The sequence below is a fragment of the Gigantopelta aegis genome, chromosome 6, assembly GCF_016097555.1.
Source record: "Gigantopelta aegis isolate Gae_Host chromosome 6, Gae_host_genome, whole genome shotgun sequence".
NCBI lineage: Eukaryota > Metazoa > Mollusca > Gastropoda > Neomphalida > Peltospiridae > Gigantopelta > Gigantopelta aegis.
The window spans coordinates 34,527,931-34,672,109 of NC_054704.1; the positions used below are offsets into that span (position 1 = coordinate 34,527,931).

The following is a 144,179-nucleotide window of genomic DNA, read 5'->3' on the forward strand; positions in this document are numbered from 1 at the left end:
GTATGTTGATTTAAAAAAAAACGTTTCATCTGGGCAAAAAAAAAAATGAATGCAATTTTATTTCACCTAGTACCACTGTGTCAAGTAGCCTTGACCTTGAAACATGTATGGGGTACCTGTAATAAAGTACTCAAAATATGTGCGGAACTAGGGTAGTCATAGACGTTGCCCGTTATATCAGAAATGAGCAGCTTGACCACCAATGTGTTTCTGATTCACTTTAAGGGTGAGGGGTGTGTAAAGTGAATATAGTGTGGTCAAAACGTTTATCTCGTTGTCACATTCACTTAATACAACTTAACAAGAAGGGCGTGGCCAGAATTCAAACCAACTCTAGCTGTATTACCCAGCGCAGACACAGAGGTCTGGCAAACCAATTCTCCACCGTTTATTATGGACTTAAGGATGTGGCAGAAATAGTATACCGTGTTGATTCTGAAACAAAGTCCATCTGTTGTGAAGGTCACCAGGCGGTAGAACATGGTTGTTTACGAATACTATCGAATACAGTCATACATATTTAGTTTGTTGACCGTTGGCTTGTTTTACATCACGTTTCTTAAAGTACGAGACCCTTATGTTAAACACTACGGCTTAGTGTTCATTATTAGACCTGTATTTAAACAATATATATATATATATATATATATATATATATATATATATATATATATATATATATATATAATTAAAATCACGCATTATTTAGATTTTATTGTTTAGATTATCCATTTCCGTATATCAGAAGTGTTTTTGATCATCTTGGTGATTCTGATAACACGAAAATCATTTTTCTTCTTCCTTTTGTTTTTAAACGCATGTACCTCTAAGAAGTAACGGCTATGGAGACGAGCTCTAACTAAAAACTAAAAAATAATAATTGTAACTTCAGTTACCAAAGACCGTCTAAGAAAGTCGAATAAACTTGCTCTTAATTGTAGATTTTGAAAAAAGCCATGACACGCTTTTATGAAATTTTAGCCTATTTTAAATTTGGTCCATTAATTCAGAAATGGATAACACCTTTCTTTAATGAACGCGAATCGTTTTTATTCATAAATGGTTATATTACTGAACGCTTTAAACTTGGCATATGATGTAGACAACGTGAACCTTTGTCACTCACATTTTTATTTATTTTGTATGTTGAAATTTTGGGAATCGTAGTAAGAAATAACAAAGGCATTAAAGGGATTGAGATAAACGGTGATGAATTTTAAAAATCGTAATTTACCGATGACACAACATTACTATTAGATTTCTATTAGAAAAAACCCACACAGAATAAATTTCTTACAGCATTTGTGGATACTCTACACTATCTTACAAACATCGCAGGTATAAAAGTTAATGTAGATAAAAAAACAAAACAATAAGATTAGTCAAGGATAGAAATGATATAAAAATGTGGCCGAAACATAAATTCAAATCGATTACTGAATGTACAGTCCTTGGTGTACGTTTCTCTACTAAATATCTATAAAAACATAAATTCAAATCGATTACTGAATGTACAGTCCTTGGTGTACGCCTCTCTACTAAATATCTATCAAAACATAAATTCAAATCGATTACTGAATGTACAGTCCTTGGTGTACGTCTCTCTACTAAATATCTATCAAAACATAAATTCAAATCGATTACTGAATGTACAGTCCTTGGTGTACGTTTCTCTACTAAATATCTATCAAATGCAAGAAATAAATTATAATGCTAAGTTAAAAGAAGTTACAAAGTTGCTTGAGCAACGGTCAAGATGTTCGTTATCAACAGTAGGACAAATTGCTGTAATTAAAAAGTCTGGCTTTATTAAACTTTTGTTTATCATTTTTCTTCACTTTCAAACCCAACAGACACTACCTTTAAAAAAACATTCATTGGAATAAAAAGCCCTCTAAAATATTTAGAAAACCACCATTAATTATGGATTAAAACCAATAATAAGCGAGTTTATTACAATAAATCCGTGGCCAAATAAAGGAATTGTGTTCTTAAAATATATGTTTAATAATACCAATTGGCTTACATATGATGGATTCTGTATGAAACATAAATAATACCTAACGCTCTGGAAGAACTTCTTAAAACAAATACTTAGAAAATATTTACAATAATTTTGTCAACGAACATACATATAAATATAAATACATGCGCAAGTAAAATGGCATCATATTTTTGAAATGGATTTGTGAACACAATATGGGAAACAGGGCTTCGTTACGTGCAGTATAAGCACTTGGTAATGTATGGTATAAAAAATTCAGATAATTGTGAATTTTGTCATATGTTTAATGAAGATTTCTGGAATACTGTTATAAACTGGATATTCTTAAAAACTAATATATCAGACTCCACGTAAAAGCACGCACAATTATTTTAGGCAACCCTAACTATTCTAAAAATAATATTATTGATTTAATAATGTCAATTGCCAAACAATACATAATATATAAATCAAAATGAAAAAATCAACAACTAAGGTTAACTGGATTCCAAAATAAACTTATAGATAAGCATATTTCCAAAATTAAATAAATAACAGAACAATCCAATTTGAATAAAAGTGGAACTGTTTGGCAAAATTAGTTGTTTGGAGTATAATGTATATTTATCTTTCATAATTATTTATCAGTATACCTTGCAGAATATATAACATTAATTTACAGATTGAATAAACTAATTTTAAAGTTTTTTTTGTTTAACGACACCACTACAGCACATTGATTAATTTATCATCGTCTACTGGATGTCAAACAGTTGGTAATTGGATGGAACGAGAAAACCCCCAATCAGGTGACCTCCGAGGTGGTCCGAACGTGTGACACAAGCAACTCAAGTGATCACTCAACCAACTGAACTAAATCCCGCCCCCAGATAATGTAAATACGTATGAGACCGTTTTATAACACATCTATATTATTCTTATAGGTTTATCTCATAAGTACTGTTTTGAATACTGTATATTTTGTGGATAAATAAAAAAGTCTAATGGTCTTCCAATAGGAATATCACATCAAGAAATGTTTGGACCAAACAACAACAACAACAACAACAACAAAAAACCCAACCCAACCCAATCCAACCTAACCCATCTAAACCAAACCACACACACACACACACACACACACACACACACACACACACACACACAGACACGCATATACACACATACACACACACCTATACACAGACACAGACATACACAGACATACACACATAAACACATACACATACACACACGCACATACACACAGACACACACATACATACACATACATAGACACACATACATACACACATACATGCGCAAACACACACACATATACACATACACACACACATACACACACATACACATACACATACACACACACACACACACACACACAGTACGAAAAAAACCCTGTGAAACTTCCCATTTAGTTTCTAACATATGATTGTTGCGACAGTTGACATGTTAGAGAAGAAACCCGCTACCCCCACACCGCCTACATATACTTAATATCAACAAGGGGTAATTCATATGCACTTTCCCAAAGACGACTCATCACATACCATAGACATACTGGTGTTTGTAAAGAAACATTGTTGTTGTAGTTCCGTTCTTTTCGTTCTCTTCCCATTCTTCCCATTCGTTTACCTTCAGTTGTTTCCAGAAGCCAGTCTGTGACTTCACGTGGAGAACCTCTGTAATGCACCAAATGACGTTCAACAGCGACGACCTGGACACAGCTAGCTGTCTACCAAGAAGCTGCAAAGACGTTTGTTTCTCAGAACTACACAGACACGTCGTCTTAATTACAAATACAACTGGATAATAAACCAAGATGCTTTGGCGTATATAATGAAATCCCGCAACTTCTGAAATTGTAAGAATCAAGTAAAAGGGTTTGTTTTCTTCTTCTAATGAACTACACACCCCTTCACTTATTCACCCACACAAAGAGAAACATTTAGTAGCGTGTACCATAACTACTACTAGCATATCAAAAGCCGTGGTATCATGTGCTGTCCTGTCTGTGGGAAAGTGGATATAAAAGATCCCTTGCTGCCAGAAATAAGAATTCATTATGTAATACTGTGAAAACCCTATTTTTAATGTTAAACCGTCGTCGAACACTGAAAAGAATAAAACAAAAAACAGAACACGAAATATCATCTGGTTTACCCCCCCCCCCCCCCCCCCCCCCATAGAGCACGACTGTAAAAACAAATGTTGGAAAAGTATTTCTCAATTTAATTTCCAGACACTTCCCACTTGACCATAAATATCACAAAAGTTTCAACAGAAACAACATCAAAGTAAGTTACAGTTGCACGAACAATATTGGATCAATCATAAGAATGAATGAATGAATGTTTAACGGCACGAACAATACATCGGCTATTGGGTGTCAAACTATGGTAATGCAAACAAATAAAGCGATGATCAATATCAATATAAACATTCAAGATTTAAATAAAAACAGTGTAAAGAACTGTGCAAAAATACAAATATCACAGATATATACTGACTTTTACTCAAAATTTAAATTGTATCTCGAAGAAAACAAGGGGATTTGTGCTGTATTGGCCATTCTCAAAGATAATGTTACAACCCTGCACCACGGTGACGTTATCATAAGAAGCCATAACTCTAACGTCAAAATCCACATAACAAGTCACCAGGAAATGACTGTAACTGCAGAATCAAGGAACACTGTCCATTAGGTGGTAAATGCCTAGAAAATCACTACCATATAAAGCCAAAGCAACATCTGATTTTGAAACAAAAGAGCTGTCTGGAGAAACCTTTAGAGGTACAATAATCATATCAAGTCATTCAAACACGTCAAATACAAACAGAAAACAGAATTGTCCAAGTACATATGGGATCTGAAGCGGAAGGAGGCCCAGTACATCATAAGCTGGAGGATAGTAAAGGAATCAAACACTCAAAAGTGCCTCTCTCGGCAGTGCAACTTGTGCTTAGATGAAAAATTAACTATTCTGCGCATACAAGGAGAAAACAGCCTCAACAAAAGATATGAAGTTATCTCTAAGTGCCGTCACAAAAATCGCGCTTCTATGACGTCATAAGATGCAAGACGTCACTTTCGTCAAATTAAAACGATCAGCCATCTGAAGATCGCCATAAGGCGTGAAACTCACAGTTATGGAAGTACTATAATCATGGTTTAATCCATTTTACCTTTTAGTGTTGAGCACTATGAAGAGCCGTATTAGATATTCTGATATTGTTATATATACTCTTTTAAAAAAAGAAACTTGAAATTAATTTTCAAAGTGTAATAAAAAAAACACCCTGGTAGACATGATAAAGATGCCATGAAAAGGGGGTTACTCTGTACAGTATTTATGGGAATCCACCTGAAGCATGTACACAGGCATATGTGTGACATAGGGTGGGCAAAATGTCAGTATCGGTTATGACCACCACGAACCCTGATGACAGCTTGACAACGCCGAAGCATGGAAGCGATCAAACGTTGCACAACTAGTTGTGGAATGTTCTGCCACTCATCCTGCAGTGCTGTAAGAAGTTGCGGAAGTGTCCGGGGTGGTGGATTCCTCCGGCGTACACGCTGATCCAGTGCATCCCATAGATGTTCTATTGGTTTAAATCCGGCGAACGGGCAGGCCAAGGTAATATCTGGACGTTGTGGCGCTGCAGAGACTCCTAACATGTGCAACATGTGGTTTGGCATTGTCATGCTGAAACATTCCACCGTTGACGTTCATGTGCGGAATGACGTGATGCTGCAGGATCTCGTCTCAATATCTGATGCCCGTCAGTGCACCTACCACGTGCACAAGAGCCGTCCTACCACCATGATGGATTCCTGCCCTCACCATGACACCGCCATGACAGTTTGGAGCACAACGTTCTCCTCGACTTCTATAGATATGTGTGTGTTCATCAGCACGTGACAGGAGAAAACGGGATTCATCTGAGAACAAAACAGTCCTCCACCTGGCACGTGTCCATCTCACCCTCTTCTGGCACCACTGCAGACGCTCTACTAAGTAACGTGGGGTCAAAACGTTACATCGCACTGGTCTTCTAGGCAAAATTCCTGCCTCCCTCAGCCGATTACGAACTGTTTGGTCAGAAATTCTGCGTAGTCCAGGGATTGTTTCACTGTTGTTGTTGCTGTTGTAGTTCCATTTCGAAGATGAAGCACCCGGATGTATCGATCTTGAGCCACGGTGGTTACTCTGGGACGACCTGACCATGACCTGTCATTAACACTTTTAGTGGTGTACCGTGCCCATAGTACAAAGATGGTCTGTCTGGGGACGCCAAAGTGCCTTGCCAGAGCTTGTTGAGTTGCTCCTGCTTGCAATCTCCCAATGACATTATTGCGTTGAGCTGACGTCAATCTTGGCATCATTGTGTTACCTGCAGTGTCGTTATGCGGTCTGTTTAAATCACTGCTGATATGGCATTTTATGCCCCACTAACGGAGGGTTCGACATGCAGAGTTACAGAACGTTATGATGCACGTAATGCTCTGGGGGTTGCGCTTTTGAGTTTCACTAACCACGTTGACTGTGGCTACGTTTATGCGAATCGAACGTTTTGTCTAGTGTTTTTGCATCACTATTCGCTCACTTACTTGATTATCCTTACGATGTGTTTGATTCTGTAAAAATAAATCGATAACATTATTTTTACCAATGTCAAGTTTCTTTTTTAGAAGCGTATATATATATATGTATGTATGTGTGTGTGTGTGTGTGTGTGTGTGTGTGTGTGTGTGTGTGTGTGTTCCCACCCATCCATCCGTCCATCGACCCCTCCATGAACTAACCAAGAATTTCATTCACTAAGCAAGTACCACTAGCCCCCGAGTTCTAGACTGTCTGAAACAGTGACGTTCCGTACATTGGTTCCGTTTTAGGCGAACCTCAGTTTGTTCTCATCCTGCTATTCGAGACGACCCTCAATCCATTACAGGACTGCTTAAATCTGAGAGCTGGAGACTGAGGTAATGGTCAGTTGGGAAATTATGGAATGCCTGATTTTAAATACACCAAATAGAATCTATGATTTTTGGAGCGTTTCTGTCGACGTTGGCGGTCTTATGTCATCATCATTAGTCAGTATCTGTATGAATGACCCTCCATTAAAAACCAAATAAATAAACATGTCCGATGTGTCTGCAGTACACACATTTAGAATATTTCGCAATGACTACGCTGGACATCGAATTATTTTTCTCATCACAATGCATGACAGTCGCTATCCATCTAAAGCAGTGTGTAGATAATGCACGCACTGTCTGACAGACAGAAAACATCGGTTAAAGCGACAGTATCCGGAATATAATTATTATTTAAGCATATAGAACAGAAAATCCAATTACGTTTGGTGCTTATATGACGCCGCACTCCGCATTGGTTTCACTACGCTGGCTTATCCAGGTCAAAAACAAAGCCAGTATTTTGAAAGTGGGACACTTTTGACGGGTTTCATTGGTTTATCACAAGTGTGGAATTCCCCAACAAGAGATCACGTGAGATTTCGCAATTTTTGAACAAATTTAACTGTCTTGATTGAGGGGTCGTCTCCTATCTCCAAAACATATTTATATCCATAGAGGTATGGTACAACGTTTTTCCCGGGGTCGGTAGATGGGGGATTTGCCTTGACATTTTGACAGTGGCCAGCCGTTGGCATACGCGTTACATGCAAGGGGGTGTTACTAATTACGTAACGCTCTAGGGGTAGAGGAAGAGGGTACTGTGTTCGATTTACGTAACATTTTTCAAGACTATATGTTATATTTATTCATTACTTAGACCTAAAAAAGTAGTTTTTTGGAAATGCGCGGTCAGTCTAGGATCGATCCCCATATAAAAGATCGGGCATATAAAAAAACATGGTATGTGATATCCTGTCTGTGGGATGGTACATATAAACGATCCCTTGCTAAAACAAAATGTAGCGGGTTTCCAAGGCGCGTGTGCACGGATTTCAGCGCGGTTGGGGTTATAGACTGTGTTGAGCGAAGTTTATATGCGGCCATGCTCCCCCCGAAAATACATTAAAAAAATTGTTTAAGCTTGGACAAGTAAGGGTTTCGACCTCCAATACCCTCCCCCCGATTCCTCTCTAAGATTATTTGTCAAAATTACCAAATGTTAGACATCCAACAGCAGATGGAAGGAAGGATAAGATATGTTTTATTTAACGACGCACTCAACACATTTTATTTACGGTTGTATGGCGTCGGATGATTATTAAATCAATATGCTCTAACTTTGATGTAGTTAAACACCCCCCCCCCCTAACTTTACCCTTTCCAAAAGAAAGAATATTTATTTGAATTTGTCGATTTTAACACGTGAAAACGTTCATTGTCTACTTTAGTATATTTTATTTCAAAAAATATATACATGATTAATGTGTTACTAGTATACAAACTAAACTTTGAAAGTTCTACTAACACTTTATAAAATATTAATTCTGAATTAGGAAGGTACGAGTGTCGATAATACGTTGTCAAGATCAAACCGGTTTTAACGAAAGACTCTAGTACCGTATCCTCAACCGAACGTTCTTCGTACAGCGCAAGATTTCTCTTTTAATTTTGTGAGACGAACCCTACGATTTGAAATCGGCAAACGCATGTGTTAACTGAAACCGACAACAGGCTGTCGTTTGTGCTTTACCGAGCTATTGCAGCACAGGCGACGAATCAAGCGTATACTTTTGACGATCTCCGTTCATAGCGAACACACTCGAGTTTTTTTTAAACGTGCATTTGAGCTTGTATTTGATATTTGTACATGATGTTATAATATGGTAACCAGAGAATGTAACGTTAAGGAGTCTGTATACGTTCACAGTGTGGGCGCAGAGACAGATTCGTGATAATTAGGATCACAGTGTGGGCGCAGAGACAGATTCGTGATAATTAGGATCATAAACACTTAGCACATGTATCGTCCTAATCATAACGGCGATAGAACATTTTAGGATTGATATCCAATCAAAGTTCGTCAAGACGTTACTCGGGTCTCTGGGCTACAGACACAATTTATTACAATCTGATTTCATTACAAACTGACTTCATTACAAACCTCCATATATCATTTGTGACACCCCAATAGCCTATGTGTATTTTTGTGCTGGTATGTCGTCAAACATTCATTCATTCAAACATCCATCCATTCATTCATCCATTCATTCATTCATTCATTCATTCATTCATTCATTCATTCATTCATTCATTCATTCATTCATTCATTCATTACAAACCTTCAACAAGTATACATTCAGTTATTAAAACATTAGCGTACTACTCTATTTACTTAAATAATCAAACCAATAAACAAACAAGATGTTATGCAGTTAACGTATTACCTTGACACCAATAACATTAATAATATTATACTGTGAAATCAACTTTTATTCGTGGTGGTCTAACTGTCGTGCAAATCGTGGACTTTATCAGTGAACCAATTTAAGAACACAACGAAAATATAATACATGTATACATACAATATGAAAGAAAGAAATGTTTTATTTAACGACGCACTCAACACATTTTATTTACGGTTATATGGCGTCAGTCATATGGTTAAGGACCACACATTTTTGGAGAGGAAACCCGCTGTCGCCACTACATGGGCTACTCTTTCCGATTAGCAGCAAGGGATCTTTTATTTGCGCTTCCCACAGGCATAATAGCACAAACCATGGCCTCTGTTGAACCAGTTATGGATCACTGGTCGGTGCAAGTGGTTTACACCTACCCATTGAGCCTTGCGGAGCACTTACTCAGGGTTTGGAGTTGGTATCTGGATTAAAAATCCCATGCCTCGACTGGGATCCGAACCCAGTACCTACCAGCCTGTAGACCGATGGCCTAACCACGACGCCACCGAGGCCGGTACATACAATATGAATTTATGACACTACATTTTTAGCCACGAATTTAAGAATCCAACGGAATGTGTATTTTAGCAAAACCACGAAAATGTAAGCGCACGAAAATAAAGGATTTCACAGTAGATAATAATAATGTGGATAATTACAACACGATTTAGCCTATGACAGTATCTGGGGTTGGGTGGGGGGATGTGGGGGGTGGGGTGGGATGGGTCAGCTATTTATTAATTTAATTTCAACAATTAACGTTGTAGGGGAAATGCCACCTACCCTTTCCCCTTCTGACGCCTATGAAATGGATACCTTGAGGTTCACTTCACTTTTCCCAACCAGTGTTCCACGACTAGTTTTTTTAAGACAGTGTCGATTCACCTCTGTGATTGGGGGTTTCTCGTTCCAACCAGTGCAACATAACTGTTCAAAGGCCATGGTATGTGCTTTTCTCTCTGTGGAAAAGTGCATATAAAAAGATTCCTTGCTGCATCACGAAAAATGTAGCGGGTTTCCTCTGATGACTACATGTCACAGTTACCAAATGTTTGACATCCATTAGCCGATGATTAATTAATCACTGTGCTCCAGTGGCGTCGTTAAACAAAACAAACAAACTAAGACAGTGTGTATGTGATGTCCTAACTATGGGGAAATGCATACACTAACGATCTCTTGCTAATTATTATCGGTATAACTAGGCTGTCGTTCATCAGCATACCAAATGTCCCAGTAACCATAGTTTGAGTTAATTAACGTGTAACTAACGACACCGCAGCTTGACAAATGTATTGGCTACTGGGTGACAAACATAGGCTAGTAATGAAATATTGGACGCTTCATATCAATATAAAAAGTGTTAATATAATGCTATTAAAACGGTGTAAAGCGTTTTATAAATTAATCAAATAATGGATGCTTCACATCAATATAAAAAGTGTATACTTATATTAAAACAGTGTAAAGTGTTGTGCAAAATACAAACAAACTGGTAAATATTTTATTTAATTTTTATATAAAAATCGCTATTATATCGCGTTAAAACTAATCCAGGGTAGAAATAAACCACATTTTGTGTATTAAATACATATATTTCCTTCCTCGTTGATTTGAGATGGTTGCAGGTCCGTAGGAATCGGGGAAGCTTGGGATCTGCCCCCCCCCCCCCCCCCCCCCCCCCCCCAGTTGAGGATGAAACAGTACTTTTCTTTTGACCTATTCTATAAAAATAAAGATAAACATCTGACCTGTGGCCTACCCCTACTAGAGACTCCCCCCCCCCCCCCCCCAACACAAACACTCCAGATATCGTTACCACGAGCCTGCATTGCACTCCATCAAAATGTAATGCACAGAAAAAAACCCGCACCGGCAGTGTAATAGTTCACATTAAAGTAAAAGATCATTTTTCAGAACTCGTTATAGCGCTAACAACATAATGTAAATACGTGTGACCGTTGCTAGTACAAAGCAAGACCACTTCATCCTCCCTGCACTGCCTGTAAGAAGAGTGCCACTCTGTCAGGATTAGCTTTACATAATGAACATTGCGCTCGGCGACATCGTTCCAATCATATTATTGCCAAATGGGAAAGTTATGTTCGATGATATAATGTTTACATTGAGTGTATGGGATACTCACTCTGCTTTTGGATAAGTTCCAAGTATATCTGAGTGGTAAGTAAGTATGTCGTTCTACTGGTTTTGATGTCAACGTGGCTAGGCACACAGATGATATACATTTTCCTTGTTGGAAGTGGGATCGATCCCCGTCGTGTGTGCCCATTTGGCTATTTGTCGTTCTAGCCAGTGTACCACGACCGGTATATGAAAGGTCATGGTATGCGCTATATATCCTGTATGTGAGATGATGTACATAAAAAGAGCCCTTGCTACTAATGGCAAAATGCAGCGGGTTTCCTCTCTAAGGCAATATGTCGGAATACCAAATGTCTGACATCCAATAGCCGATGATTAATAAATCAATGTGCTCTAGAGGTGTCGTTAAACAAATCAAACAAACGTCTCCGTATTGTCAATTGATAAACTGACACATTTACATGTCACCTTTCCAATTAAGGGATATTGACGTTTCAAGTGTCATTGTAAATACATGTAAATCTAAACGTCAAAACCTTTATTGTGACCAAAGTCGTATCTCAGCACAAGGCAGAGATGAAAAGGCATTTGTAAGGTTGTGACACTGGAGACTGAATCAGTAAAGCTTGCGCATTTTAATTGCTTTGGGTCTTTTATAATTGCCAACATTTTGCTTGTAAATATAGATAGCAATAACCACATAATTCCCATTAAATGATTCTCCCAAGTATACCTGTATGTTATTACAGTGTGTATCTGGAATTTCCTTCAGATGTTGTTTATTAGTTCAATCTTTTTTTTCCTTCAGATGCTCAGGATCAAACACCAACTTTGATAGTTTAATACACCAAGGTGGCAGGAACAAATATATACAAAATTTTATTCATACTGGAAGCAATCAAAAAGTGATTAATGCGAATACCAAACGCATGGATGGCTTCAAAGATGTTTCAATGAAGACTTAATTGTTGCTCTACTACCGTAGCTTAAAGGTATTTGGACCTGTCAAAACATTGTATGTAATTTATTCCTAAAACTTTATCTTTTTGCTTCAAATAGTCGATTCCATTAGTGATGTTCCAATGATCGATTATAGTCGAAAATTGATCGGGTTTGCTCTACCAATCATAATCTACAACTTCATAATCGATTGCGTAGGAAAATGTTAATTGTAATTAAAGGGACATACCCTAGTTTTTAAACACTAAGGCATATGTTTGACTATTAGAGCCGTTTTTGATAACTGAAATAATACTTTACTTAGATTTATTGTTTAGATTATCAATTTCCGTCCATTCGAAGTGTTTTTGATCATCCTGTTGTTTTTAAAGGGACACACCCTAGTTACGGCTAGTTGTTAACCATTACGGCGTTGTTTTTCGCTATTAAACCCATTTTTACACAAATAAAATTGCACTTTACTTACCGTTTATTATTTAGAATATACATTTCCATTCACCTGAAGTGTTTTTTGGTAATCCTGGTAATCCTGGTTTTTGTAATACTACAAAATGCATTTTTCGTATTTCTTAAAAACGGACGCACGTTTGAGAAAAAACCGTTGAGCAGACAAGGTCTAATCTATTTTTAGACGGGATATTTCCATTTCAATGTCACAGACGTTGGTATACCACGTGACCGTTATCATTTTGGTTCGGTTTGTTTTCTCGTGCACGGTTCGCGCAATCAACATCCGATTTGTTGTTCATTTGTGAGATTTTTCTTCACAGTTCATGAACATTTTCAGTAACAATAAAGTTCAGACAAGTAAGTGTCTCAATACAAAACGTTACAAACCCTTAAAACCAATAATTTTGCTAAGTCTTACGATATCTGGAGAGGGGATACAACCAGGACAGAACAGTTGGAACATGTCCAAGAGAGGTGAAAAGAACGCACCCCAAGTCTGTGCGCACTCTGTGAAATTTGTCGTGACGTAGGCATTGTTGTGCTTCGAGCGACATCTACCGGTGACATGAGAATACTAACTTTCAAAATTATTTCAAGCAATTGGGACATGGGGATTCCCATGGTATTTATCGATATAAAACCTGCTTTTTCACTCCATTTGATAAAAACGTGATCTAAGTGTGTTACAGGTTTGTAGATTAACCAAATTATAATTTATTTTCGCTGGATGGAACTAGGGTGTGCGGCTTTAATATTAAAAAATGCATTTCTCATATTTTTTAAAACGCACGTGCGTCTGAGAAGAAACAGTTATGGAGTAGAGTTTTAGTCTATTTTTAGAGGGTATTTCACCATTTCAAAGTCACAGACTCATGTAACTTTATCCAAATGTGTTACAGGTTTCTAGATTAACTAAACTTAGTGTTAATTTTCACGGGTTGAAACTAGGGTATGTCCCTTTAATATGAAATTAAAATGATGGACGTGATGTCACTATTTTGAGGTTGGGGATTGTTTTCAGGTATACATCAAGACAAAAAGATATATACGTAGTTATTAAACGTAAAATTAGGGTCTATCGTTGTGAACACGATATAAGCACACACATAAGTTGAAATGAAACAGGCAGGTGAATGGTGCTTATATAAACCAAATTAATTATTTGAGCGTTCACATATAACAAGAATGTGTAATCGAAAGTTGCTCTGTTGGTGGAAACCGATTTTAACCGATGATCGATGATGAAATCCCAGACGATTCCCAACACTAATTTCAACGTCTACTATTACGAAATTTGTTTGTGATTGTATAAGTCGTCTACAAATTCATCCAGTATTCCATAACTCAACAGTTTCAAACCTTATCTGAAGACGAGTAAATGCTTATATTCGTGACCAGGTATAATATTCTGAATTGAATTAAATGATTTTTTTTTTTTTTTTTTTTAAACGACACCACTGGAGAACATCGATTAATTAATCAATCATCAGCTATTGGATGTCAAACATTTGGTAATTATGACTCGTAGTCATCAGAGGAAACCCACTACATTTTTCCTAATGCAGCTAGGGATCTTTTATATGCACTTTCACACAGACAGGAAAACACATACCACGGCCTTTGTCCAGTTGTGGTGCACTGGTTGGAACGAGAAAACACCCGCAATCAGCTGAATGGATCCACCTAGATGGTTCGATCCTGCGACGCAAACACCTCAAGCGAGCACTCAACCAACTGAGCTAAGCCACACCCGCAACCCGCAACCAGCCTGTCAAACTGGGGGATCGTCTTTGAATGAGACGAAACTCGTGTGGAGGACGTAGCCCGACGAGCCGATCGATTAAGGCTCGAAGCCCGTAACTTGAGATATGGATGTCCTCCCCCAGAAAAACAAATGGAATATTGACCCATCTTTAGCGCTGTCCTAGCATGTTTTTGTTGTTTTTGAAGGGTTTCAAAACCACTCTTTTTGGTTTCATTGATAACATTTATTTGACCCAGCCCATGAAATGAACTGCCAAAAGTAATGTAATTGGGTTATGAATCAATTTTCCTATTAAAGTGCGTGTGTGTTTGTATGCATCAGGCATGGCAAAGCACGGAGTTGGGGCTGAATTAAAAAAAAATGTATCATTGGTATATACCCGCATTTTTCTTGATGAATTGTGCACTGAGCTACGTCCGGTCCAATATTAACAGAGCGCAACATTAAATTACTAGATACTATATCGACAAGAATCGATATTTCAGTAAAAAGTTGTGGATTTTATAGTTACCTTTAGTGTCGGTTAGATCCATGAATAACATACAAAACAGAAATAAACAAAACTATCAACACACCCGTCATCAAGACCCACACTAAAAAAACCCCAACAATAAATAAACAAAAAACAAAACCACACAAAATAAAACAAAATAACCGAAAAAAATAATCAACAATATAATTTTAAAGAAAACAAAACGAATCAAAAGAAAACTAAAAACATGGGTTATAAAGAAGGCAAGCCACAGGCTATTCCTATTAAGCAGTTCACAACTGGGATGTTGGGATAACCCTAGGTTACCACCAAGTGGCACTAAACCAAATAACTTCCGGCTGGGTCAAAGTTCGAGGTGCACCCAACTTTTGATAGAGACGTTAACACCACAAGTCCTGTAATTGGTGATAAATTTGAGTGTATTGGTTGTAAATAAAAGTAGTTTCATCTGGGCAAAACATGTATGCAATTTTATTTCATCTAGTACCACTGTTTCAAGTAGCCTTGTGCTTGAAACATGTATGGGGTACCTGTAAAATAAAGTATTCAAATTTTGTGCGAACCTAGACGCTACCCGTTATCTTTGAAATGAGCAGCTTGACCCCCAATTTTTAAGGGTGAAGGGTGTTAGTATTTATATCCGTGGTGTCTATTTCGATTGATACCCTGCAGGAAGGAGTTTTAGCCATACATGTTACTATTGTCGTCTATGGGATTTGATTTGGTAGCATGCACCATCAGTTCACAACCCCACTACTTGTTACATCTACTGCAGATAAAGTCTCGATCGACATAAACATATAATAAAATTAAAATACGTTAAGTGATTCGACTATTCGCCATTGTTGTTCTACGGCTAGATCGGGTAAATTCAAATATTGTTCAAATGCATATTTTGTTTTCTTTCAAAACAAATGACCCTTTTGTGCCATTACTCCAGAACAAAAGTTCGTATAAACTATGCTGTGTCATCACAAATCGTTGTGCGTTCCGGAAGTCAACATGCAGCATTCGTTTTTGTTTTATGTTTTCGACGAACAGGTAAAATGGCGTTTGGTGGGGCCAGGCACATGTTCACGAATTTCTGTCTGATGTGATGCAAAATAAACGTCCATATCCACTAAACATTTTACAGTATCTCTACGAACAAACAAACATAATGCATGATTTTGTCTACGCAAGAAATAAAAAGGTTGTTCACATAGATGTTGTCTGCAACTGAACAACCTGTCATTAGATATATACTCTTCAAAAAAAGTATTGGAACTCTAATAAGAATTTACAATTTCCAAAATTGTAAGGTATATTAGCTGTGGGGAATGGTTATATGATAATAGTGAATTAATTGGGTAAATATTACAACCAGTAGTTCAGTATTACAGTAGGTTTTATGGCCACCAAAGATCTGAAGGACGATTGGGGTCAGAAGTGAAATTGGAACGTTGACGTTTTTTTTATCAGTTGCATACGCCGCATCGCAAATTCAAACAATAAAAATGACTAAAAACAAAACAATAACAACTGTATGATCAACAGAATGAAAACGATTTAAAGAAATAATGTTCCACAGTGATTAATCGACATTCCTGAACATTGTCAAAATCGATAATGACACCCGACGCATGTACGGGGCAACTGCGTGATGCACGTGCAAACTATGGAATGTCTTTCGGTGTGTTGATAAACAGACCTGAACGTGTTTTACTAGGATGTCTGTGGTCAAAACGTTTGTTTGGTCTAATAGTTGATATTAACATTAATATTTCAGGTTCCCCTACTTTTTTTAAGAGTATATATTCTTGGTCCTCAAAGACCTGAAATTACAGTTTAGATAAAACAAAAGGCTGTCTCAAGGGTCTACTTTATGATAGAAAATAAACCTGTTTAATACGCCGTTAGTACGTATCTAAAATAGCACAGGAAGACCAGTTTCGGTGAGCATAAACATTCGGTTCTAAAGCATGTCAATATTCATAAACAGACAGTTGTTATGCAAATAGCTACCTTTTTATTAGTATTTCTACGCTTCAAATGATCACTAAACTGGCTGTTATGCAGCAAAGTTCCCCGCAAGCGCGTCATAAACTGCAACATGAATCGGCCGTAAATATTATTAACTACGTCACCTGTTTCGAAGAGTGGAACGTTTAATGGTATTGCTTACAGCCAGAACTTTTCAAAACAATGTGTTGTTCAATTTAATAATTTAATAATTTATAAAACAATATTTTTGATGTGTTAAGTCAAATTACAAAATGGAGTCCTCGACAAACAACATTTTTAAAAAACTAATATAACAATTCCGACGTCTTGCAATTGTGTTGTAAGTTGAGAAAATGAATGGTCATAATGGAAAACTTGATTGGTTAAAAATATAAGATGCAAGATGAGTTTTATACATATATAAACAGAACATCCAAAACATATAACAACCATACATTTTGGCAAGGATCTGTGAAAAAAAGTTTTGGCAGGAGACGTCGTTACAATCACGTAATTTCGATAACTAGATAGCAGTACGGCCGAGGGCAAATTGTTTGTAAAATTAAATGTTCTTTCAAATTACAGTCTTTGAAAATCGTAGAAAAGAGGTATTAAGTAATTTGCCTGGCATGCACTGCAGGTTCCGTGTACCTCGGGCTCGGGTGATACCGAGATAGCTCAACTGACAGCAAGCGTGGAGCACGGACCTGTGAAGTAGTCTGATACCGAAATGGAAATACTGGTGCGTCTTCACCATTCATCTCATCATCATCCATGTTTGTAATGTCCAATATACAAACAAAATGTCTTTGTCTCTGTGTTAGATGTTTGTGGCGTTTAAAAAGGTTCAATATGATTTTAACAAACATTTCTATGAATGTGACAGTTGTTTACTTCCTCCACGTAAAAGTAAAAAAAAAGTTTGTTTTATTTAACGACGCCACTAGAGCACATTGATTTTTTTTATCTTATCATCGGCTATTGGACGTCAAACATATGCTCATTCTGACACTGTTTTTAAGAGGAAACCCGCTGTCGCCACATAGGCTACTCTTTTACGACAGGTAGCAAGGCATCTTTTATTTGCGCTTCCCACAGGCAGGATAGCACAAACCATGGCCTTTGTTGAACCAGTTATGGATCACTGGTCGGTGCAAGTGGTTTACACCTACCCATTGAGCCTTGCGGAGCAATCACTCAGGGTTTGGAGTCGGTATCTGGATTAAAAATCCTATGCCTCGACTGGGATCCGAACCCAGCACCTACCAGCCTGTAGACCGATGGCCTAACCACGACGCCACCAAGGCCGGTCCCCACGTAAAAATCAACGATGTCAAAAACCACCAAATGTACGAACTGTTGGGAGCAATCGACGAAACCACTGAAACAGGTCCCTCAGGGTAATGGACGATACCACACCTCTCCAGTAGAAAGTAGAAACAAAACAGGGTTGATTCAGTTAGCAACAAATGATAGTTGATACGCCTGTTCGCAGAGACGGATCTAAGAGGGGGGCAGGGGCTCGGCCACCTTCAACATTTTGCGACAGTTATTATTTTATTATATATTAATTTTAATGTTTTATGACCCCCTCCAAGCCTCCCCCAAAGTTCCCTTGACATTCTGGCATGTCATTGGGGACCCCCTAGATGAATTTTTTGGATCCGCCACTGGTGCATCACACATCACTCACCGTCTTTGGTATACAGTAAGTTTGTTTTCACAATTAGAGTATACTGATTTGATCATCGGCTATTGAATGAATGAATGAATGAATGTTTAACGACATCCCAGCACGAAAAATACATCGGCTATTGAATGTCAAACAATCATACACAATAAGCACTGTGACTGTTAGTATTATCGCCGTAATAAGCATTGTTATTTCTTATTAAGGATGAAACATCTTCTATTTAGATGGGCGAGACGTAGCCCAGTGGTAAAGCACTCGCTTGATGCGCGGTCGGTTTGGGATCGATCCCCGTCAGTGGGCCCATTGGGCTATTTCTCGCTCCAGCCAGTGCACCACGACTGGTACATCAAAGGCCGTGGTATGTGCTATCCTGTCTATGGGATGGTGCATATAAAAGATCCCTTGCTGCTAATCGAAAAAAGTAGCCCATGAAGTGGCGACAGCTGGTTTCCTCCCTCAATATCTGTGTGGTCCTTAACCATATGTCCGACACCATATAACCGTGAATAAAATGTGTTGAGTGCGTCGTTAAATAAACCATTTCCTTCCTTCCTTCTATTTAGAAAGAAAGAAGAAAAACAGAAAGCAAAACAAATGACGAAGTAAACGCGCACACACAGACGCACACACAGACAAACGCACACACGTATGAACTCACGTGTGCGAAGACAAACAAGTGCGCATAGGATACCATTCATAAATCTGAATGACAAAACCGTATTCCAATATCAATATCGGCACAAGGACGTTATTAAAGCCTGTTATGCATTTGTATTCAGAGAGTATATTGACTTCGTAATTATTATTGCTACCTCTTGATATAACGTTAATGTATAATACAACTTCACCATTTGTTACATTATTGAAACCGTTTATTTTTCTTCTGCTACATCTAGAGGTGAAATCACTGTTATAAACGTAAGCACAGTATATCGTATCATTCATTGATTTACATACATATGTTGCACTTATATCCCAGGAAGGGTTTGAGTACGCTGCCTTGGACATATTCAGAGGTTATTGCTCAGTTAATGACAGAAAAGCGGGCGTATTAGCGTTACACATCCCTCCGGAGCTAGTACGAACCCAGTACCTGGCAGCCTTAAACACGGCGGTCGGCCATTGTGCCACCGATGCTAGTTATCTTGTAAAGCACAGAATTACTCGCAGAACTGCGAACGCATTGGTAATTCACAGTTCCACGCTGCCTGGTGGTGGCAACCAGTATGTGCTAGAAGTAGGAGGAGGATCGAGTCTGATCGTATATCCATACCGAGAATAAGACACGCCCCTCCGTTGTATCGTGGCTGTCGTTTAAGCGGGCTCGGAGGGGGAGTGTCTTCCACGCGCAACGTGCGATGCTGTGACATCCGGTGAGCAAGACACGTCTTTGGTTATGCGGAAAGAAGGATGATTTCGCGATAATAATATTTAACAGTTGGATCGTTATGTTCGAAATGCACTGAAGACATTTTAATGCAAACAGAAAAAAAAGTAAAAAAAAAGAGTAAAATACGTTTATTAACTAGATTATTGAATTATTTTGGTTATTCCGGTGAAAAAGGTTCGAAACCAGATGAATTCGTAATTTAAGCCTTTTTTTCTTCTTTTGGATTAATAACACAAGACAACGAAATTTTCACCAAGCAGATATTTCGTTTCGGATCGTGTTTTACGAAACGAATTTGCTTTATCCCGGGAAGGAAGTTGTAGGGAAGCCGTGCAAATGACTTCATTGCTTATTATTAGCTCTGCAGGTAAAGGAATAATATTGTATTTACAAGCAGTCACAGAACTTTGTTAAACAATATCACTTTTCGGATCCAGTTTCATGGAACAGATTTTCTTTTATTCGGAAAGAAATTCGTATGTGTTGTTTAAGGCAGAGAAGGTACAAAAAGTAATATTTTCTTTACATATTGTTACACAACTTAGCTAAAGAACATTTTAACATTTGGGATTATTAGTTTTTCGATCGAAGCCAAAGTGATTTTCTAAAATATTCTACTTAACGGTGATTTTCTAGAAGATCTTATTTTACGGTAAATTTCTGAAATATTTTACTGTACGGATATTTTTGTTTTGCAAGGTCTTACATTTCGGCGATTTTTCTGAAAGATCTTAAATTACAAGAACTACAAAAAACACCCACCCTCATCACAGCTATTATTACAACAACTACCACAACGACATGGAGTCTACACTATCTATGTTGAACACGACTGTGTTACACGACGTCAACGACACCATCACCTGCTACCTTCTTCCACCTCAGAATTACTGCACGACGCGAGAAAAATTCCTGGAAATTCTCAAGGAGTATACTTTCCCGACTCCGATGGAGTGGCTGTTCGCTTTATTGCATATCGCGGTGTTCGTGGTGGGCACTATAGGGAACCTGCTCGTATGTTTCGTCGTGTGGCGCAGTCGCCACATGCAGACGGTCACCAATCTGTTTATAGTGAACCTCGCCGTGGCGGATTTCCTGGTGTTCGTCACGTGTCAACCGCCTACAGTGTTACAGAATATAACGGAGACATGGTTCCTGGGACGCCTCTTCTGTAAGATCGCCATTTTCTTCCAGGTAATTTTTTTTTCATTTCAACTTATTTTCGTACTTATATCCAAGCACACACCTAAGCTATATGGGCTGTCTGTCCATGACAGTGGGTTAGTGAGAGAGAAGAGGGTGTATTGGCCTTACGCCTACCCACTGAGTCGTTAAAACTCGATCACGGTGGGAGCCGGTACCGGGCTGCGAACCCTGTACCTACCAGAATTATGTCCGATGGCTTAACCACGACACTACCGAGGCCGGTTCCTGGTAATTAATCAGATAATAGAGAATTTGTCAATGGGTAAAAGAGAAAAAAACGAGAGAAAAAACGTATTGAAATATGCACCAGGGATTTGTTATGATACACTTTCAAGAAGTTAAAGTTTGTTTTGTTAAACGACACAACTATTGGCAATCATTACCTATCACGTGGCTACTTGGGTTTCACTGTTAAAGTTAAAAGCGTCGTCGTCATATCTTTCCGACCTCCCATCCCCTGAATGCAGTTTGTTTAACAACACCACTGGAGCACATTGAGTTATTAATCATCCGCTATTGGATGTGAAACATTTGGTAATTTTTGACTTAATACTCCTACAGACAAAACCCGCTACATTTTTTCCATTGGTAGCAAGGGATCATACACCCACATACAGGATAGCGCATACCACAGTATTTGATTTGTATACCAGTGGTGATGTACTGGCTGGCTTTACAACTGTTTGGCTGTAAGTTTGGCGAGAAGTATACAGATTAACAGGTCGAGGTTGACAAATCAATGTTAAAAATGAAAGTATTAAGATATTGTGACATAACTAATGTTTTCTGTAATCAAATCAGTACCAATTGCAAAACGTATTTTATTATCTGGCATTATCCATTTAGGAACAATTGCGGTGAATTATTTATAATTACGTTCAGTTATCAGTGTATGTGATCTGCGTCTATCTGTACACGCTAATAGAAGTTGACACTGACCCAGCGTGGGATAAAACGCTCGCTTGATGCGCGTTCGGTCTAGGATCGATATCCGTCGGCGGGCCTATTGGGCTATTTCTCGCTGTATCCAGTGCACCACGACTGGTATATCAAAGGCCGTGGTATGTGCTCTCCTGTCTGTGGGATGGTGCATATAAAAGATCCCCTGCTACTAATATAAAAATGTAGCGAGTTTCATCTCTATGACTGTGTCAAAATGACCAAATGTTTGACATCCAATAGCCGATGATTAAAGGGACACGCCCTAGTTACGGCTAGTTGTTAACCATTACGGCGTTGTTTTTCGCTATTAAACCCATTTTTTCACAAATAAAATTGCACTTTACTTACATTTTATTATTTAGAATACACATTTCCATTCACCTGAAGTGCTTTTTGGTAATCCTAGTAATTCTGATGTTTGTAAAACCACGAAATGCATTTTTTGTATTTCTTAAAAATCCGCGTGCACTCGAGAAAAAAACCGTTAAGCAAGCGAGGTCCAATCTATTTTTAGAGGGAATCTTCCTGTGTAAACGTCACAGACGTTGGTATACCACGTGACCGTTATCATTTTGGTTCGGTTTGTTTTCTCGTGCACGGTTCGCGCAATCAACATCCGATTTGTTGTCGTTTGCTTGTTGTTCATTTGTGAGATTTTTCTTCACAGTTCGTGAACATTTTCAGTAACAGTAAAGTTCAGACAAGTAAGTATCTCAATACAAAAAGTTACAAAAACCAATAATTTTGCTAAGTCTTACGATATCTGGAGAGGGGATACAACCAGGACAGAACAGTTGGAACATGTCCAGGAGAAGTGAAAGGAACGCACCCCAAGTCTGTGCGCACTCTGTGAAATTTGTCGTGACGTAGGCATTGTTGTGCTTCGAGCGATATCTACCGGTGACATGAGAATACTAACTTTCAAAATTATTTCAAGCAATTGGGACATGGGGATTCCCATGGTATTTATCGATATAAAACCTGCTTTTTCACTCCATTTGATAAAAACGTGATCTAAGTGTGTTACAGGTTTGTAGATTAACCAAATTATAATTTATTTTCGCTGGATGGAACTAAGGCGTGCGGCTTTAATAAATCAATGTGGTCTACTGGTGTCGTTAAACAAACCAAATTTTAACAAACTTTTAACTGACCAAGTGTAACATTATGGCTGTCTGGAGAATGAGAGGTATCTGGATCAGGACTGACAATCATGCACGGCAAAGTATCCCCAAAGTATTGGTTGCTGTGATTGTTTACTGTGGTGTGTTTTCCAACTGTTATGTAATAATAATAATAACACAAAAAACAACAACAAACAACCTCGAGAAAGACTGCAATAAAACCAGAAATCAGGCTTGATATCTCGTCATGCAAGTATACATAGAATAATACAGGAGTGGCCGTTAAATACCATTTATCTCACGAGTTGTTTTTAAATGTATCTAACGAGCGAAAGTGAATTTGATACGTTGTTAAACAACGAGTTGTGAGATAAATGGTATCTAACGGACACGAATGTATTATTCTATTTCTTACATATCCTCAAAAGCCAGGTTTTAAGCAAATTTTAACATCTTTTTCGTCTAAAAGTGATTTACAGCCGTTGCACTTGTAGCTAACTTACTCGTCACAAACACATGATTGTCAGGTTAACTATACGCCAGTGTAATCTATTTCTACGGTGTTGTTTTTCATTGGCTGCATGGCACTGGTGACCTGGTCATCACCTAGGAGCAGCCAGTCGTATGTCTTGAAATTGTTAATACACATACGTGTGTCAAAAATAATGCATGGTGTTCTCACCAACGGGTGTGTAAGAAACTTCAGAAGACCTGGATCACTGCCAAGCAATGGACCGACAACAAACGAGGCATAAGTAAACAGTGCTCTTTCATGTTAGATGGCAGATAAGACAATGGTAATTAGAAAATAACATATTAGCGTAACGGTAGAACGTATTTGTCCTACAATGACTGCATTAGTATGCAGAAACTTGTCTCAAAGAAGGATAGAGTGACAGTCGATACAGTTAGCGATAAGTACTGATCATCTACAGGTCTATAGTGTGATATAAAATCATTATGGCTTCAAAACTATGCTCTATGACAAAAGAGATTACTTCAACGTATTTTCAATAGTCAATTCTCCTTTTATGTCGAACATTATACATTCAGTTCCAGCTTTTGATGTCTATATATCATATCTTCTGAGATACCTTAGGAATGCTCATTGTATATCGATTTCGAAGAAAGCCATAACTTTTTTGTTTCACAGAAAGTGTTATATTAGTTATGACTTTTAGTCTGGGGCTTTCAGAAAGTTTTATGGACGATGTTTAGAGGCAGTATCTAAATACCACGCTTCACTGACGGAAATAATCGACGATGCCATTTCATATGTTTTTGTAAAACTCTTGTACATATCTTTCATTGTTTTAGATGGAAGCAATGGACATGATAGCTAACATGGTTGTACCCATAACGGGTGTCATCATTGAGGAAGTGTTTTAGATGGAAGCAATGGACATGATAGCTAACATGGTGGTACCCATAACGGGTGTCATCATTAAGGAAGTGTTTGCTCGCCAACACTTGATATAATGACCGTTTTAATAGTGATTCATGAATTCGTGGATTGACAGCTTTCTCTGTCCCTGTCGCTCTCTCTCTCTCTCTCTCTCTCTCTCTCTCTCTCTCTCTCTCTCTCTCTCTCTCTCTCTCTCTCTCTCTCTCTCTCTCTCTCTCTCTCTCTCTCTCTCTCTCTCTCTCTCTCCGTTAAGCTCTGTCTGGCCTCTCCCTTCGTTAAACTCTACCTAGTACATGTTTGGATTTGTTAAACCATTCTCGAGGTGGCAGTCTTCACAACGATGGCGTAAGGGTGTAGTATGGGCCGGAATTACCACAAACAAGTATTCAATGTCAACAAGTTACACATGTTTACAAACTACATGATCTTCCCTGTCATTTCAGTCAAATAGTTGCCACTTCATAGCTGTCTGCCATGAAATAATCACAGTCAAACAGCAGACTACTTGCGCGGTCAAATTTCCGGATTTTGGACAACCAAATGGGAAGATAATTGTAATCTGAGGCCGTATCCGCCTGGGAAGAGGCATTCGGGGAGACAACCTTGCCGATGCTATTTCGAATCTGCCGTTGGTTAATAATGTATAATAGCATGCTAGTTATATAACTAGATACATGTACTATTACTTTAAAGGGACATTCCTCAGTTTGCTGTATTGTATGATGTTTCCGACTAAAAAACTATTTCTACGATTAAACGTACATATTAAATATATTTTCTTGTTTAGAATATCAGTGTCTGTATATTCAACGTGTTTCTGGTCGTCTTAATATGTGTAAGAACCCGAAACTGGATTTTGTCTTCATATAATTTCGTACGTACGAAAAAACATATTTTAGGAAATAAAATGAAATTTAACCTAGTACAAATATTAGAACGATCAGAAACACGTTTAATATACAGCCACTAATATTTTATGCAGAAAAATATATTTGGTATGTAATTACAATCGCTAAACATTTCCCTGTTGGTCAGTAACATCTTTAAAATTGCAGCAAACTCAGGAATGTCCCTTTAACGCTTGTGAAACATTTCAATCTACAGAGAGTAGCCCACGTCACGAGCAGAACACTCATCTCAGTACAGATATTTTGTCGAATCAGACCATTTACTGGTTTCCTCAAAGCATTTACTGGCATTTCAAAAATAGAGTAGGATTAGCCTCGTAAGCGTGACTTAATTAACTATGACATACCTTTGTTGGAACTTTGGATCAAAGTGTTTACAACTAGTGAGTCATTGGATGAAACAACTGCAAGACACACACATTATAACTAATGACTAACAACCCCGTGGCTTCGATGCGTCAGTATCTATTTTGAAGAGCCCCGGAATAAGCTAATAATTAGCGAACACAGGGCGAACATCTCTGGTCTACAGGCAATGTCACGGGGATCCTATAATACCCGTAACTGAATGAAACACGATTATCAAAATATCTCTCCTAACTGTATATCTATTAGATCTCTCTGTAATACCCTAGTGTGGCTCGTCTAGGTATGATCAGAGATACGATCTTATATAAAGTATACATTATTATAGCACGTTTAGTTCACTAGAAAACACAACAAAAACACAATACACTTTGGAATCTGTATTAACCTACGCTGACAAATGTACTGCCGCAGTAGTTAATTAACAACAACAAATAATAACAACCCAGAACTGATCACTTAATTAGTTAATCTTTAGGTGTCTAGTTTACACACTATGCTAATCACTTCACCGTAACACAACACCCACACGTGTGATAATTGAGAAACGCTTCCAGGAGAACTTAATTAATAAAGGAATTACAACTCTATTCCTAACTGGTTAATTTTTAATTAACCCTTACTACTCGTTCAGTAACGTGTGATAATTGAGAAACGCTGCCAGGGGAACTTAATTAATAAAGGAATTACAACTCTATTCCTAACTGGTTAATTTTTAATTAACCCTTAACTACTCATTCAGTAACCTTGTAACACAGAATTAATACTGGTACCTATCACAATAAAGACACTAACCTACAGTTTACCTAGGTCCTCTAGGATGACTGGTTAAGCTTTTTATAATTATTTAGGACAGTGAGCCTACAGATTACTGCGTCAGATGACCGGCAGCACCGTCTAAATAATATTGGTATAATACAGTATTAAAATATTTAAAGTCACATCAATCACATCAAGGTTATACACAGTGCAGAAAATATATAATTACCAGTCCGGACGGACAGCGATTCCCTGGAGCCTTCCTTATGTTTCTCCCCGATATCTCTAAAACCCTAGCTATTTATTTCAAAAATCCGAATATCGCCTGGGGTACAAGGCCGTACCTCACGTATCATCTGATATTTCCACCTCTCCCAGAGTCGGTATATTCCCTTAGATGACCAGACATTCTGTCGGCAGTCGCCAAAATCACGGTTGTAAAAACCGCACTCGCGAAGGTATTACGTAACTACTGGCCACCTGGGATTAAGTGCATATGGAAATGCACACGGCCCTCTAAAACAATTAATATCGCCACAGGCGAAACAAATTAAGAGCATGTACCGTCACACACCCCCACCTCAAAAAGGATATTTCCTCTACTCTAGGAATAGGGAAATATACTACATTAAAACAAAAAGTGCGTTAACCGACGCATACGGGCATTTATAACACATGTAATAATAAGGTGACTACCAGTAATCTCACTGAGTCTCTGAGTCCCTGGTATACAAATAAAATATATATAAACAAAACAGAAATCAAGAATGTCAACACATTATCATAACGTTCAACTTCGGGACAGGGCATCAGCGATTACATTGGATGTGCCCTTGATATGTTCAATGGTAATTGGGTATTCTTGCAGAAGAAGACTCCATCTCAAAACTCTCTGGTTGGTGGCTTTCGTTCTGTGAATGAAAGTAAGCGGATTATGATAAGTAAAGACCACCACTTGATGCATTGCCGATTTCACGTAGATCTGAAAATGCTTCAGAGCTTGTACCATGGCCAAAGCTTCCTTCTCTGTAGTGGAATAGTTCACCTGGTGTTTGTCAAACGTTTTGGAGAAGAAACTTACAGGATGGTCCAGTCCATTTTTGTCTTCCTGGAACAGCACAACTCCAGCTCCCATGTCACTGGCATCCACAGCTAGCTTGAAAGGCATTCGGTGGTCTGGTGCTGCCATCACGAGAGACGAGTAGCGCATCTGCTTGAGACGGTTGAATGACTTCTTGCATTCACCTGACCACTGGAACTTCGTTTCTTTCTTTTTCAGTGTCGCACGTTTTCCAGGTTTTCTCCAATAGGCATGCTGTCGAATCGGTGTAGCGTTGGGTTCCAAGCGCACATCCTGGCTTAAGGTGTTGGTAATCGTTGGAAGGTTCTGACAAATGGAAACATTGTCTTGTATCAGCGTAGTCAACTTTTCTCGCTGGTGGCTCAAGTCTGCTAGAATCTGGCCGTTGGCCAACTTGACCTCTGCAGTCTTGACGTCATCACAGAAAATTGAGTGACTCTCAATTTGGACAGGTAGTACTGGAACTATCGGCAGTCTGTCAAAATAACCTTTTAGCAAATTGATGTGACAATACCTACTTTTCCTAACCCTATCAAGAGTGTTTATCACATACCCTGTCTCATTAACCCGTTTGTGTACAACATAGGGCCCGAAATACCTGTTCTGTAATGAACCCTGTTTAATGGGAAGGTACAGCAACACTTTATCCCCTGGTTTAAATTCCCGACTCCTAGTCTTTCTATCAAACACTGATTTTATTTTGCTCTGAGCATGGCTCAGTTGCTTCCTAGCCTTCCTATTAAACACTGATTTTATTTTGCTCTGAGCATGGCTCAGTTGCTTCCTAGCCTTCCTATCTCTAACTCTCTTATTCATTAATACTCCCATGTCCATATCATAACCTGACATCTAATCCTCCATCTCACCCTCTGTTAACAATGCAGTGCAAGCTGCAAACAATTTTGGATGAGCCCCCTGCTCTAGAATTAACTCTTGTCTATTACAAGGTAAATCCCCTCTGTCAAACACAACTGGTTCAATTCCCCTCTGCGGGAGATCAACAGGTTCCACCACATTTAATTCGTCAGTTGACTTATCTACCAATTTACTGATAACCTCATCCACTCCAATTTCATGGCTCACACACGTATCAGACAAATCACAAATATCCTCTGGGTATCGTGTTACCCTACTGGCCATAGCCCTAGTCTTTACACACGCAGGATATCTAATCTCATCAACCTCACTCTCTCCTACTAGTAAAGCGCTGTCTTTAATTAACAATTGGTCACATTTCGGCTGACAACACTGACTAGTCAAATCATTACCCAACAAAACTCCTATGTTTTCAACAGGCAAGTCCTTTACAACACCCATAATGACTGGTCCCGTCACAAACTTCGAACACAAGAAAACGTTATGTAACCGGACAACCATTTTTTCTCCAGTAACTGAGGTTAAGGCCAAACTACGTCCTGTATCTGAATTCTCAATACCAGCTAAACACTCCGACGTGATCAGCGACTGACTACAGCCGGTATCTCGATAGATTGATATTGCCTTCGGACTCAATTCTTGTTTCACATCACAAACCATACTAGTGGACACATACGGGTTTACCTTCTCTGCCATGGGACTAACCATTAACTCTCTCACTAACGGAGCTGACCTCACTAAACCGACCACTTGCGCATTATCGCGTTTCCTTTTAAAACAGTCCCCGACAAGATGGTTATGCTTTTTACAGTAACTGCAATGTGGACGAAAAGTTCGTGCATTGGCTGATAATGCAGGCTTATCCTTACTTTGCCCACCAGGTGAATTCCTTGCCTGACTAGCTGACCAACTAGATGACTCTCCCCGATAGTTACTTTCCAGGGAAAAACCTGGCTGAAATTTCTTCTTTTCACCCTGTTGTAAAGAGCTACCCTGTACTGCCCGAGCTTTGTGTATTAACACATAAATATCTGCCACTATGCCTGCCTCCTCTATCTTTTTGACATCACGATCCTCTAAATGAATACGTAAGCTAACTGGTAATCCATTTTTAATGTCCTGTACGATCAACAACTCCCGTAACTCGGTATATGACTCTACCTGATTTATACGGCATTCGACCATCATACTTAAAGGTTTTGCCACTATTGGGTAATACCCATATGATATCAGATACAAGAATTATTAATCAGTAACGAGGGGTTCGTTTTGGGGCCACCGATACAATTAGTACATGTCTATGTAAATTATTTCATGTCACATGTAATTCTGCTGCAATGTTGCAAGTAAAAAAACAACAAAACAAAATAAAAAAATACCCCCCCCCAAAAAAAAAACAACAACAAAAAAACAAAAACAAAACAACAACAACAACAACAAACAAACAAACAAACAAACAACAAACAACAACACACACACAAAAAACAACTCCATATATACGCAACAAAGTTAATTCGGGGACAGTAAATATCTTTAACTAAGGCTTAAAATAGAGCTTCTTGTAAGGTGTCGACGTTGTGACATGCTTTTAGAATTAATGATTTAAACACCAATTTAGTTACAGTTTAACAGTTTAGTTACGAATGAATGTGTAACGAATACTATATGAACGCACATTTCGGTATTTTCCATAAACGCGCGGATTTATGAATGTATCATAGGACATGTTTTCCTGAAAGTATATTACACGTGCTACAGTAACATGACACCAAGAAGAATTATCAAAAGTCGACTGGACATTAATTAATTTTGTTCAGGATATAATTATGTTGCAAGTGATTCTTCCGTCTGGAAATAAGTTCTTTTTTTACGGCATCTAGGAATAACATACTGTGACGGAACATGCTCTTAATTTTGGTTTTCGTCTGTGGCGATATTAATTGTTTTAGAGGGCCGTGTGCAGTTCCAATATGCACTTAAGCCCAGTTGGGCACTTTGTTACGTAATACCTCCGCGCGACCGTGGTCGAGCTGTGCCTAATACACACCCAGCAAGGTGCGGAGGCCATGTGGCCAGTAGTTACGTAATACCTCCGCGAGTGCGGTTTTTACGACCGTGATTTTGGCGACTAGCCGTCAGCAAGTCTGGCCATCTAAGGAAAATTGTCGTCTTGGTCGCTGTGGAAATAACACTTGTAGGTATTCGGTGCCGCGATGTACCCCCAGGCGATACTGGGATTTTATAATAAATAGCTAGGGTTTTAGAGATATCGGGGAGAAACATATTGGAAGGCTTCCAGGGAACGCGTCCGTTTGGACTTGGTAAATATTATTTCTGCTCTGTTGTATAACCTTGATGTGATTGATGTGACTTTAAATATTTTAATACTGTATTATACCAATATTATTTAGACGGTGCTGCCGGTAATCTGAACCAGTAAACTGTAGGCTCACTGTTCTAAATATATATAAAGCTTAACCAGTCATCCTAGAGGACCTAGGTAAACTGTAGGTTATTGTCTTATTGTGATAGGTACCAGTATTAATTCTGTATTACAAGGTTACTGAATGAGTAGATACGGGTTAATTAAAAATTAACAAGTTAGGAATAGAGTTGTAATTCCTTTATTAATTAAGTTCCCCTGGAAGCGTTTCTCAATTATCACACTTGTGGGTCTTGTGTCACGGTGAAGTGATTAGAATATTGTAAACTAGACACCTAGTGATTAACTAATTAAGTGATCAGTTCTGGGTTGTTACTATTTGTTGTTGTTAATTAACTACCGCGGCAGTACATTTGTCAGCGTAGATTAATACAGATTCCAAAGTGTATTGTGTTTTTGTTGTGTTTTCTAGTGAACTCAACGTGCTATATTATATATACTTTATATAAGATCTTATCTCTGTTCATACCTAGAAACGAGCCACGCGGGTATATACTGCCCGATACAGAGAGATCTAATAGATATACAGTTAGGAGAGATATTTGGATGATCGTGTTTCATTCAGTTACGGGTATTATAGGATCCCCGTGACACATACACTTACTAAATTTGTGTTATACATGGGTACCGTCATCCATCTATCCATCCACCCATCCATCCATCCATCCAACGAATTATCCACCCATCCATCCATCAATTCATTCGTCCATATATCCATCCAACCAAATGTCATTCATCCATCCACCCACCACCCATCCATCGATCCATCCATGCATCCATGCATCCATCCATCCATCCACCCATGCATCCATCCATCCATCAATCAGTCCATCCAACCATTCGTCCATCCACCCGTCCGTCCATCCAAACATCCACCCGTCATACTATCCACCTATCCGTCCATCGACCAACCATCTATCCATCCATCCATCTATCTATCTATCCATCCATCTATCCATTCATCTATTTATCTATCCATCCATCCAAACATCGACCCATCACACCATCCAGCAATCCATCCGGCCATTCATCCATCCATCCATCCAACCATGTAGCCTGTCATCCATCCATCCATCCAACCAATCAATCGTCCATCTGTCCGTCCGTTCGTCCATCCATCGACCAACCATCGATCCATCCATCCATTCATCTATTTATCCATCCACCCATCCATCCAAACATCCACCCATCACACTATCCATTTATCAATTCATCAGTCCATCCATCCAACCAACCATCCGTCCGTCCATTGATCTATTTATCCATCCATCTAAACATCCACACATAACACTATCCATCCATCAATTCATCCGTCCATCCATACCATCCAGCCAAGTATCCATCCGTCCATCCATCCAATCACTCACCCATAACACACAATGAACCACATACCATCTAGCGTCGTGATACATTAAACTAACACTATGTATGGGGCTATTTTCCTAATCCAATTTTACAACTTTACAATCCAATCATCGCATCACAGCCACGATTAGAGCTACTGTCATCTGGTAGCTTTAAATTCAATTTAAAATATCATCTAGAAACACATAGACATACCTGCACGCACGCACGCACTCATACACATACATACGTACATATATAAATGCATGCATGCATCATACATACATGCATACATACATACACACATACATACAAACAAACATACATACATACATACATACATACATACATAAATGTACATACATACATACATACATACATACATACCTGCATACATACATATGGATGTCTGGATAGCTCAGAAAAGATCGTGGTTAGTCAGCAATTTGCGGGCGATTCGGTGCCATAAGTTCGTGTCCGAGCAACGGCATGGAACAATTTGTGAGGCCAGAAAGGATTTAATTATACCCTGCGCCAGTGCATTAATATCTATGTGTGTAACAGTCAACCTCGACATACATACAATATATAGATATTCATACATCAATACATACATCAATACATACATACATACATCTTAAGTGTCCCTCAAAAACAGTTCAAAAACATTTTTTTTTTTAAATCTATAAATCTTAGTGCTTTATGTTTTGTTTAAAATTATAACTTGTTTGCATTCGATAGGACTTTCTTCAACAAAATATTTCCTAAAATCGATATCTTATGACCGTTCATTGCGTGTTTCCTGAATTTGTTTTTGATAATCAACATTGATTTCTCTCGACAACTGCACAAAAACCGAATGCCTATTAAAGCAAATTGAGAAGAAAATAAATAATGAGAGACCATTTCTATAAAGCGATCATTATATTGATGATTACTTTAAACTGAGCTAAAAAATACTTTGATAAGACACAAATTAAAGTAAAACACTTCCTCAATCTCACTTTTTGAAATAATTATTACAAACATGTTTCCATTAAAACAAGGTGATGGCGTTCAAATGATGACGCCGCTCGCCGTGTATAATTAAATAATTCAGTACAAACGTTTAAAAATACAAACCTGCTATTTAGCTGATTGTAATGCATTTTATGGCACAGAGTTTGTAATTTTACAACATCCACGAAACAAAACGTCCAATGCAGGTTCCAACGGCATCTTCCGGTTTTATGAGACAGGTCAGTAATGCATACACCAATGGATACGATCCATATACACAAATAGCGACATTTGTGTAAGTCGTATGGAGCATATTTTTATATCATAATCACTAATATTTTCAATTTCTTTATTGACGTTGAGCTAAAAGCTCATCAGTATCAAATAATGATGTATACATACAGGTAAACAGTGGTGATGTACATAAATAGATATACCCGCTAATTACATTATACGAGCTGCGGAGAGTGTATAAAAAGAACTATTAAATACAGCTATTTCTCAAATTTGTAGCAAGATATAAATATTTACCTAAATTGCACATCTGCTTAATATTATGTCCAATAAGCAGCTGAATAAATTTAAAGACAGAAAGCTTTTTCCAATAATATGGCTTAATAAGTCAACTTCTTAAATTATTATATAATGGACAAAGCAATAGAAAATGATGTTCATCTTCAATTTCATCAGCACATTTAAAACATTTTCTTTCTGATTGATCAATATCGTGATATCTGCCAGTTTCGAGGGCTAGACTATGGGCTGATAGGCGGTATTTAGTAATATGTTTTCTAAAATGTACAGGAAGATATTTACTAAGGTAATATTGCAAACCATATACGTTGCCATCATTGAAATATCTGTAATAAAAAAAAACATTTTGGAGAGTCATTGATCTGACCTCTAATTACCTATCGTGCTTGATCTAGCAATCTTTACTTAATGACAGGTAAGTGTTTAGAATCATTAGAAATAGAAACTGATCAGTCAAGTAGGAAATTAAATTGGTATCATTAAGTTTACCAAAGCTTCGTAATATTTATAAATCATAACACAGTTAAAGATTAAAAAAAAAAAAAAAAAACGCCCACAGTTAAATAATTCTGTATAGATGTCGAACACTTTAGGTTTTGGGGGATAATTCATTAACCCAGAAATATATAACTCTTAATTTCTGATAAATTAATGTATGATGTATATGACACATGAGGTGTCTTATAAATAGGGAAAGAAAGAAAGAAATGTTTTATTTAACAACGCACTCAACACGTTTTATTTACGGTTATATGGCGTCAGACATATGGTTAAGGACCACACCGATATTGAGAGAGGAAACCTACTGTCGCCACTTCATGGGCTACGCTTTTCGATTAGCAGCAAGGGATCTTTTATATGCACCACCCGACAGACAGGGTAGTACATACCACGACCTTTGATATACCAGTCGTGGTGCACTGGTTAGAACGAGAAATAGCCCAATAGGCCCACCAACGGGGATCGATCCCACACCGACCGGGCATCGAGCGAGCGCCTTACCACTGGGCTACGTCCCGAACCTACAAATAGGGTGTCTTAGATATAAGTTTCTTATCAACGGGGTGGTTAACCAATGTGTGTGTTACAAATGATGCGTTTTAGGAGCAGGATGTCTAGTAAATGGGGACAAGCAACTTTGCCTGACGTTCTTTTGAAGCTGCTTTGTGCAGAGATAAGATTTTTGATCATAGAATATGGTTTTGTCATTCAGATATACAAATGTTTCTTAAAAATATTGTATGTTAGAAATGGATTCCTTACAAACTAGGATGTCTTATAATTGTATGTCACACGTGTGGTATCTTAGGAACTGGGTGTCTTACACACTGGTATCTCACAAATGGGATGTCCCACAAATGGGGTGACTTATACATGGTGTGTTATAAATGTGTGTACTATAAAGGGGTTGACTTATAAATGGGGTGACTTGCAAATGGGGTGTCTTACAATTGGGATGTCTTACAAATGGGGTAACTTGTAAATGGGGTATCTTACAATTGGGATGTCTCACAAATGTGATGTCTTACAAAGGGGTGTCTTATAAATGGGTGTCCTATAATGGGGGTGACTTACAAATAGGTGTCCTATAAAGGGGGTGACTTATAAATGGGGTGACTTACAAATGGGGCTGCTTATAAACGGGACTTCTTACAAATGGAGTGAGTTACAAATACGATGTCTTACAAATACGATGTCTTATAAATAAGATGTCTTACCAATGGATGTCTTACAAATGCGTGTCTTGCAAATGAATGTTTTATAAATGAGTGTCTTACAAATGGGTTGTCTACAATGGGCTGTTTAACTGCCACTCATGTAATATATTCCACGTCACCTTGACGACGAGCTGGAGACGAGATACAGAAAGGAACGATTCCACTAAATGAAAACCATTCAGGAGTCAAGAGCCGATTGCTACACACTCTACACGACCTATGAAGCAATGTTGATGAGATGATAGTGGGAAGATGCCACGAATAAAATCTAAATTTCATATTGAACTATCACTGGTAAAAGAAAATGACCTGGGCCACGTTCCATGAAGCGATCTTAGCGCTAAGATCACCTTAAAAAAAGTAAAGTTTGTTTTATTTAACGACGCCACTAGAGCACATTGATTTTTTATCTTATCATCGGCTATTGGACGTCAAACATATGGTCATTCTGACACTGTTTTTTAGAGGAAACCCGCTGTCGCCACATAGGATACTCTTTTACGACAGGCAGCAAAGGATCTTTTATTTGCGCTTCCGACAGGCAGGATAGCACAAACCATGGCCTTTGTTAAACCAGTTATGGATCACTGGTCGGTGCAAGTGGTTTGCACCTACCCATTGAGCCTCACTCAGGGTTTGGAGTCGGTATCTGGATTAAAAAGCCCATGCCTCGACTGCGATCCGAACCCAGTACCTACCAGCCTGTAGACTGATTGCCTAACCACTACGCCACCGAGGCCGGTAAGATCACCTTAAGTGCATAACTAACTTATACACTTCACAGACCGGCCTCGGTGGCGTCGTGGCAGGCCATCGGTCTACAGGCTGGTAGGTACTGGGTTCGGATCCCAGTCGAGGCATGGGATTTTTAATCCAGATACCGACTCCAAACCCTGAGTGAGTGCTACGCAAGGCTCAATGGGTAGGTGTAAACCACTTGCACCGACCAGTGATCCATAACTGGTTCAACAAAGGCCATGGTTTGTGCTATCCTGCCTGTGGGAAGCGCAAATAAAAGATCCCTTGCTGCCTGTCGTAAAAAGAGTAGCCTATGTGTCGACAGCGGGTTTCCTCTAAAAACAGTGTCAGAATGACCATATGTTTGACGTCCAATAGCCGATGATAAGATAAAAAATCAATGTGCTCTAGCGGCGTCGTTAAATAAAACAAACTTTACTTTATACACTTCAGGTGATCTTTGCGCTAAGATGACTTCGTGGAACGGTGCCCTGTAGTATGGTTTAAAAATATCTGTATAATGGTCAGTAATATCAACGTAATAGTTAATGCATATTGGGAATAAAAAGAGTGGGAGAATTATATACATTTGTAAAATCGTTCCGTTCTGAACTTTATTACATACGTATTCAATCTTACCATAGTGATAAAGATATTATAAAATCGTGTGATAAATTTATTTGGTATCGCAAAATCATTATCTAAATCATTTAAATGTCACGTGCCATTCCGTTGCATAGAGGAAGATTAATTCAACCATTTAAGTTGATTTGCGTGCATACTTGTATCTAGTTAGGAAGGAAGGAAATATTTTATTTAACGACGCACTCAACACATTTTATATACGGTTATATGACGTCGGACATATGGTTAACAACCACACAGGTTTTGAAAGAGGAAACCCGATGTCGCCACTTCATGGGCTACTCTTTTTTATTCGCAGCAAGGGATCTTTTATATGTACCATCCCATAAACAGGATAGCACATACCACGGCCTTTGGTGTAGTAGTCGTGGTGCACTGGCTGGAGCGAGAAATAGCCCAATGAGCCCAATGTCCGTTGCATAGAGGAAGATTAATTCAACCATTTAAGTTGATTTGCGTACATACTTATATCTAGTTAGAGTCGTAGACCCGTGTTTGAACCTGTGACACTAAACACTGAGTTTGGGTATTCTGAAACACACCTGTATAAAGTTTTAATATAGCAAAACAACAAGAGTATGATGCTAAAAGGTAGATAAGAGCTCGTCTCCGTAACCGTTACTTCTCATAGGTGCGTGCATTGTTAGAAACACCAGGATGACCACTGACACTTCGGATGTACGGAAATGAATATTCTAAAAAGTAATGTCTGATTTCAATTACTGTAGTGTTTTAAACCTCTAGGGTCTATAACTTTAACGTTCAAACACGCTGCAGGTAAGTAGGCTGTTTGAGCTTGACGAATGATCAGCTGTTAGCAACGTGAATGAAGTCGGTGTAGTAGCCTTACATCTCTCCATGTGTGTGTGTGTGTGTGTGTGTGTGTGTGCGTGCGTGCGTGCGTGTGTTGTGTGCGTGCGGGTATGTGTGTGGAAACCCGTGCAGTGATGTGACCCAGTACCTACCAGCCTTAAAGGTTATGACTTAGCCACCACAGCAGCGAGGCTTGTAACGAAGATTAAATTCAATGTGAGATTTCTTTATACGGACATATCTGTGAGCCGATACATTATCTTTTTATTTACCAGTTTTATGAGAACATATTAACTATATCTCCAGTGGGAATTGAATTGGTGTGTAGCAACCATGGACATACCCCGCCCCCCTCCCCCGTCATTACGAACATGTCAGCGTTGCTTAGGATATGCACACGCAATTCGCATTGCGTCCAGGGGAGCAGTAAAGCATGGAAGCACATTTTAGGATTTACGACGCTTATGTCTTTAATCAAGAAGTCATTAGGTGATTGCGAATCTCTCTCTCAGGGCAAGTTATGTGGCACTTTGAAGTATTGCTTCTGCGGGTTCTACAAAGCGAAACACGAAAACGGTTCTGTACGTGGATAATGGAAAGATATCCTGGGACATTTCTCCGACAGGCAACGTCGAGTGTGCTAGGTCCTCATTCAATTAGGCCAAGTGAAAAATATAAAATGTAGTTTCATGTTTCGTTTTTTTCCGTAACCTATAGCTACAAGAAGCAGATGCAGGGGAAAAGGTAATATGGACCAATTCCCTAGTAGGGCTCTTCAATGAAAATTGTAAACAAATTGTTTTGGTGGTTTTTGGCACAGGTCCCCCTGGTCGCCTCCCTTGGATCTGCCCTTGTGATATTTAAAGAACTGTCTTTAAAGTATGCCGGGGTCCAGTGGTAGCCCAGTGATAAAGTGCTCGCTTGATGCGCGGTTGGTTTGGGATCGATCCCCGTTGGTGGGCTCATTGGGCTATTTCTCGTTCCAGCCAATGCACCACGACTGGTATATATGTGCTATCCTTTCTGAGGGATGGTGCATATAAAAAAATCCTTTGTTACTAATGAAAAATGTAGCGGGTTTCCTCTCTAAGACTAGATGTCAAAATTACCAACTGTTTGACATTCAATAGCCGATGATTAATAAATCAATACTCTAGTGGTGTCGTTAAACAAAACAAAGTCTTTAAAGTGTGCTATTAATACGCTACGCTAGACGCGTCCATTTCGTCCGTTTGTCCATCCGTCCTGTATGTCTCGCTGAGTATGCAGGCGCGGATGCAAAGGGGTGGGGGTGTTGAAGGTTTTGGGTTGCGCACTCCTCCCCAGTCCTCGAAATGTCCGAAAGTAGCTCCAATAACGATAGGAAATCATGTTTGTCACAGAAATAATAAAATTATTTTCCCCACTACCTATTTCGGAACTTGTTAGGTTGGACACCTTTTTGTATTCCTGACACATTAATGGACGAGTCTAAGCGGCAGATAAGCTTCCTCCGGTATCAAAAAGGAAAGGAATATCTGTTTAATGACTCCTGGACACATCGTAAACTACGGCTATTTGGTGCGTAACATATATTTACTTCAGAATGTGGTCGATACAGAGAAAACGAGGCACATCGCTGCCACCATATAAGCTGCTCTTGCTGGTAAAACAGTAAATTATTCTTACATTCACTTTCCTAAAGACAAGACAACACATACCACGACTTTTGATATACAAGTCATGGGCTCTGGTTTGGACGAGAAAACAGAATCCACTGTTAAAAAAGTTAAAGTTTGTTTTGTTTAACGACACCACTAGATCACATTGATTTATTAGTCATTGGCTATTGGATGTCAAACGTTTGGTAATGTTTTTAACGTATATGATGTCTTAATGTCAAATAATACTTTGATAGCTGACCTAGTGCGCAACTGAAATTAAAATTTGTTATTAGGTAAACGAAAAAGCGTTGACCGAACACGCACTAACATTTAAAATGAACTGTGTTAAAGTCATACTGAATTGACTGAAAAATGACGATTAGGTTTGAACAGAAGCTGAACTGGGCGAGTCAACTACTCGCCGATAAGAGTCGGAGGTGAAGTATTAATCCAGCATTAAAAGTGAAAACCCGGTATATTTTTTCCATTGGTAGAAAGGGATCTTTTATATGCACCAGAATAGCCCATACTATGACTTTTAGTAAACCAGTCGTAGTGGAGTGGCTAGTACGAGAAATAGCCCAATGGGCCCACCGACGGGGATCGATCATAACCTTACCGCGCAGCAGGCGAGCACTTGACCACTTAGGTCGATCGATGCATAGACCCATCGCACCTTTCAAGTGCGCATTACTACTGATGCAAGTTCTGGAGAGCTAACGATCGCAGTCACTCGTAACTATTTGGGTTTTTTTTTTACATTTCACGCTACCTGAATGTAACACGACCAGCCAATTTGTTCGCAAGCGCCATAAAGCTTCATCCACCCCCACCCAACTCATTCTGCAGCGGATCTTTAAACGCACGGACGGGGAACACGTTGCCATATTTAATTAACCCCTATTGCGTTGTGTGCCATAACTCTGCTATGCTGACAAGTTGAACTGGTGTGTGTGTATATGTTTGTCTGCTGCAGTTGCCGCTTTATATTATCTGGTTCTGCGCCGCTTGCCATGCGGCATGGACATGGCTACAGCTCTCCTAAATAAAACAGTATGCTCGTAAAATCGAGGCATCAAACTGAATTACCAGTCAAAATTACTTGCAAACGTTAAAGCGAAAACTGGCTGGCTGAACGTAAATGGTATGTTTGTAAACGTAAGGCTTATATCTGGGGTAAGACCAGTCAGCCGTTTGTCGCTAAACATATCAGAACATTATATAATAATAATAATAATAATAATAATAAGACGAGTTGTTTCCCTTTATCAAGACCAGACGTAACGTCTTGTTCACACTGTAGAGGTCACCATGAGTAATGATAAACACATGCAAGTGCTTTTCAATACAATCACACAAATTCAAGCACTTATCAAATCGGTACGAACCTCGAGGGATTTCAAATTCCATGCAATTTAACGGAACTACTAATTACACTAGGGACGTTGTTGTTTTTTTAAATTTAATTTAATTTTGATTTCATTTCAACTTATTTTCGTGCTTATATCTAATTAAATGTGTGTGCCCAGGACAGCATGCTTGAACCTTAATTGGATATAAGCACGAAAATAAATTGAAATAAATAAAGAAAGCTTGAAATTGTTTAGCGTAAAACGGCTGGCTGAACGTAGACGCGAGGCATTATCAAAGGTAATTTCATCTAGCCGGTTGTCGCTCACGCTGGTCTGTTACGCTACACATTAAAACCGAATTTCCACTTCGGGAATGGGTCAAAACAGTTTGCATTTTTTTTTTAGAGAAACAACATTTTGACTAAAAGTAGGTTTGGACGGCGAGAGATAGCGGACGCTCGCTGAACTAGTTTGTTTTGCTTTGGAGTGTGAGTGTGTGTGTGTGTGTGTGTGTGTGTGTGTGTGTGTGTTTTTTCTTTTGTTCTCTTTCTTTTGTTTTTCTGGGGTTATTTTGTTTGTTTGTTGTTGTTGTTTGTTGGGTTTTTAAAAAATCTGTTTTGTTTTGTTTGTTTGTTTGTTGTTTTTAACCTAACGTTATATAAATGTGATATGACAGACGATGATGGTACCAGTCAACCAGATCGTGAACGTTCGGCCTCCTGAACACGCTAATGTGTCTACATCGGCCACACATAACACTGTTACAGGGAGATGAGCACCACAGTGAGGGAGCGACTGGCACTAACAAATAATTCCTGTCGTGGGCAGATAGCCCAGATAGCTGGCGTGTGTGCCGGGACAGCCCAGATAGCTGACGTGTGTGCCAGGACAGCATGTTTGAACATTCATTAAATAAGAGAAGGAAAGAGGCTTGTGTGAAAGAAGAAACTAAACATCGCGGATTGTCGATTATTAGACATGGGCATGCACTTTCGCTTTCGCTTTCATTTTTATTTTCACTCCACGTAAACAATGGGGTGCCGGGTATGTCATTTTTCATCAGTGTCACATTCTAACCGCTAGGAACCGACCTCGGTGGCGTCGTGGTTAGGCCATCGGTCTACAGGCTGGTAGGTACTGGGTTCGGATCCCAGTCGAGGCATGGGATTTTTAATCCAGATACCGACTCCAAACCCTAGTGAGTGCTCCGCAAGGCTCATTGGGTAGGTGTAAACCACTTGCACCGACCAGTGATCCATAACTGGTTCAACAAAGGCCATGGTTTCTGCTATCCTGCCTGTGGGAAGCGCAAGTAAAAGATCCCTTGCTGCTAATTGGAAAGAGTAGCCCATGTAGTGGCGACAGCAGGTTTCCTCTCAAGATCCGTGTGGTCCTTAACCATATGTCTGACGCCATATAACCGTAAATAAAATGTGTTGAATGCGTCGTTGGAATGTTGCCATTGGTAAACAGGTTTATGTAATGCGGGGTGCAACGAATCGGGATGGGGGGGGGGGGGGGGGTCGGAAGCACTTTGTGGATACTGTACTAGTATATTTTTATTAGGAGCTCGCAGTAAAAATCTAGAACATTTTCGCTGGCGGATCCAGGGTGGATTTGAGCAGAGGTCACCGTCGTAACAAGGATATGAAACCGGCGGATGGGGGAGAAAGGTGGGACGCTTGGTTGTAATTGTGAAATGAAAAAGAAAAATCTGTTACCACAACAAACAGTGGCGGATGGAGGAATTTTTTTTTAATGGAAGGAGTCCAGTGCTTAAATGTATTCAAAAGTACACCAATATGTATTATCTATAGCATAGGGCAATATTCCACAGAAATATTAAACGACCAAATACATGTTCTCCGCTAAACATCAATAAACACATAATATTCATCAGCTAAAAACTGGATTTTTAATGTCACTTTGAATTTTAGGTGGGTGGGGAGAGGGTGTATTAACGTAATAATGTTGATGTTGAGGCATGACCACTACGCACACTGGCACTTTGTTTTAAAAATTTTACCATCTTTTATATTTGCATGTCACCCCGTAACACGACCCATAGACAGTACTAATGGACGCATCCCTCCCAAATTGAGTGGCCACCAATATAAAATCCTGGCTCTGCCACATACAACGATTCCCTACCTCCGATTTCAACGGTCCTGATAAACAATCAAACAATAAAACACTTACCTCAATGTCTCAATGGCGACATGTTCACTCAACGCTAGGCTGGCAGCAAAAATACTTCAACAGAACATCACAGTAGTTAGCGGTCGTTGTTATGTAGTATTAGATCCATGCACAGTTTAAATTTAAATACACATTTGAAATTAATATGATTATAAATGCCAAACAACGATTCTGTATGCACATTTCTGAACACGAATGTGCGTTGTATCGCTTTGACATCAATAATCGTATTAAGAAGGTAAAAACATTGTTGACGTCACGTCAAAGGATTGTTGACGTAACTTATAACGTAACGTTTTCGGCAATTTTCTTAACTTAATGAAAAATGTCGAAGTCCAATTCAGTGTATTTGATATGACAGGTATACGTCGAATAAGAACAACCAGAATTGATTTCATATTATGTAAATACAAATTTAGAGTTATACGTTGCGCACGGTATTGCGTCAAATTTTTAAAGCCTCGTTACTGGAATGTTGTTTAGACAATTTGCAAAATATTGATTTCTCGAAATTACACGATTGTTGTTATTTCTATTCATGACACTGGTGATTGTCACTGTCACGAATTATTTGATTGAATCATACTGGAATTATTTGATTGAATCATACTGGAATTATTTGACCGGATGCATTCATTGTACATTGAGGGTCGAGACGTAGCCCAGTGGTAAAGCGCTCGCTTGATGCGCGGTCGGTTTGGGATCGATCCCCGTCGGTGGGCCCATTGGGCTATTTCTCGCTCCAGCCAGTGCACCACGACTGGTACATCAAAGGCCGTGGTATATGCTATCCTGTTTATGGGATGGTGCATATAAAAGATCCCTTGCTGCTAATCGAAAAGAGTAGCCCATGAAGTGGCGACAGCAGGTTTCCTCCCTCAATATCTGTGTGGTCCATATGTCCGCCATATAACCGTTAATAAAATTTGTTGAGTGCGTCGTTAAATAAAACATTTCCTTCCATTGCACATTGATGCCATCCATAAAGTATGTTCGTTAAAAATCTGTGATATTCATTCGGTCCTGACCTCTTCGTTTCCTCGCCATCCAGAGACCACCCAATGTACGTGGAAATATATTTTACCTAATGAAACTAAATATATGTTTTTAACCACACACGTTAACATTTTATTTGATATGGGACGGGATTTAGCTTAGTCGGTTGAGTGCTCGCTTGAGATGCTGGTGTCGCTGGATCTAACCACGTCGGTGGATCCATTCAGCTGATTGTTTTTTTTCTCGTTACAACCAGTGCACTACAACTGGACAAAGGCCTTGGTTTGTGCTTTCCTGTATGTGGGAAAGTGCATATAAACGATCCCTTGCTGCATTAGGAAAAATGTAGCGGGTTTCCTCTGATGACTACGAGTCAGAATTACCAAATGTTTGACATCCAATAGCCGATGATTAATTGATCAATGTGCTCCAGTGGTGTCGTTAAACAAAACAAACTTTAAACTTATTTTATTTGATATTGTACAACCTTCTTGCCTACATCGGCGAGTGTCTATAATATAAAAGAACAAAACTTTATTTTAACATAATTCTTAATTTAGGTGTTCGTTTAATTTGTTGAGTGGAGACTAAGGTACTTAATTTATTTGATGTGGTATATATATATATATATATATATATATATATATATATATATATATATATATATATATATATATATATATATATATATATTATATATATATAGCCATTGTACAACAAACATATTTAAGTGTCACAGCCGGCTTGTGAACCGTAACTGTTTCTAAAAGGGTGTCACGGGACCCCTGAGACCACCCCACCCCCTTGAATCCCCGCCTGCTTAAGAAGAATACAAATTATTATAAAAAGTTACCTAACATGATTTGTGTCTGATTCGCCTGTTGTTTATCCGACTTAAGGATCCGTGCCATGGCAGTCTATAACTTGTTACATACGATTCTCTATTCTATGGGAAATGAAACTGTTCCAATAGTGTTTCAGAACATAACGAACATTGTAGCTTTTGATCGTATGCTACTGATTGTTAGGCTACTATACAAGCTCATCTAGACAGGATGCGGTTCGTGCGTGCGGTTCGGATTAAAAACAAATGGAAATACATTAATTTTAATCAACGCGTCTAGACTGGATGCGTGCGATGCATGCGTCTGCAAAACAAATGAAGCCAGCTGCAATGAAATCACCGTATATGGTGTGTACGCCCAGACGCAACAGTCGGGCCGCACGCACGCACCGCATACAATCTATATAAGCCTTAAGTCGCGTACTGAAAGCGTGTCTTTATTACAGGTGTCTCGACTGCTTAAAGGGACATTCCTGAGTTTGCTGCAATTTTTAAGATGTTATCGACTAACAGAGACTTTTTAACGATTGTAATTACACATCAAACATATTTTTCTGCATAAAATATTAGTGGCTGTATATTAAATGTGTTTCTGATCGCTCTACTATTTGTATTAGGTTAAATTTCATTTTATTTCCTAAAATATTATTTTTCGTACGTACGAAATTATTTGAAGACAAAATCCAGTTTGGGCTTCTTACAAATATTAAGACAACCAGAAACACATTGAATATACAGACACTGATATTCTAAACAAGAAAATATATTTAATATGCAAGTTTAATCGTAGAAATATTTAATTTTATGGAAACATCTTACAATGCAGCAAACTCAGGAATGTCTCTTTAGGATTGGGCACGAGCATGTTTCATTTAAATATTGCACCATACACCTTTTATTTGCATTATATTATAACTATGTCAAAAAAAAATTACATTTATAATCAAAATATACATAACTATGAATATATAATAATTATTTAAAATCACCATAAAAACATTATATTTTAATAAATACACAGATTCAATTTAAACATTTACCATATTCTGTACATAAAGGAAAGCAAAATACTGCGCGAAACCTTCACGGTATACTTGGCTTTATAACACAAAACGGCTCAATCAAATAACAGTGATAATAAACATCGCATCCTTCTTATTAATGTCATGTTCCAAGTTATCGGATCAGATTCGTTACGGACATTACCGGTTAACGGCGTGATATTAGTCTCAATATGCTAATGAGTCATATAAACAAGTCGATTTCGGTGTCTTGGTAATGTCACAATAAGCCATATAATATAAAGCCTAGATTTTAATCCCCGCCAGACGGAGGATAAAGGTCCGCCTACGGTTCCTTTATTTATTTATTTATTATTATTATTATTATTATTATTATTATTATTATTATATTTTATTTATTATTATTAATTTTTTTTAAAGATATTTTATTTCTCTCACACACACACACACACACACACACACACACACACACACACACACACACACACACACACACGGGTTGGGCACAAGTTACCCAACAAAAGCGACTGCAATTTTCAATAAATCAGTCAGTCAATCAATCAATCAATCAATCAATCAATAAAACGATTGAATACCTTGAAAGGGTAGAAAAGTAAAATATATAGAGGTAATTCGTGGTTCAACTGTATTCATTATTAACATTTTATCTTCTCAGACACCCGACTGGTAAGTAATATCAAAATAATAGTAAAAGTAACAATATATTTTGTTGTTTAACGACACAACTAGAGCACATTAATATATCAATCATCAGCTATTGGATGTCAAACATTTGATAATTCTTATATATAATCTTAGGGAGGAAACCAATTACATTTCTCCATTAGTAGCAAGGGATCTGTTTTATGCACTTTACCACAGACAGGGTAGCACGTACCACGGCCTTTGATATACCATTCTTGGTACACTGGCTGGAACAAGAAATAGCCCAATGGGGATCGATCCTAGACCGACCGCGCACCAAGCAACATCTAGGTCCGGTATTTCCAATGACCTGAAAATATACTGGCATATGCATAAGGTGTGAGATGCTATGGGATTTTAGCCCCACCAATCACATAATTTTTCCAACCACATCTGTGTGTGCACCCCTCAACGTGGGTTCCCTCAATATAAAATATTGGCTGTGCCACTGTGAACATATCAAATAAAATATATAAAAGTGCATTTTCCCCTCTTTCAATTTAGAAAAAGAAGAAGAAGATCTAAATCGCAAATCACGCAGTCCTAGCCGATTCTCTTTGACAGCTGCTTTGGGTAACATCCGTATAAATCCCTGAACTGTCGCGCCCGTTACAACGAGTTATCTTATTAGTTGCAGGACAAAGAATCGAAAGCGGAAGTCAGCGTCGTCGGTTCACGAGAACACTATTTTTCACTTATCGACGGACGTTATTCCGGATCTGAACGAAGCATGTGTATTATAGATATTAATACAATATCCACCTAGAAAACTGAAAAAAATAAACCCCAGTAATAAATGCAGAATAATAGTGCTAATCACTTCGTACTGTAAGATGCTGTTTAGAAGATCAGTTCTTGGGTATGTTCAGACACCCGTTTGAAAAACGGATGGCTGAACTTAGATATTACCCGCTGTCTTTTACATGCACTTTCTGACAACACATACCATGGTCCTTGATACATTAGTCGATGGACATTTGTTTTTGGAACGGACAATAACACACAGGTCGCACTGACGTGGAATGACCCTATATATACCTCAGGACAGGGCACTACCGCTTTTTACATTCTGATTGGAATGAAAAGTAACAACATGGATTCATTAAAGCAGAGAATCACTTCGTATATGGTCCGTGTCCGTGGTCGCGTCCGTATGCACGTTAGTGAAAAATAAATCAGATATATAGAGAAACATAGAGAAAGCATCCATTGGTCAGTTCTGCGTCCATGTTTGCGTGTACGTCCACGAGGAATCGCGCAGTGTACGGATTTCGACAGACTGATGGACAGGGGAGCTATTTTGGGATCTCACCTACGTAACTTTCTGATAAAACGGAAGTCACAATATATATTTTCGCAGGGCATCTGTATCAGTGACATGATCTTTTACAGAAGTAATCTTGGATGAGACTAATGTTGGCCATTTCCCCAAATCACACACTTCGCGATTCCTCACGGACGTGCGCAGACACACACGCGAAACGGATCAATGGATGCTTCGCTATCTTCTCTCTATACACGACATACATCCGATTTTTCACTGACGCGGAAACGGACGCAGGCACGGACACCTATCACGGGCCACGTTTGAATGAATGCACTGCTTTAGAGTGTCGGTCCTACGACCTATAGTGCGCAATGCGAATATTCTACCTGTGACGGAACATGCTCTTAATTTCTTTTCGCCTGCGGAGATATTAATTGTTTTAAAGGGCCGTGTGCAGTCCCAATATGCACTTAGACTAGGTGGGCACTTTGTTACGTAATACCTCCGCGCGACGGTGGTCGAGCTGTTCCCAATACACACCCAGACCAGGTGTGGAGGTCCATGTGGCCAGTAGTTACGTAATACCTCCACGAGTGCGGTTTTACGACCGTGATTTTTGGCGAACTAGGCGACAGTAAGTCTGGCCATCTAAGAAAATATGCCGTCTTGGTCGCTGTGGAAATATCACTTGTAGGTATTCGGTACCGCCTTGTACCCCCAGGCGATATTCGGTTTGTAATAAATAGATAGGATTTAGAGATATCGAGGAGAAACAAAAGGAAGGCTCCCAGGGAACGTTAGTCCGTTTGGACTTGGCATATATATATATTTTTCTGCTCTGTTGTATAACCTTGATGTGATTGATGTGACTTTAAATATTTTAATACTGTATTATACCAATATTATTTAGACAGTGTTTCGACAATAACTGACGAAGTAAATTGTAAGCTTCACTGTTCTAAAAATATAAAGCTTAGCCGGTCATCCTAGAGGACCTAGGTAAACTGTATGTTATTGTCTTTATTGTGATAGGTACCAGTATTAATTCTGTATTACAAGGTTACTGAATGAGTAGTTAAGGGTTAATTAAAAATTAACCAAGTAGGAATAGAGTTGTAATTCCTTTATTAATTAAGTTCCCCTGGAAGCGTTTCTCAATTATCACACGTGTGTTGTTATTATTATTGTTGTTGTTAATTAACTACTGCGGCAGTACATTTGTCAGCGTAGTATTAATACAGATTCCAAAGTGTATTGTGTTTCGTTGTGTTTTCTAGTGAACTAACGTGCTATATTACATATACTTTATATAAGATCTTATCTCTGTTTATACCTAGAACCGAGCCACGCGGGTATTGGACTGCCCGATACAGAGAGATCTAATAGATATACAGTTAGGAGATATATTTGGATAATCGTGTTTTATTCAGTTACGGGTATTATAGGATCCCCGTGACACTACCATTTGAATTGGCCAAAGCGTATCTTCGCAAACCGAGGTACTATTCCGTATTGTGCTTTGGCTTGCGAAGATGGCCAAAATCGTAAACGTTGTTAGCCGTCAGAGCATGGCATTTGACTTGGAAGCTTTTTCTCACGGTGTGGGTAAAACTACAATTTACCGCTTGTGGATATTTGACAGGCAGTTTCACGTGATTGATTCCATTTCATAAACTAATAAAAAGAAAACTACGTATTTACTGTATGGGGATTTCGCTGTAAACAGTGTCTCTCATTATGTACACATTGTAAGTCGCAGCACGTAAAGCAATGTCGAAATTTAATTTCCTGATCGTATAATAATTCGCCGATCATCATTCGTTTTAGTCTGTGAATAAAATATATTATTTCTGTTCTGAAATATCTATATCTTTTATAAGTAAAAATTAAGTGTTTGCTTTTATATTGTTACACGGGGCGGGACGTAGCCCAGTGGTAAAGCGTTCGCTTGATGCGCGGTCGGTCTGGGATCGACCCGCGTCGGTGGGCCCAATGGGCTATTTCTCGTTCCAGCCATGGCACCACGACTGGTATATCAAAGACCGTGGTATGTACTACCCTGTCTGTGGGATGGTGCATATAAAAGAACCCTTTCTGCTAATCGAAAAGAGTAGCCCATGAAGTCGCGACAGCGGGTTTCCTCTCTCTATCTGTGTGGTCCTTAACCAAATGTCTGACGCCATATAACCGTAAATGAAATGTGTTGAGTGCGTTGTTAAATAAAATATTTCTTTCTATATTATTATTATGTCAAAATAGGCAGACACTTCGGCCATACCTACATAGTTCTCGTCAAAGCAGACAGATAATATTTCTGCCTTAGTATCCTACCGCCCACTATAGTTTCAACACACCATGAAGGCACAATTTGTCCTATAAGTGGCATAGACAAACCTGTATTAAGCAACCCATTATCCTAAAGATATTAGCTTACTATTCTATAAGGCCATATAACGTTATAAACTACCACATGCCTCCGGGGTTTACCCTAATATGTAAAGTAAAATAATTACACTGGTTGATCTACTGAGGGAGATCGCAGTTTAAGCGAACTAAATCACATTACGGTTCCCCTTCCACCCACTGTTCCACAACTGGTGTATCGAAAGTCGTGATATGAGCTATCATGCGCATATCAAAAAGAGCCATTGCTGCTAATCAGTAAAGGCAAAGCCACTCAATAAGTGTGTCTCGTACGAGAATAGCCAACTGATAAGATATAGAAGACAAACATTACGATTCCATTAGTTGCTACAGGAAGGAAGGAAGGAAATATTTCATTTAACGACGAACTCAACACATATTATTCACGGTTATGTGGCGTCGGACATATGGTTAAGGACCACACAGATATGAGATAGGAAACACGCTGTCGCCACTTCATGGGCTTCGATTAGCAGTAAGGGATATTTTATATACACCATCCCACACTACGTTTTATAAACAAATGAAACACTATACAAATTAAACCCTGGGATGTGTATGCTATTTTCTGGAGTGAAAACAAAAGTGAGATTCTCGGGGGGGGGGGGGGGGGGGACTGCCTCACCCCATGCCCCCTCCCCCCCCCCCCAGGGTACGGCCCTGGATATTGTAAAGTATTTGGTTCTAACATAAGATTATTTCAACAGTTGGCCGAGAAACAGAGAAAACGTTCTCTGCCATAACACAGGCTACTACTATTAAAAAAACAGCAAAGGGCAGTACATACCACGGCTTTTGAGGTAGCTGTTGTTGGGCACCCAATTCATTGAGGGCGATCATCTAATATTCTGCGACCCATCGTAGTTAAAGGCGACGTCACACGATACGAGTGTCACGTACGAGACTAGCCGATTACGTAGCAACAGATGAACTCGTGATGTTGTCTTGTCTCAATCGGCGATTCTCGTACGCGACACTCGTATCGTGTGGCGTCGCCTTTAGGCCAACGCTCAACCGTACCTAGCTAAATTCTGCCCGCGCTACATGTGATTTTAAGTACGTCGCATTTCTAGTGTCTCGTAGTATAATACACAGCTAATTGACTGGACGTCAAGGCACATGACTAATGATCGTTTTAATCAACTTTCCATATTGGTGGATGTTGAGATAATAACTAAATTGAGTATTGCCATGAACCACTCGACGCTTATTAATTTATTATCCCGTAGCATTATAACAACTAATTAACTAATTACTGATGTGAGTATATGCCATTTAGTGTTTTCTCATATCTGGTCAGATAATTATAAGGACGTTGTTATAAAAAACTATCTATGTAATTAGCAGGTTTAGTACATCAACACGGATCAACAAGAGGTGTATGTATACTCATGACCATAAATTCAGCAACAGGTGCAGGTTGGGCTACGCTTTCTGTATCAGTACATTGCTTGAAAACATAGTTTTAGTATCTAACTTACGAGTCCCTCTCTATAATTACAAACATTAAATTGTACAACAATTACAACTGCCATTTTCTTTTGGTAATTGCGACATATAGTCATCAGAGGAAACCCGCTACATTTTTTTCTAATACAGCAAGGGATCTTTTATATGCACTTTCACACATACAGGGTAGCACATACCACCGCCTTTGATATACCAGTCGTGGTGAACTGGCAGGGACGAGAAATAGCCCAATGGGCCCACCGACTGGGATGGATCCCAAACAGACCGCGCATCTAGCGAGCGCTTTACCACTGGGCCACGTCTCGCCCCTTTTCAATAAATAAATAAATCAGTTAATCAATAAGAGTAAACGTTTCGGAAAACGATTGAATAAACAGAAAGAACCGAAAATGAGAAGAAAAAGAAGTCATTGATAGTATTCATTACTGTCATTTTATCTTCTCAGACAGCCCAACTGATTAGTAACACTAGTAATGATAGCAACAAATAAATGGTTCCGTACCACGACATAACATTTTCTTAGTCAAACTTTTTGTCTGGTTAATGTATTTGTGAACTGTTTCTATCTGCTGATGATGTAAATATGTGTGGGGATCGATCCTAGACCTACCGCGCATCGGGCGAGCGCTTTTTGTTACCACTGGGCTACGTCCTGCCCCAAGTGCTGTAAAGACAATGGTCCCAGCTATTACAGTGTGCTGCATACCTGTTATATGTTATAAATGAGGCTTACTTCAACTAACAGCTTAAGGGACAAAATCAATTAGTTCCAAACGCATGGTGTATATATAACCTACGCCAGTAACATATTACAAAACAGCTTCAAACAGAACTTAATGCAAACTGATTAAATACTACTCGTTTCGCTTTTAGGGTAATATATCTGAACATTCTAACTGGAGCGAAGCATTGTTTTCTAGGATAGCTGATTTTCAAGAATGCTGCCCAAGACACGTTTCATCTGTCATGGTTGTCTGTCTGAAACGGGAACAAATTGTTTATGACACCCCAGCACATTATTTAATCAGCATCCAGGATAAAGTTTCAATATTAGTCATTAGTGAGAGAAAAGTCGGTGCAGTAATTATTTTTTCAAACAAATATACACCATATACATGTACATCATAATCTATTTACAAACCTTTTAAATACATAATAATGTTTTGCTTGTTATGATCAAAGATATTTGGGAATTACACAAAAGACATCAATATAAACTTAATTACTCATGTATCGATTTCAAAACAAAAACGTGCTTTGATAAGAAGTTTCAAACTTTGTTTCAGCACAGATTTTCTCAATAAGAGTTGTCATTTAATCAGAATTGACTTGTAGACTAAATGTTAATATTTTTTATCTGGTGGTTGTTTAAAGATCGTCTGATGGTCGTTGTGGTAACGAGGATGATTTATATTTGAAAGGGTGTGCTATTTTTGTCTTTTGGAGAGTTGATATGTATACTCTTCAAAACAAAGTAGGGGAACTCTAATAAGAATTTACAATTACCAAAATTGTAAGGTATATTAGCTGTGGGGAATGGTTATATGACAATAGTGAATTAATTGGGCAAACATTACAACCGGTAGTTCAGTATTACAATAGGTTTTATGACAACCAAAGATTTTGAAGGACGATTGGGGTCAGAAGTGACATTTGAAAGTTGACGTTTTTTATCAGTAAATCGCAAATTCAAACAATAAAAATGACTAAAAACAAAACAATAACAACTGTATGATCAACAGAATGAAAAAGATTGACAGAAAAATAATGTTCCACAGTGATTAATCGAGAATGACATCCCACACACGTGTATGGGGCAACTGTGTGATGTACGTGCAAACCGTGGAATATGTTTCGGTGTGTTGATAAACAGACCTGAATGTTCTTTACTAAAGTAGTGTCGGAAATAGAATAAAAATTATTTTTGTAAATGATTTCTTTTATATTAAACTGACAAGTAAATATTTTGTAAATACCTATTTAATGATACTCTGCCTAATTTAGCATTTACTTGTTTGGGCTCTCATTGATGTACAAGGTGGTGTTTACTCTTGAAATTGAAATAAAAATGTCAGTAAACAGGAGATTTGTGACCTTTATTGGAACAGACTGTAACACATTTTGATGATATGTGTCAATTTTATTTACTCTTAAACAAACTTTTAATTTAAAACTGCAAGTTAACTGATTATTTTGAATTGCGGCATAAATCATTAATTATGACCGGCATATTTAGTGAATATAAATTCAATATAAGTACATTAGAAATTTACACAATCTTGCAACCATTTAAAGGTGCTACATTAGAAATTATATGTGAGCATCTGTTTGTGATAAAAATTCTCCAATAAAAATGTATTTTCTACTAGTAAATAAAATTATTTCCTATAATGATTTATGGGCATACAGTTATTAAAGGTGTAGTCTTTAAATGTTAAAGCAAAATTTAATAAAAACATGATTTGCAATTGCTGTCATTATGCAACTTTGAGATAGCACCTTTAATACCGGTATAATAGATTACAAACTTAGAATGGTTCTTGACAGTTTTGCTCAAAAGTTAATTATAAATGTCTACAATATTTTGTTTTGGAGAGGGATAGGGGTAAACCGTCATCAGAAACAGTCCTTCACATATTGTAACAGTAATGAAATTGACAATGCATGTTGACAACAATTATTTTTATAGTCTGTTCCAATAAAGTGCACAAATCACCTGTTTACTAACATCTTTCTTTTAATTTCAAGAGTAAACACCACCTTGTACATCAATGAAAGCCAAAACAAGTAAATGCTAAATTAGGTAGATTATCATTAAATAGATATTTACAAAATATTTACTTGTCTGTTTAATATGTAAGAAATAATCGATGAAAATCATTTTTATTCTATTTCCGACAGTACTTTAGGATGTCAGTGGTCAAAACGTATGTTCGGTCTAATAGTTGATATTAACATTAATATTTCAGGTTCCCCTACTTTTTGTGAAGAATATATAATGAAAACACCAAAAGAGTTGACATGACATTGAACGAAATTAACGAGTGTATACAGCTCAAACGAAAGAGTATTTTGCTCGTGCTGTTTACAGGAAGAACACCGCTGCTAAGTAATTACTCCTTTATTAATACAAATGACGATGTAATTACAGTCTTAACGAACTTGGATGTTTCCATGACCACGGCATTTCAACTTTAATGTTCTCGTATATTTTCCTTACAAAGAACACAGACTACCAAGAACAGAACAAACACGATCACAATTTTGCAGTGTATTTTGTCTATACTTTTTAAACAAAACAAAACAAGACAAGACAAGGCAAGACAAGGCATTGCAGTGCAGGACAAGACAAGACAAGACAAGACAAACTTGTATTCAGTATTAGGGTCGCTGAGACAAAATGCATGAGGAAAACAAATGCCTTTGTCGCATGCATGTGGTAAATCATAGAACATTATCACTTTGCATTCTCGTTACAAACAGAATCATCGATAAATTATTTGTAGATTTTTGTTTATATATATATATATATATATATATATATATATATATATATATATATATATATATATATATATATATCAGTTTCTTAAAAGGATAAGACAAGACTTGTTTTAACTCCATTACCAGAGAAGACCATAGTCAGGAACGGGTTCATCACAGTCACTAGTAAGTGGCATACGCGTTAAATGTTAGATATCTAAAAAGGAGTTGGAATGTCGTTAAACAAATATCCATTTTTATGTTGACTTATCGCATCGCCAGGATATATGAACCTAATCAGAATTTGTACATTCAGCTCAATCAGCAAATTATGTAACACACCGCCTTTTTATTTTCTCAGATCATTTAACCAAGTTCAAATTGAGCCACCAGTTTTGAAATGCCATATTTTGATCATGATTCTGTTTCAGTTTTGTTAATTTCATTGGCCAGACTAGTTTCAGCGACAGGGACATCATGCAGCCAAGCAGATGGGTCATCACCGTCTGATGGTACCCCCCCCCCCCCCCCCCCCACACACACACACACTCTCCGAACTGGTGTACTGTGAAATCCTTTATTTTTTTGGCCTTAAATTTTTGTTGTTTTGCTAAATAAACACATTTCGTTGGGTACTTAAATTTGTTTTATATGTATATATGCATTATATTTTCGTTATACTCTTAAATTCGTTGGAGGCACTAGTCCACGAATTACATGAAACGTAGATGACCACAAAAAAAGAGAGTAATTTCACAATATAATTAATTATTTCCTTTACTTATATTTTTGTGTCTTTGTTTTCAGAATCTTTGCGTCTCGTCCTCTGTCCTTACGCTATGTGCGATATCGGTGGAGCGCTACTACGCGATATGTCGTCCTCTGAAGGCGAAGATCACCTCGAGGAAAGTGGGCATCGCGATCGCCTTCATCTGGATGATCGGGATCATCGTGGCGCTGCCCAACCTGTTGTTCATGGAGATCGAGAACACGTACGCGGACATCGACCACCTGCTGGTGTACTGCGGGATGAGTCTCGACCCGAACCTGGAGATGATCTACCAGCTCTTCATCGTCCTGTCCACCTACCTCGTGCCGGTGTTCATCATGGGAGTCTTCTACTCGATCGTCTCCATCCACTTGTGGAGCGCAGCGGCGCCTGGTGCTCAAGGTACGTGCTAGGCTACATCTACAGCAGGTCAGGTCAGGTCGGTTATTTTTTTGAACATGCTCACATACCACTAAGGCTTCGAGCATGTATTACCTGGGGCCGATCTCTGGATAGCCAGAAATTTGTCCTAGGACAGATAATCTACAGTAGGCTATATTTTAATGTTTGTTTGTTCGTTTTGTTTAACGGTACCACTAAAGCACATTGACGTGTTAATCATCGGCTATTGGATGTCGAAACATTTGGTAATTTAGACATATAGTCTTAGAAAGGAAACCAGCAACATATTTCCATTAGGTCATGTCAGGTCAGAGGATTTTACGTTCACATTCAGAGCAAGCTGCTGTAGCGCACGCCTGCCATGGGCGCAGGTGCCGGCCTCGGCCAACTTCTTCGTCCAGGACAGATATTTACATTAGTAGCAAGGGATCTTTTATATGCACCATCCTACCGACAGGGCAGCACATACCATGGCCTTTGATATACCAGTCATTTCTTTTTCTAAACCTTTATTACCCCCAAATAACTGGCAATGTCAAGGTTGAGGTGCCTTGAATTATTGTCTTACAATATACAACAATAATAAAATTATAACATGATTATGTGTACCTGTATAACGGTAAGGTAAAAAAAATGTTTTTTATATTTCATATTATATAAACAATATGTGATACGTATGGGATTTATATTCATTACATTTCTTGTCATATACTGCACAACAGTATTCATATACATACATACACATCCATGTACATACATACATACGCATTTTAAAATGATATGAGGGTCAAAAATGATAGGTGAAACGAGCTTGAATTGGAGGAGGGAAAAAAAGGGAAAGAGAGGAAGGGGGAAAAGAACATAAAGAAAGGTTTATCGACACCCAATAGGTTTTGTTGTTGTTGTTTTTAACTGTTTTAAGTGGGTGTCTAATATAGTAAAGACAACACGTTTCTTAACGAAGAAGAGGAAGAGCATAAAAAAAAAAAAAAACTTATGATAGGGGGACAGAAAAATGGAGAGGAAGGATAAAGATGACGAAAGAACAGATTCTATTCAAATGATGGGTGTTTCAAAGTGTAAGATACGTATACTAGAAGTTGTGTTATTTGTAAGTACAATGGGTTTGAAAACAATAACAAGAGGAATAGAGAAATAACGCCTTTAAATGACTAAAGTTGTAAATTAGACCATTTACTTGTGAACTGGTCTTCTTTTCCTGACAATATGAATCTTTCAATATTTCTGTGATACTTTATTATATTTACAACTTCAATAAAATTCAGAGAATGATTTGTATATTTACAACTATAAATGTACCGTTTCACTATTAAAATTAAATGACTTAATAAAATACTTAAGTGTGGGCCTCCAAGTAGTATAACACATATATCTAAATTCAAGGTAGTACCTGTTTTGATCTCAAACAATTTTTAAAGTTTACCCACAACTGTCTTGTGTGATAACAAGTGAAGAATAAATGTTCTAACGATTCCGCTTCGTTCGAACAAAAAGTATGCCACATTTATTCAGATAAGTATTCGTGGTTAATATACGGTTTATAAGTTTGAACTGAAAATTTTGCGTCTTAGTGTCGATAGTAGTTTATTGTATACGTTCAAAGCATTGTGATAACATGGTTTTGGTGATTGTGGTGTTGAGTTTTTGGGACCATTTGTGACAAATGTTTTCTAAAGAACATTGAATACGTGTAATATAGACATTGTATATAATTGTGTTATCATTAGTGTTTAGTATTTTTGTTATTACTGGATCACGTTCAGCTATTTCCATATTTAATCTATGACCTTTTATTCTACAAAGCCAATATTTTGGAATATAATTAATTAGTCTAAAATATAATAAATAATTGCCATTTAGGTTGAATTGTTGTTGTACCGAATTAAACCGTTTAACTACACCATTTGCAGTAAGTACGCATTTATTTGTTTCAAGCCTTGATTGTGCCAATGTAGAAACAGTTTTATATGTTTAGGCGGAATAAAATTGAGAAACGATTCATTTATAAATTGCTTTACACTTTCAATTTCGTTTCGTCTAATTAATGCATAATTAGTAATTACATCTTTCCAAAATACATTTGAAATACATTTTGCGTTTTTAAGTAGTTGGTTTTTGTGAAAGCTGAAAATAGTTTCACTACCAAAGTCAGTTAATATAGTTTTGGTAAGACTCTGCCACAAACCATCTGCTGTGAGTAGTCGCTTTATCTATTTTACTTTTAGATATCTGCAGAATGACATGGCATCAATCATTTTAAGTCCACCATTTTTATAGTCATTCATAAGCATTGTTCTTTTAATTTTATCACGTTTACCATACCAGATAAATTTATAAAACATTGTATTTAAAGGGGCACTACTTTTTACAAACAAATGAAACACTATACAAATTAAACCATGAGATGTGTATGCTATTTTCTGGAGTGAAAAACAAGAAGAGATTCTCAGAGGGCCTCCTACCCCCAACCCTCGGAGTGTACGGACATGTATTTGGTGATACGGTGTGTTTTTTCTCGGCACATGGTCAAGAGAAAGAGAAAGAGAATGAAGAAAGCCAGCAAGGGATCTTATAATGAATTTCACTTAGACCTAATATTACATGTGGTGAACTAGTCGTGGGCGAGTGGTTAGAACAGAAGGATCACGGATCAAATTTACAAGCCTGTTAATATCTTGCATGCGTGTAACTACACACGTTTACAATACTAAACACCTGCGTTTTAAAAAAAGGCTTCGTAAATTCGGCGCCACAAGTTCATAGGGGGCGACACATTCTTCTCTGCCTTTGAGTTACATGACTTACATCCCGCCCACCTTATATTAATAGCGTACCTCTAAATGGTGTGTATCTCTGTTTTGGTTAGAGCATTCTGACGAAGTCAGAGGTTGTATTTACCACAGGCGCGCATGAACAGTTAAACATTATCAGGCCAAAAATTACCCACACCTACAGAGTACCAGTGGTGTAGTGGTTAAACCATTATAATAAAAGCTGGATTCTCATCCCGGTGCTAGAACGGGTTTTAACCGCTAGATGAGGAGATGTAAAGTAAAGTGTATCTTTTTATCCACTGTCAAAAAAGCTATCATATTGTGTTGAGTACTTAGCCGTGTGTTGGCAGTAAGGGCAATGAAAAGGCAGATGCAGCTGCCAAGTCTGCTTTGAATTTGCGCTATGCCAACGTCATTGTCACTGGGATCCTATAATACCCGTAACTGAATAAAACACGATTATCCAAATATCTCTCCTAACTGTATATCTATTAGATCTCTCTGTATCGGGCAGTTCAAAACCCGAGTGGCTCGTCTAGGTATGATCAGAGATACGATCTTATATAAAGTATATGTTATTATAGCGCGTTTAGTTCACTAGAAAACACAACAAAAACACAATACACTTTAGAATCTGTGTTAATACTACGCTGACAAATGTACTGCCACAGTAGTAAATTAACAACAACAATATAATAACAACCCAGAACTAATCACTTAATTAGTTAATCACTAGGTGTCTAGTTTACACAATATTCCTATCACTTCACCGTGACACAACACCCACACGTGTGATAATTGAGAAACGCTGCCAGGGGAACTTAATTACTAAAGGAATTACAACTCTATTCCTAACTGGTTAATTTTTAATTAACCTGTAACTACTCATTCAGTAACCTTGTAATACAGACTTAATACTGGTACATATCACCATAAAGACAATAACCTACAGTTTACCTAGGTCCTCTAGGATGACTGGTTAAGCTTTAATAATTTTAGCACAGTGAAGGCTACAATTTACTTCGTCAGTTTACCGGAAACACTGTCTAAATAATATTGGTATAATACAGTATTAAAATATTTAAAGTCACATCAATCACATCAAGGTTATACAACAGAGCAGAAATAAAATATTTACCAGTCCAGTCGGACTAACGTTCCCCGGAGCCGTCCAATATGTTTTTCCCCGATATATCTAAAACCCTAGCTATTTATTATAAAAACGAATATCGCCTGGGGGCACATCGCGGTACCGAATACCTACAAGTGATATTTCCACAGCGACCATGACGGCAATTTTCTCTTAGATGCCCAGACTCACTGTCGCCTAGTCGGTCGTAAAAACCGCACTCGCGGAGGTATTACGTAACTACTGGCCACATGGCCTCCGCAACTGGTCTGGGTGTGTATTGTGAACAGCTTGACCACCGTCGCGCGGAGGTATTACGTAACAAAGTGCCCACCTGGGCTTAAGTGCATATTGGGAACTGCACACGGCCCTCTAAAACAATTAATATCGCCACAGGCGAAAAGAAATTAAGAGCATGTTCCGTCACAGTCATTATCCTCTACGGTGATAGTAAACATCGTGTTAACCAATATATAATTTCGACCTGCGAACTTGTAAGATTTAATCTGCGAAGCCAGTCCTGGGAGAGTAGCAGTCCTCATACGGGCGGTGCAGCAAGGATGAAGTAGTCTTGTCTCGTCCTCACATAGACCATACACAGTTTTTTTATGGAGTGTAATCATCTGAAGCTGAAGCTGAAATCATATATTTGGGAATCCTTTAAATTATATCGACAATTAATTTTTAATATTTTAAAAGCATTTTGATTTATATACAAAAACTGTTAAAGGGACATTCCCGAGTTTGCTGCATTGTAAGATGTTTTCGACTAATAAAATATTTCTACGATTAAACATACATATTAAATATATTTTCTTGTTTAGAATATCAGTGTCTGTATATTCAATGTGTTGTTGGTCGTCTTAATATGTGTAAGAAGCCCAAACTGGAGTTTGTCTTAAAATAATTTCGTACGTTCAAAAACAATTAAATTTTTTTTGGAAATAAAATGAAATTTAACCTACTACAAATATTAGGAACACGTTTAATATACAGCCACTAATATTTTATGCAGAAACATATATTTGATATGTAATTAGTAATTACAGTCGTCAAAAAGTCTCTGTTCGTCGATAACATCTTAAACATTGCAGCAAACTCAGGAATGTCCCTTTAAAATATTGTACTTTTTCACATGGCTCTTTACACTGTTTTGATTTTTGTTTTTTTACATAACTACATGTGTATAAAAAAGTGTTTTAATTTACCTTGTTTGATACCCAATAGCCGATGTGTATTTTTGTATTGCGATGTCGTTAAACATTCATTCATTCATGCATTCATTCATATAAATAATAATGCATTTCATTCATTCATTCATTCATATCATATCATTCATTCATTCATTCATCCATTCATTAATTAATTAATTAATTAATTCATTCATTCATCCATTCATCCATTCGTTCATTCATTCATTCATCCATTCATCCATTCCAACACACATACTTCGCTCCCACTAACCACAACCCCGAATAGCTCCAGTGTGTACCATGATAGAGTTCTTGAACTTTAAAGGGACATTCCTGAGTTTGACTAATAAAATATTTCTACGATTAAGCTTACATGTTAAATATATTTTCTTGTTTAAAATATCAGTTTCTGTATATTCAATGTGTTTGTGGTCGTCTTAATATTTGTAAGAAGCCCAAACTGGATTTCGTCTTCAAATAATTTCGTACGAACGAAAAAATATATTTTAGGAAATAAAACGAAATTTAACCCAGTACTAATATTAGAACGATCAGAAAGATATTTAATATACAGCCACTAATATTTTATGCAGGAAAATATATTTAATATTTAATTACAATCGTTAAAAAGTCTCTGTTAGTCGATAACATCTTAAACATTACAGCAAACTCAGGAATGTCCCTTTAATCGATAAAGCACAAATATTAATCACAAAATGAAGAAACAAAATTATGCAAAAAAGTTGCCTCTAACAGCTTTAGTCACTATGTTACTATCGTCATCTAAGTGATTTAATTTGGTAGTATACATCCCGCTGCACGTGCGTTTTATAACCTAATCAATCTGTTAAATGCAACAATAACAACAACAAAAAAAGGATTTCAACGGCAAACGTGAAAAATGTAATCATAAGACGTATTCTTGAGAGTTGAGTTGTGAATAATTGATAATTCAACAAAACATCAGCACTAATGGAACTGTAATTGGCTATAAATCATACTTCACAGACACAATCCATTAACTCCTATAAGAACACACCGTGATTTTCATGGTTTATTTGAAAGTTAAAATGCATTAACTGATGCATCGATCTTGTGTGAAACCTGCGTGGTACATTCTGCGTGCCATGTCGTGGATCGCTCGGTGGTGACCTTAGAAGACCTGCATTCCGTCTGTGTGCGTATCCGGTCATTTAACATCCATGTGATTGGCAAACCGCTGCGACGGAGGAGCGACTGAGAGTAGAATCGATTACCTCCAGTGGGAACAATTCTTACTTCTGAACCACTTACCCCCCCCCACACACACACACACATGATTGCAGGGATATGTTTACCGTGCGTGGCTACCCACCACTTAACACAAATTACCACCCGACCAAGCTAGGCACTTTGTCATGCATAGTAACAGCTAAATTTTATTTCGCAAAGGATACACAATCACTGGTATGTCAAAGGCGTGGTATGTGTTACCCTGTTTATGGAATGGTGCATATATAATGTCCCTTGCTACTAATGGAATAATTAAGCGGGTCTCCGCTCTAAGACTATATTATGTCATAATTACCAAATGGTTGACATCCAGTATCCGATGATTTAATAAACCAGTATGATCTAGTGGTGTCGTTAAACAAAACACACTTTAACTTCGGTATTTGGCTCTGTGCGACCCTAAACCTTGTTTGAATCCACTACCATAGACAATGGTAACTGGTATGTGCCATCTTGACTGTAGGAAAATGTATATAAAAGACATGTCTATGTGGGGTGTTTTCAATTGCATTATACATGCACAATTGCGTCGAGTCTCCCCTGGGTTGTCATGCCACGATCGGAAGAGATCAGGCCCTTTCTAAGGGCCCTACGTGCAACTTAGGGAGACACCTCATCATCCACAGGTCCTAATTAACGAGCTACTCTCGGCCTACTAAAATCCAAACCAATACGTAGCTCCCTACCTTTTATTCTTTAGAACGACCATCAAAATCGCGCCAAATTTCCATCATCAAAATGCGCACCCATTTTCCTTTGGCTTAATCCTACGGAACATTCCAAATTACATAACACCATACCACCTTTGCCTGTTACCGGCTACGGTCGGACTGCTGGTGTTCCCTTGCACCTGCCAGTGCAGGCGGTCCCTTCTCCACTCACCCCAAACCTTTCCTGTCCTGGACGGAAGAACCGGTTGAGGCCGGTACCTGTGCCCAGGACAGGCGTGCGCTACAACAGCTTGCTCTGAATGTGCACGTTAAACAATTTACCAAGTTTCCAAGTATCCAAGTGGGGTTTTGTCTTTCATCTCTGGCTGATGAACTGGCTCACACCAGGACCTGCGTCCAAGACATGGCTTGTTCTGAACGAGCACGTTAAATTAGTTCCTTGCCCTTGCCCTTGCTCTAGATTATGTGTGGCATCTGTAATATTTTAGGGGCGAGACGTATCCACAGTGGTAATGCGTTCGCTTGATGCGCGATTGGTTTGAGATCGATCTCCGTCAGTTGGCCCATTGGGCTATTTCTCACTCCAGCCAGTGCACCACGACTAGTACATCAAATGTCGTGTTATGTGCTATCCTGTCTATGGGATGGTGCATATAAAAGATCCCTTGCTGCTAATCGAAAAAGAGTAGCCCATGAAGTGACGACTGTGGGTTTTCTCCCTCAATATCTGTGTGGTCCTTAACTATATGTCCGACGCCATATAACCGTAAATAAAATGTGTTGAGTGCGTCGGTATATAAACCATTTCCCTCCTTCCTGTAATATTTCCTAAACTTAATAACCAAGTAGAGATATATGTGACAGTTGGATTAATATAGTGTTTTAACTGTTTAGAATTAAGTAGCTCAAGTTTGTTTAATGTTTGACTTGGTCATGTTAGTTTTGCCAGTGTTGATTAAATCGTAAGAGTTATAATCATCCATTCATTCACCCACTGATTCCCTCATTCATCTAACTGATCGGGCCTGCGTCAAGTGAGAGCTATTTCGATAATCCTCGAAGATAACGTTCGCCACTAGAAGATAAAAATACAATAAAATATCACAATCAGATTTATCCTGCATGACTTATCCATCATCCATCTATCGTCACTGGAGATTTAAAATGCAGAGATGGATTCACTGAATAACACAAATGAAGGAAAGGCATATTTGTTTAACGAGATCTCGGGACATTTCAAAACTCCGACTATTCGGTGAGAATTAGAGACATGAGAGAGAGAGAGAGAGAGAGAGAGAGAGAGAGAGAGAGAGAGAGAGAGAGAGAGAGAGAGAGAGAGAGAGAGAGAGAGAGAGAGAGAGAGAGAGAGACAGACAGACAGACAGACAGAGACAGACAGAGAGACAGAAACAGAGAGACAGACAGAGACAGAGAAATAAGGAGAGAAGAGAGAGGGAGACAGAGAGGGACATACAGAGACACAGAAAGAAACACAGGGAGACAGAGTGAATTGGAAAGAGGGGAGGGAGAGTTAGAGGGACGTAGAGAGAGAAAGAGAGAGAGAGAGAGAGAGAGAGAGAGAGAGAGAGAGAGAGAGAGAGAGAGAGAGAGAGAGAGAGAGAGACAGACAGACAGAGAGAGAGAGAGACAGAGAGAGACAGACAGACAGACAGACAGAGAGACAGAAACAAAGAGACAGAGACAGAAATAAGGAGAGGAGAGGGAGACAGAGAGGGACATACAGAGACACAGAGAGAAACACAGAGAGACAGAGTGAATTGGAAAGAGGGGAGGGAGAGTTAGAGGGACGTAGAGAGAGAAAGAGAGAGAGAGAGAGAGAGAGAGAGAGAGAGAGAGAGAGAGAGAGAGAGAGAGAGACAGACAGACAGACAGACAGACAGAGAGACAGACAGACAGACAGACAGACAGAGAGACATAGACAGACACAGAGACAGAAACAGAGAGACAGAGACAGAAATAAGGAGAGGAGAGGGAGACAGAGAGGGACATACAGAGACACAGAGAGAAACACAGAGAGACAGAGTGAATTGGAAAGAGGGGAGGGAGAGTTAGAGAGACGTATCGACCATTTTTCATGACAGTCTATCAAAGTTGGCGCGTGCGCGTGCGCGCGCACGTTCACACATACATACAAATACTGCAAAGAAACGCAAAAATATGCATCACTGCACATGGTTTCTCCTCTCTTTATAGATAATAAGTTTCAGTTACGATTTTTGACGCCTGGTTATTGATCACGCAATGTCATATAGATACATTTACTTGCCATAGCTTGTCAGATATCATAATTCGAAAGAAAATTGGCAATTCACGATTCTCACTAAACGTCATAAATAACGATGACTGGACTAGTCAATCTTTTCAGGAGGCACGATCAAAGTCTTTGCGTCGAAGAAGAATCTAATGAGTTTTTAAGTTTTCCTCTGGAGAGGTTTTGGAAAGATATCTCCACAAGCTATTACATGGTATATACCTCCAAATTAAATCTCAAAGACGACAATGGTAGTATATATGGCTAACACTGCTACTTGCAACGTTTCGATGAACTTAATACAAAATGTACCATGGATATATGTCACAGAAAAATCAGCCTTCACTGAGTAGATTCGAACCACGGTCTCTCAGTACGAGAGTTCAGAGCTCTACCAACTGAGCTAATAGGGAAATTCCTACTAGCTAGTGCCAGTAGGAACACTTCATTCCAACATATTCCCCCCTCAAGTGAAGCTACATCCCAGAGCTGTAGACCACAGGCGGTTAAACTGTTGCGGGTCCTTACTGGGTTATAATTGTATTCTTGTGCTAAGAACATACCCAGTCCCTACGTCGGCTCCAAATGTAACAGATACAAATCAAGCTTCACTGAGTGGATTCGAACTACGGTCTACCAACTGAGCTAATAGGTAAATTCCCACTAGCTACTGCCAGTAGGAGCACTTTATTTCAACACTACTACGGATCAATCTGATTAAAATTAGCTCTACTTGTCTACCAGTAGATCTAACAGCATTGCGTGGACTCCCATGTCCAGGTGACATTTCATCTATAAATAACAATTTAAATATCGACCAATTACACTTCGCCTTGTATAGCGTTATTCGGGAGCATATAAATTCAAAACATATCGGGCGAGACTCTTTATGCAATAGGCGAACTTGTTGGTCTGTTTCAACATTGAAACACAGGAGGAAAAGTGCAGTAATAAACTCTGGATTGTATACTAGTATACCGGCCTCGGTGGCGTAGTGGTTAGGCCATCGGTCTACATGCTGGTAGGTACTAGGTTCGGATCCCAGTCGAGGCATAGGATTTTTAATCCAGATACCGACTCCAAACCCTGAGTGAGTGCTCTGCAAGGCTCAATGGGTAGGTGTAAACCACTTGCACCGACCAGTGATCCGTAACTGGTTCAACAAAGGCCATGGTTTGTGCTATCCTGCCTGTGGGAAGTGCAAATAAAAGATCCCATGCTGCTAATCGGAAAGAGTAGCCCATATAGTGGCGATCCCTGTTCCGTCCTAATTAGTATTAGTTACTGGCCAGAAGGAACACAATTTTATGACAACACACCCTGTCACGTATCTCACTGAATCTTATTTAATGTGACATTCAAAGTTAGGTGCATGTGACGGTACATGCTCTTAATTTTAGTTTTCGACTGTGGCGATATTAATTGTTTTAGAAGGCCGTGTGCAGTTCCAAATTGCACTTAGCCAGGTGGGTAACTTGTTACGTAATACTTCTGCGCGACGGTCGTCTAATACACACCCAGCCAGGTGCGGAGGCCATGTGGTCAGTAGTTACGTAATACCTCCGCGCGACCATGGAATCTTTGGCGACCAAGGCGTCAGTAAGTCTGGCGATCAAAGAGAAAAATGCGTCTCTGGGAGTTGGGGATATATCACTTGATAGGGGGAGGACCGCCTTGTACCCCCAGGCGATATTCTGATTTTATAATAAATAGCTAGTGTTTTAGAGATATCGGGAGAACCAAAAAGGAAGGCTTCCCGGGAACGTTAGTCCGTTTGGACTTTGGTAAATATAGTATTTCTGCTCTGTTGTATAACCTTGATGTGATTGATGTGACTTTTAAATATTTTAATACTGTATTATACCAATATTCTTCAGACAGTGTCTTCGGTCATCTGACGAAGTAAATCGTAGACTTTTTGTTCTAACATTATACGAGTATTTGGTAATATAAAGCTTAGCCAGTCATCCTAGAAGACCTAGGTAAACTTTAGGTTATTGTCTTTATTGTGATAGGTACCAGTATTAATTCTGTGTTACAAGGTTACTGAATGAGTAGTTAAGGGTTAATTAAAAATTAACCAGTTAGGAATAGTGTTGTAATTCCTTTATTAATTAAGTTCCCCTAGAAGCGTTTCTCAATTATCACACGTGTGGGTGTTGTGTCACGGTGAAGTGATTAGCATATTGTGTAAACTAGACACCTAGAGATTAACTAATTAAGTGATCAGTTCTGGGTTGTTATTATTGTTGTTATTAAGTAACTACTGCGGCTGTACATTTGTCAGCGTAGGTTAATACAGATTCCAAAGTGTACTGTGTTTTTGTTGTGTTTTCTAGTGAACTAAACGTGCTATAAAATATATAAAGTTATATCGCAAGATCTTATCTCTGATCATATTTAGACGAGGGTAAGCGAGTTTTCAGAACTGCCCGTTACAGAGAGATCTAATAAGTTAACAGTTAGGAGATTATATTATTATTATATTCGTGTTTTATTATAGTTACGGGTATTACAGACAAATTATTGGCCGAAATTATCTTTAAGTATTCAATATGTCATAGTTTAAAAACGACAAATCATTGGCTAAATTCAAGGGCGAGGCAGGAAATATTTAAGTGAGGAATGAATGAATGAATGAATGAATGGAATGAATGAATGAATGTTTAACGACACTCTATTTAAGTGAGGAGGCCCAAGACAAAAGGACACATTGATCGACTCCTTAAAAGGGCACTTCAATAATATTTTTTAAAAATTTGCATTCATAGAATGAAAGTTATACACAAATTATTCAAAAGTGGGGGAAATTTATCAATTTACCAGCAGTGGGGTAGCGAGGGGGGCACGGGGAAATGCCCCCCACCAAATCAACCTTTTTTCTTTTATTTTGTTAAAAATAAAATCATACATGCATACATAGTGTGGGTTGGCCCCTCCAATAGTGCCCCCCCCCCCCCCCCCCCTGAATATAACATCCTGGCTACGCCAGTGTCCCCCTGATTCCCTTTCGTGAATCCGCCCTTGAAATTACCATAAATTATTCAATATATATGTCAATGCCTAATACAAAATAGCTTATCGACTGATATTATCATTAGTTACGCAGTATGTAAATACTAAATAAAAAGGATGTCATGGCAATGTGATGGTTTCTTTGAGTACTTGCCAAGCGGCAATAAGACATTGCTAGCACAATAGGCACAGTAGTATCCAGAGGATCGGAACTCGTCTTCTGAATATGAGTAACCTGTTATCTGAAGTATCTTTCAGAACTCTTTTTCGGACGAGAACACGATTCCAAGTAGTTGTTCAAGCATGAAGATCCACTTAGGATTCCAGTATCGGAAGCATCTCGATGACATGTTTTAGCCACTGGTACAACAGATCGCGAGAACACGCACTCGTTTATGAACCTTGAAGAGAGAAACAATATGTTTTCTTTTCTGTGGTAGGTCTTATGTTTGCGTTAAGAACCTGTTTCCAAAACGTTTAAACAGTAATTTGACCCATGTGTAAAAAGAAGTACAAGTTGGTGTTAACCTGGTTGTATTGTATTGATTCCAAGTGTTCATACATTTATTTTCTTGCAACCAAACACTTTGATATCGCCAGACAGGGTGGGCAAAAGGATTGAAATGTCAGAAAAAAGACTAGCGTATTTGTCAAATTAGTGCGCGTAGTATTTACTTTTTAATACATTATCGAATATATAAAACTACTTATCATCCATTAAAGGCTTTTGTAGAAGATATCGCTGGCACTATAATTTGCGATATCTCCTACGATATTCTCCTAGGAGATATCGCTTCTTGTGTTATGTCACTGTGTATTTTTCAGCGCTAAACCTATCATTAGTGACGTCACGTCACTGTCGTTCTGCTAGTTAACAAGTCTACCGCTGTCAAATATAGTGACATTCAAACCACATTAGGAGCGTGACGTAGCCCAGTGGTACAGCGCTCGCTCGATGCGCAGTCGGTGTGAGATCGATCCCCGTTGGTGGCCCCATTGCGCTATTTCTCCTTCCAGCCAGTGCACCACGACCGGTATATCAACGCCGTGGTATGTACTACCCTGTCTGTGGGATGGTGCATATAAAAGATCCCTTGCTGCTAATTGAAAAGAGTAGCCCATGAAAAAGCGACAGCGGGTTTCCTCTCTTAATATCTTTATGGTCCTTAACCATATGTCTGACGCCATATAACCGTAAATAAAATGTGTTGAGTGCGTCGTTAAATAAAACATTTCTTTCTTTCAAACCACATTACTTACATTGTTTACAGTATATGTCGCAAATGAAAAGAATGATCATGGATGATAAAAAGAATACCTCGTCGTGTCTTGTGCTGTCATAATTTATATAATTAAAGGCTTTTGTAGGGGATATCGCTGGCACTATAATTGCTGGATCTCCTGCGATATTCTCCTAGGAGATATTGCTTCTTATAATCTTGATTGGCCAAATTTTAATCAAGTCAGTTTAATTAAGGCAATTATCGGGAACTACTTTTTGCTTTCATCTCATTAAACAAATGGCTTCCATTCAGGCATTTCAAGTTGGTGATAATGTAAACATTGACAGATCAGGTTTGCAACGGTTTTAAATTGTATAGCTAATGGAGTGCACACTGTACAACTTGTGGAACTGACCACATCCTATTGCAAATGAAAATGATGATAATGGATGATAAAAAGAATACCGCCTTCGTATGTTGTGATATCATATTTTATCAGCACTCGTTGATTAAAGTATAAAAATCCTCGGCAGGCCACGGATTTTATATTTTGATCAACTCGTGATGATAAATTATGACATCACAAGATACTCGGGGAGTATCCTCTATAAAATCGTATCTCTTTGTAAGACAGAGACTGCATGGATTTTGATAAAGTTGTGGTGGCTAATACGCATGAATCAAAGACTTCGCATGAGCGGAATGACTAAACAAAAAACACACAATGTTTGCAAGAAAGAAAGAACTGCTTTATTAACGACGCAATGAACACATTTTAATTACGGTTATATGATATGCCGTCGAGCATATGGTTAAAGACCACAGAATGAATGGATGGATAAATAAATGAATTAATGAATATTTGAATGTTTAACGACACCCCAACACAAAAATACGCATCGGCTATTGGGTGTCAAACAAAGGTAAGTATATGAATAGGAAAGGACGACACAGATTATGACACAAAATCCGCTCCTGTCGCTCCATGGGCTACTCTTTTCGATTAGCAGCAAGGGATCTTTTATATGCGCTATCTCATATAGAGAATAATACATACCACGGCCCTTGTTATACCAGTTTTTGGAGTACACGTTGGTACAAAAAACAGCCCAACGAGACCACCAACGAGTATATATATTTTTTTGTTATTCTCTATACAATACTCTCGTTTAATATACTTGTATTTTTTGATAGGTTTGTTATTAGTTTTATCCCACGAGACGGTAGAAAATGTAACGCCAGTCAACCCAGTTTGTACACACTAGGTGACGGACTGGTGTAGGAGCGGGTCCAGACAGTAGTGTAGGTACGAAACAGATTCACTTTAAAGAAACACGTTTAAAGCACAATGATTTATTAATCATCGGCTATTGGATGTCAAACATTTGGTATTTTGAAATATAGTCTCAGAGAGAAAAAAATAATAATAAAGAAAAACATTATTATAAGCTTACCTTTTACTTTGCCATAGCAGCCAATGATGTTAGATGCTGTTTCGGGCATTTAGATGAACGAAGAAATCAGTGGGTGAATGAATAAATTAATGTGTAGAAGAAACGCGAAGGATATTCAAATACAAAATGTATATGGGTGCGAGATTGCTACTCCATTGACGTCTATTTTAGGCTTCTTCCTGCGACAGACAGACATAGAATCCCCGTGACAGTTTGTTATTAGTTTTATCCCAGACATACAGACATACACACACACACACACACGAAACACACACACACACACACACACAGAGAGAAAAAAAAAATAATAAAGAAACAACATTATATATATATATATATATATATATATATATATATATATTCAAATACAAAATATACATACATACATACATACATACAGACATACATACACACACACACACACACACACACACACACATATATATATATATATATATATATATATATATATATATATATATATATATATATATATATATATGTCAAACCTGTATATAACGGCCACCCAAGGGACCTGACAAAAGTGGCCGTTATAGACAGGTGACCTTATATGCAGGTTCAAAATTAGAACCCATATATTAAAACATATCACAACTGTCATAAAAAAGAAGACATACATGTGTTATAAATAAGATGTTTTTATTACATAAGACTGTCCATGTCAATACCGTACCCATTTCATGAAATAGAGCAAACTCTTTCAAGTAACTAACATACTTCTCCGCTTCTTTTACTGAACACACCTTTTGTTTCATACGTTCAATTACACCACCAGTAACTGCGTGTCACGGAAGTTATTGAGTGCCCGATTGTTTTTCAATTATGATCAGAGAATTACAATGGAAATTTACTTTGACGGAAAATAAGCCCAAAGCTACAGACATGGCCATTATAAACACATTTAATTTATAATTTTTAAGATGATTGAAAAAGACATAACCAGGGTAAAAAAATAAACCAAAAAACGTCTTCACGACGATCATCTTGTGACCGTTATAGCAGATTCAACCTGTAATTTTTGGTGAAAAATAGTGACTGTTGGCCGTTATAGACCGGTGACTGTTATGTACAGTTGACCGTTAGACCAGGGTCGAATGTATATATATACTAGTGTATATATATATATATATATATATATATATATATATATATATATATATATATATATATATATATATATATATTGTTTTTAATTTCACATAATTTATACTCATTTCATTTATAGTTATGTTCGTGCTCATATCCACCCCTGCGCGTGCTGTAACCTCACCGTGGTGCAGGGGTGTAACATTCTCTTTGAGAATGGCCAATACAGCATAAATTGAAGTTTAGAGTAAAATTCGGTGTCCGTAAAATTCTGTGATATTTGTAGTTTTGCACAGTTCTTTACACTGTTTTTGTTTAAACCTTGAATTTTTATATTGATGTTGATCATCACTTTATTTATTTGCATTACCATAGTTTGACACCCAATAGCCGATGTATTTTTCGTGCTGGGGTGTCGTTAAACATTCATTCATTCATTCATTGCTCATATCCAATTAAGGTTCAAGAACGCTGTCCTGGGCAAACATACGTCAGCTATCTGGCCTGTCAGTGCAGGAAAATGAGAGAATTTGGTGTAGTGGCCTAACACCTTCCCATTAAGTGGTTAAACTCATTCTGGGTGGGAGCCGGAACCAGGAAGCGAACCCAGTACCTATCAGCCTTAAGTTCTGTATTTTAACCACTACACCACCGAGGCCGGTAAAAATATACTTGATAAAATAATATAGAGGTCACTCCTGATGGTGTGATAAGATATTAAAAATCCATTGTAGTAGTAATACATAGCGATATCAGACATGTTAATCAAGAAACTAAGAGTACAAAAACAAATATCAACATACATGTGTATAAGATATACTAATAATATAAAAACACATTCACGTCTTCTTAAAATACAGTAACCAGTTTTTACTCATAAAACTGACGTACGGGAGTATCCGAAAAGCACATAAAATACGTATGCCAACAGTTCCACTTAATAGCCCTAATGGAACAGAGTGCTGGGATGTCGTAAAACACGTTGTTCTTTAAGCCAATGATACCATCTAGCTATTTACAAAGTAATTTGAAGAAACTTTACTCAACCTCATTTACACCACTTAAGATTGTGTACGACTAAAAAAACAAACAAAAAAAACAACAAAAAAACGAGAAGGAATTTACGGAAGCAAAGTTTATAGCACCTAACAGGTAACATGCTTTAAAAACTAAAAATGCTTTTCGATTTGACTTACAGGTTATCTGACGATAATGCAGTATACATATATCACGTACCAAAGTGTTTCCCAAGAATGTTCTATTTTAATATCACTGGACCCAGAGAACGTTTACAGAATAATAGGGGCATGTGTTGCCTGTGTTTTATTTTCAGATATATTTATTGTACAGAGTTTACAGCTCGCTCCCAAACCCAGAATGGAACAGTTTGTTTTATGGACAATAAATTACAGGTTTAGACCAATAAGCTTTATAATTATAACGTTGCCACTGCACTTGAATTTACACAAATGAACGCACGCACGCACATGATTACTAATCTTCGTCCCGATGGACTTGTTTGAAGAGGATGAGGGGAGTTGGGGAGCTGATATAAAATATGTCAAAGTGTAGATAAAAGCACCTACGGTTCATCAAGAGCGTAAAACAGAACTATGTTCCATAACCCGTCCCAGTCACCTAAAAATATAGCTAAAGGTTTTTTTAACGACACCACTAGAGCACATTGATTTATTAATCATCGACTATTGGAAGTCAAACATTTGGTAAGTTTGACATATAGCCTTAGAGAGGAAACCCGCGACATTGTTCCATTAGTAGCAAGGGATCTTTTACATGGACCATCCTACAGACAGGGTAGCACATACCACGGCCTTTGATATACGAGTCGTGGTGCACTAGCTGGAACGAAAAATAGCCCAATGGCCCACCGATCGCGCATCAAGCGAGCGCTTTACCACTGGGCTACATCGCGCCCATTCTCCCCATCCAATAGCTAAAGACCTGCCATTAAAACTATTAATAATCATTTATATCCTTTAAAATAACTGCACCCTATCACCCAAACTACGTTGGTCAAACAGTGCATCGAATGGCGTGTCATTTCAACAAGAAAAAAAACCCCTCAAATGTGAATCAATGACAAGATGTGTAATTGACAAAATGGGTAAATTGGGATCTAAAACAAATATGTTCATAAATAATTGTCTTATGCATGCAAAAGTGATAAAATATTTAGAAATTACAATAAAATAAGCTGTAATTACCTGCGTCGCACACGCCTCCAGCTAACTACCCACACAACCAGGCACGTCGGAACCGGGGAAGGGGGCGAGGTGGCCTGTGCACACCCACTTCCAACTCGAGGACGAAAATTTACGAATTTAGTTTGTCCGACTTTATATAAATAAAGATAAAAATATGGTTTCTGCCCCTGACTAGAGGCTGTAACCTTACCCCGCCCCCACCTCCACCCCCACCTCTTGAAATACCATTACTACGTGTCTGATGACGTTCTTTGAGACATGTCCTAATCAGAAACATAGTGAAGTACGTGCACTTCTAGGCCCAGACAGAATAAGTGAAAGCACATCATTAATGTCTGTCTTTAAAGGAACCCACTGGTCAGAACTTTGTTATTATATTCAAAAGTGGTCATCAGAAAAACAAGTATGACAAAGACGGCTAAGATCCACAGGAAATTAGCGAGACACTCTGTAATAATTGAATGTCAAGGTCTATATACAATTAGGGATGGGACGGTTCGGCTTTTAATTTTCGGTTTTTAAATGTTTGATCCACAGTTCGATTTATTCACGATACTTTTGGTGGTGCAAGTACGCCAATTATCAAAGGGAATCAAATGCTGTGACTGGCTGAAATTCTGTACAGGTCACTGGGATTACCAGCAAGACCCGGAGACGTTTACAAAGTAAAACGGCTAGTCTAAAGTGCTTTCGTAGCAGGATCAAACTCACTAAGTGGACCCATTATCTAAATGTTTTGTGTGTTTTCTCTACCCACTCAGTGCCCCACGACTAATATAACAAAGGCCTTGGTATATGCCGTCCTGTCTGTGAGAAGGTGCATATAAAATGTATCTTGCTGCTAAATGTCAGAATTGCCAAATGTTTGACATCCAATAGCCAATGGTGAATAAATCAGTACGTCGTTAAAAAAAAAAAAAAAAAATGTTTTATTTAACGACGCACTCAACACATTGTATTTACGGTTATATGGCTTCAGACATATTGTTAAGGACCACACAGATATTGAGAGAGGAAATCCGCTGTCGCCACTTCATGGGCTACTCTTTTCGATTAGCAGCAAGAGATCTTTTATATGCACCATCCCACAGACAGGGTAGTACATACCACGGCCTTTCATATACCAGTCGTGGTGCACTGGCTGAAACGAGAAATAGCCCAATGGGCCCACCGACTGGGATCGATCCCACACCGATAGGCTATGTCCCGCCCCCCCCCCCCCCCCCCAAAAAAAAAAAAAAAAAAAAAAAAAAAGCCTCAAAATACAACAACTTTAATTTTAACGAAGTGAAGGAAGTGGATATAAATGGCCTTTTTGGTGTGCTAAAGTGGTTTTAAACTCAGCAGTGGTATTATGGTTGAAGACGAATAACTGTAGGTAACACGGTATCCTACATTCCCCACACCCAACTCTACTTCGTCTGTGGAGACTGGGAAGGGGAACCGGGCTTCAAATTATGTTTCATTCTAAGGCGCCAGAGATTTCCACTACGTCACTGTACGAGAGTATTGAATTTGCTTTCTTTTAAAAATGATTTAACTGGATCCGAGATACGCTATTCAATTTGCCAGTTCAAATTAATGTCTAAACTCATCGTGTCACTTCATAATTATAGCTATAAAACCCATTTTCGTTCAATTTTGGATTGTCATCGAATTTCTCTGATTAGAAGTCACGTCACAAACTGGAGAGAACTTCACTCTGACAGAAGAATTTCACACTGCTGGTTTCATTTAAATGGGGTCGTTCACTTTTTAAAATGAAATGATTTAGTAGTGTAACGAATAATCAATATGCAGTAGCGGCGGAATAAAAATTGAATAATTTGATTTTATTTCCATTAAAAAATATTGCATTAAATGTTAATTAAATTTAAAAGATAGATTACCAGAATTAAATTTGTTCTCATTTAAAGTTGCAACCTCCAGTATATTTTAAATATACAATGTACTAGTATTAAAGAGGTGGAATGTATCGTATTGTTAAATCCTTGTCTCTTTACACGCCATTCTGTGGTTTCTGCTAGCTATACTATCTAATCTAAGTAACACGGAAAACCATGTCAACACTGAGCACACAGATTACTTCTAGGTATAAGATACATGTTGATTCAACGCAAATGACGATATCCGTTGATAGTGAATGCATACGAGTTTATAGTTTTGTTGTTAGCAAAAAAACAAGGGCCCACCGACGGGGATCGATTCTAGACCCCAAATCAGGCGAACTCTTTACAACTGAGAAACAAAGAAATGTTTTATTTAACAATGCACTCAACACATTTTTATTTACGGTTATATGGCGTCAGACATATGGTTAAGGACCACACATATTTTGAGAGGAAACCCGCTGTCGCCACTACATGGGCTACTCTTTCCGATTAGCAGCAAGGGATCTTTTATTTGCGCTTCCCACAGGCAGGATAGCACAAATCATGGCCTTTGTTGAACCAGTTATGGATCACTGGTCGGTGCAAGTGGTTTACACCTACCCACTGAGCCTTGCGGAGCACTCACTCAGGGTCTTTACAACTGAGATACGTCCCGTCTTTGCAATCGATGAAGACAAAACAATGTGTTATGGTGTTCGTTAAAAGGGAAACTCAAACACGTTCTTCTTGTTCACGACCCAGAAGTGTTATCTGGGGCAACAATGAATAATTCATATTGTAGTCTGGTTCTCTCGTAAATTGGCGGAAATAACCCAAGTTGATGGCCGTTACCCGCTTGAAAACGAGAGATTAGGGCATTATTTACGACTAAATAAATAATGAACTATCGACGAATTACTTGGTTCCATATATGCTGGAGTGCTTTAAAAAAGAAGAAGAAGAAGAAGAAGAAGAAAAAACCCCACACACGTTATTCCGGTAGTTTGACAAATCGTCAGAAACGCCAACACTTCAATCAAAAGACGATTCAACAGGCCACCGAAATTCGCCCGATAATCTATATTTGTGGCACCGATGGTGCCTGTATCAGACTATCGTGTAGAATGAAACTTACGCACATGCAGCAGAAACTGTTCGTGCATTGGATGTTCATTAAAATTAATCAGAATAATATATTGCTGTGTGTATTCGATACAAAGGGGGGTGTTTTTATTGGTTTTTTTTTTTTTTTTTTTTTTTTTAATAATAAATAAAGTTTATTAACCCCAGAAACACATTTTTATTGTTGATTATTTCGCTATTGTTGATAATATTTTCAGGACCATAGGTGTCACAAACATTGAATTCAAAGATATTTTTCGCATTCACTTCGCTTTTAATTGAAACAGACACGATACAGGTCCTCGGATTTATATTTATATATAATTATTTCTTAAAAGCAGTTTACTATATTTACTGACCAATGACCATTAACTAGTAACTTGTGAGTAGTATATTTTACTGTATGCATCGTGATTAATAACCGGCCTGGTTAAGCCATCGGTTACATAATGCTGGTAGGTACTGGGTTCGCAGCCCAGTGTCGGTTCCCATCCAGAGCGAGTTTTAACGACTCAGTTGGTAGGTACGCCATCGGACTACAGGTTGGTAGGTACAGGGTTTGCAGCCCGGTACCGGCTCCAACCCAGAGCGAGTTCTTAAGGGCTCAATGGGTAGGTGTAAGGCCACTACACCCTCTTATCTTTTATTAAGCACTAACCAACTAACAACTAACCCACTGTCCTGGACAGACAGCCCAGATAGCTGAGGTGTGTGTCCAGAAAGCGTGCTTGAACCTTAATTAAAAAAGAAAATAAGTTGAAATGAAAGTAGGTAGGTGTAAGACCACTACACCGTCTTCTCTCTCACTAACCACTAACCACTAACCCACTGTCCTGGACAGACAGCCCAAATAGCTGAAGTGTGTTCCTTAAACCTTAACTGGATATAAGAACGAACATAAGTATAAATGAATGAAATGTGATTAATAATTTTCTATACTACAAAGTCAAGTCAAAACCTCGTCCAACCACAATATGCAATTAAAATCAGCACCCAAGTCTAATGCACTACTGTCAACTGTTTTAAGATGTCCCAATCGGATACTGCCATACTTGGCCGGATTCAGATTTCGTTTAGGGGTGTACATCTTGAGTGTCGTATATGCCCAAATATTACTCTGATGTATAACGAAGTGATGAATTTATTGAAAACTGTCAGCCAGGTAACTGCCCATTTGAGTTGCACCTTCTCATAGGGTAGCTGTCGTCTAGAATCCGTACATGGTTTTTTTCCAAGGACGGACACCTGCTGCCAGTGAAAAAGACATGCTTGACCTTTTCGCCCACTCTCGAAACTGCATCCCGTTCCCAACACGTTTATGGAACAAATGACTTCACAGCGGAAAGAATATCGACATGCGACGAAGTGAATTGAATTCCAATTAATTATTGAACTTGTTACAAAGCGAGTCCGTCATGCTAACATTTTCTGACATTTGTTAGCGCTTATACCAGACTGATTATTCCTAATTCGTATTATACTAGTCTGGCTAATCAACTCGTTTTATAACACATTATTCAGACATTATTGATTCAGAAAGGGCTACCGTCGCAATTCGCTGTATGGCACTCCCTACTGATGTAGAACTAGCTACTTAACTCATATGATATTATGACATTCATTCATAAAAGTATTAACGTGCATATATACCACGAAGGTTTCACGCACGCCTGTCCGGGGCTTAATCTCTGGCCTTTGCCAGTGACTAAGTCCAGGACAAGGGGGGGGGGGGGATTGAGTTTGAAGTGGGCAGAATTTTGAATAAGTATTTAGTAGCGTCCAGCGACTGCGCGGACCGACTAGTAGACACCGAAAATGGGCCGTGTTCTGACTGGCTGAATTTCGATTCCTTCGGGTCTAACTAGAAAAACCTAAGTCTACGGAGAATACCTGCACCTAACATCATTTCCGGACTAAGAATTTAAACCCAAAAATAAGTTTGACTGCTCGGCCGAAAAGGTTTTAGGGTGATTTGAGCAATTGAACGGGCGCCAAAGTAAAATGCGTTGGACTATTTATAAAAAAATAAACATAAGAATTTGGAAGCTCGATCGAAAAATGTTTAAAGTCCAACTAAGCCCAAAAAGGAGGTTACCTGTCCTAGTTAAGGTTGACGCAGCAGGACTCATGGCGATTTGATGGGCTGATCAGGGCAGAAGTTGGGGAGTCCTTCCATCAGAAACTGTGTGTTACGTTCAAGGGCTCCTGTGTAGATGTCCCGCAGTACCACCTTTAAGATGCGATGAATGGTCGCGTTGGACATCGTAGGCATCAGGAGTCCTTGTCTGTACAGCCCGTCCTGCTGCGCTGTCACATAGGTTTGGTTTCAGTGAGGGGACTCCTGTAGCTGGTACTTCCCTTGTCCTGTTGGAAGTTGGCGCCAGTGCTTCTCTGACCAGGGTCCCTTAAGATGTTTGGGGTCGGTAAAGTCACCGATTACCGCTCCTCTATATTTTGCCGGAAGTTTGTCACAGACGAGAATCCAATCGTCGGACGTCTTCGGTGCGGTGACTGATGACATCTTCCTCCTCTTGGATTCTCGCTGGACCGCCGTGGTTTCAACAACAACTACCGGAGGTAGTGCTGGACTTGCCGGTGGCTCATCGATGACCACGTGGCCCGTGTCCATGGTAGTCGGTAGATCGACAGAAGGGGCCGCCACTGTCAGTGGAGCTGACAGCTTTGGTCCCCCCTGGGTCTTTCCTGGCGAGTGCTTCGGTCGAGCAGGTAAACTCGGTTGAGCAGAATGAACCGCCCCCGGTGGTTGAGCCACCGGGTTTGGATCACCCTGCGCCGCTCCTAGTCTCGCTCTCCTCTTCGGGACAGGTGGGACCGCCCTTGGTGGTTGAGCCGCCAAGTTAGGTCCCCCCTGCGAAGTCTTGGGTCGCCTCCTCCGTCTTCTGCTGGGTGTAGGTTGCTTCCTGTCACTGCCGTATAATAGCGTGACGGTCGCCGAGTCGCCATTGTGCTCGATCCGATACTTGGACAATGGTCCAAGCGATCGAAGCACAGCCCTTAAGGTGGGGTGTGGGGGGGGGGGGGGGGAGAGAAATCTCCACGCTCTCTAAACACAACTTCATCGCTTGAAAGTCAGGCAGAAGTCCCCATATTATGACAAGTGTTATTTTATGTAGACCTGGCTTTTGTCTCATTTCGCTTTATGACACGTTTTGTAACGATACAGTCACAAAGTCTAATTCATAAAGCTCTCTTAAGCATAGCTCAGATTGACCTTTGGATCACATAGATTAGACCTCGACTGTCGGAATTACACACAAAATACACTCAGGTCACACATGGAGGAAACAGCATGATGGTCGTGCGACGTGCAAAATGTGCACTTGGAAAATCGCAGGCATGCTCAGGTTGATTGCGATCTGTGTCCAATGATCGGGAACCTGTTTCGTCGCATCACAGAAGTTGAACATGTTGAACACTTGTGACGGATGATTTTTAGGATCACCGACTGATGCCGATCGTCATAAAACCATCGCAGGAGCACTCAGGGATCAATGGATCGCCGACTGATGCCGATCGTCATAACACCATCGCAAGAACACTCAGGTATCAATGGGTCACTGACTGATGCCGGTCGTCGTAACACCATCACAGGAGCACTCAGGTCACACTGGGTGTAACATGAATCTGTTATACGCGATCATGACACAATCTCAGACTGTTGTAGAAAAGTCAGTGGGCGACTGATCTGTGTAATCGCATGGTCGACCTGAGTAGGTCTAAAACAGGCTTTGTAAATTCGGTCCTTGGTTATTCCATAGTCCTGGAGAGAAGACCCGCTAGATTTTTCCATTAAAAGCAAGTGATATTTTATATGTACCATACCTCAGACAGGATAGCACATACCACGGCTTTCGATATACCAGTCGTAATAGCGCAATGGGCCCACTTACGGGGATCGAGCCTAGACCGATCGCGCATCAAGCGAACACTTTACCACTGGGATACGTCCCGCCCCCTTTTGGGAAAGAAGCCAACTCCAGCAGAAAAATATGTTTTAGACTAAGTTTTTTTCGCTTCACGTTAAAGGAAATGACCATAATGAAAAAAAGAAAGAAATGTTTTATTTAACGACGCACTCAACACATTTTATTTACGGTTATATGGCGTCAGACATATGGTTAAGGACCACACAGATTTTAAGAGGAAACCCGCTGTCACCACTTCATGGGCTACTCTTTCCGGTTAGCAGCAAGGGATCTTTTATTTGCGCTTCCCACAGGCAGGATAGCACAAACCATGGCCTTTGTTGAACCAGTTATGGATCACTGGTCGGTGCAAGTGGTTTACACCTACCCACTGAGCCTTGCGGAGCACTCACTCAGGGTTTGGAGTCGGTATCTGGATTAAAAATCCCATGCCTCGACTGGGATCCGAACCCAGTACCTACCAGCCTGTAGACCGATGGCCTAATCACGACACCACAGAGGCCGGTCTGACCATAATGAGGATCAATCAAATATTTTTCGCGAACGTCAGCGTTGTTTGTTGCCGCTAAACACGGGGCTCGTTTGGTCACATTGACACTGACTCACTGACTCGCCCTAAAGGTTCATATAGATTGTATGCGGCGCGTTCGTGCGGTCCGACTGTTGCGTCTGTGGCTTGCGTTTTGGACATATATACCATATATAATTATTTCATTTTGGCCGGTCACATGCGTTGTTCAGAGGCACGCATCGCACGCATCCAGTCTAGATGATCTCATTGAAATGGATTTCGATTTCTTTTTCTCGACCGCACGCACACGCCGCATCCAGTCTATATGAGCTTTAACTCTCACTACAATTAGACATGATCTTGATAATGTTTCGGAGAACATCCACCTCATACATATCTCCGACGTGTGTTGGATGGTGCGTCGTTAAATAAAACATGCTTTATATATTTTCCTCCATACATATCTTGTCTTCTCATAATGCCCCTGCTTGTGCTGTAACCTCACCGTGGTGCAGGGGTGTAACATTCTCTTTGAGAATGGCCAATACAGCACAAAATTGAAGTTTTGAGTAAAATTCAGTATCCGTAAAATTCTGTGATATTTGTGTTTTTGCACAGTTCTTTACACTGTTTTTGTTTAAGTCTTGAATTTTTATATTGATGTTGATCATCACTTTATTTATTTGCATTACCATAGTTTGACACCCAATAGCCGATGTATTTTTCGTGCTGGGGTGTCGTTAAACATTCATTCATTCATTCTCATAATGCTAATAATACAAAACGTGGCATGAGACTGATAGCAGATTTCTACCTATAGACATGTATTTTGTTTGTTGGTTTCTTGTTTGTTTGTTTTTGTTTGTGTTTGTTGTTTTTTGTGTCGGTGTGTGGTTTCGTTTTGTTTTTTGTTGGTGTGTGTGTGTGGAGGGGGGGGGGGAGGGGGATGGTTGTTTGTTGGTTTTCTGTTACATTTAATTTGTGTGCTTCCTATTTTTCATACACACCCATAAAAACAAACCCAAATCCCAACAGATTCCATATATAATTCATTATCTAAACTTCGAGGAATTTAGTTATTTTACATTTAACCAAATCTGTGTATGTTTTGTTTCTCCTATCAAGGGCCCGGATTTAGCTCAGTCGCTTGAGTGCTCGCCTGAGGTGCTTGCGTCGCAGAAACGAATCACCTTGATGGATCCATTCAACTGACTGGGGTTTTTCTCGTTCCAACCAGTGTACCACATCTGGTCAAAGGCCGTGGTATGTGTTTTCCTGTCAGTGGGAAAGTGCATATAAAAGATCCCTTGCTGCTAATGGGAACATGTACCGGGTTTCACTACGTGTCAGAAGTACCAGTTGTTTAACATCCAATAGCAGATGATTAATAAATCAACATGCTCTAATGGTGTCGTTACAAAAAAAAAAAAAATAACGTTTAACTTTCCCCTTTCCCTTTCAATAGTATGTCACCAAGTGACGATGACCTATGCATTATAGATGATTTTTAAGGTTCCACCATGACTCCCACTAGGATTAAGCTTTATCCAAAGGGATTTCCTTGCTTAAGATCCTGTCAGTTTCGCGCCAGATTTGACCGGCCGGTCTTAAAGGTAACCCATAGCCGTACTGTGTAGCTGTGTTCTATTCTAACACCCAATCCATTACCAACGGTGTTAAAGTCAAGATAATATAATGGAATATATATATAAACCCATTCCATCAATACATATAATATATCAAAAGGATAAGTGCATATCGTATTATCTTTCTGTACCGAAAAGCCACAGTATTCTCATTAACGTAAAAGAACTACCTTCGTAATGTTGCTACCAATCTCGGTTGAAGACTATTGCTCTACGTGTAGATTTAGCGTTGTATCTCGAACAATGAGATGTTTGGGTCTTGGATCGAACACCCTCGGCGTACTCATTGGGTTTATTCAGTAATAATAATAATTATTATTATTATTATTACATATTTGGTTTTCTCAGTGCATCACGACTGATATATCAAAGGTCATGGTATGTGCTGCCCTGGCTGTGGAAAAGCGCATTAAAAGGTTCTCTTGCTGCTAATGGTAAAACGTAGCGGGTTCTTCTAAGAAATAAACACGTTTCACACCAAATAGCCGTAATTAACAATGTGCTCAAATGTCATTAATCAAACATTCCTCTCCCCTCCCCCCTTTCCTTTGCATGTTAAACCAGGGGCCTAATTGACAAATAGATAGATAACTACTTTAACGTGCTCATATACTACTAGGGTTTCGAACACGCCCATCCAGAGTCCGACCTCCGATAAGATCGGTGGCCTGACTCGGGATGGGGGGAGGGGGAGGGGGAGGGTAGAGTTGAAAATGGGCAGAATTTTGAAAACAGCAATTAGTAAAAAAGTTAATAACATTTAAAAATAAATAAATAAAAAGTTACAAGCCAAAAATATAAAGAATTGACTGCTCGGCCAAATATTTATATAATTTGGAAGGACAGTCCAAAAATAAATAAGAGAAAGAAGAGAGGATCGGACTATTTAATAATATTAAAATAGAAAGTACTTTCGACATAAAATTTTGAACGCAGATCTAAACGTTTTAAGTCCGATCGATATGTCCACGTGAGTGGCCTCGTTATGGCCATTTGGGTGCACAGCTTATAGGGACGAGATGGGTTGCATCCCGTCAAGAAAACCCCTAGATTGACAGTCATTAGACGTTGAAGGTGTAGTTCGGTGCTGAAATACAGATCTTGAGAAGCCGGATCCGTCTGAACGAGAGAGAGTATCAGACTAGGGTATAGTCCAGTCGTCACGGGTTGGTATTGTGGTACGAGCGGGCCCGACTCCGGAGGATACGAGATGGTATCACTATAAAGCAAAGTAAAGTCTAGAAAAGAGTAGTAGGGGCCGACTTCGCTTCCTATTTCTTCTTAGAGTGGGGCGGTCAATCTTCCAGTGCTGCTAGGACAGGCTCGGACATGTAGAGACTAAACGCGAATAACCGTGGCGTTCTGCAGAATGGCCGTCATACGAGTCACGAAAAAATAAGTCGACATAGTGAGCCGGAGAAATGACGTGGAGGCAAGGAATCTCGCTAAAAAGAATCCAACCTGGTGGTGCAGGCTGTCAAAACGAGAGGCGTTTCAGCGTTCAATCAATTCCAGTGGCCGCATACATCCCAGTAGAACACTTCATTTCGCTGACAAAAACAACGAAATGAAGGATCTTCAAGTCGAACACACGAACGCACGTGCAGTGTACACAAGTGGAAAAAAAACGTCTTACCGCGTCGAGCTCCAGACTGGGAATGTTAATTGACAAAGCTCTCTTAGGCTCTACTAGAAAACAAAGCATCCTCTTTACAAGTCTTTTAGCATTGAACTGCGATATCGCAATGTGGCGAGAGCTTAATTGAATTAGGCCCCAGATATCTTTGAAAGGTAAATAGCGTGTAATTGACGATACACAGTACCTGTTAATGTTCTTTTGTTCTTGTTTTCAGCACGCAACCCTCGATGTAATGGACACCACAGCCCTATTGACGCGCAGCTCTTGTCGAGAAGAAAAGTAGCGAAGATGTTGATAGCCATCGTCGTCATCTTTTTCATCTGTTACCTGCCCATCCACCTCTTATTTATTGCCAGGTAGGTTTCCTCCCGCAAATTACTTAAACAGTGTTGCACTTTTGTGATGGCACGAGCAGGATGTGGTTCAGGGCCCCATTTCACTAAACATAGTGGGTCGAATTCACAAAGCCTGTTTTTCTCAAACGCAGGTGTTTAAGCATTCTAAATGTATGTAGTTACACGCGTGTAAGTCTAAAACAGGCTTTGTAAATTCAACCCCGTAAGTTTACGTCTGCTACTAGCAGTTATACCTGCCATGCGTTTGCAGGTGTGTGACATCAATTACATCATTACAGAAGCTGGAGTATTTTAAAGACAAAAGAAAATGTGTGTTCTTCAAACTATACAATATATAATAGTAATAAGATTGCAGTTTAGTCATAGATTTACGTTTATGTGCAAACCTAGGCTTACGATGTTTTGTGAAATTGGGCCCAGTAGTAGTGGTGTCGTGGCATTGTGTCTTAATTCTTGTGTTCCTGGTGAAATTTGCAGTAAATATAATATTAGATATCTAGCAACCGTTAATTTGAAAAACAAACAAACAAAACAAGCGTGCTCCTTCCCTAGCCCACGCACTCTGCCGTTCGAGAGCTTGAAAGAACATTTGGACGGTTATGATCGCTCTCAACAACCCCCCAACACCCCCACCCTCCCCAAAAAAACCACAACAACAAAAAACCCCACCAAGAACCCCCCCCCCCCCCCCAAAAAAAAAAAATCGACCAAAAAGAAAAAAAAAAAAAAAAATTCTTTAAAAACATATTCAAAACAATCCCGGCATTCAGACATTGTCCAATCCTCTCATTTTGCTTGTTTTACATTTAAAAGATTCCCGGGAGTTTTTTTTTATTTTTTCTTCTTAAAGCAACGTTGAACCATTTTCTGTTTTTACATTTCTTTCCCAATTTTAGATTACACACACTGTTATAGGCATGATAACAATAAAAGAAGTACGTAATTTAATCATATATTCGGTCAACCCTTTCGGTTTCTTATCAAAACAGCAATAAGTTCACGCATTTGGCATAATCAGTGTTGTAAATCCATTTCCAATAGATGGCTGAGTTGATAAGCCAATGTGAACCAAGGCGGAGACGGGCCATAAGCTACGACTGTAACACGTGCAATCTCTGATGCTCGCTGATACGAAATTAAGTTAACGCGGAGATGAAGTATAGATACTGAATAGTATTTCAGGGAGAGGTCAAGAGGTTGTCGCGGCAAGAAAACCGTCTGGAAAGGCGATCGTCGCCAGTACGACTTCTTGCCTGAGTTACATGTACAAAGGAAAGGGAATTAATAAGATCTGTTTTACGACACCTCAGCACATTTTAAACGATAGCTGTTTGGTGTCTAACATGATGACTGCATAGCTCAGTGGTGAAGTGCGAAATCACTAAGCCGACTTTAGCTCAGTGATGAAGTGCGAAACCACTACACCGACTTTACCTGAGTGGTGAAGTGCTATAGCTCAATGGTGAAGTGCGAAACCACTACGCCGACTTTAGCTCAGTGGTGAAGTGCTATAGCTCAATGGTGAAGTGCGAAACCACTACGCCGACTTTAGCTCAGTGGTGAAGTGCGAAACCACTTCGCCGACTTTACCTCAGTGGTGAAGTGCTTCAGCTCAATGGTGAACTGCGAAACCACTACGCCGACTTTAGCTAAGTGGTGAAATGTTTTAGCTCAGTGGTGAAGTGCGAAACCACTACGCCGACTTTAGTTCAGTGATGAAGTGCTTTAGCTCAGTGGTGAAGTGCGAAACCACTACGCCGACTTTAGCTCAGTGGTGAAGTGCGAAACCACTACGCCGACTTTAGCTCAGTGGTGAAGTGCGAAACCACTACGCCGACTTTAGTTCAGTGATGAAGTGCTTTAGCTTAGTGGTGAAGTGCGAAACCACTTCGCCGACTTTAGTTCAGTGGTGAAGTGCTTTAGCTCAGTGGTGAAGTGTGAAACCACTACGCCGACTTTAGCTCAGTGGTGAAGTGCTTTAGCTCAGTGGTGAAATGCAAAATCATTACGCCGACTTTAGCTCAGTGGTGAAGTGCGAAACCACTACGCACTTGGTGAAGTGCGAAACCACTACGCCGACTTTAGCGGTGACTTTACGCCGACTTTAGCTCAGTGGCGACTTTAGCTCAGTGGTGAAATGCAGTGGTGAAGTGCTTCAGCTCAATGGTGAACTGCGAAACCACTACGCCGACTTTAGCTAAGTGGTGAAATGTTTTAGCTCAGTGGTGAAGTGCGAAACCACTACGCCGACTTTAGTTCAGTGATGAAGTGCTTTAGCTCAGTGGTGAAGTGCGAAACCACTACGCCGACTTTAGCTCAGTGGTGAAGTGCGAAACCACTACGCCGACTTTAGCTCAGTGGTGAAGTGCGAAACCACTACGCCGACTTTAGTTCAGTGATGAAGTGCTTTAGCTTAGTGGTGAAGTGCGAAACCACTTCGCCGACTTTAGTTCAGTGGTGAAGTGCTTTAGCTCAGTGGTGAAGTGTGAAACCACTACGCCGACTTTAGCTCAGTGGTGAAGTGCTTTAGCTCAGTGGTGAAATGCAAAATCATTACGCCGACTTTAGCTCAGTGGTGAAGTGCGAAATCACTACGCTGACTTTAGCTCAGTGGTGAAGTGCTTTAGCTCAGTGAAGTGCGAAATCACTACGCCGGTTTTAGCTCAGTGGTGAAGTGCTTTAGCTCAGTGGTGAAGTGCGAAACCACTATGCCGACTTTAGCTCAGTGGTGAAGTGCGAAACTACAACACCGACTTTAGCTCAATGGTGAAGTGCGAAATCACTACATCGATTCTCCTCTCATTAAACACTAACCACTGACCTATGTCCTTCAAAAACAGCTGAAATAACTGAGTTGTGCGACCATGAAAATTTCCTTGATTTGATTTATGCTAAAAAACAAAAAAAAACATGAAATAACAGGTGAAATGTTAACGCGGCGAAAGCTTCGTGTAATTGGCCGATCGTAATCACAGGTTCTGGCTGGTATCGGCGCTCATTTCCAGAACAGATTCATCCGTATTCGTTTTCTTAAGCAGTAAGAAACAAGATCAATGTTCCAGTTATCGACAAATCGAGGATCGAGGTCTAAAAGAGCGTTCTAACGGAGCGACTTTTCCAAATCAATTATAGTATCCAATCGCCATGCATTGTAATAACGCCAAACTCAAACGATATTTATTACAAGATGTGAAGGGGTCATTATATTATGTTTTTAGTGTGTGTCTTGTAGCTCATCACTGCAAGTAAAGTAACATATTCACGAAGCTCGGAATGGCGCACGTTTATGAAGTTTTTAATAACTGTTTATAATTCGTAACAATCACTTGTCCGAAAATTATTTTAAAATTAATTTAGTACTGAAGAAGGCTGGCGCATGATTTTAGTTTAAAATGATAGATAAAAGCTACACTGCAATACGTAACGTAAGACAACGGTATCGGGCTTTCGGGAGAAAGAAATGTAAAGAGAAACTAAAATAATCAGTCGAGTAAAACAAAAGAGACGAGCAAACAAATGAGACTTATAAGCATCAAATTATAAACAGAAAAATGTGGTGACAAAGTATTGTAATAAAACAAAACGTAGATCCAGGCTTAGACAGTATGGTCTCAACTCCAGTCAACAGCTATGTTGCCTTCCCAATGGGCACGAGAAGCAAATCCATTTATTCATTCATTCATTTCAACTTATGTTCATGTTTATATCCAATTAAGGTTCAAGCACGCTGTCCTGGGCACGCACACCTCAGCTACCTAGGCTGTCTGTCCACGACAGTGGGTTAGTTGTTAGTGGTTAGTGACAGAGAAGAGGGTGTAGTGGTCTTACACCTACCCATTGAGTAGTTAAAACTCGCTCTGCGTGGGAGCCGGTACCGGGCTGCGAACCCTGTACCTACCAGCCTTATGTCCGATGGCTTAACCACGACGTCACCGAGGCCGGTATCCATTTATAACCATCTCATTGATATTGTAATGAGTTGATTGCAATCTTACGATTTTAATAGCAGGTCAAGTTAGAACAATACTATCGTTGCAATCTTCAGCTGTTAATAGCAGGTCAAGTTAGAACAATACTATCGTTGCGATCTTCAGCTGTTAATAGCAGGTCAAGTTAGAACAATACTATCGTTGCGATCTTCAGCTGTTAATAGCAGGTCAAGTTAGAACAATACTATCGTTGCAATCTTCACCTGTTAGTAGCAGGTCAAGTTAGAACAATAGTATCGTTGCAATCTTCAGCTGTTAGTAGCAGGTCAAGTTAGAACAATAGTATCGTTGCAATCTTCAGCTGTTAGTAGCAGGTCAAGTTAGAACAATAGTATCGTTGCAATCTTCAGCTGTTAATAGCAGGTCAAGTTAGAACAATACTATCGTTGCAATCTTCAGCTGTTAATAGCAGGTCAAGTTAGAACAATAGTATCGTTGCAATCTTCAGCTGTTAATAGCAGGTCAAGATAGAACAATACTATCGTTGCAATCTTCAGCTGTTAATAGCAGGTCAAGTTAGAACACTAGTATCGTTGCAATCTTCAGCTGTTAATAGCAGGTCAAGTTAGAAGAATACAGAATGAATGAATGAATGAATGTGTGAATGAATGAATGAATGAATGAATGTTTAATGACATTCCAGCACAAAAATATATATCGACTATTGGACGACACACATGGTGAGTATATGAAAATATTATTTATACAATTATATAAAACCACAGTGTAAGAAATTGTGGGGGAAAAGTAAAAGTATAATAGAATACAAATATCGATGTAAGTATATTTAAAAACTTTGTATAGAAATAAAAGTGTTTTACAAAATTTAAAATTAATTCTGGGTGGAATTTAAAGGATTCCTAGAAGAATACATTTTAAATAGTTGGCATACATTTGTTTATCCACTCAAAACGCAAATTTTAAGATACTCGAATATTCACATTACCTACAGTTATAAATTATATCCTCTGGTTTGTTACATAAGTATATGAGAATGAGAATACTTCCATTAGATAGTTTGGCAGTGGCTATGACTTTCCATTTTTTGTATACAATACTCCATCCTGAAATCGTTTTGAAAATAATAAAAGTGTAAAGGGATTTAGCATGGTGCCTCTGAGAACTGCATTACGAACTGCAACAAATATGTACGTATGGGATCTGACACCTGGTAGATTTGGTACACTATTTTAGCTAAAATTAATATAATTCTGTAGAAACCACTAAATATCAATGTCCATGCATCAGATCATATTTTGGACATCCTATTTAAAATCAGCATCCCGAAAAAACATAAGACATCATATATCATAGTATATTAAAAATAAACCGAACATTACGAAAATTGTGATTTGTGGCAGCCATGTTGAATGTTTCCCATCAACCGATATCAAACGTCCTACTACGTCTAAAATTCCATTGGAATTAGATTCTATAGGCAAAATGGTAATACTCCAAAAAACCCAAAACGTTTATGTTTGCCCAACACTACTTAAATCTGATAGATACTGGGTTCGCATCTCGGTAACGGCTCCCATCCAGAGCGAGTTTAACGACTCGATACATAGGTGTAAGACCACTACTTCTACTCCTCTGACACTTATCACTAACCACTGACTCACTGTCTTGGACAGACAATGCAGAGATCGGAGGTGGGTTTTTTTTGGTCCAGGACAGCGTGTTTGAACCTTAATTGGATATAAGCCCGAAAATAGGTATAAATAAAATGAAAATGGCAATCCTTATTATTCAATACAGAAGAGCAAGATTATTATTATTATTATTATCATTATCATTATCATCATTATCATTATCATCATCATCATCATCATCATCATCATTACCATTACCATCATTATTATTATCATTATCATTATCACCATTATTATCATCATTATTATTATCATTATCATCATTATCATTATTATTATTATCATTATCATTATTATTATTATCATTATCATTATTATTATTATCATTATCATTATTATTATTATCATTATCATTATTATCATTATCATTATTATTATTATCATTATCATTATTATTATTATCATTATTATTATTATTATTATTTTTCGTTGTTGTTGTGTCTTTTTTCATTAAAGGTTAGTATCAAAAACGTTTATACAGTTTAAATCTATATCGTAAGATTTAATCTAATTCCAATCTCAAGGTGTTATCACTAGCCCGGTCGGTACGTAATCTATAGTTAGTCCCATCCTCCTAATGTTTGGGGGGGGGGGGGGGGGGGGGGGGGGGGGGGGGGGGGTTTGTAAATAATTTCAATTTGATTTGACGTAAGAAAAACAACAACTTTTTTTTGTGCAACTTAGAAAACAATCAGCTCAGCATTGTCCTTGGCCTAACCTCCTACATTAACCTCTTTATTTCCCCAAGGGCTAAGTTTAAATATACATTTTATGTTTATTTTCTTTTTGGCTGCCCGTTCCTAAATTAAGCGCCAAAAATGTTATTAATTTATTTTTATTTGGATTTTTATATTATTAATAATTTTGAATTGCGCAAACAAAATACTTCAATTCCCCTATTATATTTTGGTTTAAAACTCAAAATTATCCCGTAAATTTTCTGTCCCGGAGCCGGCTCCTGGCCTCCATAGACGGGCCCCGGGATAGACATGCTTGAAACCTCTGTGGTATAGGAACGGTAAAAGATTAAAGTCAAGTCAAGACACAGCAATAAATGACTTGTAGTAATTTCATAGTGTGAAAAAGTCATTGCCTGTGGGAAGGATTATAGATTTGTATTGCTCTTGAAGACCTACGTCAAGCGGTTGGCCCGCGTATTTCAGTATATCGAACAACTTGTTCGGATAACGGTAAACGGAGGAGTCACGTGGCCTTCACGTGGTAAAGAACTACTTCTCGTGACTCGGCCAATTCACCACGCTAAGAGTTAATGGACAGTTACTTTCAATATAATGGCAGCCCATTTTAGTGTTGACACGCAGTGAAAAGAAATAAGCTCATCATTTCGGGTTTCTGCATACTATTTACGACACATCTGAGTAATATAATTATGTAAGCGATTATGATCAGTCTCTTGTTCATGCTATGGATTTGTCAAATTAACCAGCGTTATTCAATCCCATTTGTCTATAGAAACGTGCATATTAAATAAAGACTGTGCAGATATTCGGTTGACATTTCCAATATGGCGGAAAGGGACTCCACCACAGGAGAGTATATTTCACTGATTAAAATACACCAGTCGTGAGACTCTGGTTGGAACGGGCAAAAAACCCCAAAACAAACCCACAAAAAAACAACAACAACACAAAACAAAACAAAACACCAGCCAAAACCCCCCAATGCAGATTGTGGGCAGTCGACCCTATGATGCCTTAAACATGAATGGGGTGGGGTGGATTAGGTTTCCATCGATCATACCGGGTATCTCCAATAAATTTCAATGGTAGTAAGATCCCATTATCAGTCACTCAACGATGTATCCACATACCTGAGCGCCAGTCCAGTATGTATGAGTACCCGTCTAATATGTAGATAACAAGTCGTACCGTATACCTACTTATACACATGCATGAGTACCAGTCTAGTAGGTAGATAACAAGTCATACGTTACCAATCTTTATGTAGATAACAAGTCGTACCTTACACCTATCTACCAACATGTATGAGCACCAGTTTAGTGTGTAGATAACAAGTCGTGCCTTACAGGTACTTATAAACATGTGTGAGTGTTTGTCTAATTTGTAGATAAGTCGTACCTTACACCTATCTACCAACATGTATGAGCACCAGTTTAGTGTGTAGATAACAAGTCGTGCCTTACAGGTACTTATAAACATGTGTGAGTGTTTGTCTAATTTGTAGATAAGTCGTACCTTACACCTATCTACCAACATGTATGAGAACCAGTTTAGTGTGTAGATGACAAGTCGTGCCTTACAACTACTTATAGTCAAGAGGCAGATTTTTAAAATAGCACCGACCCTAAACATTTTTGTTAGAAGTTGGAAACTGGCAAATATTATTTCTAGGGTCCCCATGGAGTTTTAGTTGGCCTGTCTCCAGGCTGACATTTTCCAACTTTGGTGGCCATCTTGGATTTTAAAATGGTCGCCTCTAGAACCTACTCTCCTTAATAGCTCGGCTTTCAGTGATCGTACGATGATAATTTTGGTGTCTATTCCTACATTTATGTTGGCTAGGTTTCCGAATATGACATCTCTGAAGGGTTTGAGATAAAGCATCATGATGAATTCCAATATGGCCACCGTAATTCCAAACATTCTAACAGTGTGAACAGCTTACGGAAGAACCACACCTTTTGTGGTGCAGTTACCTGGTGTATCAGTTTTAAGTTGTCATCGATTATATTTCCTGAGGCATAGAAACACTATTATATGGGTTAAGGCACCAATTTTGTCGGTTGCAGACACAAGCACTTGTATAACATACATGGTTTTTGGTACATTTGCAATAGTTGCTTTTCTTTTAAAGCTTTTATTATTATTATTAATTTATTTATTTTGTATACAGGTTAGTATTAAAAAATGAGGGTTAGGGGTATAAAACAGCCCAGCCCACTTTAACCCCGGGTATATTTTGGCGTGGGGTATATTTTGGGCTGTTACACCGGTCTCATTGAATTCTAGAATCACCACATTCTTTGTGACTGAAATCGGATTCGTCATCTTCCTGTTCTACGCTGAATAGTTTGTGAGTGCTCATAGCACGTTTGACACGTTCGTTGAAGGTTAGACTCCACCTATGCAATGCACCATCGGATTGGGTTATTCAAATTAAACCTCCAGCAACCTTTCCAAGGTATAGTTGTTCATCAAATGTTATTACAGTGTAGTGTCGTCCCAGACTCCGAATCACGTCGAGGCATCGTTGCATAACAGTCCAGATTGTGTCAAAGTTATGTGCTGGTGCATTTGTGATCGGCAGGCTACTTACAATTGTTGTCTCTGGTTCGGCTGATCCAGTTTTAGAATTGAAACCACTCCAAAGTGGTATTGGCGCCTTGTCTCCTAGTCTGCAAACAACCCAGGCCATATCTTTAGCCTCTGCTTCCTTGGCCAATTGTTCGTCTGGGATGAACATATCTGCCGTAACTGTTGAATGAAATACTAGTGCCAGTTTTACATCAATCGTATCAGCACTCTTCAGACATAACTGCCATGACTGGAACGAGCTGCGGATCGACACAGTGTGCGTGTGTGTGTGTGTGTGTGGGTGGGTGGGGGTGGGGGTGGGGGGTAGGATACCAGAGGTTAGGGTTTTTTGGGGCCATAGGGCGTAAATGGTTTGGCCGTAGGTTTCTGTGTAGGATCTGACCTCCCCTCGCCCCCGGCCTCTATTGGGTCACACAAATATCATTGGTAATTTCTACATTTCAAAATTTATTAAACAACTTTTCTGTGGGCATGGGCCAACCTTCTTATCCTCCCTCCTAACCTCATGGGGTATACATTATTTTGTTATAATTATAAATTTATAATATATTTAGTTCACCCCATCAAAAATTGCGTGAAACTATTTTATTTTAATTAGTTATAGATTATTTTTTTGATTTAAGGACGCAGTCAAAATTTATTAACCTCCACTTTCCATTCATTTTTATTTATTTATTTGATTTAATTTATTTATTTATTTATTTATTTATTATTATTATTATTTTTTTTTATTTATTTTTTTATTATTTTTTTTTTTTGTGGGGGGGGGGGTCTTAATTTTTTTTAAAATCCAAATTGTCCCTTTAGTTAGGTGATTCCTGTCCCGAGTCAGACCTCCGATCTTATCGGAAGCCGGACTCGGGATAGGCGTGTTCGAAACCATAGAGGTATATGGACACGTTAAATACCTAGTCAAGTCAAGTCAAACATAACAGGGTGTCTGGTACTTTGAGTGATTTTGATACACCCCCCCCCCCCCCCCCGGTGGTATTTCAAGTTTTACTGTTTCTTCACAAGGAGTACGTCGTCGATATGCAGCTGTTTGATAAGCATGGAAACTATTCTTGCCATCAAGAGTTTCTGGGTTAACATCGGTTGTGATTTGCAAAACGTATATAACTAGGCAAGTTAGTTGTGGTGAAGTATCCGGGAATGATAACATCACCCCTATGATGATACTGTGAAACAAGATCATTAGCAATCGCAGTATCTGCTGGTAAGACAGCTTCATAACTAACCAAATTTCCAGCTGCATGAAGTGGACTGCAAGACCAATACCTAGATGCTTTGGTGTTACATGTTTGCTATGTGATGCAAGACATATAACATCCTGGGCTGTACTAAGGATTTTGTAATGCTGCAATATAATAAAAGAAGTTTCAGCATTCAATTCTATAAAAATGTAGGGTCTTATATTTGCTTGGTTGGATTGGATGTAATTGTTTTTGGAAAAACAATCATTGTTACGGCGGCCATCTTGGAATTCAACATGATGCATTACTCAAAACTCTTCAAAAATATCAAATGTGGAATCCTAGCCATCATAAATGTCGGTGTAGACACCAAAAGTTTGCTTATCGGATGACTGGAAGCGGATATATTGAGGGAAGTAAGTGTTTGAAGCAGCCATTTTGGAATCCAAGATGGCTACCAAAGTTGGAAAAGTCAGCCTGGAGACAGGCCTACTGAAACTCTATGGGACCCTAGAAATGATATTTGCCAGTTTCCAGCTTCTAACAAAAAATTTTAGGGTCACTCTGATTAATGCACTTTCTGGATTCTGCCTCCTGACTATTATAAACATGTATGAGTGTTTGTCTAGTTTGTAGATAAGTCGTACCTTTTATATGAGCACCAGTCCAGTATGTAGATAACAAGTCGTGCCTTACAACTACTTATGAACATATATGAGTGTTTGTTTAGTGTGTATAGTGTGTAACTAAGTCGTACCTTACAACTACCTACCCATTTGTCTGAGCATTAGTCCTATACGTACATAACAAGCGTACCTTACTATCAGAGTTTAACTTTGGATGATGAAAAACACAATCTGAATGTTCTATCAATTTAGATTTGTACTTCTTGCAATAACTGACCCCTCAAGTTACTGATGTCTCCCGATGCCTATGTTCTTGTCAGAATATGAATAAAAGGTGTTATTTGGCACTCGTCTGGAATGTCGGCTGATGAATATAAAATTTACCCAGCTTCTTGTTAGCCTCTGTATTATTATCGTTGTCACACTTCGCAGTCTCAAGGCTGCGCCTGTGACCGAGTAACAAAGACGTTCCTCATTGTAAGAGCGGTCGAACAGTTGTTTTTTGTCACTTGTGATTTCTGCTTCATCTCTGAGTTTTTGTGTGTGTGTGTGTGTGTGTGTGTGTGTGTGTGTGTGTGTGTGTGTGTGTTTATAAGGTTGACTCACCATATTATAACATATAGTAATGAGAAATACAAATACGACTTTAGATGTGACAAACGGGCATGTTACCGCTGTTAATCAAAGTAAAGTTTGTTTTATTTAACGACGCCATTAGAGCACATTGATTTTTTATCTTATCATCGGCTATTGGACGTCAAACATATGGTCATTCTGACACTGGTTTTTTTTAGAGGAAACCCGCTGTCGCCACATAGGCTACTCTTTTACGACAGACAGCAAGGGATCTTTTATTTGCGCTTCCCGCAGACAGGATAGCACAAACCATGGCCTTTGTTGAACCAGTTATGGATCACTGGTCGGTGGAAGTGGTTTACACCTACCCATTGAGCCTTGCGGAGCACTCACTCAGGGTTTGGAGTCGGTATCTGGATTAAAAATTCCATGCCTCGACTGGGATCCGAACCCAGTACCTACCAGCCTGTAGACCGATGGCCTAACCACCACGCCACCGAGACCGGTCCGCTGTTAATCAGTTATTAATGCATGATATTTGCGATTGTACGAATTGTTCCACTGGATCTTACAGTTATTCGTGGTAAATAATTATTTCATTTGATCCAACAATTCAGTACATATCTGGTGTTTATATCGTGTTTATATATTTATATCAGGTAGCTTCCTCCAAAACAACACTCCCCCCCCAACCCCCCCCCAAAAAAAAAAAAAAAAAAAAAAAAGAAGAAGAAGAAGAACAAAAATAACGACAACAACAATAAACTGTACCCCTCTAAGGACACTTTACTGATTAATAACTTATACATTATTTACACCGGGATAATACTATTTTGCATCTGATATACAGATCGAATGCCTATTAAATAGTCATGGAATCAAACTTGACTGTCAAAAGATGTAATGCCAGAAATTTAATTCAAATTTTATTCCATATTTTTCTAGAAAATTCACTAATATTCGTTTTGCTTCCCCATCCTTTTCCAATAGATTTCAACGACAAAACTGTAATACGTGATCAAGGCCATATATGTGCACAATGCAAAGTCGAAAGGGCATTTGGCAAAATAGTGGTTGATTCCATGAATCTATCGCTAATGCCTCGTCTATAGGACAGCTACTTCAAAGACGATCCTTTAATGGAGATTACATCCTTCTTGCACCGCCACAAACAGGACTGCCACAACCAGACCAGTTGACTAAATTAAACCTAGGACCGGACAGAGCTCATTAGAATAGGTGCATTTGTGATGACATGCACTCATGAATCTATGTCGTAACAACGATGATATCAGGTGTGTGCGAAATATGAGCATATCCTGCTCCACCGGTGGCACACGTCAGGAGTACTGCCACCACAGCTGTCAAGTTCGTCACTTCATCTAAAACAATGAAAAAAACCATTTGCAAGAGTTTCACCAAAGAGATGAATATGTATGCAAAAGTTTAAAATATGGAAATAGCACCAGCCATCATTTTGGTCAGTGATGTATCATATTTAGTAGATATAACCTCCAACTGTTTACCCTAAAACGTTTCAAATGACCCCCAGGATTCCTTAGACATCATACCCCTGATGGAACAGCTTCCGTGCCAGAATGATATGGCGTTGTTTGAAATCTTCATACAATGAGCATGCTCTAACATATCTTAGAATTTTCTGATATGTAAACACCAAACACTGGAGCAGGTATATTGCTCGACATAAAGGGACACTTGCATATTGGAAAGGTGAAGTCATTCCTTTTGTCATACAGCTTATTTTGGATACCAGTGTCGCTTTAAATCTATATATATATATATATAGATCAAGGTAGAGAACTGATTTAATACCTTCAGATGTTTCTTTTATTTCTACCTCTTGTGGTTAAATCAATGGAAGGCAATCAATAACCCTGGTATTATTGATATATATATAAAATCGTCAATTTCGCGGAACGTTTCAAAATGTTTTAGCCTGATTCCTTTGTTTTGATTTAACCAGTTCTAATTCATATGCATACATAAACATCGGCGATTAGTGGAGCACAGTTCGCGCCCTTTGGGGTTCCAACTTCCTGCCTATATGGTCTATAAAACAAGCTTCAGTGTTCTCTTTGTCACTCACTGAACATCTATTTGACAACAATATTGGTATTAATCTGTAGTATGAGAGATTTGCCAGTGCAAATACATATAAGTCGAAACATACTCTGACAGGCAATCAACATTTGACAGGTGGCATTTGACTAACAGGTGACATCTTTTTGCAGTCATTATTTGTAAGGCATTTAGCCTGCTTATTTGAAATGTTTACAATAAATATGTAATGCCCATAAGGTATCAGGTGCAAAATATTATTATCCTGGTTTAAATACTTTCAAAGTTATTAACCAATTTTTGGGGGCCAACTAACATATTCTTACTTACTTTACTTACCTACCTACTTATAAGTATTTGACATGTCTATATTGAATTAATGTTAAACGCACGCTGTTCTAAGGAAACAGTCCAGCAGTCTGGGATGCCTCTCTAGGACACTAACATAATCAGCGTAACACAACATTTATACATCATGAAAAATGCACTTAAAGGTTTGTATCTTCCAGCATTTATTATGAAGAGTTATAACTGTAAAATGCAGGAAATGTTTCAAAATAAGACGTGACATTACAAGAACTGGCTGGTATTTTGATGCATGAACATTTTGTGTTTCGCGTAGGCAATCCTGCCGGTGACGGATAATTAATTATTACTGTACATAGTCCTGCTACCTTTATTCTGTGTTGGGAAACTATTTTTTATAGTAATCAAAAGGCACCGTGTCCGGAGACCGAGTCGCGCTTATGTAATGGTTTGTCACCGTTTAGTCTATATAATAAAGACTATAAAAAGTGGTTGAGACAAACATATATGTTTTTATTAGAAATGTTAATATAAATATTGTTTTTAAACAGATACTCTGCGTTGGGTTTTTTAATAGATACTCTATGTTGATTTTTTTTTATATAGATATTCTGTGTTGTCGTTTTTAACAAATAATCCATGTCGTTTATACTAGATATTACGTCTTATTGTTTTTAACATATATTCTGTGTTGTTGTTTTATCAGATATTCTGGCGTGCTGTTTTCTCTAACATATATTCTAACTTGTTTTTAACATATATTCTGTGTTGTTGTTTTTAACATATATTCTGTGTTGTTGTTTTTAACATATATTCTGGGTTGTTGTTTTTAACAGATATTCTGGGTTGTTGTTTCTAACAGATATTCTGTGTTGTTGTTTTTAACATATCCTGGGTTATTGTTTTTAACAGATATTCTGGGTTGTTGTTTTTAACATATATTCTGGGTTGTTGTTTATAACATATATTCTGGGTTGTTGTTTTTAACAGATATTCTGGGTTGTTGTTTTTAACAGATATACTGTGTTGTTGTTTTTAACAGATCTTCTGTGTTGTTGTTTATAACACATCTTCTGTGTTGTTGTTTTAACAGATACTATGTGTTGTTTTTGACAGATATTCTGTTTTAACAGATATTTTAAAAGATATTCTGAGTTGTTTTTGACAGCTATTCTGTGTTGTTTTTGACAGATATTCCGTGTTGTTGTTGTTTTTAACAGATATTCTGTGTTGTTGTTTTTGACAGATATTCCGTGTTGTTGTTTTTGACAGCTATTCTGTGTTGTTTTTGACAGATATTCCGTGTTGATGTTTTTAACAGATATTCTGTGTTATTGTTTTTGACAGATATTCCGTGTTGTTGTTTTTGACAGCTATTCGGTGTTGATGTTGACAGATATTCCGTGTTGTTGTTTTTAACAGATATTCTGTGTTATTGTTTTTAACAGATATTCTGTGTTGCTTTTGACAGATATTCTGTATTGTTTTAACATATATTTTGTGTTGTTTTCACAGATATTCTGTGTTGTTTTAACATATATCCTGTGTTGTTTTTGACAGATATTCTGTGTTTTTTGACAGATATTCTGTGTTTTTGACAGATATTCTGTGTTGTTTTTAACAGATATTCTGTGTTTTTTGACAGATATTCTGTGTTTTTGACAGATATTCTGTGTTGTTTTTAACACATATTCTGTGTTGTTTTTAACAGATATTCTGTGTTGTTTTTAACACATATTCTGTGTTGTTTTTAACAGATATTCTGGCTTGCTTAAAGAGGAGGATGAGAACCACCCACTGCTTCCTGTGAGTTTCCTCTTCTCTCATTGGCTGTGCTACTTCAACAACGCCATCAATCCTGTCATATATAATTTTATGAGTGGTAAGTTATCATATCTATTTCATCATCCATATCATTTAAGATAAACTGTTTTGTAGTTGTAAGTATTAACGAAACGAAGTCAGAACTATATACCCGGGCTTTGCCCCCCTCCCCGCCCTCTCCTGGGGTGGGACCTAGCTCAATCAGTAGAGCGCTCATATGAGCTGGTTGCGTCGTAGGATCGAACCATTCTCTGATTGGTTTCTTCCCGTCCCAACAAGTGTCCCACGACTGGCACATCAAAGGTCATGACATGTGCTGTCATGTCTGTGGGAAAGTGCGTATAAAAGATTTCTTGTTGCTGATGAAAAATATAGAGGGTTTCCTCTGAAGACTACGAGTCAAAATTATCAAATGCTTCACATCCAATAGCCAATGGTGAATAAATCAGATTGCTCTAGTGGTGTCGTTAAACAAAAGAAACTTTAACTTTTACTCTCGGTTAATACCATGCCCAGGGGACTTTACTTCGTCCTAGATCTCGGGTACCAAACAAGCGACAAACCCAGAAATGTCTGCGCCTTAGTTAGGTAACCTACGATAAAAGTGTCTTACTTTTCTTACTATTTCGTCTCTTAAACTACACTCGCCACTCCACTGGACAGTTATTAATTTATAATAATGTCTGAGTGCATAAGGTTTTAATAATTCTGTCAACATCACCCGATGGGAGATGTTAACTGTGAAGGCTGATGATGGTGGGGGTAATATCATGGTGATAAAATCCGGGTGGATGCGGTAATTTCTCATTGTACAGACATTTTAAGAGCAGTTTCATTAGCCAAGGGCGCATTCAGAGGGAGTGGGTGGGGGAAGGGGTCATGCACCAAACTGAGCGCAGCTCTACCAACAATGATGTATGTACCAAATATTGACATCATGGCAGCTCTGTTTTACTTGCACCTAATTCCAAGAAATTTCATAGATTTCTCTGATATGATATACAGCTAGCTTAGTGAAATTGGCAACAGCGATGTATTACAGGCTTTTTTCACATGATGCATGCTGAAGTCATCCAAACAAGTTCACTTCCAATATGTACGAATGCATAGCTAAACAAAGAAAGAGGAAAAACACACAATAAAAAACACCCACTAGTAAAAAATATATATATTTACTGACGAACAGTTTTGTGCACTGGATTATAACGAATGCATTGCGAGAGAGGACGTAATGAAAACAAAGCCAATATGCTAATCAAATACGACGTTTTGAACATTAAAAACGCAAGATTGTCCATATAAATTAATTTACTTAAATTAGCTCAGTTCGTTGTCGTTTTGTGAAAAAAACCCACAAAAGATATAATTGCTTTTGATGTATTTGTTTCCCGTAACGTTCTAACATGAGCTGATTATTAAGTCGCGCGGTCTCACCACAATCAAAGCAAAGGTAGCCATTAGTTTACTGGCCTTTTTTGTTTGCTGTTTTACTCAATTCATCTGTCTCATACGGTCTTATATAGTTATGTTTTCATTCGACTTGTCAATCGTGAATTTTATCCGATAAAAACAAAAAACAAATCGGGAAGGCAATAAATCTTAAGCCTACCGCACACGAGAGCTATCAGCTGTGCAAAAAAAATCACAAATAACCTTTTGTTCAGCTGATGGATCTTGTGTGTGCTAGGCTTTAAGACATCTTCAGAATAAAAGTATGAATGAATCTAGGTATGTATGTATGTATGTATGTATGTATGTATGTATGTATGTGTAAATTAATATATATATGTATGCATGTATGTATGTTTGCATGTATGTTTGCATGCATGTATGTATGTATGTATGTATGTATGTATGTATGTATGTATGGATGAATGAATGAATGAATAAATAAATGAATGGATGAATCAATAAATGAATCAAGGATTATTGAATGAATGAATGAAGTATGTATGTATGTATGTATGAATGAATGAATGAATGAATACATGTTTCACGGTGCGCCAGAACAAATCAAAATCGACTATAAGACAAGACAAAGAGTTAGTTGCCAAAACAAGTTGTACCATGGAGCTATGGTGAAATATATTCCAACAACTAAACCAGGATCCAAGTACACAATTAAATCTCAATGATAACGGTGTGTCTAGGGAGGGGGAGGGGAAGACACTGCGATTTTCACTAATGTTTCCTTTAATACATATTCAGTAGTTTCCTGTTCGTATGCATAGAAGGAAACAAACCCAAATACCATATTACGTATATAATTGTCAATCGTCAAAAATGTCCCAAGTTATTTCTGACTTGAAGCAAAAATTATATAAATCTAATAAATCTATGGCGTCTAAAAGATACGGCGGCGGTTTTCTTGCACGACATAATATTATACAAATAGTCATTAACAACTGACGCCAACGCTTTGCTCCGCGAATTAGACTAAACGCTGTCACATAGGTCGATGTCGGTGACGCTAACAGGCCTAAGTTCAGTCATCCGTTTTTGTGTTTTGGGTTGTTGTTTTTTCGCTGATGTTTGCAAGTGTTTTGACTGGTTCTCGAAGTGGACATTCGGTTTAACGTGAAGTGCATAACTCAGTCTAGCGGACGTTTTGTTTTTTTCTGCTCGGTCTAGCAGAACTCAGCCCAGTTTCCCTCATCCCATTGACATTCAAGATCTCTTATAGGTCAAGATGTTTACATATTGAACAAGCACTAAGTAAATTAGAGTGTTCACGCCTTCTTTAGTTTACTGTCTGGTGTCTCGAACTTGGTCCCAAGGGTTATTTCATTTCAACTTATGTTCGTGCTTATATCCAACTAAGGTTCAAGCACGCTATCCTGGGCACACACCTCAGCTATCTGGGCTGTTTGTCCAGGACAGTGGGTTATTTGTTAATTGTTAGTGGTTAATGAGAGAGAAGAGGGTGCAGTGGTCTTACACCTACCCATTGAGTCGTAAAAACTCGCTCTGGGTGGGAGCCGGTACCGGGCTGAGAACCCTGTACCTACCAGCCTTATATCCGATGGCTTAACCACGACGCCATCGAGGCCGGTCCCCAACGGTTATGTAGCTCCGCGAGAGCTCTAATGTAGTTAATAATACATGCTTTTAGAAGATATCAGAAAATAGATTTCGCGATATTTCTTTTATTATTGAATGACCTTCACAGAAGCTCCTTTTAGTTCGTGACGGAACACAGCCCAGTGGTAAAGAACTCGCTTGATACGTGGTCGGTTTGGGATCGATCCCTGTTGGTAGGCCCATTTGGGTTATTTCTCGTTCCAGCCATTGCACCACGACTGGTATATCAAAGGCCGTGGTGTGTGTTATTCTGTCTGTCGGATGGTGCATATTAAAGATCCCTTGCTACCAATTGGAAAAAATGTTTGACATCCAATAGCCGATGATTAATAAATCAATGTGCTCTAGTGGTGTCGTTAAACAAAAATAGTTTTACCTTTTAGTTATTTCTGGTGATGAACGGGAGTGTATTAGAATACTGTGGCGCTATATTGGAAAACGTCTTCTTATAAACATTAATTTACTTAAATTCCAGCTAGACTCAACTTAATTTCTTTCCAGTGTCCACGAGTAAATTTTTTTCATATTTTATAGCAAACATACAATCATCTTAGTTTGTGTGTTATTATTTCACGTAATTTTAAAGAATTTTCAAACATTTTAGTAAAGGTCTGACTCGTTGAATTATACCACACTTGTACTTCATATAAGTCGCACTTGAACTTGAAATTCTTTTACATGCCTATATCCACCAGGGTTCAGGAATGTCTCCCTTAGGTCCTACTTCTGGCATGGTCAGCGGTTTGACTCATGGAAGATATGTCGAACTACGAATACCTGTGGGTTTTTTTAGTACTGGGGCATCTGTGGCCACTATTGTCCACACGTCTTTGTTTGGATTCAAAGTGGCCTTCGGTTTGTGACGGCTACCAGTGTATTATTTTGAGGACTAGGCTCATGCCATAAAAGGGCAACCACTAATCAGTTGCATTGAACACGAAATATAATATGTACTTATTATGTACTATTCTATAGTCTATATCCTGTATGTGCATCGGCAACAGCAAGTATAATATGACAATGAACAAGTTGTGTTCGTTCTTTAAGTGCTGCGATACTCCGCAAAACTGGTAACCGAACAAAGGTTTGTTAGTTTGTTTTGTTTATCGACGCCACTAGAGCACAACGATTAATCAACCATCGGCTATTGGATGTCAAACATTTGTTAATTCTGGCACATAGTCACCAAAGGAAACCCGCTACATTTTTCCTAATACAGCAAGGGATCTTTTATATGCATCTTCCAACAGGTAATAAAACACATAGGTAGAACCCACCCAAGAATCGGTCGATTTAATTTTCATATCGGCACCGACTTTTATTTTTACAATTAATTTACTCATGTCATTGCGTTTATGTTTGTAAGAGAGAATATGTATATGCGAGACGCCAAAAGAATTTGACTTCGTGACTAAACGACCACTCTTAGTAAAATGCTTTTTCCTTCTTCACCGAAATTGCCTGTGTTATTTTGGGAGCACCAGATTAGTGCGTTCGCTTTGCGTTAATCAGTGGTTGAATTCTCCACAATTATTGAGGACGATTAGTGGCTTAAAAGGCATATTGCTTAAAAGGGTCAAACGAAACATGGTTTACCGCGTGTGTGTGTGTGTGTGTGTGTGTGTGTGTGTGTGCGCGCGTGTTTGTGTGTGACAGTGTGTGTGTGTGTGTGTGTGTGTGTGTGTAGTATTAGTAGCAGGAGTTGCAGTAGTAGTAGTAGTAGTAGTAGTAGTAGTAGTAGTAGTAGTAGTAGTAGTAGTAGTATAAAGACAACATAAGTAACTCCATAGCATAGGAAGTCTGTAATGTGTGTTTCTTGTTACGTGTACATGTTGCATTGCTTAGTGCATACGTACTTTTCAGGCATTGATTTATTCTGCTAGATTTAATTTTTTCGTTACATGTCAAATGCTATTTCGCGAATTGCTTGTAACAAAACAAATTCCTTGAAAAACATATGATATTTGATGTTTAATGCAACTAAGGAACCCGAGGATCCTTTGTGGTGGAGCTAATTTTGAAAGTGCACAATGTAATTGCATTGTGTGGGATCTTTAACGAAAGGGAATTCTACAGAGATAGCTATTCCACTTTGTATGATTGTTTTCTGTTTAATGCCGCTTGGAAACGTGCACGGGGAATCGTCACGAATCTGTAGGACAGATTTCACTGGTGATCATCGATCAAAGGGAACAGTTGCACATCCAACACAAATACGAAGATGTGTCCCTTTTTGTCTGTTTGGAATAGGAATAGGAAATGTTTTATTTAACGACGCACTCAACACATTTTATTTACGGTTACATGGCGTCGGACATATGGTTAAGGACCACAGATATTGAGGGAGGAAACCTGCTGTCGCCATTTCATGGGCTACTCTTTTTCGATTAGCAGCAAGGGATCTTTTATATGCACCATCCCATAGACAGAATGACACATACCACGGCCTTTGATATACCAGTCGTGGTGCACTGGCTGGAGCGAGAAATAGCCCAATGGGCCCACTGATGGGGATCGATTGTCTGTTTGGATATAACTTTTTATTAGTGTGTCGTGATTTCTTTTAAAAAGTAAAAAGTTTGTTGTTAATGACACATTGATTTATTAATCATCGGCTGTTGGATGTTAAACGTTTGGTAATTTTGGCACGCGGTATTAGAGGAAACCCGCTAAATGTTCTATGAACAGTAAGGGATCTTTTACATGCACTTTTCCATAGAGAGCACAGCACGTACCATGGCCTATGATATACCAGTCGTTGGACACTGGTTGGGACGGGTAAGAAAACACTGTCGTCAATATTTTGTACTACTACACAACTTATTGTGTGTTAACTACGGGCACATTGGGGATATTTCGTGTTCCAGCCAGTGCACCACAACTGGTATATCAAAGGAATGTGCTATCCCGTCAACATTGCATAATCATCCAATAACTGGTTATTAATAAACCAGTATGCTCTAGTGGTGTCGTTAAACAAAACATTTTTCATTGGAGAAGTGCGATACTAATGAAACTCTCTCTCTCTCTCTCTCTCTCTCTCTCTCTCTCTCTCTCTCTCTCTCTGTGTGTGTGTGTGTGTGTGTGTGTGTGTGTGTGTCTGTGTGTGTGTGTCACACAGACACACACACAGACACACAGACACACATTCTCTGTGTGTGTATCTGTATCTCTGTCTCTGACTCTCTCTCTCTCTCTCTCTCTCTCTCTCTCTCTCTCTCTCTCTCTCTCTCTCTCTCTCTTTGTGTCTCTGTGTGTGTGTGTGTGTGTGTGTGTGACACACACACAGACACACAGACACACATTCTCTGTGTGTGTATCTGTATCTCTGTCTCTGACTCTCTCTCTCTCTCTCTCTCTCTCTCTCTCTCTCTCTCTCTCTCTCTCTCTCTCTCTCTCTCTCTCTCTCTCTCTCTCTCTCTCTCTCTCTCGCATGAACAATAACAGAATAAGGAAATATTTGGCAGAGACGTAAACGAAAACGAATGCTTTATTCCTTGCCCTGTGACGTGACATAGGTCCAGACGTATCGAGTTTCACGAACAGCGACATGAATAATTTACGTCATGTCGTTAACATTGAAGCTCCTCGGTAGGTCAAGTTGTTTACTTATGGAACAAGCACCGAGTAAATTAAAGTGTTCCTGTCCTTCATCAAATTACCGTCTGACGTCTCGCATTCTCTCCCAACAGGCTTCGATACATCGGTGACCACCAATCCAATTATCTACCTAGTTATGAGGTATTATCGCAGAATGAAGTGACAAATACATGTTAGATTTAATTTCGAGATGTCGATGAAATAACCGCATAACCACTTCACAACTTTATAACATTACCGAAATCGGCACTTGTCTGGGCTTCTAAAGTGTCGTCAATCCAATTAGCTACTTTTACAGGAAGTAGCCAAAACGACTTCGAGGTCCACTTTGCTATTTATGATATTCTGTGTCCCCTTATTTCAAGACGGAAATGTACCCTAGTGTTTGTACCTGCTCAGTAAAAATAAAGACAAATGTCTAACTTCAACACCTTCTTGTGACACCCCCCCCCCCCCCCCCATTAGAAATTATTCCCCCTCCATTCTTCAGATATTATCCTTCTTGCCTGGACGTTCCAATGGTCTGTATTGAAGCTTAAAGTATTAACTTTATAAAATTCGTTTAAGGTTATCGCTATTTCGAACTGGTCATGCAAATGTCTAAAATGTACATTTTGGTGCATGAAACAAATATACTGATATTAGGTTTGCCCATAGGAAGCACCAAGACAACAGGAATACTGCCATATTATTGAACCGCAAAGAACCCAGTCGCCTATTTTCCGAATCATTCCACGGATTGCTGACAGTCGGCAAACTATAGGGTCTATATTTTCTTTTAATATAGCCGGTTTTCGTAAATATTTACTTGTTTGGTAACTCATAAACGGATTATCTCTGAAGCAATGTCTATTTGAATTTGTTGATGAAAGAAAACCTACTAGCGAACATGAAAAAAATAAGATCAACGCTAAGTTTCATTAATTCGTTTCAACTTAGTGTCGTCCTTATTAAGGTTCAAGCACCCCAGCTATCTGGGATGTCTGTCAAGGACAGTGGGTTAATGGTTAGTTGCTAATGGCTAGTGATAGAGAAGTCGGTGTAAAGGTCTTACACCTACCCATTGAGTCGATAAAACTCGCTCTGGGTGGTATTGAGTACAGTGCTGCGAACCCAGTACCTACCAGTCCGATGGCTTAATCACTACACCACTAAGGCCGGTACTAAGTTTATACCAAGCATATTAATATATTGTTATTGTCCTGCATATATATATATATGTATTACTTTCTTTTCTTTTTTTTCTTTCTTCTTTTTCAGTGAAATTCCGAGATGAGTTTCGTAGCGTGTTTTCTTGTTCGTCTCCACCTCAAGGTCGACTTTACCCATCAGGTACGTGGACTCGCAACAAATTCAACGACGCCAGGAGCGAGAACTCGAGATTCGTCAAGTCATCTGATCTATAGTAGCTTCATGGAACTAGATATCGTACCTACCTTTTGTCGGAATCTTGTTACCTTTGATCTTGAACATTGCTATTCGCAATCTCGGGTCAGACGGCTCGTAATAATGACGCTTAATCATGATGATGGTGATAAGCAAGAAAACAAAAGGCAAGAAATTTCTGCAACTCACGTGGTTGGCAAGCATTATCGCCGTAATACATGTGGAAGTTTTATGTTTATCGGTATATAACGTGTAAGGATGATTTGACCTATATTCCAGTAATATTTAATTACTGTCAAATCCAGTTTCCCAGATACTTATCTTTTATTTTTCACATAAAATTCATTTTTATCTACTAAAAATTCCTGGAAGTTCAGAAACACGTTGACTTTGTCAAAACTGGTAATGTAAGCAAGAAGTGGTAAGCAGTGTGTAATTTAAGGGTGAAAAGCTGCAGGTCTAATACCCAAAATATTGATTAATATATAATTTACAAAAAAACAAACTCCTTCTGTTTCTGTGCATATAACTGAAAATGTATTAAAACCGTGAATATATATTTTTAAAATGTTCAGTGTTAAGCGCCATGTGGCTTGAAAGTGATTGGAACAATGTTTGGCTCGCAGACAGTGATGGGCACAGGACGTTTATAAAGTGGGGTGGTTGAAAGTAAGGTTTTAGAAATATTGAACACCAATTGAATTCTGAGCGCTGTAGACGTGCACGAACTGTATGTTTCAGGAAGTTCAGAGACCAAGACAAGAGGCTATACAGCAACTACGTTTCTGGTACCGGTTGTGACATAAAAATATCGAATCCTTGTAAAACAAATCAGTGGTAGAAGGAGGGCAGGGTGATTCCCCCCCCCCCCCCCCCCCCCCCGGACTACCGCGCTTCAAAATACTGTGTTGTCCAATCCAGACTCGGGTCAAATCAAATGAGACAGAAACATTACTGTGGATTGTAAAAAATCATGAGAAGAATTTTCACCAAAATATGAAAGCTTTTCATATCATTTATAGTTATCGTATAAACGTAAGTAAGGTGTTGCACATCAGGCTGACAACATGACAGAGGATCCTGAAATGTTCTGCTATTTGTGCTACCACAGGAATAAAACACAGCCAGTGTCCTGCGTTTTATTGGGTCGTTGCTTTTTGTTTTAAGTTATTTGAATAACATATGTGTGCAGAGATGTTGCGAAAACTATTGTAATTGTTAAAGTGTTGTATATGTAAATAAAATATGAATGAGAACATGTTTTTTGGATGTATTTACTGTAAGCTCAACTTGCAAGTCAACGCCACGGATATAGGATCACCAACATTACATGTACATTCAATCATAAACCCAGTAATATGCCTTTTTTAAATTAGTCTTTGTCTGGAACTCGAAATATTCCATTTTATTGCACTCTTTTTCATGCTCAAGATTTATACCACTCGATCGCTATGCAGTCTCGTGGTATAATATTTTACGCCCTATAACTCGTGCAATAAAAAAAACATAGCAAAACAACTAGTATGTGGTTCTGTATATTATATTATACCTGATACATAATGTGGTGTTTGATTTCACTTTGATATACTTTGAAACATATTTCAGTTATATATCATATAAACAAAACTTACTGCTGCTAGTCAGGTTTGGGAACAGCGATTATTTCAGTTTATCCTCTACACCAAGTTTGATGTTAACTAAGCCAGATAACTGCTGATTAACCTAAGTGCGGTGATATCTTTAAAGCAACGTTCCTTTCTTTTGTTAGATTGTGTGGATAAAAGGATCAAAAAGACGCATATAGGACTCATTTTCAGAAGTAATGCCTCTTGCTCACTAAGTCAATTGCATTGCATCCGGTTTGAAACAGCCAGATCGCCATCATGATGAAAAACGTGCCGCGCATTAAAACTGGTGTATTAATATGCAATCGATTGATGGAACAGACATCTAAAGAGGGTGCACAATGCAATATCACTTATTCGGAATCTATTACATAGCTAACTTCATTTTGATTTTGATTCTAAATTAGTCTGGGACAAGCTTTCTTATATAATGTAGATGTCTTCAAAACACGTCCGATTTCACTCGACCATTTAGAACTGGCTCAGACATGGTCAAGTGAGAGTCGTGAAAGACTTTTGTGTCAGACAAACAGACAGACAGACAGACAGACAAACAGACAGACATACCCATTATTTATTTACTTCTCATCTTATGTACAAAGTTTAATCAAGATAACATTTTAAGTTTCTTTTTTTTTGCTTTACGATACCACTGTGGTTTATAAATCAATGTCAAACATTTGATAATTCTGATATACATGTATAGTTTAAAAAGGAACCCGCCACTTTTCTATTAGCAACTAGATATATTTTATATGTACTTTCCCACAGACAGGACAGCACATGCACGGGTTAGCCGTTGGGCACTGACTGGCGGAGAAAAGACTAATCAGAGAATGGTTCTATCTAGGGGATTTGATCTCACCACCCCGGGCAAGCGCTCTACCGAGCTAGATCCCGCCATTCCAAATAAAAAGGGCACTGTTAAACGTAAGCTAAGATCAGACTATCGTATATCCTCTAGAAATGAAACACGCGATATCACGTTTGAGTTATGATTAGAATTAACCTCCGTCTGGATTGGAAAATTGCATGTCAATTTCGTTACAATGCAGAACTACTGAAACATGATGAGGACGAAAATATGAAATGCAAACTTATTTCTGTAGGATCGATCATATGTTTTTTTTCTGAAATAAATATTCCAAAGTAAGACATTAAAACTCACGATCAGTTCTAATTTATCTAATAACACGAAAGAGAAAAATAATTGATGAAAGCATGTTTAATGACACCACATCACAAATGCATAGAGGGTATTTCATGTTCTTTGTCAAATATGATTTTTATCTCATCGAGTAAAGTTTGCAATCATATCTCACGAGTCGCGCTTGCGTGACAATTGTAATATGATTGTAAACTTTACGAGATGAGATATAAATCATATGTGACAAAAAACCATGAACTTTTCTATTTATTATATAACGTTTGGTAATTTACCTTTATTTTTAAAATGCCAACAGCAAAATAGTTCCGGCTTTCTTACAGTGAAGATAACACTTTCTACAGTGACGATAACACATTTTAGAGTGAAATAGTGAACTTTTCACTCTAAAATGTGATATCGTCACTGAGTGACTGATAACACTTTTATTTCACTGATATTTTAAGATATTTCACTAAATATTATATAATACAAAGGGCCATTGGGTGTTATAAACGGGTATAAACAGAGATTGGGGCTGGTGTAATAAAAAGCATGTGAAGGGTGCACACATTGAAATGTCAGCTACATGTGAATGAAGATGAATCCTCTTCTGTGGATCCATTAATTGATGTGTCGTTTGCAGGTCCAAAATATGGGCCACGACTGTTATTTACTAAATGTTATAATAGCGACCTATCGTATGTCTTCGAACATCTTTTCTTTTTCGAATTGAAACTTTCTACGCGATATTTCTCACCTGCACTATAAGGAAGAAATGACGTCAACAAACATTGCAGTTTAACAGCACGGAGTTGTACAACGTTGCGTCAAAATCTGCCTTGTGTAAATATTGCAATTAAGTTATTAAAAATGGTACCATTTATAAAGTAACGCTTACCTACCATTATATGAAACATATATGTAACATAATAAGGAGGCGAATGCAGGTTATTACTGTTTGTTTTATCAAGGGAGAGTATTTAAAAGGACATTCCTGAGTTTGTTACAATTTTTAAGATGTTATCGACTAACAGAGACCTTTTAACGATTGTAACTACATATCAAATATATTTTTCTGCATAACATATTAGTAGCTCTTTATTAAACGTGTTTCTGATCGTTCTAATATTTGTATTAGGTTAAAGTTCATTTTATTTCCTAAAAATGTTTGTTTTTTGGTACGTACGATACAAAATCCAGTTTGGGCTTTTTACAAATATTAAGACCACCGGAAACATATCGAATATACAGATACTGATATTCTAAACAAGAAAATATATTTAATATGTAAGTTTAATCGTAGAAATATTTTATTAGTGGGAAACATCTTACAATGCAGCAAACAATGCAAGAATGTCCCTTCAAGACTGAAAGGGAGCACCTACACAACACCAACAGCCCACCAACATGCTAAGCACAGGATATTTTGGGATGCCTTTTTATTTGTGTCCGGGTGTTTGTGAACCCCAGCATCCTCCCCTGGATCCGCGCCTACAGTGTCGCATAGCCTATACCGACACTGAATGTATCGTATGTTTTGTTTGGGTGTTTAGTCCTATATGAGCGACACCCACCCCCTGGTTACGGACTAGCATCCTATAGACCGTGGCCCACTATAACCCCCCCTGCCCCCCCCCCCCCCCCATATAGGGATTTTTCAAGATGAGTATATCTTTGAAGTCTATCCATAAACATATTCAAATCAGCTTGTATCCAGGCAATCTGTTGGTGGGTGTGACTGTAGGGCACGTTTGAGTGTAGGCACCCTATTTATTTTTAACAGGGCAAATTCTGATCAAGGTGAATGTTCCACATAATTTTCAAAAATATTTAAACATAATTCTGGACTATATCACTGCTTTTACTTTAAAGCTGGGTTACTGGGGAATGTACTCCACCAAAATATAATGCATTTTTTTGCATCTGACTAAGCATAGTGAGCCAATGAATTTGAAATGTCCTGAGTATTACAAACATAGTATATGAAAAAACTGCATGGCAATGTTGAAGTTAACATGCATACATATTTTGAACAGGTTTAAGACCAAATTATGAATGCTATTCATGCTAAATTACATGTTCATAACAACAAACCACAAAGCAATGTAATATATGTGGTATGGATATAGTACCGGGTGTATACTCATCAGCAAAAGTTACACAGTTCGCGATATACGTAATTCTCTATGTACATGTGTATATATACATACCGTACCTAAAAATTCTGATCCTTTTATTATTGTATTGTATTTAATATCTGAAGGCAGCATTACTTAAATATGGTGCACTGCATGCTGTCTAAACCATTTACATGGATATTTTGAATATTTTTATATTACACACAAGTCTTAAAAACATAAAAAGTGAATTTACATACCATTCTAAGCAAGTCTGCATTACATATACAATTTATCTATCTCACAACAGTTCATCTTACAATAGTTAGTTTTTTTTTGTTCCTTTTTGTAATATTTTAGAATTGCAGTTCTATTTATATTATGCTTACCTTATGTTTTGGTGTATATAATTGATATCTACATAAAATATTGTCATCAGGCAAATATCTAGCACTATAAAAATCTAACTTTCATTCCCAATTCTCAATCATTTTATGTGACCCAAATATGATATATGTGAAGTTTACAATTTTCTATTTCTGCATCCTTCCTTTTATTCTATGAAGTAGATGTTAATAACAATTACAAAACAATATAATATGAGGTATGAATAATTATATACTTCTCAAAATAAGTTACTAGTAACCAATGCCAAAAATGTATTAATTTCTATGTATACGCATACTTAGGATTGCCTTAAGCTTTTATTATTAAAAAAACAAATTGACCTGGCTTTTTTCTATAACATATTGAGGCTTCATTATTCAAATATGGTTAAGTATATGGAGTTTATATATTATGTTCACAAATTTATGAAGATGTCCCTCTGTTCTTAGTACCAGCCAATTACATGCATAAGTACCTTTTCTCGGCATGTGTGTTAAAACATTTACAATCCATCTATCTCACAGAAGCTTGTACTATTTTTAAAAACATATTTGTATTTATATTGTGCTTAATTTATGCTTAGGTTTATATAATTGACATCAGATATAGTCATCAGGCATATCTAGCACTTGACGTTCTTTCCTATTTCAGTCTTATCATCTGACTCAAATATAATGTCTACTGTGTTCACAATATCTGTAATCTCTTATTTTTCCTTTGGGCCTTTGCTCTTTTTTCTCCCTCAGTATGTCAACAGCTCTTGCATTATCAGATCACAAACCATCCAATTCAGCTTCAGTATTTCTTTGGACATTTCTCAGCCATTTCTATGTGGTTGAGGAATACCCTGGACTTTGTGATATGACTAATACCATATGAGACCATGGCAATTTGCTCTCTTCCAATTTGCTCTATTGGTACAGCATATTTTCAGGGAATATCTACTGGATGGAAGGTTTGCAGCTAATCCACAGTAGCATAATAACAGCATTCGTGGTTTGGCACTAAATTTCTCATGTAAAAGGGGTTCTTCCAAGCCACACTTGATCTAAGGATCCCTACAAAGGTCTTAAGAGACTGGTTCTATTTGTGAGACAAAGTACATGTTTCAAACGCAAACCATGTCTGAGGGTGTTGTAAAGTACACAAGAAGATGCAGAAACAAAGATTATACTTCAATGTCTGTACATTGCTCCCAGTTCACCATCCCAGATACGAATTTTTTTATACACTCAACTTGGCAACAAGAGGCATCTTATAAATGTGCACATCATCATTAAGGATACAGGGAAGACACTAACTAGCAATTCCAGCTGTGCTTGCCATTACTGACTATGATACCAACAGTGCTTTTATGCAGAATGGAAAACAGGAGGTTTTGAATATTCTCAAGCAACACCAAGACTTTCTTGAAATGTTGTTAGCTCATGGAAGTTCAGTAAAAATTGATGTTCATATATTTAAGAAGCAGATCATTTCATATACCTTCTCTATGGGATGCAGGTGCGAATAACATACAAAAACATCATGACTTGAGAAATATCTGGAAATGTTTGTTGCCAAATCAAGGATGATAATATTGAACTACAGTAGAGTATAAATCTCCACTCTACATCTATGTATTCACTGAGAATGCTCTGAGAATGCACATAAAGAGAACAAATTGCCAAGCTGTCATTTGGTATCAGTCATGCCAGGCATTCCAGGCAGTCCAGGCTATTCCCCAACCAAATTGTCATATGGCTGAGAAATTTTAGAAGGTTCAGTAGAGATGAAATAGTGATATTATACTATGAGCGCTGATGGACATACTGATGGAGGAACCAGAGCAGAGTCCGAAGAAGGAGAATACCAGAAATTGTGAACATGACAGACATATTTTAATTGCATGAAAATGCAACGGAATATGAAAGGAAGTCAACACTTTCCTAGACAATATTTGATGTAGAAACTAATTATATACACCTGAGCATAAGTTCAGCACAATGTAAATATGAAGGCAAATCTAAAAATAGTACAAACACAGACTAGTATAAGATGAACTTCTGTGAGTTAGATGACTTGTACATGCAATGCAAAAGAAATTATGGTAGGTACACATAACTGATGCTTTAAATTTTTAACACTGGTGTTTAGTAAAGAGGGACATATTCATAATATTGATGCACATACATGTATACTCAACAAAATTAATTAAGGGCTAGTAAACTTTCTTATATTATAATATAATTCTTTGTTACTGTCATATTATTTTAGCATGTTTTGGTCATATATATATGGCTTCTATACATTGTTTCAGTAAACTTTTACTGGTTATACATGCAAAAAAAACCCTGGGTATTTCACATACTTATGAAAAATATTGAAATGAGCATTAGGCAAGTATTTGTTACACATTTGTTCAGAATGTTTTTTGTCATTGTGTTCCCTCAAAATTGTTATATATGTCATTAAGTTTAAGGACATGTCACAATGCTGACAACTTTTAACGGAAGAAGTTGTATTTTCCCCCATATATTTAAAGGGAAATGCTAAAATATCTATTGGACCTTAATTAATTTTGTTGAGTATAGTATAGGCAGATATACTGAACCATATTTGAATAATGCTGCCTCAATATATTAAATACAGTGCAATGTTTAATAGTAAAAGGTTCAAGCATACCAAAATATGTGTGAATATAGAAAATAATGCATTTCAGGCATTGCTTAACTTTTGCCGATGAGTATATCATTATTCATACCACATATTGCATTGTTATTTGATTTGTTACTATCAACATCTAGTATAGGATGAATATCATTCATTTTGGCCTTATATCTGCTAAAAAGTTATATGGATGACAACTTTATCACTATATTTAATTTTTGAATATAGTGTTTTTGGGCACAAAATATGCAACGGTACCCCCATTCAAATGGCGATATTTTTTTTAATCCACAAACATTTTTGCTGCAGATAAGCAGATATTAAATTCATATATAATGAGGTATCTAAAAATACTTGTCTCCCGGGGTGGGGGGGGGGGGGGGGGGTGGGGGGAGGGTTTCGGTATCTGGTCCATGGACTACTATGTTTCAACCATTCAGTGCTGTTGGAGGTCTATGTACTTTTAAGAACGTTGTGAGGCATCGTTAACCTAGCATTCCTTTCTTTTCCATCCAAATATTAACAGGAAGGAAGGAAATGTTTTATTTAACGACGCACTCAATACATTTTATTTACTGTTATATGGAATCAGACACATGGTTAAGGACCACACAGATATAGAGAGAAGAAACCCGCTGTCACCACTTCATGGTCTACTCTTTTCGATTAGCAGCAAGGGATCTTTTATATGCATCATCTCACAGACAGGATAGTGCACACCACGGCCTTTGTTACACCAGTTGTGGAGCACTGGCTGGAACGAGAAATAGCCCAATGGGGCTACCGACGCGGATCGATCCTAAACCGACCGCACATCAAGCGAGCGCTTTTACCACTCGGCTAGGTCCTGCCTCCTATATGAGCGACAGCGATCTGCAGTAACAAAGCTATCTGCAGTAACTACATTTAGCGTTGCAGTTGCTGCTACTATCTGTTATAGGGTTCGATAGGACTTCGATCTATTGTTTGCCGCTATTTGTTGTACAAGTGTATATGGGACATCAAGCCCCCATGTGTTGTAAGGATCATTAGCAATCACATAATTGTGGAATGTAAGGTACCTAGAGTACTATTACGTAACAGGCTTTAACAGCTCTATGGGGAAATGTAATATCGCTACACTAACAGCTGAGGTATGTGCCCAGGTTAGCGTGCCTGAACCTTAAGTTGACATAAGCATGGAAATAGCGTTCAAACAAGCAGCACATTTTTTAGAAGAACATTGGTTTGTCCGCATCCTAATCGGATGAGGATGTAATGCATTTTAGTGATGAAATTCTATTAAGGTTCAACCATGCCGTCATGAGCATGGAACTCGGATATAAATTACACACTTCCAAATAAAATCCATACCTGACAACATGAAACCCGATAGCTAAGTTTGACCGATACTTGACGTACACTGGTTATTTCATTAGGTTCATATAACTGATGGTGAACCTTCACTGATTCAATATATGCATGACATCTCATTCATTTCAACTTTATCTTCGTGCTTATATCCAGAGAAGGTTCGCGCACGCTATCATGGGCACACACATCAGAACAGTGGTTAGTGTTATTTTTTTATTAATATTTTTTTTAGTACGAGCGCTAGTAAGATAGTAAGTATGTGTGGTGGCCTTACATCTTCCTTAAAAAAAGCTCTGGGTGAGAGCCGGTATCGGCAATGCGAACCCAGTACCTACCAGCCTTAGGCCCGATGGCTAAGACCACTGCGCCATCGAGGCCGGTTATATGTGCGATATATAGGCTGGTACTGCTGACATAATGATTAAGCTGTTAGTTTTATGGATGACAGGTACTCGGCATACAAATGTGTTGTATATATGTACAAACTAATTTGTGGATATTAAAATGTTTACACAGATAGTGGAGGCGGGGGTGGGGGGTGGCGGGGTGGGGGGTGGGGTAGGGATTTTGTTGCAGTGGAGTTAGGGAGGTTTGTGTGAACAGTTCCAATTATACATTTGTACCATTTTCTTGACAGACCGAAAGAGAGAGAGAGAGAGAGAGAGAGAGAGAGAGAGAGAGAGAGAGAGAGAGAGAGAGAGAGAGAGACGGAGGGATGTGTGTGTGTGTGTGTGTGTGTGTGTGTGTGTGTGTTTTTATTTCACATATTTCAGTTTATAACACATCATGTTGAGTTGCAGAAATGCCATATTTCAGTCAATTAACAAAAATCCCTCAAAACGCCGACTGCAGTACTACAGATCGCGAGATATTATCTGCATCGAGGCTATAACATTTTGTAATTTGTATAACAGATAGCGGCAGCAACTGAAACGCTAATTGTAGTTACAGCAGATAGCGTTGTTACTAAATGTGTGTGTTACATGTACCAGACATTTCTGTGCTGCGACAAAAAAAGCGCTATTTATAGCGAAACTGCGTTCGAAAACGCATGACGTAATTTCCTGACAGCATTTCCTAACAGGGTTGCGGGGGGGAAAAACCCATTATCATAGCCTGTAATAATTGTGATTAGTTATCATATTGTTTATTTCATGGATTAAATTCTGATCAACATATAATTCAGTATTCGTAACAAAAATCGACAATATTTGTTTAACTGTTCTAAAACATGTTATCGGATGATGCATATGACGTGATATCTGCCGCAAAAAGGATGTAAAAACCTACATCCTGTCCTAAAAACTTAGCCTAATATATGTTAGAAGCGGGTTTCTTCTTTCCCACATTAGAACAAACGTAACAGCCAAAATATCAGGGTCCTGTCTAGTGGGCACCGGATTAAATTGGCATAAATATAATTTGATATTGTAGAGTCACTAACTTTAAGGGGACCACCAATAATGTATATGAGTCATGTTATGGGGCGACAGACACATATAAACGGTGATGAAGAAAAACAAGAGGTGTGATACGTTGGAGTCATGGCCCTTATGGAAATCCCAGTGCAAAAGTGTGACTAAGGTGCCCTTTCTGTTTAACTGGAGAAGACTCTATACTATTGTGTTCCGATTCCTCTTTTCCTTCGCACGCTAGTTATTTTAGACTATGCGAGGAACTCTACACGCCAAACACTTTAGCCACACGAGGCTGAATTCAGTTTAGCGGTAAAAATTTCGTCTGGAATACAGGATGTCTCAAAACCGACCTCGCCCATTGAACCCATTGAAATAATTCTGTTCCAACAAGTGTCTGGGATAAAATTCATTTCTAAGATGTTTTTCGAGCTCATCTAAACGATTAGGTCGTGCGATAGAAGCGAGTGTTGCAATCACCATATGTTTGACACCTATTGCCTCTAATTAACCTACTTGTTACTAAGTATCTGATGGAATGTCTTCAAGTATTCTCTCCTTTGAGTATTCTTTCCTTCAAGTACTTTTAACTTCAAGTATTGTCTTCTTCAAGAATCCTCTTCAAGTATGTGCGTCCTTTATTTAATTTGGTGGCCTCATTTTGGAAGGGATATTGCTTGTTCACCGAGTCAAGTGTCTTGTATTTGTTTTACAACCAGACAAATAACGTAACGAAAATCCCCAGAAATAAACTTTAGTCATCTATGAAATAACCCCAGAAAAGCATGCTATTAATTGCAATTGATGTACGAACAAGCAATCCACATGCAAAATAAACATCGAAAGAGAATGTACATATTAAAAATGATAGGCTATTGTGTTGAGAAAATCGCTTATTCGCATCGGTAACCTAGCTTTTTAATTTTTTGTTTTAGATTAGTAAATTTATATTTGAAAATAAAAAGATATAAATAATATGTTCAGTTCGGGATATAAACCGGTAATCTTCTAACTCTATGCGATTTGCGTCATTGACAAGATTTTGGTTGAAGTTACATTGAACTTGTTTATTTTTACAGATACACTTTCTGAGCAGCATGGTTTGTTTTGTTGTTGTTGTGGGTTGTTTTTTTTTTTTTTTTTTTTTTTTTTGTGCGTGTTCTTTTTGTTGTGTTTTTGCATTTCTAAATAACGAGTAAAAGCTCTCACAGGATTATTTGACATGAGCTTAAACTAATTAGGATATAATTACTCATTGGACTATCTCTGTGGTTTTTTTTTTTTCAAGATAAAACTATCTATTAGGATATAATTACTCATTAGACTATCTATATGGGCTTTTTTTTCAAGGTAAATCTTTCTCTAACTTAGCTGAAGATCCCATTGTCTCAGACATCACAATAACATGTTCCGTACACTAATGGACAATTACTATTCTCCTCAGAATCACCACACCCGTGACCATAGCTAATAATAATCACATGATTCGGCCACACCGGGAGCTTCGCTGTGCATGTTCGGTGGCAGAAAATGACAAGTGAAAACTTAGCAGGAGGTGATTGTATCGACGAATGTGTTCATTACGAGGATCTCGGCTTTGACATGCAATTTTGCAAACGGATTGATGCGGCCCTGGAGGCTGTTATCTGCAGATAATGCCGGCGAGTCAGAGGAAGGTCGCGCCTTGCTGTAATTACATGGAAATCAAATGTTGTCTTCTTGTGTTTATTGATACAACAACAGCGCTTACGTTATTAAATGTCCAGTGATGAGACGACGTTGGATACTTGGTGCTGTGGAGTAGACAGTTAAAGCTGCATGCTCTGGTGTATATATGTTTCAATAGTTTAGCATCTGTGACGCAAGTTAAGCACAGTTTTTCGCGAGCAATAATTATTGAAATCACCTTTGTTTTTAGTGATCCACGGAATGTCATCGCAACGTTGTCGTTTGTACGACCCTTCCGCTCTTCACTGATGTATGTGTTGGGTTTCAATTGTTTAGGTGTAATAGCTTGAACACTATAGCTGTACAGGTTTTGTTGTTCAGACTTAATGTGCAATGTGAGAAGAAACCTTCAACCGCCTTATGAGTTGTAGTTCTAATGAATAACAGCGTATGTCTTGTACACACACACACGCGGGCATGCACGAACGCAAGCATATACATTATCTCTCTGTCACTGAGTATGTCTGTCTGTCTGTCTGTCTGTCTGTCTGTCTGTCTCTCTCTCTCTCTCTCTCTCTCTCTCTCTCTCTCTCTCTCTCTCTCTCTCTCTCTCTCTCTCTGTCTCTGTGTGTGTGTCTCTCTCTCTTACTCTCTCTCTCTCTCACACACACACACACACACACACACACACACACACACACACACACACACACGCATTCACTTTCCAGAAGACAGGAGGGCACATACAAGAGTATTAGTCGTGGTTCACGGGTAATGTCTGCATACTTCAAATATTTGCAGTCTCTTATTTTAACCTGATTTCCGTGCTTATATTAAGTTATGATTCAAGCACACCGTTCTGCACACACCTCATAACAATGGGGTAACGATTAATTATTAGAGGATAGTGAAAGAGATGTCCGTTTAATGGCCGTACAATTCCACACTGCCTGTTAAAACGTATTCAATGGGAGCCGGCATTGAGACGCGAACCCAGTATCTACCAGCGTTAATAAAGTCGATTTCTTGACCACTACACCGTCACTGAACAAAACACGAACGGAGCGGACCGTTTCATCATAAGCTCGATACTTCTGCATGGTATAGCCACAGCTTTCTTTAATTTTCCTGCTCGTCTCAGATATAAAATGTGTTTATCCATCGACTTATTTTGACCACTGTGGACGGATAATGACCTGTCATTATGCGGCTTTTGGACAGACGACAACGCAAAATATAAGACCATCGCGTAAACGAAGATCAGCAGAGGAAACCTCGGGGCTTAGCAGTTGTTAATAGTCATTGGAGTCTTGCAAAATGTCCATATGCCGCGCTGTTGGAGACATCCTCGTCTTATGTGGTAGTTAAATAATCCCCTTTGAGGCACCGAGTAAAATAAAACATAAGATGTTTTTGAGGACAAATGAACTATGAAAGTTGGCGTCTATCTTGGAATGCAGTTACCACAAAAGATATCTGTTTTTTGGAGTTTGTTTTTGTTTATATATATATATATATTTTGTTTGTTGTTGTGGGATTGTTGTTGTTTTTCGAAAGATCAATATCATCATGATCATCAACAACATCATCATCATCATCATCATCAATGCCATCATCATCTTCATGATCACCATCGTCATCGTAATTATTTTATTTATTTATGTACTAAGTTATATATTCCTTCATACCTTCCTTCCTTCCTTCCTTCCTTCATTTATTTCAATTTATTTAGTTTTTAACGCTGGATGAGCCATTTTCATCCCAAACCCACGACGAGGACACCGAATTCTCTCTCGTGACACAAGGAATAGGACCATTATCACAATTACCTTGAGGGTGAATCGCTGGACCAATATAATTATACCTACTTCGAGATAACCTAGTTTCACACAAATAAACCGACTGTCGTCTCTGCTCTGCTAGATTCATGTTTCTACATTCCATTCTATTTCCATTCATTTCCTTGCCTATATACAATTAAAGTCTAGGGACACTGCCCTCGGAACTCATCTCCGCTATTTAAGTCATGTGTTTACGATAGAGCTTAATAGCGAGAGAGTGGGTTCATACCACAATTTCTGCCAATGACCCAAATATAGTTCCATTGAAAAATAGCTCCTTTTCTTTACTTTATTTTGTTAGAATCAGAACTGATTTGACTGTTAGGCTATGCAATGTAGAAAGAGAGTTCAACTCTCATAATTATGGTGTAAAAACAGGGTTGATTCTTGCATAAAGGACTGAATGCCATGTGTTAACTATGGTTTAATGAGAGCTGCTTCGGGCAAGTTAAACGTGGTAATATACAGCTGGAAAAAGGTTCCTGTTGCGCCAAATGAATGTATATAGAATTGTATTTACTTAACATCTGTTCATAAAAATTTCAAAAATGTATTGTGTAACCATTCCTTTCGATATTTCGATATGTTCTGTCAGTTGCACATGCTATTCATGCTTTATGCGTTCAACCTGCCTAATGTGCATTTCGGGTCACATGCTCCTGTTTGACGTCAATTTTCTTTATCATTGGACCGCAAAACGATTGTATGGCTTCTAATCATTCAGAAAAACACTTGGTGGTATCGGACTGTCATCGACGTAATCCCACGCCTCTCAGAAAATGAACGTCTTCGAGCGATTTTTGCTAGACGTTGTGGTGTTCATTAGTATTCATCAGAACACCACGCGGTGTCTGCGGAGATGTTATCAACTGTTAGGAGTACTAACTAACTAGAGATCGTCTGTATTTAAGGAGTCTACGTCTGATGACACTTTTGCAAAATGTCTTATCATTTAGAAACAATGCTCGACATCCCGGAACATCCCTGAGTCAAGGACAATTAGTAGAAAAACTGTACTCAGCCGGTTACGTAATCACAAAATAAGACGATGATTGTTCGCAATACGTTGTCCTGTAATAACGTCCTCGACGGCGCACCAAGCATGGCGTAGACTACATTTTAGGGTGTATACTACCAAATCAAATCCCATAGACGACAATAGTAACATGTGTGGCTAAAATTCCTACCTGCAGCATACCAATCGACATAAACACCACGGATATAAATACTAGCACCCTTCACCATTAAAGTGAATCATACAAAAAATGGGAGTGAAGCTGCTCGTTTCAGAGATAATGGTTAGCGTCTATGACTACCCTCGTTACGCACAAAATTTTAGTACTTGTTTTTACATTTACCCGGAATATGTTTCAAGCACAAGGCTACTTGACACAGTGGTACTAGATGTAATAAATTTGCATACATTTTCTGCCCAAATAAAGTTTTTTTTTTTTACAACCAACACACTAACATTTATCACCAATCACAGGACCTGTGGTGTTCACTTCTCTATCAAACGTTCGGTGCTACTCGGACTTTGACCCAGCCGGAAGTTATTTGGTGTAGTACTACCTTTATGTTCAGAAGACCGGACTTGACCACCGTGCTTTTAACAGATAAATAACACAAGTATGGCAAACAGAAGGTTTTGATTTATTTTACAATGTACGTATTACTGAGGTTTTAATGATGACATTGTGCATGAACCTTTTTGCGTGAATAGATCTTAAACTCTATATGGCGACCATTGGGCTATTTCTCGCTCCAGCCAGTGCACCACGACTGGTACATCAAATGCCGTGGTATGTGCAATTCTGTCTATGGGGTGGTGCATATAAAAGATCCCTTGCTGCTAATCGAAAAGAGTAGCTCGTGAAGTGGCGACAACGGGTTTTGGGATTTGTTTTAAGTAGAATGACGTCACATGCGCTACTGCCTTCTTTTATAGTAGAAAAGTAAACACTATTTTCCCAGTTTAATTGCTATATAGGTTAATATGTGTATGTTCGCCAATGTAGCAACAATAGTGGTGAGATACGCATGGTGCAGACAGCCTATACCGCAACGTGAAGCAGCATAACGGAAGCAGTGCCAGATTTGACAGCAAATGGACAGCTTGCTAAAATGTTAAAAGTATGCGCACGCCGTTCAGCATACTAGGACTATGAAAGCGATCAAAATGCACTGCTATGGTCTATCTCAGGCGATTCTAGGGCATCCCCCCCCCCCCCCCACACACACACCTCGACTATTTTCCCCTGGATAATTTGAATGTGTTCATATCTTTGTTTTGAATGTTTTTCACATAAAATATTTCTTTTTATCTATAATAGTGTTAGTAATATTTACTAATGACCGGGGTGGGGGGTGGGGGGGGGGGTGGGGGAGGGTGTGGGTGGGGGATTGACCGGGCGAAAATGACAGGGTGGTGGGTGCTCTGTTACCATATCACCACAAGCAAGATCTGGCCCAGTTGGTGATCTCGCCTGTCGTGCTTGAGTCGAAGGATCAAGTCTTCTAATTGGGCCCATATATCAAATGTCGTGGTATGTGTTGTCCTGTCTCTGGTAAAGTGCCTATAACTGATCGTTTCCTGTTAATGGAAAAAATGTAGCGGGTTGTCTCTGAACACTACTCACAATTACCCAATGTTTGACATCCAAATAGTCGATGATTAAGTAAGCAATTTGCTCCAGTGGTGACGTTAAACAAAACACACTTTTTATCCACTCAACTGAATTCTGCGCCATTATGTGTTGGGGCCGATGTAAAAGGAACAGTGGTCCCATCGAACCTCCATACCTAAGGATCATTAGTCCTACCCGGACTTGCATTCCGGATTTAATGTTGCTATTTTAGTTTTTATATTGTACACCTAGGACTTGTATTCATACAGAATTCCTTTCACATACCTTGGACCTGCATTCCGTTTACATCGGTACTGAGACACGAACCGTGCATCCACCAGTCGTAAACCTGATGGCTTAGTCACTGATCGTCCAAACCTAGTACTACGTCGCTGTCAGTAACGTAGATCAGTTTTAGAGCGCTCACTTGAGTTGCGATGTGTCGTAGGATGAATACTCTCACATGACTTGTCTTTTTCTCACACTAAACAGTGCCCTTCGACTGTGGCATTAGAAGACGAGGTGTGTGTGTGTGTGTGTGTGTGTGTGTGTGTGTGTGTGTCTGTCTGCCTGCCTGTCTGTCTGTCTGCTGGAATATGTATATTAAAGATTCTTGGTGCCGTGCCTATAAAATAGCCCTTGCTGCTTTTTGGTGTGAGTTTCCTATGTAACGCAGCGGGTATCGTTTCTTATTCTCTATATCAGATAGATAAATAGTTTCTTTTATTTAACGACACCACTAGAGCACATTGATTTATTAATCATAGGCTACTGGATGTCAAACATATGGTAATTTTGACACAGTCATAGAGAGGAAACCCGCCACATGTTTCCATTAGTAGCAAGGGATCTTTTATATGCACCATCCCACAGGCATGATAGCACATACCACGGTCTTTGATATACCAGTCGTGGTGCACTGGCTGGAACGAGAAATAGCTCAATGGACTCACCGATGGGGATCGATCCTATACCGACCGCGCATCGGGCGTGCACTTTATCACTGGGCTACGTCCCGTCCCTTCTCTATATCCAGATAATAAAAACTTTAAATAGTAGTACTTTAAAACGTGCTGAGGTGTTTAAATAAATGTTCCTTTACTTTCCCGAGCTCCCTCTTACGAAGTGATCGTAGCGCTAAAACCACATTAAGTGGCTACATTAGTTTGGCACTTAACTTGATTTTAGCTCTAAGATCGTTTTCTAAAACGAGGCTCTGTCCATTTTCTGATTCTTCAACCCAGGCAGGTGTCAGTCATTCGTAATTGTTCATTAGCATGTAGATATTGTATACATTTAACCTCGTTGTCGCTTCTCGCATTACTAAGAGGTACCTGCAACCATCTACTAAGCTATTCTCCTACCGACGGTCATTAGTTTCTTGCCATGGGAATAAATAATAGACTAGTGCCGTTATCGGTGGCAGAAGACAGGAAGTCAGGGAGATGCGTGAAAGTACATCGATAATGCACCGATCCATCAGCGTAAGACAGTTAGGTGATGAGGTAAATTTCGCAGAGTTGAAGACTGATAAATGAATGGAATGATGGATGGACGAAAAAAATGTAAAGTTTGTTTTATTTAACGACGCCACTAGAGCACATTGATTTTTTATCTTATCATCGGCTATTGGACGTCAAATATATGGTCATTCTGACACCTTTTTAGAGGAAACCCGCTGTCGCCACATAGCTACTCTTTTACGACAGGCAGCAAGGGATCTTTTATTTGCGCTTCCGACAGGCAGGATAGCACAAACCATGACCTGTGTTGAACCAGTTATGGATCACTGGTCGGTGCAAGTGGTTTACACCTACCCATTGAGCCTTGCGGAGCACTCACTCAGGGTTTGGAGTCGGTATCTGGATTAAAAATCCCATGCCTCGACTGGGATACTGGGATCCGAACCCAGTACCTACCAGCCTGTAGACCGATGGCCTAACCACGACGCCACCGAGGTTGGTCTGGATGGACGAGTGAATGAATGAAATATCAATGAACGAAATAATGAACGAACGAATGAATAAACGAAAGTATGGACGAACGAACGAATGAACGAACGAATGGATGAATGAATGAATGATTGAATGCATGAAGGAAGGAACTGTTTTATTTAACGACGCACTCAACACATTGTATTTACGGTTATATGGCGTCGGACATATGGTTAAGTACCACACAGATATTGAAAGAGGAAACCCGCTGTCACCACTTCACTGGCTACTCTTTTTCCATTGGCAGCAAGGAATATTTTATATGCACCATTCCACAGACAGGATAGCATATACCACGGCCTTTGATATACCCGTCATGGTGCATTAGCTGAAACGAGATATAATGAATGATAATACAAGACATCGAGTATCAAACGTGTAATGTAATAGTCATTTTCCAATGATCGGATGAGCTTTAACGATGTGAGTTCCTTATAAACATCAGAGACGGAATATGGTAACTGTGTTTGTTCCAACAGTTTAAATAATGGAATTGACACACACACACACACACACACACACACACTCTCTCTCTCTCTCTCTCTCTCTCTCTCTCTCTCTCTCTCTCTCTCTCTCTCTCTCTCTCTCTCTCTCTCTCTCACACACACACACACGCATACCAAACAAACAAACAAACAACAAACAAACACACAAAAATGAAAAACCCAACAACAAAAAACATGCTGGCGTGTGTGCTTGTTTTCATGTAAAATGAAAACAGATATTGAATGGGTATTAAAAGTAAAATTACCAATTTGTCGGGCTTGACCCGGTGACAAGATTATAGATGCATGGCCATAATAGATAAGTCCATTTATAATTCTAATCGATATTATAATTAAAATAATAAAGTTTGTTAGAGCACATTGATTTATTAATCATCGGCTATTGGATGCCAAACATTTGGTAATTTTGACATAATCTTAGAGAGGAAACCCGCTACATTTTTCCATTAGTAGGAAGCGATTTTTTTTTATATGCACCATCCCACAGACAGGATAATACATACTAAGGCCTTAGTGCACTGGTTGGAACGTGAAATAGCCCAACGAATGTCGATCAGTTTGTGCAAACCGATGATGGATGTTGAAATTCTATTCGAATCTCAACTCTAGTAAGTATAAACAAACTAAAATAACAAAACATTATTGGAAATATGTTGTTCTGATTAAAATGATGAGAATTATAGGCAGATGATAACATATGAATAAACATGTAAACCATCCCACCAGTTTAAGAATTTAATGTCCTAACCATTGGATCACTGCAACTCACAGAGGATGTAAACACTTGCTCATTTGCTTATATATAGAATCATAAATATCCAGCTTGTTACTGATACTATCCTAATGGTTTCTACATGATCAGGGCACAGTGGTAGTTATTTTTTCAGTAGGTAGCAGGGAAGTACATCATAATACACTCGCCACCATACTAACATAAATCGAAAACAATTTGTGGAAAACAAGATTTTTCTGAGTGAATCATATGTATAATGATAATAACCATTTTATGTATTGTGCTTTAAAGGTATCTGAACTCGGTGTTATGAACACAAATCTGGGAAAAAAGCTTTCAGTTTTGAAGGCAGTGCTTAATTTGCCATTCCACAGCTGTTAGGACGGACACCAAAGGCTTGTAGTCATGTCTGGGGTTTTTTGGGTTTTTATCTTAAACACAGGTATTTAAGTATTGTACTTATACGTAAATAAATGTATGTAGTTACAAGTAAAAAACGGGCTTTAACATTTTTCATACAGTAAAAAGCAAGAGGAAAGGATACAAGTATCATGAATTGCAATATATGTATATGTATATGTTCGTATTTACTAGTCAGAATAGGATCATAATAATTATTATTGTTATCTTTTGCACCTACCTAAGTTTGGTACATGGCAGGCGGTTAACGTTATCTGTTTCTCATCTATTCCCGCATCTATGTGATGGACAACGTTACGAAAATGGCCCACAAATAACTTTCTTTTTCTTGGACATGTACCAGGATGAATGATATTGTATTTCTTCTTTCATGACTAACCGTGTTTTCTTATGTCCTGGAACTTGGCAAGTGCTTATTTTCCAATTGCGTCGGATATGTTACAGACAATGACGTGGTTGAATACCTCCAGGAATTGCAGGCTATCGCCATAAGTGTTTTACATTACTTACACAGTCACTTGCTGGTGCTGTGTAAGCACTTGTGGTGATCGACAGGGACATTACCATTCCTCAAGTGTTTCCTGCGGCAACAAATTATCTTGGCACAAAGACGTGTCAACTAAGGACCCGCCACCTGCTTTCAAATGCTGCAGCCGTCATGGTGTCAAGATGCATTTTTACAATGACTTCAAGATATATTTGGAACTAACACTGGTTCTGACAGTTAACCCAGTTCCATACATTTGGATTCTAGAACAACAGCTAAGACAATACAATACTTTACATGGTGACAAAAACAAATGCTTCCAAATGCACCAGCCGTTCCGTCATGGTGCCAGGATGGATGTATACAGTGCCATATTTGGGACCAACACTGGGTCATTCATTTAACCCAGTTCCATACATTCGGATTCTAGAAAACAGTTAAGACAATATGAACATTTACATGATGATTAAAACAAAGTATTAGTTCTGCTTTGCTAGTACAGTTAGACTCACATGGGTAAGATAACTCAGGGTTGCTCATCCCTTCTTCGATAAAAATTACTAATAATCCATACAATGTTCTGTAATTTGAACGACAAAACTGTTACCAATATCTTTCGCACTTGAAGCCCATAACAATAGTGGTCACAATGACGTTTGAACAATGCCATGACTGTTCTTAGGCATTACTGCAGGATGTCCTCTCCCCCTACAGTGATATACAATTGCTACTTGCCAGTAAGATGACTACCACTAGCACGACTGGCTAGACAAATCTGCAATTACACAACACAGAGCTAAAGGATACAGACTCAGACTAGAGGGAATCAGGTTTTCGAAAATCATAGTTTAGGATTATTGAAAACAATTTCACTTTTAACGATTTTATATCAGATATTTTGACAACCGGTGTTCAAGTACTGGTTGGAGTTTCTAGGCGTATGATTAGTACCAGTCGATGGAACACTCATGGGAGCAACGCTATATTGCGTATCGCTCTATCTATTTATCTATCTGTCTATCTGTCTGTCTGTCTATACATACATACATACATACATACATACATACATACATATATACATAATTTTTGAAAAGTCTTTGAAAACTGTTATTGTCATATTTTAACTTACAGAAGAGGAACTGAGCCTCTTCGAGGTTAGATCTACTATTTGTTATCTCGCCTCTCTTTTCCTCACAACATTTATGAACGACAGGTCAGTTATAGTTAATTATTGTTATAGATCTATCCACATGCACCAAATCCAAACATTAACATCCGATTCATGGATTTTTTAAACTGATATTCGTCTTCCGTGCCGATCCTAGATCATTTACCGGAGAAAACAGACAAGAATACCAGCCCTCGAGGAAACAGGGGAAATTATCTGGGTCCATCGCCTACAGCAGTTTTGATTAAATCTTCCAGGCAGTAAATACCTCACTTGGAATTAATAGAATGGCTGATCTATGGTCCTTGATTCTTAACCATAATAATTACTTATTAACCAGTGTACTTGATAACAGCTATACTAGATGACAACACAACTTTCCAATTGCAAATAGTTTTAGCATATCCTTCTAAAGAAGTAGATTACTTCATGTAAAAGGTCAGAGAATATCGATGCGTAACGAAGCCTACTCTAGGCTGGTGGGGTTTTTTTAATATAGTTTAAAAAAAAAATTTAGGTGGGTTTTTTTTAGTGTGTGTGTGGGGAGGATTTTTGTTGTTATTGCGTATACTGTTTTGTTGTCTTTAAGGTGTGTGTTGTTGTTGTTTGTTTGGGTTTTGTTTTGTTTAATTGTTTCTTTTGTTGTTGTTTTTGTTGCTTTTATGGGTGGGGGTGTTTGATTTTTGTTTTTGAAGTGGTGATGGTGGTGGGGTTTTGTTTTGGGGTTGGGGGTGCTAAATAAGTATGATAGGAAACAAACCAGTCTAGTCATTAGCAAACATATGTACAAACATACGTACATAAAGAACTAGCCATGTTACCGATGCTATCATCCCCGACTATCATCTTCAGTTTTGTTACACTCTTAGGCAGTGATACTTGTTGCAAACAGCCGGAGTATTCTTAATCCACTTGTACTTTCTTCAGCGTCACTGTGACAGGCAGCTTTGTTGCACTCTTAGGCAGTAATACCTGTTGCAAATAGCTGGAGTATTCTTAATCCACTTGCACTTTCTTCAGCGTCACTGTGACATGCAGTTTTGTTGCAAACAGCCGGAGTATTCTTAATCCACTCTTAGGTCACTGTGAATAGCTTTGTTGCAAATACAGCCGGAGTATTCTTAATCCACTTGTACTTTCTTCAGCGTCACTGTGACATGCAGTTTTGTTGCACTCTTAGGCAGTGATACAAGTTGCAAATAGCCGGAGTATTCTTAATCCACTTGTAATTCCTGCAGCGTCACTGTGACATGCAGTTTTGTTGCACTCTTAGGCAGTAATACCTGTTGCAAATAGCCGGAGTACTTCTTAATCCACTTCTTAATCCACTTGTACTTTCTTCAGCGTCACTGTGACATGCAGTTTTGTTGCACTCTTAGGCAGTGATACCAGTTGCAAATAGCCGGAGTATTCTTAATCCACTTGTACTTCCTGCAGCGTCACTGTGACATGCAGTTTTGTTGCACTCTTAGGCAGTGATACCTGTTGCAAATAGCCGGAGTATTCTTAATCCACTTGTACCTTCTTCAGCGTCACTGTGAAATGCAGTTTTGTTGCACTCTTAGGCAGTAATACCTGTTGCAAATAGCCGGAGTATTCTTAATCCACTTGCACTTTCTTCAGCGTCACTGTGACATGCAGTTTTGTTGCACTCTTAGGCAGTGATACCAGTTGGAAATAGCCGAAGTATTCTTAATCCACTTGTACTTCCTGCAGCTTCACAATGTCTTGCAGTTTTGTTGCACTCTTAGGCAGTGATGCCAGTTGCAAATAGCCGGAGTATTCTTAATCCACTTGTACCTTCTTCAGCGTCACTGTGAAATGCAGTTTTGTTGCACTCTTAGGCAGTAATATCTGTTGCAAATAGCCGGAGTATTCTTAATCCACTTGTACTTTCTTCAGCGTCACTGTGACATGCAGTTTTGTTGCACTCTTAGGCAGTGATACCATTTGCAAATAGCCGGAGTATTCTTAGTCCACTTGTACTTCCTGCAGCGTCAGTGTGACATGCAGTTTTGTTGCACTCTTAGGCAGTAATACCTGTTGCAAATAGCCGGAGTATTCTTAATCCACTTGTACCTTCTTCAGCGTCACTGAGAAATGCAGTTTTGTTGCACTCTTAGGCAGTAATACCTGTTGCAAATAGCCGGAGTATTTTTTAATCCAGTTGTACTTTCTTCAGCGTCACTGTGACATGCAGTTTTGTTGCACTCTTAGGCAGTGATACCTGTTGCAAATAGCCGGAGTATTCTTAATCCACTTGTACTTTCTTCAGCGTCACTGTGACATGCAGTTTTGTTGCACTCTTAGGCAGTGATACCAGTTGCAAATAGCCGAAGTATTCTTAATCCATTTGTACTTCCTGCAGCTTCACAATGTCTTGCAGTTTTGTTGCACTCTTAGGCAGTGATGCCAGTTGCAAATAGCCGGAGTATTGTTAATCCACTTGTACTTTCTGCAGAGCCATCGTGACATGCAGTTTTGTTGCACTCTTAGGCAGTAATACCTGCTGCAAATAGCCGGAGTATTCTTAATCCACTTTTACTTTCTTCAGCGTCACTGTGACATGCAGTTTTGTTACACTCTTAGGCAGTGATACCAGTTGCAAATAGCCGGAGTATTCTTAATCCACTTGTACTTCCTGCAGTTTCACAATGTCTTGCAGTTTTGTTGCACTCTTAGGCAGTGATGTCAGTTGCAAATAGCCGGAGTATTCTGAATCCACTTGTACTTTCTGCAGCATCACTGTGTCATGCCACTTTCTGAAGACTTAAAAACCTCACAGCAGCAGAAAGTCTAAAAACAAAACAGCTGTAAGCCTTTGACAGCTAAAACAAATATATATATATATATATATATATATATATATATATATATATATATATATATATATATATATATATATATATACAGTCAAACCTGCCTTCGCGGCCACCTCCATATGGCGGCCACCTGTCCATGGCGGCCACCCAGAGGTCCCCCAATGAATGTTATTATATATTTTACCTCTATATGGCAACCACCTGCTCAACGCGGCCAGCGGCCACACTTTTGTCATAAAAAAGCGAAAATGAACCTGCTATCGCGGCCACAATTGTTTTTTTAGTGCAAGTAACTTCTTTAGCAAGTGAACATTAAAGGATAATCAGTGACTTTAATGCGCAGAACAGTGCTCCATTATTCTGTTGTTTGTTAAATATTCTCTTTTTCACTTAATAAAATTTCATATAGGTGATAAATTTGTGTCTTGTTTTTAATTACGTTTTTGCACATGTATATGGCTCCTTAATAGTTCTATTGCAACATACGTGTAATTGTTTTTAAAAATTCGGACTTATATATGACCTGCATACGGCGGCCACCTCTCTATGGCGGCCACTTTTGTCATGTCCCACGAGTGGCCGCCATAGACAGGTTCGACTGGGGGGTGGGGGGGTGGGGGGGTCAAGGTGTGTGATTTCTACTGATTTTCATACGTTCATATTGATATTTCGTTTATAGTTTGTGATTACACGCAGGAAGGAGATTCACAGCTTCATGGTAGAGTTCTTGATTGAGGGCTGTTCTATTAATGCTCACCGGTCGGCCATCTGGGATATTTTTGTTGCAACTACTGATCTAAATCTTGTGCATGCGTTTTAGCAACTAAAACCTACTTTCGTACTTGGCCTCCAGTAATATCGGTTTCTGTATTTGGTGCAAATTTCATTTGTCCGTAATTGATATATATATATATAAATATATATATATATATATATATATATATATATATATATATATATATATATACTCCGTAATACGTCATCCGCATGCGTATGGTCACTTTCGTCCATCAAGTGTTTGGGGGGGGGGGGGGGGGGGCGTAGGACCGGGGTTTGGATAACTAAACATAATGTACCGCTTTGGTCTTGTTTACATGGACGTGACGAAGACGAGGAAGAAATGTTACTAATGCTTGTACCTTTACTTTTGAAAGAAAACAAATTAAATAGGAAATGTTACTAAATAATTAGTATTTATTTTAATCATGTAAGAACAATTCCATAACGCGTGTGTCCAGTGACTAAACAAGGGTTTGTTTCTCGGAACCCAATCCTACTACTCCGAGAGGCAGATGGCTTTATTGGTAAGGAAAGAAGACAAGCCTACTTTATGTATAAAGTCGTGCCGATTCCAAACATTGCAGTCTTATTGACCCCATTTAAGACAAAATTAACATTTTATACCCCAAACATGAGATGGACAGAAATATTTCATTAAATTTGTTTTAGTAATTAGCTTTAATAAATAAATAATTATATAACTTTTAAAATTTTGTATCTTCCATACCTACTTAATTTAACTTACGTATATATGTTACAGGAAATATGTATTATCAGGAAATATGTATAATTCCTGAAAATTTCAGGAAATATGTGTAATGTCTGATTCAGTCAGGAAATATGTGTAATTCCTGAAATTTCCAGTAATTATACATATTTCCTGAAATTTGATGGTGAAAATTATACATATTTCCTGAAATCGGTCTGATGAGAAAACCAATAGTATTTAAAGAATAGTTTGTATCACGTCTGGCATGAAATAACAACAGCAATATGTTTCTAAATTGAAATACATTTTTATTGAAACATCATTTTAAAACGGAAACATAGCACATTATTTCAACATAATACATATCGGAATGTCTAGAGTCTTGTTTAGTGTTCACATTAAGGTAGGAGTGAATTGCACTTAGGAGAGTTTATTTGTACACGGCAGTGTTGAGTGACACCTAGAGTTGCACTGCATCTTGGCCTTGAAACACCGGCAACGATTAGTTTGACAACGCATGGAACCAGCACAGTTGCACTTGGTAAAACCCTGCCCACCACAGTTAGATTCACGTTGAACAGTTTGGCGGAGAGAAACGGTATTCTCTGTGTTGAAATCATCTGCAGAATACAACTTGGTACCACACACAACAATTTGGTTGCGTGTATATTTACCACTGAGAGTGCCACCTTTCACAGCAATACTGTACATGTCATTGTCACTGCATTCAGTTACAACACCAATGATATTCCGTGGATCCGCCTTCTCCCACAAGATGAAGAAGTATTTTCTTTTCTTTCTTTAACAAATTGCTACTTGTGACGGTACATGCTCTTAATTTCTTTTCGCCTGTGGCGATATTAATTGTTTTAGAGGGCCGTGTGCAGCTCCAAATGCACTTAGCCCAGGTGGGCACTTTGTTACGTAATACCTGGTCATCTAAGAAAATATACCGACTCTGGTTACGTAATGTCTGGTCATCTAAGAAAATATACCGACTCTGGGAGAGGTGGAAATATCAGATGATAGGTGAGGTACTGCGTTGTGCCCCCAAGCGATATTCGCTGTCTCTGAGAGTTTTGAATAAATAGCTAGGGTTTTAGAGATATCGGGGAAGACATAAGGAAGGCTCCAGGGGATCGCTGTCCGTCCGGACTGGTAATTATATATTTTCTGCTCTGTGTATAACCTTGATGTGATTGATGTGACTTTAAATATTTTAATACTGTATTATACCAATATTATTTAGACGGTGCTGCCGGTCATCTGACGCAGTAAACTGTAGGCTCACTGTCTAAATATATATAAAGATTATCCAGTCATCCTAGAGGACCTAGGTAAAGTGTAGGTTATTGTCTTTATTGTGATAGGTACCAGTATTATGTCTGTATTACAAGGTTACTGAATGAGTAGTTAAGGGTTAATTAAAAATTAACCAGTTAGGAATAGAGTTGTAATTCCTTTATTTATTAAGTTCCCCTGGAAGCGTTTCTCAATTATCACACGTGTGGGTGTTGTGTCACGGTGAAGTGATTAGCATATTGTGTAAACTAGACACCTAGAGATGAACTAATTAAGTGATCAGTTCTGGGTTGTTATTAGTTGTTGTTGTTAATTAACTACTGCGGCAGTACATTTGTCAGCGTGGGTTAATACAGATTCCAAAGTGTATTGTGTTTTTGTTGTGTTTTCTAGTGAACTAAACGTATTATAATACATATACTTTATATAAGATCTTATCTCTGATCACCCCTAGACGAGCCAGCGGGTATAACTGCCTGTTACAGAGAGATCTAATAGATATACAGTTAGGAGAGATATTTGGATAATCGTGTTTCATTCAGTTACGGGAATTATAGGATCCCCGTGACACTACTTTACATCAAATACTGCTCTTTAAATACTATTGGTTTTCTCATCAGAACGATTTCAGGAAATATGTATAATTTTCACCATCAGATTTCAGGAAATATGTATAATTACTGGAAATTTCAGGAATTACACATATTTCCTGAGTGAATCAGACATTACACATATTTCCTGAAATTTTCAGGAATTATACATATTTCCTAATAATACATATCTCCTGTAACATATATACGAATAAGTATAGACATTTGCATTATGAACATATACATTTTGCGATTTGATTTCAGTGCATGATTTGACTTGGCGTGTAGGTCATCATCATAAAGCAGCCAATCATATGTCTTTTAAGATATATACAACAACTGTGGGATATCGACGTGCGATAGTACAAAATACTACAAAAATCTAACAATGTTCTCTCCGACGGCGGTGTGAAAAAACATATAGTACAATGTGACCTATTGCCTGTTCGTTTTAACAGCATAATCAAATCCGTACGTACATCGTCAAACTAATTATCTATCAGTCTTCACAATTAAGTAGCCCACGGAGTTTCGTATCGTGTAACCGCCTCTAAAACGTTTACACGAAAACACTTTTTAAAAGCTTTTCAGAATCTTGGAAATGTTCGGTGCAGGTGAAACAACATGCACCAAACTGACGAGAAATTCCTTCTGGTGTTCTTCAACGTGTGTTTGTATTGGCGTTTATCTTTGTGCGTAGTAAAACAAAACCAGAAAAGTAATGTTTGTTTAACGGTAAAAACTACAGTTATGGTTCTCTAACATATGGTCCTGGGCAGGATGCAGCCCAGTGGTAAAGCGCTCGTTTGATGCGTGGTTGGTTTGGGATCGATCCGCGTTGGTGGGCCCATTGGACTAATTGTGTCGTTCCAGCTAGTGCACCACGACTGGTATTGTCAAAGGCCGTGGTATGTGTTATCCTGTCTGTGGGATGGTGCATGTAAAAGAGCCCTTGCTATTAATGGACACATGTAGCGGGTTTCCTCTCTAAGACTATATATATATATATATATATATATATATAATGTCACAATTATCAATGTTTGACATCCAATAGCCGATGGTTAATAAATGAATGTGCTCTAGTGGTGTCGTTAAACAAAACAAACAAACTTTTAACATATGGTTCTTTCGACATTCGGTGGCCAAGCGGTTAACGTTACGGGCTGTCAAATGTCAGGCAAATCGGTGCAGTAGGTTCGAATCCTGCCAACTGACGCTTGGTACTTTCAAATAGTATTCGAACTGAATAGCAACAAACTACCTTTTAAAAGTACGAAGGGTGATTGACAAATTGTCGGATTTCACATTATAAACATACTTACCTGTTACCTTTTAAGGTTGTCTCGATAAACTTGAGGCTATGAATGACCTTGAAACTGAATAAAATTAAAATTCAACTTTGTAATTTGTAATACTATGGTTAAAGTATCATTATTTAAAATACAATATATATACCAGTCACAACCAGAATTCCTCAAAATATGGTGAAACAGTGCAAATACATGAAAACATATGCAAAATACAGCATTGTTGGTGCTATAACCTTGACTTTAAGATACGACCTTGAAAATATGTGGACAAAATGGCACCAAAGCGTTTCAGAATGCTACTGTAATAAGCTTTAAAATGATATATGTTCACAACTTTCTTTATTAAATTCCCATTGAATTACAATTGGCCCTGGACTAAAACTGGAGCCATAGCGACCACCGACGAGTGATGGAATAACCCATCTTTCGTGAAACCATCATAGACAGCACATTCATCAGGATGTTCAAAATTCTTTCTTTACTGGCTATGTATATGGGGGTTAGCGTAGGACCGAAGAAAAAAGCCACCATTCACCGATGCATGCATTGCAATCCAATTTTTATGTCAGATTATCTTCGGTGAAAAATAGGACAGCGTTGAAAGGTCTATGTGACTGGTATTTTTTGGAAGTCGAGTGGCATGGAAACAACCAAGTAAACAAATAGATTTAAGCCAGACCATCGCCTCATGTTGCTGTTATGAAACTGGTAGTATGCCATGGGGTTAGGGCGGGACGTAGTCCAGTGGTAAAGCGGTCGGTTTAGGATCGATCCCCGTCTGTGGCCCCAATGGGCTATTTCTCGTTCCAGCCAGTGCACCACGACTGGTGTAACAAAGGCCGAGGTATGTACTATCCTGTCTGTTGGATGGGGCATATAAAAGACCCCTTGCTGCTAATCGAAAAGAGTAGTCCATGAAGTGGCGACAGCGGGTTTCCTCCATCTATATATCTGTGTGGTTCTTAATCATATGTGTAACGCCATATAACCGTAAATAAAATGTGTTGAGTGCGTCGTTAAATAAAACATTTCCTTCCTTCCCATGGGGTTACTATACATACATACATATATACATACATATATACATACATATATATATACATATACATATCAGTATCAGATTTTACATTTTTCCAGAACATAGGAAGGAAAACGTAACAGCTACGAGTAGGTTCAGACGATGTATTCAATGTCACAATATCAAATGGATGAGAAGACAAGCAAAACCACTCTACAAGAACAATAAAATAATAAATATCACATCATAAAATGCATATAGAATTCATGTATATGTCACCAAAGTAAAATAATTTACGTATACATATAACATTTATATCACAATTTATATCAAATGTACATCCTTAATCATATTCATCCCATCATAAAATAATGTAAATTGAATTATCCTGCTTTAAATCCCAAGTATTTAACGCCAAACTATACAAACATTCGATAACATAAGGCAAATACATGTAATACATACACTTGATGAACAGGACAAATACAGTTAGGCATATATCACAGTTATACATGTAAAACTGATATTTGACAAACATTATACATAAAATTCATACCAGGTAGATGACACCTGGGTGTAAGATAAACTGGATTCTCTAACACACAGAAAGAGAACAGGACAAACTACAATTCAAATACAAGACATATACAAGAAGGTATTCACAATTACACAGTTAATACATCACATATTGTTAAACAAGATGAACTAAAACACATACACATACACAATTAACATGACATTCGGGTTGTATATCTATTTTCTTTAAGCCAGCTATCACAAATAAATATTTATACAATGTGATTTAATATATATATATCCAATATAAATAATCATTACTTTATACATTTATAAAGTAATTAAACAATAACTGGCCACGGTAATTTCTAACGTTGTTAATTAGCAATGCATGTATACAAGACATGCATATATTAAATAAAACAAAGTACACAGACTAACCTTTCAGATAATTTTCACCTTCAATTAATACTTTCAGTTCCACCTTTAAAAATGAAAACTGGCCTAACAAAATAATCTTAGGAGAAATGTTTAAGAATATGGGTATGGGAACTCTTTTTACGTGCCCATATCCAAAAATAGGTTCAGGCACGCCCATCTCGGATCCGATCTCTGACATCGCCAAGGACCAGTTCCGGGACGGGAGGGTGTTTAAGAATAAACGTGAACACTAGGGATAGGTTGTTTTATTCCCTGGTGGGCTTGGGAGAGGAGTTTGAGAACAATAGTTAACGTGCAAGGCACGTGACGTGGGTTAGTGCAGTGTAAGCTGAAAGAAACGATTACCATAAGTACAAGTTACCAGCCTATTGTTTGACATAACCTGGCTAAGGATAAAATAAAACATTAGTTACACAATAAGCTGACAGCAGGCAACTGTAAATAAAACTGACATTAATTACAAAAGCTTATAGCAGGTAATATTTGCAAATAAAATATTAAATACAAAACGTAACTAAAACAAATACCACATACTTACACACACACACACACACACACACACACACACACACACACACACACACACAGAGAGAGAGAGAGAGAGAGAGAGAGAGAGAGAGAGAGAGAGAGAGAGAGAGAGAGAGAGAGAGAGAGAGAGAGAGAAAGAAAGAAATGTTTTATTTAATGACGCACTCAACACATTTTATTTACGGTTATATGGCGTCAGACATATGGTTAAGGGCCACACAGATATTGAGAGAGGAAACCCGCTGTAGCCATTTCATGGGCTACTCTTTTCGATTAGCAGCAATGGATCTTTTATACGCACCATCCCACAGACAGGGTGGTACATACCACGGCCTTTGATATACCAGTCGTGGTGCACTGGCTGGAAAGAGAAATAGCCGAATGGGTCCACTGACGGGGATCGATCCCACACCGACCGTGCATCAAGTGAGCGCTGTACCACTGGGCTACGTCCTACCCCCAGAGAGAGAGAGAGAGAGAGAGAGAGAGAGAGAGAGAGAGAGAGAGAGAGAGAGAGAGAGAGAGAGAGAGAGAGCGAAAGAGCGAAAGAGGGAGGGTGGAAACTATTTAATAAATAAAGATCTATTTCCTAAACCGGATTATAATATACTACCACACAAAGTTACTACACCGGAAATGGTGGTGTGGTGCCTTTTTCAACACAATAAAGCAAATGTGTTTATTAATACCCAATTTTAAGCTCAGTCTAGTGTATTGTTCATATCTGACTGTATATGTATCAAGAGTGACATGATTGTATTAGTACACCACATAATAAAGCCACAGAGAGGAATTACTACTACAACTGGGAAAAGTCTAATTAAATAAATATCCAGACATTTTAATCAAACTATACCACCGTCGGTCGGATGTAGATTCTGTCAGTAGAGGACATGATTGAACGTTCAGGTAAATACACTTGAATTTGTTTTGTTAACGCCAGAAACGTTAAGGGTTGAGGCCCTGGTATGACTACCGTACACTCGTGATAGGCCAATGTTTGGAGTAAAACAAGTGAATGATATTATAAGTTGTAGAAGCATCACGAGGGGTATATGGCTTTTCATGTACCCTCTGTGTGTTCTGTAAAAGAGCACACAGAGGATACATAAAAAGCCATATACCCCGAGAGATACTTCTACAACGAATTTATCTTGCCGACATGTTAAACCATATAGCCAAATAATCAAAATAACGCCAGACAATAATTATTAACAATTTATTAACGGAGCCGTACCACGCGGACGCGAACGAAACCATTTGCTCACGACCGTAATTAGGTGGCCGAGTTCAACCATTCCCAGTCTGGAGCTCATCGCGGTAAGACGTGTTTGTGCACACTGCACGTGCTTTCGCGGCTCGACTTGGGGATCCTTCACTTTTGTTGTTTTTATCAGCGAAGTGAAGTTTTCTACTGGGATGTATGCGGCCATTGGAACTGATTGAACGCTGGAACGCTTCTCGTTTCGACAGTCTGCACCACTAGGTTGGATTCTTTTCTAGCGAAATTCCTTTCCTCCACGTCATTTCACCGTCTGACTATGTTGACTCGCTTTTTTCGTGACTCGTATGACGGCCATTCTGCAGAACGCCACGATTGTTCGCGTTTAGTCTCTACATGTCCGAGCCTGTCCTAGCAGCACTGGAAGACTGACCGCCCCACTCTAAGAAGAAATAGGAAGCGGGGTCGGCCCCTACTACTCTTTTCTAGACTTTACTTTGTTTTATTGTGATACCATCTCGTATCTCCGGAATCGGGCCCGTCCGCACCACTATACCAAACCATGACGACTGGACTATACCCTAGTCTGATACTCTCTCTTGTTCAGACGGATCCGGCTTCTCAAGATCTGTATTTCAGCACAGCACTACACCTTCAACGTCTATTGACTGTCAATCTAGGGGTTTTCTTGACGGGATGCAACCCAACTCGTCCCTACAAGCTGTGCACCCTAACGGCCTTAACGAGGCCACTCACGTGGACATATAGATCGGACTTCAAACTTTTAGACCTTCGTTCAAACGTTTATGTCGAAGTTACTTTTTTTTCTTAATAGTATTAAATAGTCCGATCCTCTCTTCTTTCTCTTATTTAGTTTTGGACTGTCCTTCAAAAATGCTCCAAATTATATAAATATTCGACCGAGCAGTCAATTCTTTTTATTTCTGGCTCGTGACTCTTATTTTTTTCTCTCTCTTTTTTTTAAATTCTATTAACTTTTTTTACTAATTGCTATTTTAAAAATTCTGCCCATTTCCAACTTA

General features: G+C 38.5%; 1 protein-coding gene across 1 annotated transcript; it reads left to right on the forward strand.

Moving 5' to 3' along the window:
- Nucleotides 1-20,734: 20,734 nt before the first annotated feature.
- Nucleotides 20,735-110,624, forward strand: LOC121374501 (orexin receptor type 2-like). The gene is made up of 5 exons (XM_041501602.1): nt 20,735-21,419; nt 56,339-56,702; nt 86,009-86,150; nt 101,625-101,749; nt 109,633-110,624. Exons 1-5 carry the CDS (start codon nt 21,027-21,029, stop codon nt 109,776-109,778), a joined length of 1,170 nt encoding a protein of 389 aa, XP_041357536.1. The 5' UTR covers nt 20,735-21,026; the 3' UTR covers nt 109,779-110,624.
- Nucleotides 110,625-144,179: the final 33,555 nt, after the last annotated feature.

Coding starts and splice junctions, on each gene's coding strand:
- LOC121374501 (XM_041501602.1), top strand. CDS start 21,027: ATGGAGTCTACACTATCTATGTTGAACACGACTGTGTTACACGACGTC. Junction 21,420..56,338: donor AGATCGCCATTTTCTTCCAG/GTAATTTTTTTT, acceptor CTTTGTTTTCAG/AATCTTTGCGTCTCGTCCTC. Junction 101,750..109,632: donor CATATATAATTTTATGAGTG/GTAAGTTATCAT, acceptor CTTCTTTTTCAG/TGAAATTCCGAGATGAGTTT.